Consider the following 115,883-nt stretch of genomic DNA (forward strand, 5'->3'; position numbering starts at 1 on the left):
GTATAGTCTGGAAGTAGAGCAAGGGACTGGGTGGAGTCCATAATTTGGTAACTGGTAGCACCAAAATAGGATCATACAGGAAAGCTGTATGAAAAACCAGCTAGCTAGTAATGTGCCAATGGTAAACAGACAAATGGTTGATAAATATTTACTTTCTTTGTGACTTACTACGTGTGACCTAGCACACCTACACTTTTGTAGTACTTTTATAATTTCATCTCCAGTAGGAGAATTTGCTTTTGAAAGATTACATATTTAATTCAATAAGTATTATCAAATGCTGATTTCTGACTTCATTGGATGAAAATGATGTGCAAAGATATGCATGTGTTTGCTAATTCACAGGACTGCCAGGGAAGAATGGTGCAAAAGGCAACCAAGGAGTTGGTGTTCCTGGAATCCAGGGCCCCCCAGGACCTCCAGGTGAAGGATGGTTCAGATGGTGCAGATTCAGTGCATGCTAATAACTTTTTTAAAGTGTGGTTTAGAAAAAATGCTGATTTAATTTGGAAAAACTTATATACTTTGTACACTTCTTACTTACCAAATATATTTTAGGGTAATGCCTGTTGCTTGCATACCTTATAAATTGCCATATAATACATTATTTAAAATCAGACAGGTCCTGTAAGAGATTGGTATCTGAGACTGCTGTTCCTTGATAGATGGATCCTGAAGTCAGCTATATCTGAAAACTGAGCCGTGATATGATCATTTGACTTTTAAACATTACTTAATGAGGGAAAATATTCTCCATAACATCAGTGTATGCATACAAAATGTAAAGCTGGCCATTTAGAAGATATATTAGGGCCTCATCCAAAGCCAGAGAAACAAATAAGAAATAGAGGGACTGATTCTTGCCATGGTGGTTCCAGATTATATGATAAAGTAGAATAGTGTACTAAAGCAGATTTTCATAATCTCCTTTAAAAGCTATCTTTAAGTGTTTTCCATGTGATTTTAAAAAATCTTTATACGATATCATGTTGTTTATGTAAATATATAAGCAGTTTGTAACAAGAAGTGTCTTTTGCAGGAAATGAAGTTTTCTTTATCTGCATATTTCACCAAAGAGCAGGGGCATTGTGCGTTCATACTTACTCTTTTTCATTTTGATAGTGATGCATTTATTTATCTATTGCATGTGTGTTATTAAGGTCCTGAAGGTCCACCAGGCATGAGTAAGGAAGGACGTCCTGGAGAGCGTGGGCAGCCTGGTAAAGATGGAGATCGTGGCACTCCAGGAATGCCAGGACCAGTTGGACCCCCTGGAATTTGTGACCCATCACTGTGTTTTAGTGTAATTGTGGGGAGAGATCCATTTAGAAAAGGACCAAATTATTAATTTGTGATATGATAATTTAGAGGAATAGTTATGGTGCTTATCTTTCATGGTCTTTCAAATCTCAGGAAGGTGACCAGCAATAATCCCATAAGAAAGAACAAAAGTACCTCTGTCATTAAAAGCATTATAAAAAATTATCTCAAAGGTTATACATTCCTTTAAACAAGAAAGTCCAAAACTCCAGTAACTTTTTTTCATACCTTGCACTGGTTGAATCTCAAGTGTTTTTAAAGATATTATCAGTTTTAATAGAAATAAAATTAACTATAATATTTGGTATTTAGTATTTAAGAGTCCTGTCATTCTCCTTTTACCTCTCTTTACCAAAGTCCTTTGCAAAATTGCTGGAAACACCACTGGGAGCAGAATTAGGTCTTAAATGGCATTGGTCAGGTATAAATAACTGTGAAATTTTTCACATGCAGCCAGCATACACAGTATTTGATTTTGAAAGAATGTGGCTGGCTTTGACTTCATATGTGTGCAAATTTCATTGCCTTGTGTCCATTTCATATGTCATTGCTCCAGATGTGAGTGAAAGCATGTTATCAGGTTTTTATGAATTAAGACAGATACTTGGACTCATCGAGAAATGCTACCTGTCTTGTCATGCAGCTCTGCTTGAAACCGAGGTCAAATGCAAAGGTAGAACTACAGGTTCAAGGGCCAAGGTTTTATTGAAGTACTGTTGACTATGAAATGTCAAAAGTTTCCATGTGGGTGATTCAACTCATATGAAAATAGCATTAAAAATAAAAAAGACTAAAATCCTGACATAGCTGGCTTTAGCTATGATTTGACAAAATTAAAGATTTTAAAATGTTTGCATAACCCCAATGTAACAGTTCTGTGTAATGAAGTATCAAGTTACATACTCTTGGCTGTTTCTGCTCAAGGACTGCATTACCAAATTGAAGAAGCAGGTTTACAAGGAGAAAGGTCTAACTGGTGGCTGACCAGCTGCAATGTTTGTTATGCTGTTTCCTTTTTCATTTTAAGCCAGCTGTGTGTAATTTTCATTGTATGCTTTGCTAATGAAGTTTATTGCTTGCTTTTACGTAAAGAGCAAAGGCACAGTTCCCATGAGAATTTAAACTCAATTTCTTAAATTAAGGCAGAGTCCTGTATTAAGTTAACCTGTGCTTCATAAGTCACTTCTTCTAATGTGTTGTTTTTCTGTTGTCCTACTATCAGAGACTGTTAATATGCTTGACATTCAAGGTAAAATAAAAGACACACTTTACAATAAGGTGTATGGTTGAGTGAATTATGAGTCTGAGAGGAGGCAAAACCAAGACCAACCAAACAAGTGCAAGTCAGAAGGACCTCTGACTACGGTGAATACAAACAGAAGACCAGAGTTCTCTAATTGTAGAAAAATCCTCTTGATTTTCAGCCAGTTTGATTGGTAGCTTTGTTTATGATTTTATTTGAGCAAATTAACACATATCTTAAGCTTAAATTTTAAAACTAGTGGTCCTTTTGTCACTCCTTTAGTCCTACTGGAGGGTTGTTTCTGAGTGACTGACTGAGGATTTATGAGTAATTTCCAGTTTGCATCTATTAATTGCCCCTTTCTTGCAGTTTTTTATATGTATGATCAATTTCTATTTGAGCTCACCTTTGGTTTTCTGTCTGCATTTCTGTGCACTGTAGCAGTTCCCTTATAGTTCTTGACAGCTGTTTGTCTGCTTTTCCAGCTCCGGAACGCTTCTCTTTTCAACAGACTCAGAAGCTCAAAGTTAAGCCAAGGTGGTCTCATGCTCTTCCTACTTCTCTGTCTTTAAAGGAGATGAACTGTTTTTGTGCTTCCAGGAAGAGAATTTTAGAAAAACTCCTGGCACAGTCTAGCTCCTTTATGCTTCATGGAAGCTTCCCATGAAATACTTCCCAATTTAGGTCTGAGAGAGCTGAAATTTTCTCTTCTAAAATTTAAAACATTTGTTCTAAAACTAACTTTCAGTGTGCTCCAGTTCCTCCTGTTGCCCAGGCTGTGTGCATTGATATGCATACACTTGAGGTTGTTGGTCTTCTGGCTGTCATCTTGTCAGCCTGCTAAGGAAAATTTGTCTTAGTTTTTTTTTTTTCCATGCAAATAAAAGAGATCATTACTTATCCTCTATTTCTTCTGGTATCTAAAGTACCTCAGTCTGGCCTAGCATGAGTATTTCTGTACAGTGCTGCTCAAAGAATACAATCTAAGCTAGCTACAGCTATAAAACGAAATCTCATGTTGGACCCATTTCATTTAATACGGTAAGGACAACTGAGTTAGTAAAATAAATAATTAAGAGGCTTCACTGAATGTAAAACCAAATTCAAAGCCTTGATCTGCAAAAGGGGGATGTTTGATGCTGAATTGATTGCTTACACTCCTGAGTTGTTTGGATGCTTTGAGCTTTAGTGCTGCTGGATCTCTGACATTTTGCTCTGAATTTGAGTCTGTGAAACTGTGGCATTTCTACAAAGGATTTGGTTTTGACAATCTGGAATTATCCAGAAGACATGCTAACCATCCAGTCTGTGCAGGTGCCTTTTAGAAAGTTACTAGTAGTAGCTTAAATACGTGGAGACACTTTGGAAATGTAGTTCTAGATTATTAAATGCCCAGGAGCTCTATAGGAAGTATCTTGCATGACAGTGAAATGCATATGTTATAGCCCAGGAACCTGTGATTTCAATTATTGATCCTTAAAATTTTATCAAGCCGGAATTTAGCAGACTTCATAATAATTTCATTTCCTAACTTCATTTGGTATAGTGGGATTATACAGCAGTGTAGGTGTGTCCAAGATTGTATCTTGATTGGATCTTTTAACTGAGAATATATATATATATCCTGATCTTCATCTGATTTTATAGTAAGTGGTTAAACAAATGGTATAAACTTGAGTATTATCAGGTTAATGATCCACAGGAGAGAGACTTTTATTTACTGTTGATGCAAACTATATGAGGTTCTTGCAGATGTTAATCTTCAATCAGAAGCTGTGAATTAAAAAGATCACAGTGCAATATGTCACCATCTCTGATATTCTCTGGAAATAATTACTAGAAACTCTGCTAACTGGCATTTACTTACTTACTCTCCTGATGATAGTCTTTAAAACTGGATCTTGGGCTAATTTTTAAGCAGAGGGCAAGATTTAAAAAAAAGTCTATTTTTTTTTGGTAGCATTTTTGCTGTCTAATTTTGAGTTAAGATGTATCCTCTCTGGCTGTCTAGTGCCTGTTGGTGTCAGTAGAGGAACTGTGATTCACTACACTAAATTTTTAATATGGTTTCAACTCATAATATCTCCATGTGCATAAAATAGATTTAATATTTACCACTTTACAATGCTCGTTGATTGCTATCTTCTCTCAGTTTCTTAGACATGTATTTGGACATAAAGATGCAGAATGGAAAAGTATTACTGTGGGAACTGGATTTCTTAATGAAAGCCTAATGCTGTATGGATGGAGCTCAGCAATTTTCACCTCTAAGAATCATGATCTTAGAGAAGTTTGGAGTAAATGCATATGGAGTGATGTGTCTATATATAAATAGATATGATTTAGGAAAAGACCAGATGTCACAGATGGTTTCCACATGTGCAGATTTATTTGGTAAATATATTATGTATATATCATGTGTGTATATGTGTGTGTGTATATATATATATATATATATATATCTCTGTGTGTGTGTATGTGTATGTATGATTCTCAGTTCTTCATTTGTTTAACTGAAAGGTATCATAGTCCTACAAATAAAAATAAAATCATAAAATCATAAAGTTGCTTGGATTGGAAGGGACCTTAAATTCCAGCCTTCAGCCATGGGCAGGGACATCTCATTCCACTAGACCATCCAGCCTGTCAGGGAGGGGGCATCTGCAACATCTCTGTGCAACCTGTTCCAGTGCTTCACCACCCTGACAGTATTTCTTCCCAACAATCCCAATTCTCTTAATCTTTCTTCATAAGACTGTTGCTTCATCCCTCTAATCATCTTGGTGTCCCTCCTCTGGACTTACTCCAACAGGTCTTTGTCCTTCCTGTGCTGGGGACCCTGCAGGTGGGGTCTCACCAGAGTGGAGCAGAGGGGCAGAGTGGAGCAGTGGTCTCACCCTACTGACCACGCTGCTTTTGGTGCAGCCCAGGACATGTTTGGCTTTCTGGGCTGCAAGTTGACATTGCCAGGCCAGTCTCTCATCCACCAGCACCCCCAGGTCCTTCCCATCGGGGCTGCTCTGGATCTGCTCATCCCCCAGCCTGGATTGATATCAGGGATTGCCCTGATCCAGGTGCAGCACCTTGCACTTGGTCTCATTAAACCTCATGAGATTGCCATGGGCCCACTTCTCGAGCTTGTCCATGGCCCTGTGGAAGGCATCCTGTCTTTCTGGACTGTGCAGTCTGGAAATCTAGTCTTGTAAGAACTGAACAGTCTCAGTCCTTCTATGGCTTCAGAGCCAAGGTGTCATTGTCAGCTTCAGAAGTAGTCAGCATATGTCAAGGTTGGTTGGCCTTTCGGAGGAGGAGCTGAGAAGTGCTAGCTGTGCATCTTTCAGAACTAGAAAACCTCATTTCTGTGAAAACTCAAGGTGCATTAAAATGAAATTTCAGCACATTGGACTGTCCTGGCAATGAACACTCACTATGGCTCACATGGATTGAATCAAACCTCTGTAAAAAGATACTGTAAGATTTTCCTGTGGGGAGAACACATAGGTGATAAATCAAAATATCTGATAGTCCATAGTCAGCAGAGACCATAAACCCTTTTAAGAGATATTGTCTTCTGGAGTGCTATTGAAATGTTTAAAACTTGAATTAATATAGAAACAAATTGTAGGTCATTTTCTTCTGTTGATAAGCAGGATTTTCTCATAGAGGACATCATCTATGTATCTTGGGGAATTTAAGTCCATTTTTACAATGGGGAAATCCTTACTATATGGTTCCTGATTTTTTTTATTTACAAGCATCTTCCCTTTCCCAGTATTTGCATAGAAGTGCTTTTTCGTATCAAAAAATATTCTGGTGACATTCCAGTATATTGTGTTATCCTGTGTTATAGTTTTCTTTCTTGGCACAAAATGCAAGCACTAGATGTTTTTTCAGAAGTCATATCTGGCCACTCAGCTAGCTCTCCTGTGGGTATATTGGCAGGTTGAAGCTCCTTGGTTGTCTGTGATAGGCTTAAAAAACTAAAGCGCTCTGTACTGATTTTCTGATATTTTTGGCCAATTTTATGCTTGTAAAAGTATGTAGTATCCACTTAAGGAAAAGGTAGGTGAGAATTCATCAGAAGATTTAGCCATTTGACAGTTACAACATCATACGTCCATAATGCTTCCAAAACATCTTTCTCATGTTGGAAGCTTGTAACTCCAAAGAATGTTTAATTTGTTGTTTTCTGATTTTCCTTTTTTAAAACATGAAAAAAAAAATCATGGTATCTCTGGGAAACATTGAAATCACATATTGAATATGATGCAAAAAAACCCCCAATAATGCAGAGAAACTGTGTTTCAAATAAATAACATTATTGAACTGTTGAAAAATACAGTGCTACCAGAGAGATGGAGAAAAAAGAAGCTCTCTTCTGACTGGGACACGGATCTTCAAGGTATGTAAGATGGGGAACGTGGGAATGAATGGCTACCTTTAATGTAGCAAAGATGGATCCTGAAGAAAATAAATGGCTTAAGCTGACAGGAGTCTGGGTAGCAAATGAAGGGGAAGAAAAGATCATCCACTTTACTCCTTCATTCTAATATAATATGTATTGAATGAATTGTGCTTCTCCCTGTCCTTCTCAAAAAAAAAAAAAAAATATGGGAAAGCACACTGTGGGTATAGCACCCCTCTTGATGTGGAGGAACAGACCTCCCAAAAGTGAGAGCTCATGATGAATGTGTCAGTGATGTGCACCAGCAATCTCTGACAGCTGGGACCAAAGGTCTGGATGAGAAGTCAGGATCGTAATAACTGTCTCACCCTGATACTATCTAACTCCTCCTCTGGAAATTGGCAAGCAAATGCTAGCACTTAACAGTATTTGTGTTTTGAAAGTTTAAAGATATTTTTTTATGTACACATTAGTCCTTTTACAATACTTGTCGAGAAAAAAACCCCCAAGCCTAGAACTGAGGAAAAAGAGTGTGGCTTTGTGTGTTGTGGTCACATAAATCTGAATATCCAAAGCCATCTGTGCTCAGGAACTGGGCTGCTTTGCCTTTCTGAGGAAGGGGCTGCACTGGTCCCTTCCTAAAATCCCCCATACTTCATTTTTTCTCTTGCACCAGGGTGTCTGCTGCACTCAGGAATCCAGCAGCCAGCAGCTTTCTCCAGGGCAGCTCATTATTACTCAGGCTAACAGAAACACAGTGTTCAGAAGTCATTTACTGTTCACTATTCACTGTAACCAGATCACTGCTAAATTATGAATCAAATTATTGTACACGCTAGTGTTTGTTGGAGGTGCCTTCCAACAGGTGTACATACCACTGAGCTCATACAAAAGCAGCTACTGGAGGTACCCACAAAATACCACCTGGCAAAAGCAAAGAGGCATTAAAAGTTCCTTAAACATGTGGATGTAGTAGATAATAAATGGGAAAACTTACTTTTTTGGTAAATAAATTCAGGCAGTGTCTGTCATGACAAAGCAAATTTTATATAGCTCAAATTAGAAGTAGATTAGCATCATTTTACCTCACAACAACATCCCTACCTAAAGGATGTCTTTATATTGCATTCGTACTGGCAAAAGCTTGAGAAACCTTGGAGTACTATTTGATGGTAACTCATCAGTGAATCTTCTTTTTTTTTTTCCTCTATCAGCAATGAACTTTTTTTTAAATCTCACTTTCATTTTCTTTTTTTTTTTTTTCTTTTTGAATTCATTTGACTACATTTCTTTTTGACTACATTTCTGCTTTTGTGTAAGCTTTTGTTCTGCTTTTGTCATGGCACAGTCTGTATGTGTCTTTATCCACATCTTCCTTCTACTTCAGTCTCTTCTGCTGCGCTTGCAATGCTCCTGTAATCAAGAGGTGCAAAAGCCAGGTATTTCCTTAGATCCTGAGGAAAAAAGGGAGTTACTGGCAGATGTGCAGCCTGTTGAGAGCTGTGTGCATATTCCTTTGCTACCATGGGATTGTTCTCTCTGGTTGCCAAGTTGTGTGAGAGAGAAAGGGCTGTCTGGAGGAGGGGGCTGAACAGGTCTGTGAGCAGGACTCATGGAACCAATGCTGTAAGGAATCTTTGTGTGGTGGAAGGGAGCTCTGAGATACTGACAGGGGAAACCAGCCTTGTCTGTCTATTACCAGAGCTGGAAGGACATGGTAGTAAAAATATTGTCTCTTAGGACTAAACTTCTTGCCTGTTTGAATTTGGCTTCCTGTGTTGCCTAATCAACAAACACAGCTCAAACCCTTTATTATGTGTCCCTTTCTTTAGTGCATAAAAATTGAGGCTGAATGTTTGTTTTATTAAACAAGTTAGAGTTGGTGAGAGATATAATTTGGTGCAATTGAATGGATTGCAATCTTATTTTCCAATATAAGTTATATTATGCAGTGTAATATAGTCTAATATTGATGCCTTAAGTTTTAGCTTTCATATTTTTCACATGAAGTGACAGCGCATGCAGAGAGTTTCTGCTCCTCTCCTGGGGTAGAGAAGGAAGCTCTGAGAGCATGGTACCCCCAAGGGGTACCTGAAATAGCTGGAGGTAGCTGGGCCAGGAACAGACCCTGTCACAGGGCCAGAAAAGTTGCTCTGTGACAAAACCTTCTTGGTTTTACGCGGACAGTGGAGGTAGGGCTTGAATTGGAGCACCAGACCAGCTTTATATCTGTTTTTTAGAAGCAGTTTCACTGCTGTCTAAATACTTTGGAGACTTCAAAAGAGAAGATGTGGAGCACTGAATCTGAGCTGCTTTCTGCATCCAGCAGTGGCACACAAAGGGGGATTTTAGGATTGCAGCTTTTGACTGAAACATTCAATTAGTCATTTTTAGGGTTGGGCCAGTTCCAGTCTTGGGCCCAAATGAGTGCCCAAAATTACTACACACATAAAAGACAGAAAGCTCCATACCGAGGTTTATAATTGCCCTCCTATAAAATTCCTCATACGATTCCATCCTGAAGGAATATTAAATTGTTGCATTTCCTTTGTTTCACAACTTTGTATATTTTTTCATTCCTGGAAAAATCAAACAAAGCTTTTGAAGTAAAAAGACACAAAAGAAGGGGAATAAGGAGGTAGGGGGAAGAAGCCCACAAGGCAAATAAACCCATTACAATCAAACAATTAAAATGTGTATGTGTATACAATGGGAGATATTAAAAAAGGCAGTCAGAAGGCTCAAAGCCCCACTCTTTGCCTGAACCCAAACTTTTGTTAAAAAACATAGCACAAAAATCTAGCTGAGAAATTCCATACATAGACACGTAATTACTTCTTATTTTATTGTGAAACAGAATCTACATGAAATGGAAACCAATCAGGTTTAGTAGTTGGAAGGGGTGGCTATTTTCTTCATCTTCTTTTTCTGGTCTCCCTTTTTCTTTATCCAAAGCAAGAGATGTAGGACAATGAAACACATTTGTCAAAAAAAAGCAAAGACTGTTTTACTTCTGTTCAATTTTTCACTCAAATGGTTAATTTCCTCATTCATCTTAGAACTTTTCTCCAAACTGGATATGGATTCCTCACTGGACCTATGTTTTCTAAAATCTGTGACTTAAACTGCTCCATTTTTTCATACTCTAAAGGATTTTGTAGATCACTACTACATTCTTCCTCAAATATCTCTTTTTCTGTTATTAATCTACTTTTGTATAGGAGTCTTTCCATGCCATCCTTACAGTCTCTTTTTCTGAGCTTTTCCTAGTTGTATGATATCCTGAAAAGCACGATGGCACGGCATGATGCAGTGAGTTTTTTCATTTTCTGTACTGTTTCTAATGGTTTTTGATGTGTTTTCCTCCTTTACTGTAGTAATTCCAAATAATACTTGGCTTTCAGCTGTGGCTGAGCTTTAAATCAATGTTTTCACAAAAATACTTAAAGCAACTCTGAGGCCTTTGAAATATAATAAAATTCAGACACACCTTTCTGTATCTGTGATTTGGAACCCTTTTCCCCCTACATCCAGGCTTTCACTTGCTGGATAATGGTTTTCATCTTCAGTCTATTTAATTGCTTGGTAACACTTTCTAGTGAAAAACACTTTCTGTTTATTGTCCTATTCATCCAGTCTAAGAGTTGATGGTCCTGAGTACATCTCTGCCATCTGTAGACTTGGCAACATTTGTGAACTTATTATTTGTTCCATATTTCGAATAACTTCTGAAAATATGGAGCAGCAAAAAAGACCTGACATCAGATTCTTGCCATCTCAGTCTATTTCTTTTTGCCTAGCTTTCTGTCTTTTAACCAATTATTAATATCCTGGGAAAATTTTTACTCTTAGTGCATGATAGTTTTTTTCAGCTTAGCAAGGGATCTTGCTGAGAAGCTTTGAAAAATCAGGCATACTCCATTCCAATGTTCATCCTTAGCTACATTCTTATTATTTTATTTTCTTGAGAGAGAAACAGAGTGTAATTTTTTCTCATTTTAGTGTAAATGTCCAAACTAGGCTAGATTAAATCCTAAAAGTTCCTGTTCTCATTTACTGAGAACTAAGGGTCACTATGTAGGGAGGAGCATCTACAATAAATTCATATTAAAAACAGGCAAGATTCATCCTTCTCTCTAGCTGAATCTGTACTAGAAAGTGAAATACTGCCAGTGTATGTTTTTGTGTCAGTGAATAGAGGGAAAACTCCCTGGCATGATGTTCACCTAAATAATTGCCAAATTCATTTCAGAAGTGAAAACTTTCCAGAGACCTTCTTGAAAACATGTGCATGTAGGCACATATAAACACCACATTTTAGACACCAAGACAGTTCATCAGATTAGACTTTGCCAGCTCCATCCCAGGTGACCTGGTTGTCTGGGGAAGTTACTAACTTATCTGCTTGGGAAATTTAATAAAACATTAGCTAACTATGAGAGTATTAATGTCCCCTTTCTATTTCAGAGCTCCCATTGGTTTCAACTATTTATGGACAATCACTGTTGTCCTTATCATGACTGTGGTTGCTATTTCCCTCTAACCCAAATCCTACATGCATATATTTCCAGGTAACCCCTAAATCATCTTCCTACTGTATTTTATTTCTGAAAAATGGAGATCTTTGTTAATGCTGTATCCAAGAAATCTCTGTTATTCTCATTGGCTAATCATTCTGAAGGTATGAAGGCTTCCAGATTTTGCTAGGGCTCTTTACTTATGGATGAAATTTAGGATGGAAGATATTCATCAACCTAACAAATTACCTTTCCTTTTTTCTTTCATGCCACTTTACTCACTTATCCTCAATGACTGAAATTTCTTCAAGAGTTTCAGATGATTGTACCTAAAAAGTTTCCTTCCTTTCTTTTAGGGTGTTACAGCATGTCTATGCAGCAGTCTCTTTGCAGCAAAAAGAAAGAAGCCAAAGTGCTACCAGAATAGATACGCACATAAACAGGGTATATTTTCTCTTCCTTCCACTAACTGCTTTTATTTTGTCCTTATATCCCTGAAAGTGTGTGTTTATCTCATACTATCCAAAAGAGGTCAGTCATTGCCTAGCCTTTTCATACACTGAGGAGAGTTGAGGAGAGTATAACATGAGCTCTAGTGATTTCTGATCTGCTCACTTTTAGTCCCAGAGGAACCATCAATTTTTATGTGGGTTAGCAATGTAGTGGAGTAGCCTGTGATTCAGATGAGCCCTGGCAGCTTTTCTCTAAGTGGAGTCCAGGCCCTCTGCAGTGGCACTTTCTGATACTTCACAAGTCAGCAGATCATTCTTTCAGCTTCCTCAGCCCTGAGTCCCAAAAGCACTGCTCCTTGAAATGTGCAAGCACCACTATAAAGAAGAAGCAGAGGCCTTATGGCACATTTTTCAAATTGGTAGGGTAAATTTCTTGCAAGTCACCAAGACAGAAATCAGTTATTTGCCTTGGCTGCTGAGGCCAAGCAAGCAGCATTTCCTGACTGAGCCGCATTCCTTCTCTCCCGCCAGAGTTGCTTCAGAATCCCTAGATAACCTAGAGCCTTCACACTTCCAGATCTTATTCTGCTTCAGGCAAATACATATTTATTATATTTCAGACAGCCCACTGCCTTGTCAAGCTCTCCCGCTGTTCTTGAGAGGACCTTCTAACAGCAACGTTTTGGATGGACTTTTTAATTACGACTTCCTGACTTTCAGTGGATGTAAGACCCAGTCTTTAGGACATCAGTATGAGTAGATCCTCATATTTATTGGCATCCCCATTTGAACACAGCCTTTACAAAAGCAGTGGAATATATGCCAAGTAGACGTCTCCAATGAAGGTACATTATGTAGGGGCCCTCCTACATTGAAGTCCAAACATTTTCCTTGCACATTATTATGATCTTCATTTTCCTGCTCTGTACTCTGATAGTACCTTTTCACTACCTCTTTACTTTCCTTTTTTCCCATGGTTTTCTTTAGGTGATTAAATAAATTTTCATTGAAGCCTGGAGTATGTTCCTACAAGATAGTGATTACAAAAATAGATACAAATAAGTGGTTATAGTGATTACAAAAATGGATACAAATAAGTGGTTATTATAACAGATATGTAATTTGGGGAAGCCAAGTAGATGTTAGCCCGGGTAAACTGGCAGGACAGAGAAACATTGAATTATTTAGATTAGAAAGGACTTCTGAAAGTAACCTGGTGTCTCAGTTCAAAGAAGCAACTTGGAAATTAAAGCCTACCCTGAAGTTAAATCAAGCTGCTGATCCGTAAGGTCAGCATTTTTTTAGGGCCCTTTAGTTATGGACAATGCTCACATTTCATGTGATGGCAGAAACTTTTATTTTACACTCTTCTTCTGTACAAAAAAAAAAAAAAAAAAATCTTATTTTTATAGCTATTTTGTGGATTTCTGTCATTTGATGAAGAGGGGACAATGCTGGGTATGTTAAAGACATAATGTAGAATGCACCAGAAACTAAAGGAGAAAAGATGCCCAGGAGCAAGAGACAAGAGCAGGAACAGAAAAACTGAGTTAATGTTATCAGCTCACTTATCACCAGTTCACCAATCAAGGCAGAGTAACAGAGACAATAGATTGGGAAAGCATCCTTTTATTGACCTTTTGCATCATTGGAGTGCACATTTCCATGACAAATATAATTTTCTAGCAGTGGTGTTCTTGAGGGAAGTGTGAGAAGAGGAGAATAAGAAAGGCTAGTTTAAACCTAGCAATAGGCAAGTAATATGTATACTGGAAGGGTTCCATACACATGACACATTCCTGTACAAAATGTGCTTCAAAACAGATTTGGGATGTGTGATATGCTACAAACATCTGCATTTTGTGGGCTCGTACAAACTCAATTACTGCATGGTCATATTTGATTCTCTTTGAAACAGTTATGCTTTTGGTTACACTTAATTCTCTAACAGCTAGCTCCCTTCTGATTTGCTGTTTGCAGATCAGGATATCAAATGAAAATATAGTGGATACTCAGATCTACTTTTGAAACTAATAGCTACTGTTGTCCAGAGCAATAGCTAGAATCCTAACAATAAAACTGTTTTCTAGTGACATGGCAGCAAAAAGCTTTGGTTTTCTTTTCATACCTCTAATTTTTAATCAAAGTGAAACTTATCTAATTTGCAAGAATTTACATAGTAGTGTAATTCCATCACAGGATATTCCAAATTAACCATGAAGGAACAAGACAATGTCATAAGCTCATCAAAATCAAAAGGTGATTTCGGGACACAGTTACAGCAATTCAAGCCCTCAGAACTTGTAAATAACATCGCTCATCGGAATTGGCTATTAGCTAATTTTCCATTTTCTTCTTTTTCCTTAATTGTTCAAATACACTGAAGGCAAAACAAACTAGAAAGTTACTTAGCATATGTTCTTTGGAGCACTTAAAATTGCTGGGAATCATCTAATCCTTAGTTAAATTATTTGCACAGTTTGTTGAGCTGGAAAAAAGTACATGTAGCTAACATAAAATTAAGCAGCTCCTGTGTGCAGCTGGATTTGGGGGATTCTTACTTGAAATCTCTGAGCTAATAGAACTACCACATGTGCTGGCTACAAAAATGCATCTTGTTACTTGTTGTAGGTCATTGCCTGTGGAAACTTGCTTCCCTGCCTTATATTAAAACATAGCACTTCTTTCTGTAAACATAGTAAAGAGAACTGGAAATTTCCTTACTAAGACACATTATTATAGCCTTGGCTTGTATTTTAACATGATGTTCTCTAGTTCAAGTATATTGTCCTTTTTAAACATGTAAGTGTATATATATACACTACTTTGCAGCTAAAACACTCCCTGAACTAATAGCAATATGCAGCAATATCTGTTTGTTCAATTTTTCTTTTCCTTTCCAAACTGCATCAGTATTTCATATCATCTGGATCTTTGAGGAAAACATGTTTTAAAAGAAAATTATTTAGATGATGAAATCAATAAGGACATAGGAAATTCGTCAATTCCTTACTACTAGAGTGAAAAAGACATACAATACTTTTGGAAGATGATTATGTAGAATTAGATTGAGAAATAAACAGGTCTTTCAAAATATGCTTCTTTTGAGGAGCACAAAAAGAACACAGTTTTCACTCTTGAATTCTCAACCAAGAGGAAAACTGGCACTCTGCAGTATTCTACTGATGGTGTTCCAGGGAACACCGGATCATTACTGTGCACCTTTCCTTTTCCTTTGATCAATTTAATTTAAGGTTCTACTATGTCAAAATGGCAATCACTCCATATTTACTTTTCATTCATATAAATAACAAATTTACAGAAAAGAAGCTATGCCATATTTATTTAGATCATCTGTCCATCATGAGTGTTATTTTGTACTTTGCAATGACCAGTAGCAGACACTTAATGTAAATTTAATATGGATAGAGTATGCTACACCTGCTCACTTCCCTGGAGTGAGTTCCTCATTTATGACAATCAGTGGTTGTAAATATTTCCTGAACTGTGGGTCTCATCTGGACTATCCTGCTATGTAGCCTCTAATGGATCTAGTCTCCATGAGAATTTTTTAATGCCTTTTGGAGCCTTTTGGACTTTTGACCTCCCCAACATCCTGTGATAATGAGTTCCACAGCTTAATTTGAATGAGATCTAATTATGTGTGAAAAATGACTTCCTATGTTTGTTTTAAACTTTCTGCCTGGTAAATAAAGTGGGTACTTCCTGATTATTATACTAAAAAAACCAGTGACTAGTGCTTCCCTATGCAATTTCTCTACAAATTTAATGGTTTTATAGACCTCCATCATGTCTCCCTTTTGTTATGTCTGTCCAAACTGAAAGACTATGTCACGTCTTCTTGCATTAAAATGACTCCGTATCTTTTTTTCAAAGATGTGCGAGGATACATAATGATGGAAGAGTGAGGAGATGATGCTCTCGATGACAACAACTCACAGTAAAATAACTGTAACTCCATTCCTTTTCCAAATTAGAAGGACTTTTGGCCAGCCAGATGAAATATTTGTATGAAGCCTATCAGGCTAAAAAATTTCATAATTTACATTTCTTTTTCCAGAAGACTTTACTTGTTTTTCTCATATTCACACCTGACCTGTATGACCATTATATGACTTTGCATCAACTGAGCCCTCAGTAATTAAGTGAAGAATCCTTGAGAGTGCAATGAAAATGTATTGTAATTATTGAAAGCATTACCTGATCTGCTGTTTTACATGAACACAGAGACTACTTGGGTAAAATTTAATAGTTGGCCAGGTAAGCCCAGCAATGACAGAAATCACATCAGCTGAAATTCTCTTTCGGGTTCAGCATTGTTATTCTGAAAAGCAGAGATTCATTATTTCTCCAGCATGTGTTTCAGGAGTGTCTCTATAAAATTAATGTTACTTGTGATGAGATTACCTATTTATGGTATTGTTAGTTAAACTTTACTCTGACATTTGTTTGTAGTTCAGAATTAGAGTATCTTAAATGCATTATTTATTTGAAAATAAAGAACACTCTGCTTCCAAGACCACACAATGGCTTCTGCTTATCCCAAATGGCATTGGACGCCTTTGTGAGGACAAGTGAATTGAATAATTTGTATTAATGAAAAAGAATGAAAATGTTTTCCTTTATTTTAGAAAGATGTCTTATTTGAGAGGATCATGTAAATCACATTTACTTTTTGATTTATGTTCTTTATTCCTATGGTTTCAGCTGTACTCTTAAGGTAAGTTCCTAGAAAATAATTAGCTTCTATCCTTCAAACACTGATCAGAAGGAAGCCTCCAAGTCACAGTGTATACACAGTAGTCAGAGCATTACTGCCTCATCTGAAATCAGCAGAATATGGTTATTATTGTTTCCTAATCAGAGCTGTGTGGGGGAAGAGCTGTGGGAACTGACAGGAAGCTCATCTGGAGTCCCAGGAAATCTGTCCCAGTGTTATTACCTAGTCAGTTCAGCTAATATATTTCATCCCCAGACATATTAAAGTAGTTGGAAAGACTCCAGTAGACTCCAATGGGCTTACATCACACAATTACATGACTGCTGGAGAACTGGAAATTGATAGGCTTTTACTTTATCTGGAAATTCTTTTAAAATCAATGTAAAGTGATATGGGAGTATCTTAACAGATATTCATCTTAGTGACATTCTTGGTTCCCCCTAAGTACTGCCATTGCTGAATATTAAGGAGTGAATGGACTTGAGGTTTAATAAAATATTTCCTTCTCATTATCTGGGCAAGGATGGAAGCTTTGCAGCATGTAACTGTGAGGGCACTTTTATTGACAAGACTGCAGCTGTCTGCAGCCTTAGGCACAGGCACTGAGGCGCTCACTGAGCCCTCGAGGTACTGGAATGATTATATTCCCAAAATAGTTTCAGTATTTATTTCCACTAAAGGAGTTTCCTTTCTATTGATAAATTAATTGTTTGACATAGATAATTGCAGATGCAATTTTCATTACTTTGCAAAAAAAAGTTAAAAATTTACTATCTCAAGCAAGCCTTAGCATTCTTTATTCTCTGAATGTCATATTATTATCCAGACTCCTTACCTCTCTGTAAGGAGAAGGCATGAATTAGTGATTTCTTTGTGGACAACTGGGAACAGCTCACAACATTTAAATGATATGTTAGAAACAATTATCTTCCTTTTCCTCAGAGAGTTCTGAGCCTTCACACTTAAACATACTCATCTGCCTTAGTGAACTCAGTAAAACTACGAGCTTTAGGAGTGAGCCATTTGCAGTAAGTTTGGTCTTCAGGGCACTCTTATTGATTTATTTCCATTTACAAGGTACTGTAAGTTGAGCAGTATATAAAACACTTCTGATGCAATATTAAAAGATGAAATTGTGGTTTTGGACTATTATTGGCTCGAAATTTTGAGATTCAGAAATAAATATACTGAAGTCAGAGTCAATCCAAAAAGCAATCCCATAGGCATGCCTGTTTCCTGGGCAAGCATTGTAGTCTTCCTATACTAATGCTTTGCATTCAGATTTAGGGTTTCCCCAAAGGGCAATAACTTCTAACAAGACAGATTTTCATTTCTGTCTTTAATGGGCCCTGTAGCTCTCTCAGGAATGCCAGGGAGACGTTTTATGTTTTGCTGCATAAAATGTCATGAACCAGCATTGATTTGTGAAATGGTCTGGTCTGTGGTGTACTACCATATATACTGTAAAACACACAAAGAGTTAATACAATTCATATCATGTGTGCTGACTATAAGGAATCAGTGTTGACATTCATTCAGGCTTGTTTCTATAAGGAAGTACTTCAGTTATTGCCTTTGTCTTCTATTAGTTTACTTTTCGCCAAGAAGCATGTTTTTTTTCAAATGAATCATTAATTTTTTTCCAACATGATTATTTGTTTAGCTAAATTTGGAGGCCCTCTTAATAAGCTTCTTAAGAAGGAAATCTTGATAAGAAACAAAACAGGTCTTGAATTAGTTGTCTGAAGCCATTTTTACGCTCCTTTAAAAAGACCAAGGAAATATTTCAAAGGAGTTCAAAGCGAGGGAGTAGAACATTTGGTGCAGATGGTGACTTTATGGTATGTGACTACAAATGAATGGCAATGTAAAATGTACATTTTTACTATCAAATGTATACAAATTTGTTTCTTATTGTTTCTAGGGCTGTTTTTTCTCCTTGTTTTATTTCATGGCATGTATTGATTGTACTTCAGCAGCTGGGTTGACTCTGGGTTCTGAATTAGTTAGGGTTATTTATGTGACCATAAGTCTTTGTTGAGTGTTAAATATTCATTATAGTTCACTACAGCTCTCATTCAGTTGTAACTATTTTGATGGGCTATGGAGTATTTATATATTATAATAGCACACAGCTTCATGAACAGAGTTGCAATGCTTTTGGACCTCCTACATATTTGTCTTGGGTAAATATTTAATAAAAGCTGAGCTGGTACTGCAGCTTTGAGGCATTAAAAAAGTCTCTCTTCCGTTGATGTGCCTATTTTCACCAACTTTGTCAAATTTGCTTAAATCTTGGTTACCTTGAGATCAAAAGTTTTTAGGCAGGTTAGGATTGATAGTATGGTATAGTTCTTATTTCATTTTTAATGTTTTTTTACTGAGTATCCATACAAGAATAACTCACCAGTACTGAACATTGTCTGCTGTTCTATGTCCCGTATTCTCTCCTCAGCTTTTGGCAATCTATGGCTCAGGGATTTCCTGAATTAGAGGCAGCATCTGGACCATCATATTTTAATAGACACTAGTGGACCCTTTCTCCATGAATTTGCCTAATCTCTTCTTTAACTCCATTTATGCTTTGGCCTTAACAACATCCTGTGTCAATGAGTTCCAAAATGTAATTATGTGTTGTGTGAAAAAGTACTTCCTCTTGTTGATTCTTAAATACTTGTTATGGGCAAAGTGCATTCTCTGCTGAGTGATAACACTGTTTTCTTTACTGCACTTGGAAGCAATCACACCCTGGACTATAGGTGTTCCCAGCAGTAGGCTTATGTGGCTGTTTGTGGACATCAGTGAGAAGAGTGACAGGACACAAGAGAATTGCGTAGAGGCCGCTGGTTTATTTGACTTCATTCTGTCAGGAGACTGTACATAAGAACATTACGCCCTTAAACAGGAATTGCAGTGCTGGGTCATTTATTGATGATGTTTAACAAACTAGACAAGTGTTTATTGTAGGCTCTTCCTCTTCCCATACTTTGCAAATGAACTGAAATATAAACTCCAGTTTACCATACATGGTTAGATGCATGTTTCCATTGCTCTGTGTTTAACAACATACAGTTAATATATTATGCACTTAACACTTGTGTTTGCAACACAGATAATGTAGTTGTCTAACCCACATGATATACTTACTGTGTCAGGGTCAATTTTTCTGGCCAAAAGCTTAGAACTAGCAGCTCCATTGAGGGGATGTCACTGTCTAACCAATCTCCTGAGCAGCAGGATCAATATATTTATTTCTAATAAAGTTTTATTTGTTAGTGAATGGTTTTCCAGATAACTCAATGTAAGTGAAATTCTAATTGTTTAGAACTCGGGCTTTTTACTTACGCAGCAAAATAAGAGTACAGGGTACTCTAACCCAATTTTACTAAAAAGACAGCGCCTATGAGGCAGGAAAAATTTTATGCAGCCAGATCCTCTTATCCATGTCAGCAATGTCCCAAAAGACTGGGACAAAAATAGATCTTCTGTGAGTTACTTTTGGATTATATCAAGATGTGTACTGTTTGAACTTGCATTTTCAGTACAATCCTACATTTTTAAGAGGAAGATTCAAAAACTAGTATTACTATAGATGACAGTCACACTTTTCACATGGGTTTTGAAGACTAGAATGAAATTGTTATGAGAACACACCTGGCTGCACTTTAATATTTTCTACTCTTTAATTTTTCATTAAATGGAACATCTATTTAACAAGCAGTAGGAACAAAAGGTGGCTAAGGAAACACTCTAATTGCAAAGGAAAATGAGATACTGCTTTATGCTCAGATGGCAAAGACTTTCATAATATTGCTTACCAGTGAAAGTGTCTGAAGGCATGAAAATGCAATATAATCTATAGAATATATTTTGAGGGGGAGACAAATTTCATATTCTCTGTTGTAAAATTGTAGGCACCTCCCTAAGATATACAATAGTCTCTCTGTCTTCTCATATATAGAAAATCCCAAAATAAGATCTTCAAACACCTAAATTCAACTCCTATGCCAAAAAGAGACACTACTATAGGAAGTTTTCTATTGCTCCTATTCAGAATTACCCTTTGGAGATGCATGAAGTTTGGTGAGGTGAACTTCCTCCTTGCAGGTCTCACTTCAGGCAAGAGTTGTGAACTCTTTTGCAGGTGCTGAGGGAACTCAGAATAGTGTAGAAATTAAATAGAGGGAAATTACAGCATTCAAATGGACTGTGGGGTTCAGTTAATGAGGATTTTATCTTCTACATATTCTTCAAGCATTTGAACCTACTGATTCATGCAAACTTAGGAGGTCAGACTGCAATAAATTCAGTCAGTACCATTTAACTTCCTTTTCACAAGCATTTCCAGTGAAAAGTTTTCTTCTTTTCTTTCAAAGAAAACTAGCCATTTTCTTCTTGGCAAAATATTCAGTAATAAAACAGTTGTTTAAAGCCTGGCTTGCACAGGGGCTCCAGAACTCTGCTTACAAATCGTCTTTAAAATACAAGTGGTCAGGATAGATGAGCTACAATTCACAGTAGGGTACAGTATAGTCTTCAAATATTTATAACTGATACTTCACAAATATCTAGTTTTTAAATACAATCAAGAAATCCTTTTATTAGGAAGAGCAGAGAGGGTGAAATAACACAGAGGATTTATTGGAAAATACTTGTAAGTGTTCAGGACTGGCTTAAAACATGTGGTCAACATATGTATATATTAGCTGAAATCAATATGTAGTTTCCACTGTCCAGGAACATAAAATTTATTTTGTAAATGCATTTTTATGCCAATGATTGTAAGATATTATTCTTCATATCAGTGAAACCCAGTTATTTCTTTATTGACCTGACCAAGTAAGCAAGAGGAATCGGCACTTGTGTTAGCAAAACTTAGATGGCATCCCATGCAGCTCAGATTCTGAACCCAAATTTTTAATAACTGAGAGTAATATTTTGAGAAAGAAACGGTAAGAAAAAAATACTATGGTTTTTAATATATTGTAAAAATTGAGGAAAATGAACCTGCTTTTAAAAATGTATGATTTTGCTTGGGGGTTAGGGTTTGGGTTTTTGTGGGAGGTTTTTTTGCTTGTTTGGGGCTTTTTAAATTTTAAATAGTGGATATCTTTGTCTATAGCTTTTCATTTTAAAGGTACATGTTTGGTTGGTTGGTTAGTTGTTTTTTTTCCCCTAAGCTGTTCCTACTACAAATGAATTGTGACTTGAGAGAGATCCAGCACAGCATTAATGATAGTTCCTGCCATATTATTCCTAAAATGAACTGCTTCTGAAAGAAAGATGAGTTTAAATACATAATCAATCCTGATTTAGATTAGTCTCAAAATCATTACATTTGAAGGGTACCTGGTGCATTTTGAAAGGTGCCTTGTCAATCTTAGCAGAATTGGCTTTATTATTATTTGTTGCAGTTTCACATGACCTAGAACTGTAACACGCAGAAAGAACTGCTGGGATCCCACGCTGGCAGTCTGTTGCAGCATCCCTGGAGTCACTTGTACTCTGCCACAGAGCTCCTGAGGAACAAAGGGGCTTGGTTGCTCAGCATGTCAGGAGCAAGATAGCTTGTAAAAAGTGTGGGCTTGTAAAAAGTGTAGAACAAAACCCCACAAAAAACCAGGGAGTTACCCAAAATGGATGGTGTACATGTCTCTATGTGTACTGTTGTGGACAGAAGTCAGCCACAAAGCACAATCATAACTGACACTAAGAGCTCATATTTCGTATATTTAGACACTTTTAGACCAACTCCAAATAGCTGAGAACTTCAGTTGCTGGGAAGATTTTAATTTTTTTAAAAATTTTTGCTGGGAGCACATTTGTGCATTGTATGATCTTCCAAGTGAATGAAAGCTTCACATTTCACTGGAATGGATCTTTTTGTCTCCATAGCCATAACTATTTACTTTCAGGTTATAACTACCTCTTAGGGACTTTCTTAGATATGCAGATGCTGATTACAGGTAAAACAGTTTTAGAAGGAAATTAATGTTACCTAAGATTTTTGAGAACCTCAGAGGGTCTTGTCTTGTTCCACAGAACCCAAAGAGATGTCTTCCTCCTAACTTCCTGCACACACCCATGATTTTGGTTTCAAAAGTTAAGACAAACAAATAGGGCCCACAATTTTCCATTGCATGCCTAAGTGGATGAAAAATTTTTGGACATATTACCCTGAAAAGCCTTTCTTTGCAGAAATGGTATCATTTTAGGTGGATTTGAAATAGCCATAAAGCAAAGTGTACCTTAGGAAGCTGAGGTAGCAGTAAAGCCCATATTTATGGTATAAATTAGGAAGAAAATAAGACCTGCAGTTCTTCAATGAAAGTCTGGAATGCGCTGTGAATCAGGATAACACCCGAGACACAAGATCTTTGAGCAGTGATCCCCTAAAGAAAAAGCATTTCTGCTTTTTCCTGGAATAAGACTCTCATATGGGACAAAAAAATCTGTGGCAAGGGTTATGGTCTAGCTGGGTGAAGCTGGTAAAAAGCCAAAGATAGTAACCTGTAATTTCAATGAAACGGGGCTGTTGAGATAAGCAGGATTAATCCTGACTTCTAGCTGTGTGGCTAAGATGGGGCCCTTAGAAGAGACAATCAGGTAGTTTCCCAGCCGTAACTGTAGAAAAATAAGATCTGATCAAGAATCTGGAGAAAAAAGTTTGGATCCACACTGGCTGTCTGATGACACATAAGTCCCTGCTACTGAGAGACAAAGATCACATGAACTGTAAAGGAAATGTTTGTGTCTGGAGATGGTGAAATTTCAGCTGCTGGAACAAACATTTGTTTGGATTTTTCTTTCTGAAGAAAACTTCAGTTTTCTTCTCCACAGGAAGAACAAAGCTAAAAACAAGCCCCTGCATGGAAATGAAGAAAGGAATTTTCATGAGAAAGTTTTAATTATTATGGAAGCTAATTTGATATTTAGGATGAAGCCTCTCTTTCTTTTTTTACTGTGAAGCAATCATCATGCAGAATTGTAAATCATTATGCAAAGCTTGTTCCAGTGTGGTTTAGCTGTTAGCTGTGTTACTGCTGGGAAGAAAAAAAAAATAAGAAATACACCCTAGATTTTTAAAAAATTTTCACATAGAAGGAGATTTTTAGGTTTTCACACATGCCTTGATCTCTTCTTTGGTTGAATATTGCTAGGCACCCTTCTTGGACAGCTTAGAGATTACAGGGTTTAGTACAAAGCTGAATGTTGTCAGATGGAGCCCTGCAGACTTGCTGACTTGCAGCTGAACACTAACCTTCTTTTACTACTGAGTATCCTTTTTCATTAGATATTTTCATTTTAGAAACTCTCAAAAGAAAAGTGCCTAAAATACAGGCATTCATATAAACCTGAAATCTCAACTTGGAGTAATTGGAGTAGACAATACTAAAAATTACCCTTTAAAATAGGAAGTGGAAATTCCACCCTTTAGAAAAAGGATCTTTGCTGAGAGTTTCAGGTGAAGAGTCAGGTGGAATCTGCACATCAGAGCAGTTGGATCAATGTCTTCTGAGTTGGTCTTAATTACAGGTTAAGTACTCAATAATAAGCAGCAATGATCTGATGATCTCCATGAAACAGTTCATTTAGCCATTTTTAAGAATACATTGCCATCTGGTGTACAAAATTTTGAATTTCTGTTTTAGTTTTACTATTTAAAATCCAACGTCCTCAGGCAGAAAACTTCCATCATTTGATTCTAACTTTCTGAAATCAAGCTATTGACCTGAATGAACTAAAAACTATTGTACTTTCCAATGCAATTGCTTTGTACAGTGTTTCTAAACACTTGTGAATTCGCCCTATGGAAATTATACGTTTAAATTAATATGGAGATTACTTACATCTAGGGGCTTTGGTTCCCAGCAGCTGAAATATCTATCTTGCTTTATCTCTAAGCCAAGAAAGGAAATCAAATATATTCCTAGAGAAATAAATTGTGCTTTCATTAGTAAGACAGCCACTGCACTGAGGGTGCAGCATCTTTAGTGCTTGTACCTTGTGCATAGGGAAGTTTAAAAAAAAGCAGACCTCCATCCCAGACAGATTTTAGGGAATGCTACACTGATTTAAATTACGCAAAGGTTTGATTCCTAATTTCTAGCTTGATAAAACAGCAGATTTTGAGCAAGTACTTTCATTTGGTCTCACAATAAGCAACTCTGAGTTTGTATTAGCTTTTTAGTATATCTCTTCTGATCTTCCATAATCATTGACCAAGGGTGATTATGGTATTATGAAAGCTAGTAAAACTGGCTCCTCAAATATTATGTTTGTCATGTGATAGGCATCATAAAATGATTTTCCTGTTAAAAATATCAGCAATCAAAAAAAAAAATTTCCTTGCTTAAATACATGCATTTTTCTGAAGTGTAAATAAAATTCTAAAGTCTTTTAAATGCAAGCAAAACCTCACAGCTCTCCAAACCCCAACTGCACCCAGTCTGATGAGAAATGGAGCAGTCACAGAATCACAGAATATTTTGAGTTAGAAGGGACCCACAAGGATAATTTTAGGATTGGTTCTGAATTTCCGTGCAATGATTTTTTAAAAATTATTCTAATGAAGTTTTCAAAAGTTGCCTTTTTTTAAACAGTTGATTTCTAGTTTGGATAAGTTTAAGGTAAACTAGCTGAGTGGCTTTCTAACAATGGCACTACACATGCTGCTCTGTGCCTCTACAAGGTCTGCCTACCACAGTGGAGTCCAGCTCTCCTTGGCCATGAAAGACTGCCATGCTAATAAACATGTTTAGTACTAATCTTTCTTATCTTGGGTTTCTGAGGACCTCTTTTTCTCTTCTCATGGAATCAGAGGAACAAACACATGAGGTTACTGGGTCAGGCTCTAGTTCTTCTAACAATGAACTTTGATTTGTTTAATTCATCTGTCAGGATTTGTTTGGCTTTACATAATTACTTCCAGACTTATCTGTGATAACTTAATGGCTTACTTTTGTTGTGACCTTTTTGGTAAGGTTGTATATAAAAAAAATTTCACTGATTGCTTAAGAGGATGTGGGCAGTATTATAAAAGACATTTGTTTGATTAAATGGTAATTAAAAAGTGAATGCAATTAAAAATACAGTTATGACCAGCTCTTGTTCAGTCTGACTCTTGTGTAGCTTAGAGGTCAGTTTATGCTCTTGCTTTTAGTGGCTATTACTATTTATTATGTGTATGCTAGAGTAAGCACGGCATAAATAAAAAACTACAAAATGGTTATTTCAATCCCTTTAGAAAAAGTAATTGTCTAAACTAAACTTCTAGTGGATTGCATTTTCAAATTCTGCCTATTATTTATCCTGATATTGTTTGCTGCAGTTAAATTGGAACTCACGTAGAAATCTGACCCTCAAAAAGATGGCCATTTTCAACAGAGAGAAATGTTTTGGCACATGCTGCAGAAAGCTAGAGCTGTCTTGATTTTTCTAGGTTCTCTTTTGGTATAATTAAAACTTCAAGGGAAACTAGTCCCAGCTCTGCATGAGAAGATAAAGATATGGTTGCACAAGTATGGGAAGACAGTGATTATTTGCACTTTCTGATGTAAGAAGGAAGACTCCCTAGATCCCCATCTCACTATGACATCTTTATCTTATCCCTGTTAAACTATGCTTTGAACCTGATTGCTGGTGAGTCAGGAAAAATAAGGAGGAAAACTTAGTACAAATTAGAGTTGTTTAATTATAAATGTAAATAAGAAAAATTAAAGTTGTTTGATCAGGCTAAGGAATCAAGAGAAATACATCAGTTTTAATATCAAGTATAGACTTTTATTTCTGCTTCATCAGAATGATTTGCAACATTAATTCTGTGATCACATTATAATTTGTAAATGAGACAGCAATCTCTTTTTCCAATATTTCCATGCAATCACACCGAGTTAATCAAGACATAAACTGATGCACTTTATTTTCTCACTTGACTACCTTTTCATCTGGGGCAGAAGTTAAGGAAAGCCATGAAGTTTTGATTTCTGTTTCCACCCTTTTTTTCTTGGTCAATTTTAATAAATTTTAAAAGTCCTACCTTATGAAGCTTTGCAACATAGCAGACACAGTTGCAACACTTATATTTAACAATGCTCTCAGGGGAATAGAAAATTGATGTGACATGTTCATCTAGAAACATGTTACATAAATTGAAAGAACTTCCATGTCATGGAAGAAACTAGTTGTTTCCATTATTTTGGGGCCTTGTATTTTTTTGCTTTGTTTGGTTATTATTTTTTTGTTTCTACTTAGTTTTCAGGGGAGAAAATGTTTGTAGACTCTGCCTGTCATTATGCTATTTGCGAATAGTAAGTATTTGTACTTCTCTCTTAAAGATTTGTAACTAGCCTTGAATGGCAAGCTAGTTCAGTTCATTTATGTTTGGATATTAAACCAAATAGAAGTCTCAATGGACCTGAAAATATTTAAAATAATAGTATTTTCTCTCCAGACTTTATGCTGAAATTGGGTTCCCTTTTATGTTTCATTTGCAGTTTTAACTGTAAATTCATCTTGATCTATTATCTTTAAGAAACTTTAATATTATAGTGCTGCTCCTAATCTGCTGTGCTAGTGCCAGATCTAGATCTCTCCTCATCTATATTTCTTCTTCTAGAATTAAAGTCCTAATTCAGGCCAGCTGCACAGGTAGCTTATGTCTAGGGTTTTTTGCCAGTGAAAAATAGCAAATAGTAATGAATGCTCACTGTGGATGTGGGAGATGGGCAGTTGAGCCTCTGCTCTAAATCAAGCATGAGCTGTACCATCTGTAGTAGGTATTCACACACCAGATGAATCTCCCAAATATTTCTGTGCTGACCTTTGGCTCTTAGTATGCTCTGAACAAGTCCATAGCTTTAAGGTCCACTAACAAATTGGGTGTTTTCTATAATGTTACATCTGTAAATGACAGTAATTGTAAATTGCTGGAGAAGCTCCTTAGTGGAAAGCATACCTATCTGTATGACTTTTGAAAGGATGGAAGCTTTGAGACTTAAGCTAATGCAACTTTGGCTGTCTCTTCCTTTTTCTCCCGATCCTTTTCTGATAGAAGAAATATGTGACATGAAGTTCAAATGTCAATATAGAACAGTTTGTTTCATCTCTTCTTTCCCCTTGGCATGCAGGGCAGTTGGGTAATTCTCATCTGAATGTCTGATGCTAACTGAAGTTGTGTTCTGGTGTGCCTCCACTGAATCTGCTTGCCCTCATCCCTGCTTGAAACAGAATTTCCTCTTCCTGTGGAGCTGTAGAGCTGTGGGGACTTAAAGAGTCAAGCTCAGAAAAGGGATCTTCAGGTCTTCTTCTTGTCCCTGTTTCAGAATTAGCAAATTGACATATTGGCCATAGAGAAGAGAGCTGGATTCTGCTGTCATACCTGAGGTAGAGATGTTTTATACCCCAGAAAAAAAAGTTACGCCAGTATATTTGATTTTTTTATTGTTGTTTTTACATTTGTTTGCAAGATTTAGAGTAAATGCTTGGACCACTGTGTTGCTTAAAAATCTGTGGGTTTGAGCCAGACAGGAACAGTAAACAAATATTTCCCTGATGCTTTTAGTTACTAGGGATCCCATGAAGGAAAAACAAATAATGCGACCCTACACATGTATGGTTAGCTTTATGCTAAGTTTAATTCTATTTTTACCCTTCCCATGTAGGATGTACGAGTTCCTTTACTGCTACTTTCAATATTATAAAAGATAGCTAATGACAACCTAGATTGGTGTTAGTCAGCTCCTCCCGACACCAGGACTGCCAGCGGGGGCTGCGGAGCTCCGTGAGGGGAGGCCGGGGCTGCCCCCGCCAGACACGGCCGGTTCCAGCTCGATCCAGCCGGTTCCAGCCGGGCACCGCAGGTCAGGGCCGAGACACGGCCGGGGCAGAGCCCTGCGGGGGAAGGTGTTCGAGAAGGGAGAGAACACTGTGGGATATCCTGGGAACAGGGAGATGGGGAGAGGGGAGCAGGAGGGAGCCAGGGAAAGGACAGCAGAGGCAGCGGCCGCTCAGCGCTGTGAGGAGGAGGTGCACTGTGGCAGAGCTGGCACAGCCCAGAGGCGCTCCGGCCCATGGACGGCACATGCCAGAGCACGGGCAAACTGGAGGAACCACTGTGAACTGACCCCCGTGCTACCCATCACCTCCTCTAAAGGCACTGAATGGACCTGCGGCAAGAGCAAGGAGAGAGAAGAAAGGGCTGGAGGGAAGAAGTGACAAGGGGACCAGCTGTGGGGAGGAGAGGTGCCTGAAGAGGAGCTGAGACTGGGAGAGGATGATGGATGTTTTTTTCCCTGTTTTTTTATTTTTGCCGTTCCCCCACAGTTTCTGGATCAGTTGTTAAATGGATTTTTTAATTAACATTTAATTCACCAGGTTGAATCTGTTTTGCCCAGGACAGTGCTTGGTAATTGGTCTCCCTGTCTTCATCTCAATGCATGGGTTTTTTCACTCCAGTTTGTCCTATTCTGCCCCTGGCCCTGGTGGCTCAGGGGAATAAGCATGGAAGTGTGCATGAGGGTTGGGGCCAGCCTGCCATACCAACTCTTTCCTAATGGCTGTTCTGTGACACCAGGCAGGGTCTCTTACATCTTCATCCTGCAGGTGTGGCCTTGTGGGCAGGATTTGGCCCAGCTGTGGTGTCAGTGAGAAATTACACCTCTCTGTGTTCAGAGACATAGCACCTCTCTAGGCACAATGAGGATAAAATCTCTGGTTTGGATAGGCCTGAACTGAGATTCTTCATAGTCAGATGTGAATCAGAACAACCCTTTCTCTGCTGAATTCAGGGCTCCTGAATCTAGCATTGGCCTTTCTCTGTGGACAGTCTTTAATGACTTCATTCCCTTTATTGCTTCACTGTGAGAAAGTGGGGGAATGGTGCAGGAGGTCTGTTGGGTTCCTGCCACTTGTCCAGCAGAAGTGCCCACTACAGCTTTCCAGGCTACACTTTAAGGTCAGGATTATGACTGTGAATGTAAATACAAGAATGTATTGCCTCTTGGGACTGACAGTTCTGATTTGTGTATCTGAAATACTAAATCCACTGGAAGGCATCTACAGCTACTTGAAAGGAGTTTGTAGCCCTGTGGGGATTGGCCTTTTCTCCTAGGGAACCAGTGATAGGACCAGAGGACACAGTCTTCAACTGTGCAAGGGGAGGTTTAAGTTGGACATTGGGAAGAATTTCTTCCTGGAAAAGTGATTAGGCATTGGAAGAGAGGTTGTTGGAGTCTTTTCTCTGGAAATGTCTAAGACTGGATTTGGCACTTGCTGCCATGGTACGGTTGACAAGGTGGTGTTCAGTTGTAGATTGGACTCAATGATCTCAAAGGTCTTTTCCAACCGCAGCCAAGAGGAAAACTAATTCTTAGCTTTGCTACAGTTATGATATCTTCTGGCTCTATTTGGACTAAAGGTTGTAAAACTTTCATTTCATTCTATACTGGAGTAATTTTTTTTTTTTTTTTAGATTGAATTTACTGTATAATCGTCTACAAGAAACTGGGAGGGTTTTTGAAAGCACTGTACCATTGTTTGGAAGAGGTTCTAACCAGTATATAGGTACACTGTCTTTTAATCCTTTGCATTTTGACAGCAAACCATCTCAGGCTTTTAGTTGAAACTGAAGCCATTACTTTGGATTCCTCATCCAATTCCAGATTGCCTGATATTATGATGCTTTCGTCCTTGGTACAGATGTGCTTTAATTATGCTCTGAAGTACTTCAAGTGATAAAGCTAAATAATAAATCCATTCAGTGTTTAAATTTTGCATTTATAGAATGTATATTAATGACGAATTTTCTGGGCAGGTACTTATCTCAGAGAAGATTTCCGAAGTGAGCCTGGTTTAGTGCTAAAGCAGTGACACTTGCTTTTCCAGGCAGTGCGACTATTTCTCCGTGGCTTTTCCGAGGGGCATGGGAGCCGTGAGCCTGAAGGCAGCCTGTGAGGCGCTTTACCCACTAGATGGCAGAAGATACTTTGGACCACAATATTTAGCAATTCGAGCAATGTACACATTTACTGGACTTGTATACTATGTTTTGCTCACAAGTACAGAGATTTCATTTCTTAAAGTTTATCTGGTCCTAAATTTTCCAGATTCCTTTGAGCATACAGCCTCACTCTCTCTCTCTCTCTAAATAAAACAAGTAATAAGTAAATTAGTAAGTAAAAAAAGTAGGTAAATAAGTAAATTTAAATTGCAAGGGTTTGATTGCAAAAATCTCATGATACTTGCATGGCATTGAAATCAGAAATGCTTTTAGAAGTTTCTTTTTAAAAAAATCTATCTAAGTGAAGCTGCAGAAGTGCAATGAAACTGATGCAAATACTATTGTGTGCAATGTTTCCATTATACTATGTGCCGTGTTTTGAGACTGTATATATATAATATAATATTTGTATTTTAAGTGCTTTGTGTTGGGTAACATAGTGAATTGATCAGCTTTTTACCTTGTAATAGTTTCCGCTAACATTTGCATGGATATTCAGTGTAACGTGGCTTAGGTACAGCATTGTGACAAGACAATAATTCTTGTTTTGCCAGCTCTTCCTAGAGCATTTGTTGCTTCAGCAGCTGGAATCTTCATTGAATAATGCAGCAAATGTGCACTGCACATACACATAGATACAGAAATCTCCCTCGGTCATGTATACGTGCATTTATGTAAATATAGATCTGTGCTTTGACTTTTTTTTCCCCCTAGGTGTTTCCCTCCACATGAGAGAACTCCACAGCTGATGATGCAATTGTTTACTGTGAATGTTTTTCATACAAATTTGGCTTCAGTATCATCTGCAGGCTGGAAATACTGAAGAGTCCAGCTACGTCTCAGGCTGAAGGTGGTAGAATCTATTCTGAAAAGGTCAGTGGAAAGCAAAAGTGTGTAAAAGGCCTTAACTCCAGCTAAACTTATTTTATTGTTTTCTATCCATGGAACAGATGAACTGTTCAGTATCCGTAGAAAGTTTCCAAACAGAAAAATGCTTGGACCTCAGTTTGCTTTAATTAACTGTTAGTTACTTGATTTTTCCTTGTGACTTAAAAATATCCTAGATATGTAAATTATTGAGACTAAATTATTGATATGTATTTATTATTGAGACTAATTGAATCACCCATGCTTTTAATATTACCAGTTCTAAACACTATTTTTCATCCCCTTATGATTTTCTGAACTGAACACTTTTTCAGGGTACTATTTTATATCCTGGCTGAGCCTCAGGCCGAAATGTTTGAAAATTTTTGGCTGAGAAGGTTTGGGAAAAAGGATTATTTGCTCCATGTTTTTTAAAAATAAAATCTGGGCTTTTTTTTTTTTGAATGAGTCTTGCTGTCTGGTGCTCTGGAGTAAGGGATTTGAAATTCTAGTGAGGAGGAATTGGTAAGAAAAGGCATTTTGGAGTCAGAATATGACCTTTGTTACTCACAGCAAAGTCTGTCACAGGCCGTTGCAAAATCTTTCTTACACATAAGTTGTATAATTTCCATGGTTTCTCTGGGTGAATGTGTCCAGGAGACATATTTACACATCCCAGGTCTTCCAGGGAGGACACACAGCACCCCCACAGCATGAGTGAGCACGCTGCCCTCTGACCATGGGACTGTGGCCGCAGACAGGAAAGGATCAGGCTGGATTCATCACTCCCCATTTCATGCATCTCTGTCAGCCACTGTGTGCTGCTCCCTGGATAGGCTTTCTTAGGCACAATACATGTTCTGTCTTTTAAAAAGTCTGCTGCCAGTGGGTGGAGTAACCCAGCTCAGATGTATATATTTCTAATCTGGATGAATCTGATCTAATGACTCTAGTGAGAGAATTGGATATGCAGTTCTGCAGAAGGAAAATTGGGCTGACTGAGCATAGATGAATGCATGTTCTCAGCACAAATTTGTTTCAGGTACAATGTTTTGCTTGACAAAGGAGACATCCTGAAGGTACCTCCTCAGTATTTTTGGCATCAGGCAAAAAGCTAGTGATATATTGCTGGAATTTAACTGTGCTGTTTTCTCTCTAGCTTGTTTTGAGCCTGTGTTCTTGCAAGAACATCTCACACAGAGTGATGTCAGTACCCTCACGCTACCCTTAAAATTCTAAATTCTTGGATTTCATATGAAATAGCAAAACACAAATTATTTTTTGAAGGATGCCCTTCCTCCTATAGTGTAGAGGATGTCCATTGTCTTACTTTACCTACTGAAATGATAAGCTGATACAAGCAAATTATTTTGTAACTTGTTGGAAATTGCCTTTTATTTTGGATTTTGGTTTCATACTGTTGTTTCTTAATCCTTTTATCAGGCAGAAAACATAAACATTGTCAAACTTGTTTCGGTTAACTCATATCTCTTGTAGAAAAATTGTGCTGTCAACTGTATTTCTCAAGTGAGCTCAATCTTGCTTTCTCTGCTACCATTTTCAGACCTACTATTTCACAAATCATGCATCTCAAGAAACAATTACTGCATAAATATCTTTACAGTACTGTGTAGAAATCAGCCTAACCCCAGCATCTCATAGAGACCATTTAGGCTAAATAAACATATTTATTACTAGATTGGAAGAAGATTCTCTGGACATTATAATGCTATTTCTCTCTGCTTTGCTTAAGGGAACTATTTCAGTGAGATCTGTCACACAGAATGGCATTCATATTAAGAAATACTCTTTCTTGTGTATGAGAAGCTGTTTGAATATATATAAATAATTTTGTTGAAAAATTGCCTAGATTGGGTTTTTTTTCCTAGTTTGCTATTTGTACACAGAAAACAGAGGGCAAGTCATCAACAAAGGGAAATTCCTTCTGTGGAATAACATTTCCAACTGATCAGGTATCCATTAAAGTTCTGGGCAGGTTGGCAGACAGTAATGCTACTTTGGGGTTGTGGTTCTAAGCAGATTTTAATGCTCTTGCTGATACCATATAAATATTCCAAGAGTACTTACACTTAAAACCAGTTAAAAAATCAACTGTGTCACTTGGGGGTATATTTGGGTCTATATTCCCTTTGTTGTTGCTGTAAAAGATAACACAGCACTACTTTAAATATACGTTTCCTGTCTCCCATAAAAATCTTGGCTCTTAGTTTGCTTTCATGTTAGCAGAAGAGATTAGTTCCAAACAACATTAAGAATCAAAGAAACTCAGCAAATTGAGGTGCCTTGGAATATCTGTCAAATAAATCCAATATAATGGGTTGTTTGGTTTTGATAGTGAAACAAAACAAACAAAAACAACATCCCATGTCTGCTAAAATTTCAGTACAGTGCTGGAATGGAGGTCAGAGCTTCCTCAATATGAAAAGGAATCCTGTTACGGGGATAAGTAATCAACCACCTGGGAGAATATAAAACTAAAATGAGAGGTGTCCACGGAGACACAGCAGTGCTGCCAAGTTAAAGATTTAAATCCAAATAAAATATTACAGTAGTCTCAGGTGATAGCATCCATAGAAGTTTGGACCTCATTAGGGGAATTGAAAAGCTTAGAGCTGTTTCCAGTAATAACACTCAATTTAGTTGGTTAAATTAAAGCCAAACTAATCTCCTTTCCATGAAGTGTTTGAACAAGTTGTAGAAAACTCCCCCATCAGTTTTCTTGTAAGAGAAAGAAATCTCACACAAATAGTGCTGCAAGACTGAAAAACTCTTTGCAGCAACCTGGCAATTACCATTTACACTTTGGTGTGGTCCTATCTCTTCACCTGTTAAACAAATCTAGGGACCTTGCTGTTTCATCCTTCATCAGATCTTATAAAATGAAGCTTCTGGGGAGGGTTGTGGTTTGCAAGTGTCAGCTTTCATAATGAAGGTGGTGAGTTTGTGATTTCAACAGAAACTGGTGGAATTTGGTTTGAAGGAACTGAAGCAGAGTTTTCCTACTCATGTGGCATCCTCCGTGTTTTTTTCATTTAGGCCTCAACAGCTTATAAAGATTCTTAGGAAACATTTAACTAGCCAGAGTAAAAGTGAAGAGATGACTTTAAAGGAGCTGTTGAAGCAAGGAACAGAACATGTTTGATACATTAGAAATCAAAATTAAACTGAAAAATCAACCAAACTAAGGAAAAGCTATCTATCTTCATAATTCAAGGAATAGCAATTACAGAAAATGTTTATGTACATACAGTGTATGTGAATATCCATCAGCAAAGCCTTTTCTATGAGCCATACTGACAACATGGCAGTAAAATTATAAATTCAAAATATTCATTGGTGATTACACTTAATCAGTCATTCTTGGTCTACCTCACCTTAAACAGTACTAGTACCTCTCACCTTTTGCATTTTTCCATTTTTCCATAACACTCCTGAATCAAGTGTCAGAGGTACAGCAAATTTGATTTTCCCATTTTCCTTGGCATTTTTGAATATATATACAGCCAGACTGAATACCTTCTCTGTGTTAAGATTTACCAGCTATTTTACTATGACTAAAATAACAGAAAAGGCTGTAGTGATATCATCAGGATAATTAGTTGTGGACATTACTCTGTTTTGTATATAGAGTTTTAGTAAATGCTTATAAATAAATCTTTAAATATATGACATGTCTGTTGCCTTTTTTTTTTTTTTTTTTTTTTTTTTTTTTTTTTTTTTTTTTTTGCTACTTACTGTGTTCTAAAACTTATCCTGGATCCAATAAATTTCTTAAGAGGAATTTGCCTCAGTGAATTTTTGCATGTGTTTAAAGGTTAGCATATGCTGGAGGGCTTTGCTGAACTGGAAATCTTGGTTTGTATCTTATGATTTATCATGCTTTTATTATGCCATCTAAGTTTCTCATGCTTGTCACCTTTGCTTTCACAGCTTAAATAATGTCTTACTTTAAAAATTCACTTTGCTCTTGATAAGTAGTGAAAAATGTCACTTTTCAAAGCAAAAAACATCCCATAGAAGCTGTGTACAGCAGGGATGAGAAACAAAAGATGAGGAGATCAATGAGAACTGTTGGGTCAACTGGACTGAGATCAAGAAACTGCTTTCCTATCTTAGATAAGGAGGCATGTTGCTACAAACTCTTGATCTTTCAGTGTGCTGCCACCATTGTGTCAAAAGACTTCAGTGTGGTCCATTCAAAGCTTTTGATGTGACTTTGAAAAGATGCTTAATGTGTTCAGGGACGAGTATAGAGTAGCAGAAGCCTACAGAAAGGAAGACATTGAACAAATAATGGCTCCAGACACCCACAATATTATTCATGGGCAAGTGATGGTTACTTTTAATTGTTTACAGTTTAGGTAGGCTATGCTGTTGATGAGGGAAAAGCTGCTGACTTTAACTTGCAAAACTTCAGCTTGACATCAGTCTTGCAGGTATGGTCTTATAGTCACTGGACATACCAGTGATTTCTGAAGAAAAAAACTGAGGTTCTGCTTTGGTCATAGATGGGAAAGGAGCATGGGAATGTGCTGGATGGGTTGGATTTAGCAGCCTGGAGCTAGGGCTTACAGGAGCAGAAAGGCTTACTCCCAGGCCATGAATGTTTCTTTGCTGCCTGACCCAGGCAGACCATGCCCAGAACACCACTAGTAATAACCAAGTTTTTTTTGACACACAAGTGTCTAGAATGCCTTAATTAGACAGTTACAGAGAAGAAATTAATTAGTAGCCTCATTTAAAAAATAAAATAGCAAGGAACAATGCTAGAACATTCAAAGGTTAAGCTGGTATTCCATTAAAATACACCCTGATTTTTGCAACAGTTGAGGTCTTCAGAATTTGCGCTCTTCAAAAGAGCTTGTGTTAATCTATGTTGCACAACACGGCCTTAAAGGCACAATGATGTTGTGGTTTTGATTCAGTGAGTTGTTTAGTCACAAAAAATTTCCATTACATTTTCCATTCCCATTATTAAAGTCTCTTTTTGCCCTTTACTAAGGCTGCTGGTATAAAAATTGAGGTACCATGAAGTAATAAAATAAATTTCTTTTTAGGAAACAATTGATCCAAAGGCTTTTTAAGGTCTCATTCTAGATAAAAAAATTTAAAATTAAGCTGTGCTTACTTAAAAGCTACCCTACAGAAAGCCCAAGATAGCACTTCTTGTTGAGACAAAATTAAATGGAATCTGTCCGATTGAAAGGAATGCACACTTGGACCCCAAGTAATCACAAAATTATAATGTGATTTCATTTTATTCCTGAAATTGCTAGTCAAAGCAATTAAATTATAGGTATGAATCATGTGCCTATGGAATACAGCACATTGTGAAACTAACTACTCATTTATGCTTTATTCCTATTGTATATAGAGTCTAGAATGTTTTGGATTTTTTATTTAATAACCATGTATAGCTCTCTTAAACTCTCTGAGTCTCTTTGGAATATAAGCCTGTTTATTTTATTGTGTTCTGTTTAGTTATTCTAAAAAAGAGTTACAGACACATAATTGTAGCCATCTGTTGTGTTTTAAGTCCAATCTAGCCCAAAAGTCAAAAAAGTCATGGCAACAACTTATAAAAACAAAGGCAATAATATGAACTCACTATGGTTACTGGTGAACCTTTATTTCTGCCTTCAAATGAAGTAAGTTTCCTCAGAGAATTATTTTAATGTTTGATTTATTTCTTTATTAAATATGCCCACAGTTTGACCAGTTTCTCTATCAAGATTGTCATATAGCTGTCTCCTTGATTGTAAATTGTGTTTCTCCAAAAATATGAGTTCTCCTATGACAAAAAATGAAGCCCTAAGTTAAACCCCAGTGCTTGCCATATATTACTTTAGAATAAACCAGCAAGAAGGATTAAGATTGCTTTAGAAAATTTATTAGTGGCAGTGAATAATATTTATCAGATGATCTATTTAACCCGTACTCTGACAGATTTAAAATTCATTATTTATACATTTTAGATATTTGATGTATTAGGTTTAATAATTCATGGAGATATTTAGTAAATAGTTTCCACAATTAACTTTATCAAAATATCAGTGACTTTTATGAGACAATGTTGATTTTCAGGATTATTCTGTCTTCCAGATATATCGAGTTTGTAAGTGTATCACAGTTATTTCAGCTAGGAGTGATGCGCTATTACTTGCACAGTGAACAGTAAATGGCACAAGTGTGTTGAAAATGACCTCTACCTGTATTGGATAAGGTCAGATAGATGCTTTCTGCTACTGCAGATTGTTGACATGGTAGATTTCATCAATTCTCTTTTCTCTACATTTATGGAAAAATCCCATTATAGAAATCCATGTACAACTACCTTTACTGAATAATTCACACCCCTAGCTCCTGTTAAACAGAAAAGCTGGAGTGTTTGGAGAGTAGTGCTGTCCTTTGAGGAGAATTGCAGACTTCAGAATCCTAGTGGCTTGTAATTTCTTGAGAAGGATGAGGATGCCCGAGGAATGAAGTGCATCCTGGCTAGACCCATTCCTCTCTTTTGACTCTGACAAGCCTACCCTTATGCTTGCCATTAGGCAGGATGGATATAACTCCCAGGCACCTCAGGAGAGATGGTGGCCCAATGACAAATGGCTGTCTGCCCTACAAGGTTCCCTAATAGTCACCTACAAGGAGCTAGGTTGTTTCTGTCAAGCCAAAGTGAGCCCTGGAACACTGAAGCTAAGATGAAAAATAACAGAGATCAGTTTCCAGTTGTACAAGTCATCTTATGGGAAATAAGAGGAGATTTAAATAATGGACAATTTGTAGATTATTTTATTCAGGTAGTAATAATCTAAATAAAAAGGCAGGTAGTTCACACTGCTGTAGATTAGAGGTGAAATAAGAAATGTAAATGATAGTGTTTGGGCAAACTTCACTCACTAGCAGAAACGTCGTGTGAAAGTGAACTGTTATTTTTCTACTTCTCATGTGTTGAGTTAATTGTTTGTGGATATCTGTGCTTTTACTCTTGATACTTTTATTAAATATGCCTAGTGAGCATGGGAGTGAACCACTCCCATTGGTATCAGCCTCATACTACCATTAAAACGGGATGGTGGAAACCTGCTAATTTTTTTTTTTTTAAAGGTGTACATAAATACTGGTTTGTAACCTAAAGACATTAGCAGCATGATGGTAACCACCAAGAGCTTTGGTTCATAACATTTTTGTTTTTTCCTTAAAAACTTACACTGAACAATTTTCGTATTTTCTTGAGCTACAATGAAGAAATTTCTATAAAATATAATCTCTTTACAAGTCCCTCCCTTTTTTTTGCTCTTCTACTTTTTCTTTTGACAGACTTTTGGTTCTCTCCTAGTCTAAGTATTTTCAAAGTATTTATCATTAACTCTTGTTTTTGTATGCATTTGTTCATCTGTAACTATCTGTAGCCACTGTCTTTTAAATTTTAATAACCAAGTTTTCTGGTTTCATGCATTTCTTTTATTACCTTTTATCAAATAACACTGTAATTTAAAGTAATATTTTATGTCATCCATACAAAGCATTAATTTCTTTACTACTTTATCCATATAAATATTTGTCTGACTTTGAGTATTATTTCATTACAAATAAATCAGTGGGTAAAATGTGGCATGCCCATGGTTCAGAAAGTGAAAGATGCATGTGGCTGTGGAAAAGAAGCTGTGCCAGACTGGAATCTGATCAGTAGCACTGTTGGTAGCCTGACTTAGACATCACCCACAGGCAGCTGGGACTACCTGGAAGAGATCCTGATTTTATGGATATTTTGTCATCTATAGCAGGTAAGAGAAATAATTTTAGGAAAAACAAATACCTAGGACATTTTCTGTATTCATCCCAGGAAACTGAAATACTGAAGACACCAACTTAAATGCAAGTGGAATGGTTTGGGATGACTTAAAAACAAGGTTATTTCTGTAAAAAATTAATATTCCTGAAGACCAGAGGTTTTTAAGTTTCTAATCAGAGACTTAAGACCAGAGGCTTAAGTTTCTAATCTCATCTGTTAAGCAGGTGGTTGTGCAAAACCATTTGTAAAGTATTAGTAGGATTAAAATATTGCAGTTGTGTGTTGCGGTGCTTGGAATGTCAGTTTGCTGTAAACGTCTCTCTCCCATTTCATCTCTTCCAGTCTCTGGTTAATATTAATCCAAGCAAATAGTGCAAACATTCTGGGTGTGATAGAACAAGGCATAAAAGCGTGTTCATAATTTGGAGTATTTGAGTTATCCTTTCAACTGATAAGCAAATGATTGAGTGCTCTGCTGGAATGGGGCCAAAGTACATTTTGCTGCTGATTAGAATGAGTTTGTGCATGTGCTGTAACAGACACCTTTATATCCAACTGCACCCCTGCGAAGGATGGAGTTGGAACATGGTGGACAGGATTGTTATTCTGTTAAATAGCCAGACAGTGTTTATGTTATCCCTCAGTACTGCACAAAAACCAACCAACCAACTAAACAAACAAACAAAAGGTAAGAATCATGTTCTGTGAGTGAATAAGGAAACAGGCTCATTTCCACAGTTCAAATGAAGGAAAGATCTCTCACTGACTTAATTAGGTGCACTGCTTGACTAAAGCCTGCAAGATTTGGCCAACATTTCCTATCATTCCAATGTTATGACTGAAGTCGCCAGAAAAATTCCAGCTGAGAAGGAGTCGTGCTCCACACTGCTTTCAGAGAACAAATGGAAGATGACTGCAGAACCTGAAAATGGATTCACAACTGCTAATGATAGCAGATAATCCTGTTGCTCAGCTCCTGTTGAGCTCTCAGATTTAAAGACCCTTTTGTTTACACATAGCATGAGATAGAAGAGGTTTCCTATCAGGTAAACAAAACAAAGCTTTTGCTCTTAGCTCTTATACATTTTGCATAGGAAACTCTGTTTTGATAAATCCTGTGAAAATAGTATTGTGTTTCCAATAAAAATCCTTAATCGTTTATTTTACTTATTATATCTTTTCTGGTTTTGATGTCAGGTGGCAGAGATTTAGATTCATTAGTTTCCTATTTGTGTATCATTCTTGGGAGACTAATATCTAATTCTGGTTTTCTAGCAATGATTCCTAATAGTATTTTTAATTATCTCTCTTCTTCTTGAGTAGACTAAATCTTGACAATAACTCAGGTTCATATTACAAGATGCTCCAGAGGAAAATCTGTTGGTATTCAAGAACTTCTCTGTCAGGCTGTCTTCCTCTTGACCACAGAAGAGACAATTATACTCCATTTTACTTTTTCTGACACACCTCTTTTTCTGTAAGTTTTGTTTCTGAAATACACGCATATTTTCAAAATTTATTGCTGCTTTTAAAGGGCGTTTTAACTTCCCTTCTATGGCACAGAACAAAGTGCTGCAGTCAAATACATACTCCTAGGAGGTGGATTCTGCTTGTTTCTGCTTTCACCTTTGCAGGCATCCTTTTCTGGGAATTAGAAAAAGTTTCCCCATAAAACATGTGGAGTTGATAAACATGATGTCAAGGCAATCAGTCTAGTCAGTTTGGATAAAGGAATCAGATCATGGGGCTGTTTTATTTTTTTTTTTTCTTTTTTATTGCACATGCAGTCTGTTTGTTGGTCCCTCTTGTTTCCTGCATGATGAAATATTGCTTGAGCTGTATTTGGAGAATCAGATGAAAACGTGTTTTAACATATGATCAAGCAGAGAAAAAATTATGGAACTGAATCTACATTAGCACTGACTGCAATAATACTTCATTAGCATTGCTCAAATTTTCTATGTTTTCTAAAGTCTGGTGGTCATATCCCACCCTGATTCCTTGCCCTCAGCTCCATGAGGTGTTGGGTCCCTCTCTCACTGGACAACTTTCCTAGACAAGATTGCTCCTTCCCTTGTGTAGCATCAGCTGAACTGGAACTTGCTTGATATCTCACCTTACAGCATTCCCTCTTTCTCATGATTAAAAGCAGGGTGCATGTCAGAAAATGAGCTTCAGTTCATCCAATACACTTTTCTTTTCCTAGGGAGCTCACTGGACCTTGAGGTGGGCTTTCTAGACTCAGACTGCAGCCTTTCCAGTCATCCCACAGATTATTGCTTGCTCATCAGTTCTTCTGACTGAGCATTATCACTGAAATTTGTTTTACAGCTTTTTTCCCTCACACATTTGAAATCAATGCCACCTAATAAATAGTTGGTGTAGAGTGATTTTTTAAGATATTTGATGTCTCAGATATAGATATTTGTGATATAATTTCTGAGTATTTTCTATTAATTTTCTTGCTTTCTATTTCTTCCTTCACTTACTCTTCACTTTGGAATTGTTTTTCAAGGACTCAAAATATAAATAAAAACTTTTTTGTCCATTTTTAGTCATCTCTTTGCTAATGCAATACTGATAAGTGCTTCAGGATCCAAAAGAAAATCACAAGACAATGCCACTATTTTCTAGATTATTTTCATCCCATACCATGTAGTGGTAGATTATATTCTATGCTCTCTTTTTCCTGTGCTCCACTTGGAAGATCCAAAAGCAGCAAAGTCTTGTTGAAGGTCCTCCTGACAGGAGGCAAACTTCTGTAGGAGGAAGCAGAGAGAGATCTGCTGGTAAGGCTGACTCCTTTGTTTCTTTTCTTAGTCTGCAAGTGTGTTAGAGAAAAGAAAGGAAGTGACATAATTAACTTTGATAATCTCTCTGGTTGGCAGACAGTCCTGGGGGAAAATGACTGAATAGTGTTAGTTGGAACAGCACTGTTGTGAGGCCAAACAGAGAGAAAGAGACTGTGAACAATGCTTTTAGCTGAGACTGCTGTACTCAGTGCCAGTCAGGCACATAAAAAAAAAAAATTGAGAAAAATATTCTATTTGTTATGAACTGCTTCAATTCATATGTTGTTTCCATTTAAAAATGCTAAATGCTTCTGTAGATCTCGTTTGTACATGTGTCTGTTAAGCTACAGCATACTAAATTGCACATGGACTGGTGTGATCTACTTAATTTTGTGCATATCAAGGTCCCTCTCTAAACATCTAATTACCTGCTGTCAAAATTAGAAACCTAGTGCTTGTGGACCAGGCTTGTACAGAGCTGCTGCCATTTGTCAGTGCTGGCTGTGGAGGACACACTCCTGCAACATGAAGAACAACTGAAAGAAACCAGGAAACAAAAGCAAAGCTGAAAAACTGAAGGAGTATGTTTGTAGCAGCAGCTGCTGCAGAGGTAAGGGTGAGGGTGAGGGTGAGGGCAAGGCAGGTGGGGAGCATGGCCAGCAGAGGCCACTGAGGGTCTGAGGTGCTGACTGGTGGCAGCAACCCTTGTGGCACTGTCCCAGTGCCTGGCTGGCTCCTCCCCAACACGGACAAACAGCTGGCGTTTCTCAGACCACTACAAAAGCACCATATTTTTTAATTTCAGCAATGTACAAGGAGCATAAATAGCCCAGTGCCAGGAACGGAGCTTCTCTGTCCCATGGTGGGAGCTGACATGATGCCCTTGTTGGGAAAGCAGAGACACTGTAATCGTTTTGGTATCTCTGGGTAATGGGGTCTGTAGTACCTGCCTAGGGCATTAGGAGAGCATTGCCAGAGAAAATGCTTTCTTATGGAAGGCCTGCATAGTACAGATTGAGGCAGATAACACAGATATTACAGTATTATACTTCCCAGAGACTTAAATTGTAAACATTTTCTGGTCACAGATGAGAGGAACAAAGATCTTCATAAAAAAATATAGAACAACTGAAGTCATCAAAAGACAGTTAATAATGACCTATAAAATGCATGCAATCTTCTGGTCAAAAATATAAAATGTATTTAAAATATTTAACAAAGAAAGACTACTAGAGGCAAGAGTCTCTTGTAAAAGAGTGTCCTGGCAAGAGGGGCGGTATAACAGTCAATTATTACAAACAAAATCCAGGTTTCTTAATTAAAATACAAAATACTGGCTCTGCTGTGTAGCCTGTAATAAGTTATGTCTTGAGAAGACTGTAATTATGCTGGCGCCTGCTAGTGCTGCCATAGTTAAGTTTGTCACCATTTCCATTATAAACCCCATTTTTAAGCAATTTATAATGTAGCTGTAAAACATGATTTTAGATTGAACTTGGAAACAAAATTCTGAGACTGAAAAGTTTTGTTTCTCTTTTTTTTTTTTTTCTAAATACAAATAATATGTTTGGTCATCTTTATGCTTTTTAGGAGAGCACTAAATGAGCATGAAGTTTTATGGTTTGAGGCTCTCTGGCCATTCTGTAGTATAAACATATTTTATTTTTTTCATCTGCATTAACAGGATCGGTCATTGCTTGAAAGCAGAGAATTTTAGTTCTTTAAACGTCCATAAATATAGGAAAACAAACTTCACAAAGCTTTATAGAAATAATGAAGACTGATTAGCTTTGAATTACAATGAAGAAATGAGAACTTAGTTAACTTGAGCCTCAGAATGAATTGTTGCAAAATGTTTCTGCCATGAGACTGACCTTCCCTTTCTAGCATTCTTCTCATGCCAAAGGAAGATGTCAGAGCCAGGAGGCAACTACTTCTCAAAGGTGGAAGCTTTCCTGCCAGTCCATTACACATGGTTCTTCTAGCAGTGCTCACAGGAGCATACAGAAAGTATCCAAAATACCTAAAAGTAATGGAAAATTCTCATTGATTTGTCCCAGTGTATACCTTTTATCACTAAAAGGTGAAAAAGAGGAGAAAAAGAGCGCAGAAAATATTGGGCATCTGCTCTAAGAGATCACGATGAGAAGGTACACTCACATGCTTGGGCTAGGCAGATGTATTTTTGTCATATGTATCATCCTAATCTAAGCTTTTCATGTGCAAGACTCAGTTTCTTTTTTGTAATTCAATGCTTCTTTCTAGAGGAGCAGTTATATTTTTTGATGACTAGCACTGAACAACAGATAACAAAACCTATGAAAATATTGTGAATCCACTTCCCGAAGGAAAACACTGTCCTACGGTCTCAGTCAACGTCTGTAGCTGTTTTATAATTTGCATGGCTTAGCTAGAATTCCTTCAGGAAATACCTTTTTTTTTTCCAGTTTAAAGGTCTAAATGTTAAGGAACAAACACTGAAAGTAGTAAAGCTAAAGAAGCAGAAATGAAGTGTCTCTTCCGTGTTTACAGATTATAGATTACAATGTAGTTTCAGTTGCAAGTGTTGCAATGTAAATCATGTTTCTCCTAAACCGACTTTACAAGATCCTTGGATTACTCTATTTGGCATCATGCAGGTCCTGTTTTCAGACCTCTGGCTACGTGAAGGAAAGCTGAGTAGCTACAATAATCTTTCAACTTCAAAGTAAAGATTTTTGCAGCAAATTTACTGCAGATTTTAGGTATATACTTTCTCCAGTATTTCAGTTTTTCTCAACCACCATAACAAACATCTGAAAGAAACAAATGGATTTTCTAGACCAACAGCATAGACTGATTTTTCACTTTATTCCTTTGCTTTGCCAGTTTATAAAATTCTGGTTTGAACAGACTGCTATAGTAAATACTGGCAGCAGTTACTGATTGTTAATTAAATAAATTTTATCAGCCATGGCCAATTGTAATAATTTTGCAAGATCAAGGCATTACATGCTAGAAGAGAGTATAGTTGAATGAGAGAAATTCAGGAAAACAGTATTTTATTTTAAAGACTTTTATTGATTTGTGTTTTATCATTGCCACAGAGCTATAGCATATTGGTTTATTAAATAGACCCACATCTTGAACAGTTGCATTTTTTGCTGGATTAAAAACTGGATAACTGGGCCCAGAGAGTGGTGCTGAATAGTGCCGCATCCACTTGGTAACTGGTCACTAGTGGTGTTCCCCAGGGATCAGGGATTTGGACCAACCCTGTTTAATATCTGTATCAATGATGTGGACCAGGAAATAAAGAGCACCACAGTCGGTTTGTGGATGACACCAAGCTGGGCAGCTGTGTTGATATGCTGGATTGCAAGAAAGGGTATTTGGATGGGCTGGATCAATGGGTCAAAGACAATTTTATGAGGTTCAACATGGCCAAGTGTTGAGTCCTATATTTGGGTCACAACAACCTCACAGAACCCCGCACAGGCCGGGGGCTGAGTGGCTGGAAATCTGCCCAGCGGAAAACCTGGGAGTTCTGGTTTATATTTGGCTGAACATGAGCCACTGTGTGCCCAGGTGCCCAGGAAGGCCAGTGGCATCCTGGCCTGTATCAGCAACAGTGTGGCCAGCAGGAGCAGGCAGGGATTGTCCCCCTGCACTCAGCAATGCTGAGGCTGCAGCTCCAGTGCTGGGTCCAGTTCTGGGTCAGAGTGGAGCAAGTCCAGAGAAGGGCAGTGGAGCTGGTGAAAGGTCTGGAGCCCAAGTGCTGTGAGGAACATCTGAGGGAGCTGGAGTTGTTTAGCCTGGAGAAGAGGCTCAGGGGAGACCTTATTGTTCTCTTTAGCTACCTGAAAGGAGGTGTTAGCAAAGTGGGGGTCTATCTCTTCTCCCAAGTAATAAGTTACAGGACAAGGGGAAGTGACCTCAAGTTGCACCAGGGGAAGTTTAGATAAAGAAATTTCTTTACAGAAAGGACTGGTAATCAGTGAAACAGGCTGTCCCAGGGAAATGGCTGAGATACCATCCCCAGAGGTTTTTAAAAGACATAGATGTGGCACTTTGGGACATAGTTGAGCAGTGGACTTGGCAATGCTGGGTTAATGGCTGGACTTGATCATCTTAGATGTCTTTTCCAACCTAAATTATTCAACAATTCTATGTAGAAAGATCAGTTAGCACATACCAAAGATTTTAGGGTGCACATAGTCTAGCAGTTGTACCATGCACATCTTTTTCTTCCACAATCCTTCTCCAACAGCAGGAGATTACTAGTCTCTCAAGGACTGTGTGATTCATGGTAGTGATCACTTTCAATTGAAAGTACTGGAGCAGCAGCTCCTTTTTTACTGCCTGAGAGGCCAGCTGATCTCTTACAAAAGGGGAAACTTTGCTAAACAAAGGAAGTAATTTTAAAAGAAGGAAATAACATCTGTCTACAGATATGTGAAGAGGAAAGAAGAAATGTGAAAATGGAGATGGTGGGGGAAAAATATTTAAAGTTTAAAAAGCTGAAAAGAAAGTCCATATGGGATCAGAGGCAGCACATTCAAGTGGCAAACTAAATGTAGAGAGATGTAATAGGAGAAAGTATTGGGAAGAGAGGGAGAGAGTGTATAAAATGAAGCACAGGAAAATGGTATAAAGTCCCCAAAACTAATTTAGAGGGAGATTAAGAGACTGCTGCACTATCGCATTGCCAGTAGAGGTGCTAAAGCCACGGCTATGGAATAGAGTAGCAAAATGCTCAAGGGAAGAAATAATTCCTGTATTTTGATAGGTAGAGTATTTCACGATATGAACAATAGTACAGTGCAGCTACCTAGAAGGCATCTGTTTAGAAATTAATTTCTGTTTGAATCTGCAGTTGAAAAAAAAAAAAGAACTCCAGTGAGAGGCAGAAGATGTTCCCTGGAAAAGCACTTCAACCAGCCTGGGAACAGCACAAGATACTTCTGGCCGTGCTGCAGCCAGAGAACAGGAGACCAGCAGGTACCAGTCTACAGCTGGGGCACAATAAAACCCTTCTACAAGCTGAGCCAAGAATAATCTTCTTTAAAAGCGCTTTACTACTTGCAAATGTTGTTGCTCTTGTCCAAGTGTTTTGTATTTGCTTCAGTGCAGTTCCATTTTTTTTTCTTTTGAGATAATTAGGGGCTTATTTTAAACCAAAGGGTATTTCTGGGAGTTCTTTGGGTTTTTAAATTATACAAATGATAGCACTGTGATGTTGAATCATATTATTAATTGTATATTTTGTTGTTCTTATTTCTGAAGTATGTGTGAAACAAAGTTTTTTATTTCTCAGTCCTTGAATACAATAAGTTTCAAAAAAGTCCTTAGGCGGATTGCAAAATTATTTTTCTCAATTTTCTTAATGTTAAACAAAAGTATAATTTTATTACTGCAGAGTATTATGCGCTGATAGTTTAACAACATTGTGTATGCACTGTGAATAGAAGAAACTTCACAAATGATTGTACTTAAAGCTGGAGCCCTTTCTGTAAATTTTAAACAAAGAGTTCTATTAAATGCCATCTATAAAATGCTTGATGACTTACCTCCTAGGCTGATTTGTGATTTTTCCTGTGCTTTTGAATACCTACCTGGATGAAAAACTCTCTTTCTACAGGAAACTGGTTGGTAACTGAATAAATAACACTATAATTTAAGTATTGAACACTTCCACATAATAAGTGTTATTTTGCAATAGATTCTTCTTGCTGTAGCATAAAATGGAAGTACTCTTTCTATAAATAAATAATACTTGGAATAAAAGCGGTTTGCAAACATTATACTTAATTTATGTCTCAGCTGCCGATTTCTGCAGTGAATTCTACCAGTTTTCACACTGTGCCCATTACAAATGGAATTGCCTTTGCATTAGAAGACATGTCTTTCAATGACGCAGAAAAATATATTTGTGCTTCATTCTTATGTTAGCTGGGTAAGAATACATCTGTCATACAACATCCAACTCAATAAAATAAAAAAACTGAGTGAAAGTTATGTACAAGTTTTTTTGATTGGACATTTGGAACATTTGGACATATGCATACTTATGTCAAAAGTCTGAAATGTACACCTTATGTAGTCCATGCCACTCTAAATCTGACTTGGATACAGGTAGTGCAACAGGCTTGCCAAATTATGGTGTCAGTGTCACATTTTCCCCCCAGGAGATGTTCAGACTACTTGCTTTCTTTTTGCTGGGGAATCTGTAGCTTTAGCAACTAATTATTCTCCAGCTTTCATGAAACCTTTTTATAGGAGTCTTTCTCCGGGTACTCTTTGCAGCAATAGGCTTGCAGGGAAGTAACAAGAAAAGACTTAAAACATTTTTAATGCTGAATCATCTGTTCATGCATAATATTGATCTGAATATCAAATTTAGCTGGTCATTAAGGAGGGAAAGGGCCATCAGAATTATTCTGTGTGCATGCATATGTTTCAGATTTAGACTACAAATGTCCTGAAGAGGGTCTGCATTTTAGCCTAATTTGCCAAACTGTTGCAGAGAACGATTGCTGTGGGGAATCACCCTATATTGATGTGACATTGAGAACCAAAGGAATTCTGCATTGAGAAGCCATCCACTGATTTTTGTATATTTTTGAGTAGTGGGCATTGCCCATAAAACCACTTCTACCTTCAATGATTACAGCGGTCTGCTGGGTAGCTATATTTTTTTCACCATTATAGTGAATGGTGATCCATTGGAATGCAAGACTGGCAAGATCTGGATTCCCAGGTTTCATTATTTCCCCTACCATATTTTCTCTAACATTGTTTAGATTAGTGCAAAGGTAATGAGCTCTGAATTCACTCATCATGTGCATACATGCCACATTGTTTAAGAAATTCATGCAGCTGCTTCCTATCTTGTACTGCCAGGGTGCCTGCACAGTGCTCTGCTGCTTTCCTGCCTCTGAGTCCCTGCTCTCCAGGTGCACCAGTGGTTATGTGCTCCTCTCTCAGATATCTATATCTAAGGGGAGCTCACTTCTGGAGCCATTTTAGTCTTCCTTTTATTTTGAAAGGGCTGGGTAAGGGCTGTTCAGGTGATTTCTTATGTTGCTACCAAGTTTAGCATCTGGGAAAGAAAGGTCTATCTGTGTATGTCTTGACATGCTGAAATTGTACATGATATTTTTTCTTTAGAAGTTCATTGTTTCATATTGGAAATGCAAAATGGGGTCTATCAGCGATTACAGACACCTTTCACTTCTTTAGCAAGACTTTCCATTTTAGAGCTGTGTCTGCCCTGCATGAAATACCCATGCTAAGACTGAGTGTTTATGGAATATAGGCTTATGCAAAAGGACATTTTGTTTATATTAATAAAAACTTTAAAAAAAATTATTTCTGTGTTCCAGTCCAGGACATTTTGTGCCCTAGTGTAGTGCAAGTTTTTGTAAAATAAATGCTTTGTATTTATGTTACTTGTTTGATTGTGGCTCTATCAAAAAATAACAGGAGATCTTTTCCTCAAACATCTGATTACTAGTTTAGATGTGTTCTTATTTAGTTTCTGTCTGGAAAGATGTTTGCTACATAAAAATACCCTTTAATTTAAAGATATTTTTGGCTTTTTTAATGAAAAAAAAATTAACTAATGTGGAACTTCTAGTGCCATAATATAGGAAATTTCTATTGCTGGACATGCTGATGGGCTGAGGACTTAAATCCTCTGAGCAATCAATCCACTGGCTTTTATGAATGCTTAGGGAAAAAAAGGAAATATATTACTGGAAAAGAGGAAGAAGTCTTGTTGCAGGATATGCGATGGCCAAATTCAGAAAAGACATATGTATGGTAAAGTCTCACGTATCATTGCAACTGACTGAGCAGAACAAATTAAAAGAAGAAAAACCAGGAAATAATACTTTTATTTTAATAAATAGATTTTGAATAAGTACCTTAGTGAGGAAAGAAAATGTATTCTAATTGTGATTGCTCTTCTGCTAAGAAGAACAAGACTTTTGCTAAATATCTTCCAAAGTTTAGGGCCAATTCGGCAGGTCTAGCATGAGATAAATCCTTTCTTGGGAGAAGCATTGTTCATTACATGTGCTGATTTATGAGAGAGAATCAGCTGTATTTAGGTGATGTCTGGACTAGAGTGTAAAGCTTGTTTGTGCTTAATATACTAGATAAATTGTTCTTGGCTTCTTAGGGTGTGACTATACTTGCTGTCACACTCCCAAGTTTACTCAAGGACTGTGTGATTTGCTGAGTAGGTGTCATGTAAAGGAAAACCCAAAGCGATGGATTTTATGTAGCTAGTTTTTTCCCCCTAATTTCATGTTGACAAAAAACCTTTTTTGTCCCTTTCCTCTACCCTTCATCAAAGTAAAGTCTCCTCAAGGCTAAAGGCAAATTTTAGCAGCAAGGAAAATGACCACCAATAATCTGAGTAATATGAAATTTAACACAGTGATTTTGTTTTAGTGAGAGGAAAACAACAGTTACCTGCTGTCAAAAAATTCCGCACTGAACCTTAACTTCATGGGCAGCAGCTTTAAAATCTATTTATTATTAAAATCTGTATTCTTATTTCTTCAGTTAAACTTAAGTTAATAACAGGCTGTGGGATTAAACTTTAACTTTACATATTTACTGGGAAAAGTAGTATAGCAATTTATAAGTAAAAATGTACTTTGAATAAATTATAATTTCAAATTACAGTTTATGAAAGTTGTGACTATAATCATAATTACAGCCTTGGCTGTGCACAATTTGAAATCTTGCTTGCTGAGTAAATTTGTTTTCATTCAGATTGCATTCCCAACATTTTTAGAAAAGAGTGAATCAAGCCTCACTTACAAAATTTCCTACAGAGTTTATTAAAAAGCTCACCTTTGTTTGCTAAATTTGCCTAAAACATAAACTTTTCTTGAATTAGTGAGTTGCTATTTTAGTCTGTTATGATAGTTTCCTACTCAGGTTTAATAAACCATAGAATCATAAGGAGATTCACAAGAGCTTCCATATTATGTCATCTATATATCCTAAAATTGTTAAAGTTAAAATTGATTGTACAAGCTATTACGAAAAAACAGCCATTAGCCAAAATTAGGTATGTTACTGTGAATTGGAGAGACTGGGGAGAGGTTTAAAGCTCTATCTGGCAAGAGAAGGGTTAAGGACTTTTTTGCTATACCCGTTTCAAATTACAATGAGAAGCCTCTTCTTTCCCAGCAGGGTTGTGCTTACATTAGTCTTTAGATCTCTCTTGAAGAGAGCTGTTATATTTGTGCCTGCTACAGTTGGAAATAACAGTTCAGAAGCTGAAAAGGGTTGAATGGATTTACAGAAGGTTATTTTTTGCAAGTAAATTCATGGCAACACAGTAATTTGATTAGTACATCCTTTAGAATTACTTTACACTCAAGAGATTCAAAAGATGTTAAAGTTATCTCCAGGCTGCTGGACAAATATGTGTTACACCACCAAGGTACAGATCAAGACAAATCTGTGACTCAGGATTTTATCTTGGGAAGAGCGCAAGGTGTACGAAGAACTCAGAATAACGAGGGAAGATAACTCTGGGAACTACAATGTGTCAGAAGAACATCTCTTGCTAATACAGCTCCCCACCAAAGACCTGGTTATCTAAGGTTTATATAGGAATGCCTAGGTCAGCTGACAAAATACTGGTCTTCTGCTCCATAAATGCAGAAAAAACGATAACAACAGTGGAAAATTGGAAGTCTGAATTTCAGCTTTCTTAGAAATAACTGCAACCTGACACATTCCATAATATTTAAACAGGGTGGGGGGAGAGGAATCACCAAAGATATTACGATGTTACGTTTAGAGATGACATTGACATGAAGAATAGGTAAATTTTGTTTTTCAACTACTGGGAAAGCAGACCTCATAGGAACTCAGAACAAGTAGGAGAAAAGTTGTTGGTTTTTTTTTTTCCTTGTTCTTTTTCTTTTCAAAGATGAACCTAACTGCGCTCAAAGCTTTCGTGGGCTTGCTCTGGAATTGCTGGGTTCTGGTGGGTCACGCACAGGGAGGTTTAGGAGACAATCATGTCCATTCGAGTTTTATTTACAGGAGGCTGCGGAACCATGAGAGAAGGGAGATTCAGAGAGAGATTCTCTCTATCCTGGGTTTACCTCACAGACCCAGACCATTTTCACCAGGAAAGCAGGCTTCTTCTGCACCCCTCTTCATGCTGGACCTGTATAATGCCATGACAAATGAAGAGGATTCTGAGGAGCTGGAGTATTCACTAAAGGGATCAATGGCAGGGGAGAGCAGAGGGATACGAAAAGGATACCCTGCCACTCCAAACGGATATTCGCGGAGAATACAATTATCTCGCATGACCCCCCTGACCACACAGAATCCTCCCTTAGCCAGCCTGCACGACACCAACTTTCTGAATGATGCTGACATGGTCATGAGCTTTGTCAATTTAGGTACGTGGAAATATTTTTTGTTCTTGCTCTCCCTGACAAACTGTTAATCTGCTCTAGTGAAGGGCAGACCTCTCGGCCGAACTGTAACCTGTTCTAAAACAGCAGGATTGAGCCTGGGCTGCTGTGCCACCGGTAAAAGAAAAATCATATGGATGGTAAAGTAGCTACATTGTAGGTGGCCATGGAAAAGGATTTTTCTCACTGTTTATATAAAGTCAGTTTCTATAACTTCCCTCTGCTGGCTTCTGTTTTCTTTCTTTCATTGATGTAATGAAAATTCTAGCCTTAGGCCAACTAACTCCTTTTTTTTAAATCTCTAAAAATCAAACACTTATGCCTATTGCTCAGTTATTTCCCTCAGTGTTTTCCTTAAAGCTTACACATGAACAAACATCAGTTGTTAATATTTTAAAGCCTAGAAAGGTATGAAAAGGGAAAAGTTAAACCATTAAAAAATTCTTAGGTTATTTAGTGGGGTTTTTTTCTGTTGTTAAGAGTCAGAATTTTATTATCTTTTTAGTTGAATGGCTGGATTTTAAATAATCTGTTGCTGTTCCTTTGTTATTTCTATTTAATAACAACAGGCTGGGTTTTATTATACTGCTATGGTGCTCAGAATTTACAATGGTTCTTATTTTCTCTGTCATAAATAAATTAAATGACAAGTAGAGTATTAAACACCAGAAACATGCAAGCAAAGAATGCTTTTGAAAATTATATAAATTCAGATACAAAACCTGATAAAACTAAATTATATTGGCTTCTGAGTGTAATAAACATGCTTGCCAGTTACATTGTAGGAGAAAAAAGCAGTTACAGATTTCTTTACTAAAGCACAACTTAAATCTCATCTAGAAAGCTGCAAATAATTCAAGAAATCCATTTAGTATTTTTATAAGTATTTGAAATGCTGCAGGACTCATAAATTTGGCTAAAAAAGCCACTTCTCATTGGACCAAAATAGCAAGAGATTTAATTGAAAACTTGAAGTTTCACAATAAGCTGGGACAAATTCTGATGAACTCTTGTTTTCCAGGGTAATGCTTACTGTAGAAACTTTTTAACAGCAGCACATGTTCCAAAATACCTTCATTTTATCACACACATTCTGTACTTTTTATGTCTACCAGGTTTTTAGTAAATACTAATACTCCAAATACTAAAATTCTAGGAAAGTAACACTCTAGAGTTTATTTGCCATAATAATAAAATCACTTTCCATTAGTTATTTGGCTGACAAGAGGGTGTTCAAGTCTGAGATCTTTTTCCTTTAGAGTAACAGATGTCCACACCTCTAAATACATTTGCTTGTTGTTTTTGCTCCGGAAATAGCAGGTTAGGAAAGAAATGGAATCTGTTTTTTGAATATGTGTTCCTTATCATTAGGAAACAGTTATATATTGCTCATTCATTACTTTTAAATTAACATTGCGTGCCTCGATTTACCCAGAGCATCTGGAGTCAGCTGAATTTAAAATAGCAAAGTTATACAGAAAAATCAGAAATGCTCTTATCCTTAGCATTAAATTTCCTTGTGTGTCCTGAGAAGTACCCTCTGTAAATATATCAGGGACCATTCCATCAGCATCCCTGAGGACTATTTACATGGGACCTTTGATTTCAGAAATGTCTTTGATTACAATAGAACTTCTTGCAGTGAATAAGTAGAAGTCTTTGAAGTTTCAGACTCAGATATGTCCTAGGCTGATCCTACTGTGCTTTCCCAGACAAAAACCTTCTCTGGAAGAACTCAGGTTTCCACTGATTGTCTTACCTTGGGTAGGAATTCTCTAATATTTGTCTTATTTTGTTGGGATTCCAGTGCTGCCTTTAAAAATAAATTCTGAGAAGCTAAAGCTTATCTTGTGTTTCAGAACTGTGAAAACTGGGGCTGAGATGCTGTATTTTTCTAGTGATTAATATTAATAGACACCATTAACTTAAAATTCTGTGTAAATATCAGTTTTGATTTGGCATCTGTAAAATTAAAATGCATCTCAGCTCTAAGTTAGTTTATCCTAACTCACTTTGAATAACCTTCCATACAAGTTGGATATTGTGGAATAACGCACATTCCGTGGTGTAAAATGCGTGAAAAATATTGATGACCAAAACAGATTAGCTTCAACATTTTTATTAAACAATCCTATGTTTCAGTATAATTAACATAAGAATGAAATAAATCATGGAAACAAGTAACCATTTTATATGATTTATGCAGTATGAGATTGTGACAGATGAGGGCAAGCTCTTTTAATGGACAATGGGAAAAAATATGCAGTGATAAGTGAATGCTAATGCTGTACCTTAAAATCAATAAATGCTGATGCAGCACAGTAATAACTCAAATGGATTTAGAATTGAAGCCCCAGACAACTCGCATCAAATAAATCTGCTCAGAAAATAGTATTCACCATGTTCATACTTGCACACCATTAATTACATAATGTGTAATTATAAAACTCTATTAATCATCATGATATTTTAAATTGAAACTTTTGTATATAGTTGTACCAGTTCTAACAATTTAAGACGTATATATTGAAACAAGAAATATGTAGCTTAGAGGTTGGGTAGAAATTATTAAGCATAAGAATTGAAAAGACTGAACAAGATTTAAAAGTAAAGAAAAATAGGCAAAAGCAAATAATTTAATATTAAAGAATAAAAATTTAAACTTATATGCTAACTTTGATTAAAACCCCAACCTGTTGGAACTGCAAATACCTCACTTTCAAAAACAAATTTAGAAAATAATTATCAAGGGAACTGCAATCATAATTCTGTCAAGCAACCAGGGAGAAAAATAAGAATGCATTTATTTTTCCTGAAGTTAAAATTGTAAACACCTGCTCTTTCTACTGGAATTTATATCAGAATTTCCATCTCTTTCTTTCTTGAAAGATACAACAAGGCAGAGACTTTGTCTTGTCTTGTGTTTTGTATAAGACTGTGTGTGTTGGCAACTCGCCATAAATATTGATGAGTGTAACAGAGGAGTTAACTGGGTTTGGTCCAGCAGTCAAAGAATAAATCCTCCACTAAACACACTGGGGTTTTCAAAGATCTGATTATATCACCTTCAAATTCAGAACTTTGTTTTCCTGACCCGGTGTTTTTTTTATCCTATTATAATATTTTATTGTATTATTGCAAAACCCCGACTCTTTAGAGTTCTGGCATCTTCTTTTTTGGCTGGTCTCCCAAAATGACATATATAGGATACCCCATTCCCCAGAGAACAGGCAAATAATACTTATGCAGTTCAACTCACTTTTCTGCTCACTCAAAATTTAGTTAGGGAAGGACTTTTTTAAGATAAATGTTAGTGTTCCCACTCTTCACCTCTTACAAAAAGAGGGGTATTGAATAAAATAGATCTGCATGGAAGAGGCTTAGAAAAACAACAGCCCTTTTGTAAACTACATTTAAACAACTCAAATACTGATTTTTCCATTATCATCAAAGGGATCATTAAATCCACTAAACTTAGGTGTTCCTTCTCATGCCATTCAAATGGTCTGTGTTTTCATTTTTTTTACACCACATCTGGTAATTTTTCTCCTAACAGATTGTTTTGTTTGCTAAGCGAGCCTGTTTGCTTTCTTCATATTTTCCTGTTAATTGATATGAACCTTCCATAAAATGGGAGATATATATCTACTTTTGCGGTTTGCTGTTATGTTTTCTTTTTTAGCATATAAAATTAATTTCAAAAACTTGAATGTGAAGATCACAATAAAATTTGTGACCCCCGATATACATGTGCATAGGAGGATACAAAAATTACTGAGATTTTTAGAGTAACCAGCACACCCCAGAAAGACATTTTCTCTTCTTCACAGACAATGTGAATGATTCCACAATCTTGAATAATTTTGAAACCGCACGTGCTGTGTTCAGTTCTTAAGCCAGACACGGAAATTTTGTCTGAGGCACAGAGGACTGTTCATATTTCTCCAGCTTCTCTATCCCAACTTTGAACACTGTTTTACAGATTATATGCTTCTTTAAAACCTGAATCATTAAGTAAATACATAAATTCAAAAGATTTATAGCCCATTGTGTTCACTGGAGAATGCTAACATGGTATAGAACAAATTTTACAGCTATTTTGAGAAACCTATAGTACATCAATCCACACCAAATACCTGTAAAAATATATTCTTGTTACACATGAAAAAGAAAGGATTCCTTACTGCAATTAGACCCTGAGCATATATAGTAGCTCGTTTCTTAAATTAAACTAATTCAGTTTCTACAACCTTCCACTCACAGCTAACATATCATCAGCGAGGAATATGGAGTGCTAAGCTATAAAATGCCAGGAGCTGAGGAAGGGGTTTGAAGGATACATGCAAAAAGGCCTCAGGATCATTAACTTCTCTCCTAAAGCTCAGGAATGAGCACACTTTCTTTCTTTTCCACAGGATTTCAAATGTTGCTGTCTTAATTTTAACCGTACATGAATTTCTTTGGCTGTGGTACAGTTTTAGTGTATAAACCCAGGCTTCTAATGAAAATATTGACACAGCCTTAGCTGAAGTGATGGAAAGAGCACTATTATCTTGCTTCAAACAGAGGGATGCTATTACAGAGATAAAACTTGTTACATTACAAATAGACCCCATGTCTTTAATTGTGGAATTGGATCAATACTGAGAAAAGATGAGAAAATGTCTGTGAAACTCTTATTCAATGGTAACCCCTAGTCAATAAGGAGTCATTTTGCACTGTTTTACACAGCATTTACAGCAAATTGGATCAAGGAGGTCTCACTTAATTTTCATCCGAAGTAGACATCACTTGACATCTTGAAATTCTAAGACTTTTTTTCCCCTTTATTAAAGTTTTATCACCCAGTGAGTGAACAGAATGAATTTCATGTGTCCTAGTACAGTCAGGCATTAGAAATAACTATGAATTATGAAATAATTTTCTCTGATCAAATCAAATATTAAGACAACTCTTTGCAAAATACTTTTGTTTGTTTCTAGAACGAAAGGACTTTACTCACAGGATGACATGAGCTAAAAATCCTCATCCAATACTTACAATTCATTAGAGTTTCAACCAATATTTGTGCAATGGCAGAGCAGGTTTTTGGAGATTGCTTTTAATTTTTAGAAAGAAATATTCTCCATATCCCTTTGCTGAATTACACTACATTTGTTGTTTTATATTGAAATACTTTATATTTCCTTTGAAATCTCTCAAGTTACATGAATCTTAAGAACTATATAGCTCTACCTCAAAATAGGTTTGTGTGATCCATAAATATCATCTAACAAAATAATGTTTTTATAACTGTCAATTAATTTTTTTGCCAAAGTTAACACTTTAAAGCCAAGTAAATTATTGTATCTACCCAGCCAAAAAAATGTCAAGCTCTCCATTAACTGGGGTATAAAACTGTCTGACTCTCCTTGCCGACAGGTTTGAAAGAATTTGCAGATAACTGAAGAGAAACTGATTTAGCAGATGGTTAGACGTGCATGGTGAAAAGCTATATATATGTATGGATATATAAAAATATATATTATTATTAATATTTTTCCCATTGGGAAGAACGGCTGACCCAGTTCCGCTTCTTCTTTAGAAAGTGTTCCTTTCCAGACTAAACATAGACTTTGGGTGGAGTTTGGGGGATTGTATGTATTGTACAGTGCATATTTTCCCAGGAAAACACAATCTGGCAGTGACTCTGGCTAACCATGAAAGAGAGAGAGGCAGGCTTGTGGAGACATCTCTGCGTGGAGAGTATTAGGGGAAGAATCCTGCCATGGATTGGATGGAGAGCCTCTTGGTTCTCTCCCTAAACTCTGGGTTGTTTTCTAAGATAACTGGACAACTTTGGCATCTATGTCATCTCCCACACTTATTGCTCCTGTATTTTTTTTTCTGAATGTTAAATTATGCAAAGAATTTTACTGTGGCTACCTGCCTACTTCCTGCCTGAGTTATGGGGGTACTTATGACAGGTCTTAATTTCTTTTCTCTTTTCTTTTTAGCCATGGCAATTCCTTTCAGCTTGCTTTCATAGGCCCACAAACTAATAGAATTTGGAAAAAAAAAATGATTGATTGCAGTCTGATCAGTCTAGGTGTCCTCTGGTGTTTCCACATAGCTGAGAATGAACAGTTTATGAAGTGCCAATTGCAGCCTCCAGCTAAAGAAAGGCTCCCCAGGGCTTCAGGAGAGCTCTGGCTGCTACCAGACTTTATAATTATTTCCCACACTTTTCTCTATCCTCTCCTCCTTGTCCTTTCCCTTGTCTCTAACCCCTGCTGCCTAGGCAGGGTCACTGAACTTTAGTTTTATGTCAGTGGCATTTGGCTGTAGAAAGGATTAAAGGCTGAGAAGTGGTGAGTCCAGGCGACAGTGCAGGAGATGGAGAGGGAAGGAATAAGAACAGGCACGACAGGAAAGCAGCAAAGCATAGACTGGGCTTTAGAAGGAGGACATCCCTCTTCCCAGTAGGCAGCAGCCAACGTGCAGGGCTGGATACCATGGGAAAGGTTCACAACAGAGAAACAGCCTCTGTGGAAATTGTTGGAAGATTTAGTCCTGCTCCTCTGTGCCTCATGTGGAGCATGATGTTGCAGCACTGAGAGCATTTCCCATGCCAGTAGGATTATAAAAGTGGAAGTCTGTCATGGTAGGGAGAAGGTGAATGCAGATGGAGAAAGAGCAAAGAGCATGATAAAGAGAGATACTGTACAAATGAAAGGCAAAATTAGCGCAGGAGTGGGTTTCTTCTCTGAGTAAGCCTTGAAGGCGAAGGGAGCACTTCTCTCCTGAATCCCTTGTGGCAGAGCAGCTACCTCAGCCTCACCAGGCACTTGGCTTCTCAGGCAAAACTTTTCATCCTTGCAAAACAAAATGCATCTCCCCCCACCCTTCGGTATGTGTGTGCTGGGAGTACACAGACGGGCTACTAACGCTTGCAGCCGTAAATAACTTAGAAGCCGCTTTTAAAAACCGCAGGTTAAAGGATGAGGGCTGCCATGACGCACACGGAGGCTGAGATCAGAGGAGCAGCTAAGAGGGGTCAGGAGAAACAATGAATCCCCTTGTTCTGAGTCATATTTATGAGTGCTTCATTGCACCTAAAGTTCATATTTATTGGCTAGGCCATGGGGTTTCCCTATTTGCTCATCTCTTAAAATAACACTCTTGGTTAAAATTTCCTATAAAACACAGAAATGCTACAGCAGGCAGAACTTGTCAACCCTGACAACTACATTTTTTAAGTTTGTGGGTGGGGTACACCAAGCAAGAGCTGGTTTGTGTTTTGTACTGAATTATGAATTTTTTTCTATACAAAACATGACTGTAATAAAAGTAGAAAAGGAAAGATTTTGTAGTTCAGCTTTCCACTCGGAAATTTCCCAGTTATTAAGAGATGCTCCAAGAGGTGAATTTCAGTGTTTAGTTCCCAGGTCTTTTTGAGCAATTATTCTGGTGCAATAGATCAAGAACCTGGCTTTATTAACCACTTCTATACTACTTAATACATGTGGCATATGAGGCACATGTGGTACCTTACCAAAATGTGGTTCTACCTTTTTCCCCACTGTAATTCAAGGCAAACTGAAGCAAAAATTAGTAATGAGTCAGAACCTAGAAAACTAACCAGGACAGCTAGTGCTAGTTCCTGATATGTATCTGTAGCTTTGACCAGTGACTTTGCAGAAGCAAAATTCCACATAGTTCTCTTTTTCAAGGAGGATCAGAATGAGGAAGAAATTTGTACAACTGAAATTTCTGCAAGGTTTATCTTTATCTGACTTAACAGTATTACTTATTCAGACTCCATGAGAAGGTCTTTTCCAGCTTTGATGATTCTATCTTCATATCCCTTTGTTGACTGGGTCAATTAAATTAAATTGTTATTGTTTTATTTCCCAGGTATTTGCCTGTAGTCAAGTTAATGAAGTTAAATTCATATGATCTGGTAAAGCTGTACCCCTATTCCAGAGTAATTATTATAAATTAAGAGCAATTTGGCTAGGCATATCCATTTAAAACCTTTATTGTTTAAAAATGGAGGGGAAATACACATGGAGTACGCAGCTATAAGATACTGCAAAATAAATTAAAAACTTGATTTTATTGGACTTTTTCAATTGTGAATGGCATAATTTTTGGGTGTAGAGGTGTTAAATTCTGTTCTGACTAAGAAAATTCTGGTAAAAATATGTGTTCTGTTTTGTTCTAGGCTTTAGAAAAAGAAGGAGGAGGGACACTGAATGAGCAGGGACTCTGATTTTGGAGCAGTGGGCTGATGGTATCTGGTGCCTAGAGCCATGGGGTTCTGGTGGCACAGTTTTCAAAAACAATAGCTGAGAAATTGAAAGAGTGGGAGAACAGTAGTGTGGATGACATCGCCGTGGGAGCAAGTCCAAGCCCAGTGTACAACCCCATAACAGCTGTAGTCTTTGGGGTGGTGGAGGTCCAGCAGGAACATAGCTCTGGGAAGGTTGTTCCCAAGATTAGCTCAGCTGGAATATTTGTCAAAAACTACAAGTCATAACGTGCCAGTGATCCCAAAGATTAATCTGCTGCTCCTGACCAGGTTACCTTGCTGCCTCATACATGAAAATTAAATGTATGCAAAGGTTTTGCAGTGAGTCAGTCCCACCCCAGCCGAGTCAGAGAGTGAAATATCAGAGCAACCTAATAGGAAAATCCTGAAGAGCCCCAGACAGAGAATGAAAACAGTGTGCTTCTGTTTTCCAGTCCATAAAATGAGGATGGGCAAACACTCCTGCATTCAATTTCTCTTCTGTGCATTGTCATTCTTTGAAGTTGCAGACGACTGTTACAGCTTTCTTCTTGTGTTTTACTCTGGCTGTGTGCTCTGTAAAATACTTTGCTTCTAAAATCTCACAACACCTTGCATTTCATCAGGGTGATCTCAAATGTTATTTTAGAAAGGGCTAGAAAGGCTCTTCTATAAGGGCAACAAGTTTGCTGTTCTTAAAACACAGTTTACAAAATAATGAAAATGAGAAAGAAACACTGGAATTTAGGCTCGAAAACTGAGATTTGTGTTCTGGTGCAATGAAGTGTGGCTAGCTTAGCTCTTGTTCTCAGAGTATAGGTTTGTGTCTCTCCGAGTCATGTGTGCATGCAAATGAGTCTGTGTGCATGGCTTTGTGCATGTAATATAAAAAGCATGTAAATCTCTTCAGTTTTAGTCACTGGAATTTTTTCCCCCTTAAATCATAATATTCTTTCCCATCAATACTATGTGGCTTTAACAGCCCTGACCTTTCAAGCTGCCTGTTTGGACCAGTGTTTATCAGATGACCATTTGACCTCATTGTTAATTGTACTTAATTACATCCTGTTGTAACATTTTGAAATAAGGAGGCGAGTTTATGGATCTGCTCCAAAGACCCGAAGACTAAAACGGCAGCAGAATTCAGTGGTATGAGGTGCTGAGTAATCTTGTAGTGAGGCTGATGAGAGCTGTGGCCTGTCCAGTCAATGGCAAAATGAGGTCCTTAAACCAGTCCTTTTACATTTAGGATCATTGGTACTTCTGTGAATAAAATCACACTTTTTTTTTGTTTGGAGAAGGGCTTCTCCCCCTCTGACTAACAGCTTGGATGCTTCTCCAAAGAGATCAAGAAAGGAGTGGGATATCAACAGTACTGCAAGGGCTGAAGTTTACATCTGATGATATAAAGACAGTAGTCTCAGTTTCCACAAATGATATCTCTGTCGTTTTCCAAAATTTCAGTTTCTTATGCTTCCGTAGAATTGCCAGTTCCCACAACTTTTTTGAGACTTACATAATATTTGCTATGAGATTTTTCTGTGCATTGATGATTTATGAGCACATCTAAGGTTTCATTAAAGATCAGCAATTATCCCCTGCAGCTGCAGAAAAAAAATGAAAGCAAATAAACATCCAAAAAGAGCTGCAGTTCTTGAAAATGGTCAGTCTAAAGGCTCAGAAAGCAACTTCACGCACTTTTTATTTTACAATAATTTCATATAGTCGACGGCTTTTAAAACACATGGCATTGACCATATCACTTCTCTTCTTACTAGTGATAAAATATATATATATATATGTGTGTGTGTGTGTGTGTTTGTGTCCTTTTCTGTTGCTGTTCCATAGCTAACTTTCCACAAATTTGTAGTAAACCTGATTTCCTAAAATACATTAAATAAAAAGGGAATAGATGTTATAAAATTACCATTACCAGGTGAAAATCTATTCCCAAAATTTTAAGGCAAGGCAAAAGAATACACCTTCAATTTTGTTGTATTATAACAGTGTTTAATAGACTTCTTGCAGAAAGAAGTGCCATAAAAAATTTGGTGTTTGTAGTGGGTATTGGCACATCATTATGGCATGATTGCGATGGTTTGTCATCCAGCATGAGTCAAATTCTACATAAAAAAGATTAGTTACTTAGGGCTGTGCTGTGAGCTTTTTGGCTGATGCAGTACTCTTTGAACTGAACACTTTTGTGAAAGCTAAAACTCTGTACTGTCTTTCATGTAGCAAAGGTTAAACCTATAGTTCAATTAGACACAATTGCTTTTACATAGTTAAATGTTTTTTTTGTGTACTGATTTAAATGACAAGCTTGTGTGATTTAAAAAAACCACAGAATTTGTTGGATGCCATAGTAAGGTATTCAAAAGATCATAATTTTTAAATCCTCTTGGGTGTTAAGCAATAGAAAATATACCTGAAAGCAAACAGTTAAATGTGATGATATTCAGGAAGGGCTGATTTATTTTTCAGAATTTTGAGAGTTAGTATAATGTGACACTATACACTATTGTATATCACGGTAATTTAAAATTACATATTATTTCAGAATAAAGTTTTTCGTTTCTTTAATTCTTTGGTTATCTCCTATATTATATCCTATAGCTATCAACTATGGTTCTTCAAAAGGCAATTTTTTTCATCACTTCTTAAAGTATTGAATTAATAATCATGTTTAATGAGGTTTAATGAGGCTGTATATAATAATGAGATCACATTTACAAGGACAAACATTTTTAGATATATCAAATTATTAATTTAAGTAAGTATATCTTAAATATATTTATAATTTTATAAAATATATTTACATTTTTTTTTCTATAGAAATAAAGATATGTGTAAATGCAAAATCCAGAGGCAGTTGATGCTGTGGAGTAAATTATAAGACACAGATCACAGAATATTAAGAGTTGAAAGGGACTCACAAGAATGAAGTGCAACTCTTAAGTGAATGGGCTACATGGGGATTGAACCCCCAGCCTTGGTCATACAAGCACCATGCTCTGCCAACTGAGATAATCTTGAGGTCAATTAGTTCAAGTTCATGCTGCAATTCATTGAATCAGAATGAAGAGACTAATGTCATTAGGATTGACAGCATATTGCCACTGCTTTCATTGTCCAGCAGCTGTGTTTTGATTCCTCCATAATTGTAGGTATTCCTTATAAATGCAAAATACAAAAAATGTTCTTATTAGGATGTGTGTGTGCACGGGAGACCTTGTCTGAAAGGCGTCCGTCACTCAACTGGAACCAGTACACAGGAACACTCGTGAGCTGAAGTCTTGGCTCCATGGGCACAACTACCAATCAAGCTATGACCTGTTCATGCTGTGTTTACATTACCATCTGCTGCTGTACAGAAATGAAGCTTCTTTTATTAACATATCACTATATCATTAACATTGCATCATTATATCAGTGAGATTTACCACAAACTCCATTAAATCATGCTGCTTCTCCTTGTCTGCAGGTAGGGAACATGTTTCCATCAAAATGGGAATGAAAGCATGTATCCAGAAAATGAGACTGTCAGGCTTCCAGATAAACAAATGGGGTTTTTTACTTTTTAACCCTATCCCCAGAGATTAGAGCAGTTGCCACTTCCAAACTAGTGGAAGCACAGGTTTAGCACAAGCATGGGCAAAGGCTGATCAGCTGCCACAAAATGCATGTGAAATATTCTTAGTGGTGTGATACCAAAAATGTTACAGTTCAGGCTCCCACTCCCTGCTCATTCTTACCTTCTGCTCTGAAAGAAATACAAGTTTTCCTGGGGCACATCAGCTCAGCAGAGTACAAGCTCCAGGAGACCATCTTTGCTGTTCCACAGAAGTGTTACACCTATAGTGGGATTGAAAATACCTCTGCAATCAGCTTAGTTATTGTGTTTGTAACTGTGTGAGGAGTATGAGAAAAGCAGTCCCAGGTGGAATAACACTGAAATGCAGAAATATCACGAGCATGTCCACAATCCTGGGCAACCAGCTCCATGTGGCTGTGCCTGAGCCAGGAGCAGATGACCTCCTCAAGTCCCCTCCAACCGCAGCCTCTCTGTGACTCTGTGACAGAGTAGCTACAAGGAAGGGGGACCTTACTGTTGTCTTGTACATTGACATCAATAGTTGGGTCCTTTTTGGAGAGGAGTGATGATCTTGCATCAGACAATAGTTGGATGAACAGTACTGTGTGCTCAAAATGTCATGCTTTCTACTTTGGAAATTATTTCCCTGCTTATGTTATTTTGAGCCTCCTGTGTCTCTCTCCCAAAGTCTATCCAAAAGAACCTACTGTGAGGGATCACAACCTACTGTCATGTTACCTGGAGTTAATCTGAGCTCTTCACATTGTTTGTGAAGATTATTTTCCCTTTCCTTTGGCAGTGCAGGTGTGATGCTGGATGGCCAATCCAGAGGTATTTTATTCACTAACCGTCAGTGAGTTTCTGCCCAGAAAGAGGGTCAAAATGATCATTAACTTTGGTAAGTTTTAAACTCCTTTCAGAGAAAAAAACCCACTTTTTTTTCCCCTTCTTTTTGAGAGGACTTATTCCATATGGGTATGAAATTATCTCTGTGAGCATAAATCATGGTCAGATTAGACTGACATAGCTGTGGAGGAGAGGGTACATTTTGTATCCATATTAACAAGGTGTTAAAACCACAGCCACATCCCAAACTGGTTGTTAAACATCCCAAACTGCCATCTGAAAGTGCCATTTCTCACCACCCCAGGCCAGTCTCCTATCTGCTCTTCCTCCTCCTCATCTTCCAGTGTAATGTCTGTGAGGGCCTGCCCCTGCTCTGCTTCTGGCCCTGTTGCTCAATTTCTCAGCACCACCACTTAGGCTCTCCTAGGTGGGTCCCTGGTTTTGGACAGCAGCAAGAGTGTGCAGGACAAACCTTCAAAACAAGGGCCAACAGATTATAAAAGATGAAGCTTGGTCTCCCTACATTTTTAATTTTAAGGTGATGAGTCAGTGTAGTGATAAGCCCAGTATACATTTGGGCAACCGAAGTATAAATCAGAGGACTTCTGATTTTATTTGAGCCAAGCTGACATAATAACTAAGTGCACGGCCGGTGAGCAGCTGTTTTTTGCAACTGTATTTAATATCCTATCTATAATATAGCCTAGCAAATTTTTTTGATTTCTTATATATAAATAAGCCTTCTTCTACTTTCTAAATGAGATGTTTCTGAGGGCTTCCTTCCTTATCCTTGTTACAGCTGGACTGTTTTTATGGAATGTTTGGTCAGTGTTTATGGTATGGGTAATATTAAAATACTCAGATGTGAGCACAGAGTAAGCAGAAAATATTGCCTATCGTCATATCCAGTTTAATATTCAGACACAACTTCCATGGAAGCATTTCCAACAAATTCCACAGCAGAAAAGTGATGGAGTTTAGCAGACAACATGGGTGAATGGTAAATGGTAGAGTGACTTGCCACCTCTGGCTGGAAGTGAGCAGAGGGTTAACATGAACAGAAACTACGGAGATGTGAGAAGATAGAGTGCACTTTAATGTTTAGCTTTTCCTCCCCTGCCAGTTGCCCTATGATGATATATGCCCTTTCACCCTCCTCAGAAGTTATGTTCCATCTGTATACTTTTACAGTGTCAAAACAGTTATAACTTACACCTATTTTCTGACCATTGGATCCCAGAGGTATAACTTTTGTTTCTATTCAGTTGCAGCTGAACCCAAGAGGGATCTTTTTTTCTGTCATTTGTTAACCTTGAGGTTGTGTTGATCTGACATCCTGACTTTCACACACAGTCAGAAACCTGGCAATAATTGTTAGTTTTCTTTGTGATGATCTGTGATTAGAGAAAAACAAAATTAAATGTGAGAAAAATGGAAGTCTATTGACAGATGGTATCAAAATTTACTGGCTTTGCCAAAGGTGAGGCAAAATAGACGTCTTTGAAAACAGCAGGCAAAATTAGCAACCTGAAGTGGTGGTGGTGTAAGGATTAGCTAATTTATCTATGCATTAGCTCAGAACTACGTAATAGAGGGATTTTTGTGGAGTTCTTTCTTTCCAAGTAAAGATTTATTTATCACTGATGATACTGAATGAAATTAGAAATCTAGTAGATTTAGACTGACACATGTATTTGTGATTGGAGTGCCTTTGTAAGACTGTGTGTCTTAAAACAACATAGTAACCACAGGGTCCTTATTTATTAAAGATTAAATAGCACATATGTGCAGTTGTGCTTCGTGCTACAGCTGAGCAACTGGAGTGAAAGATTTGCACTTGTCAGGTTGAAAGATACAGTGCATTATACTGTCAAAACCATCAGAAAAAGGAGATTTTGAGGAACCACATTGCCAACTACCTTTTGTGTTAGGATTGTGATAGTACCCAACCTTAGACTCTCAAAGTTCTGTTCACTTCTCAAATTCAATCTCTTTGCCTGGTTACTTCTCCTCTTGTTTTGGCCGGGTTCAAGGCAGCATAAGAAAAGCAGGGTGTTGCTTTCCCACTTATTTTGTATCAACAACTGAAAGCCTTCCAGCATTTAATTATCTTTGGACCAGCTGCAGTGCAGCACTTGTTTTGACTTGTTGAGCAAGTGCATTTGACTTGGAAGAAGAGTAAATTGAATGAATAACACATGTTTAGCAATGAAATTTTTAACAAAACATTGTCTATTGAATGAAGACCAGCAATTTCATTAAAACTTCTGCTTCGCAGCATAATTTAATGTAAAGTAACAAGAAGGTATCATGGGTAATCTCACAACGTCCAGATCACCTGGGAGATTGTGTGTGAGAAAGCCAAGCCCAGTTATGTCTCTTTGATTGAGGCATTTCTTTAGGTATCTGCTTATAAAAGTTGCTGGCAGGCCCTGTAACATGGTTTCTGGGAACTCTTTCCTTCTCATGGTGAATGCTGGAAGCTTTTAACTATTAACTGAGTTCTAATTCTGAAAATAATTCATGAAAAAAAAGAAAGAAATTTATCCTTTTACATATTCACTTATATTCAACATGGATGTATAACTTTCATTATTTACCTGGGTACTGTCCATCACTTACTAAAGTGAAACATTTATTTGTAATTTACATTTATTTATAAATGTAAAACATTGCATGCACATTTTGAGGGGATTAGAAAGTAGAAATCACATAATTTGAAAGTCCACCTTAATAATATTTAAGTGTTTATTTTGGAGTTTCTGAAATGTGTGTTTTGTTAATTGGCAAGGATCTATGAGATCTTATTGACTACAATAACAAAAGAAATTAACATTTTAATATTAGAACAGCACTCTCAAAAAGTGTCCTACTACGTGCTTGATTAAAATACATTCATACAGTCTAACTTTTACTTTTTTTATAAAGTATGAGATTTTAAAATGCATTTCTTTGAGGGTTAAAGAAAAAAACCCAATAAGTGAAATATTTACTTTGAAAAAAGACAGGCTGTCAGGCTGTTTTTGTGGGTTTGATTTTTTTTACTATGCTTTCTCTTTTCCTTCTTCCTTTAAATTACCATTGTTGAAGGTTTTTTTATTGACTTCATTTTGATTTGAATTACTATGCAATTTATACAGTTCAGTAAGTCTGTTCAATTATAGAAGGGATGTTCAACCACTAGAAATTTGGATTCAATAAGTATTTCATTTATTAAAACTGTCACTAATTGCACAGTATTTCATCAAACAATTTTCAAACTGCCTCTAATTTTGGTAAACAAAATAGGAAAATGTTGCTCATTGATGTCAGTAGCTGACCTGAAAATCAAGGATTTAGTGAAATAACTCTAAATTTACAGCAGTGTATCTAGCTTCTGCACATGACTGATCAAACTTTATTCTTTGTGTTTTGAAAAGAAAGTTTCATGTGAAAGTAATTTACATTGCTATTTCAAAACCGCATCTGTAAATATATAATTACTTTAAATACAACCAATATAATAATAATAAATGAAGAGAAACTCAAATAAAAAGTACTGCAATAAATCAGTGTTTAAGAAACAGAACTGTTGCAATGAAAAAAAAATTCTCCAGACTTGCCCTATCTAATTAAGCAAAATCCCCACTGATAAAGGAAACAGCTTTGCTCCAGTTGGAAGGGGATCTGAATGTAGATTAAGTTTCTGACAATGACTTTTGTGTTTAAGATAGGGTATGTGTGGAATGTAATTTTGAGGACTCCTATTTTCAACCTCTGCCTACATTTTTTATATATTGAGAAAGGCTTTAAGATCATTGAATCCAAGTATTAAACATTCACTGACAAGTCCACCACTTTGAGGGCTTCATTCTGCTCCCTGTACCTGTCTTCATCCTCAGGGAGCTGGCACCCAGAGAGCAACTGGCCCAGCTCTATTGAAGGCTGAGACAAAGAAGACATTAAGTACTGAAGCTTTTCCCTCATCCTTTATCACTGTATTTTCCTCCACATCCAATAGAATGGAGACTCTCCTTTGCACTCCATTTGTTGCTGATGTATTTAAAATAAGCTTTTCATTGAGTTTTAAGGCCGTGCCCAGATTACATTATAGTTGGGCTTTGGCCCATCTAATTTTCTCTCTGCATAACCTCATTCATCCTCAGAGTCCTTCTGATTTCCTGCCCCTTCTTCCCAAGTGCATGAACTCCCCTTTTTTTTCTGATTTCCAGCCAAAGCTTTTTGTTCAGGCAGGTTGCTCCTCTTCCCCACTGGCTGGTCTTTTGGCACATGGGGACAGCCTGCTCCTGGTCTTTCAGATCTCTCTCGTGAAGGATGTCCTTCCTTCCTGGATTCCTTTGTCCTTCAGGTCTGCCTCCCAAGGGACTCTGCCAACCAGCCTGCTGAACTGGCAAAAATGTGCCCTGAGGAAGTCCAGAGGAGCAATTCTGCTGACTCACTACCTTACTTCTTCAGAATGAAAAACTGCATTAAAACTGCAAAATTCTGTGTTTGCTGTGCCCAAGAGACCTCCAGCTATCACATCACTCACCAGTGATTCTCTGTTCACTAGCAGCATGTCCACCTTCCCTAGCTGAATCCCTCACCAGCTGTGTGAGGGAGCTACCTTCCACACATTCCAAGAACCTCCTAGACTGTTTTCTCTCTGCTGTGTTGTATTTCCAGCAGACAACTGGTAAATTGAAGTCCCCCATGAGAACAAAGGCTGGTTACTGGGAGACTTCTCCCAGCTGCTTGTAGAACATTTCATTTCCCTCTCCATCCTGGCTGGATGGTCTGTAACAGACTCCTACCAGGACAGCTGCCATTTGCCTTTCCTCTGACTCTTACCTATAAGCACTCAACACAGCTGTCACCATAATTAAGTCCTAGGCAATCAAAACATTCCCTGATATAGAGGGCTACCTCACTTCCTCTCCTTCTCAAGAGTTGATAGCCATCTTTAGCAGCACTTCAGTTGTGCAAGACATCCCACCATGTTTCTGAGGCGACAACTGCTTCATCCTAAATGGAAGACATGCTGTGGGGAAGTTTTGTAGTTAAAACACTCAGCTGAATGATTACGGTAATGTAAATGGTAAATGTCTATTGTCAAATAATAAAAAGAAGTCAGGTGGGGGAAAAAAAACCCCTTTCATTCTCAGTTTGGACCTCAACCCCTGCATTTCTTCTGTGGAATGGCTGAGGATGTCCCACTGCTGGGTTACTGCCATCCTGGCAGTCAGGACACAGTCACTGAAATCAGCTGATAAGGATTGAACTATCCTTTGAGCGAGGACTATCCACTGGAGCTGCAGTGGACCAAAGGGGAAATGTAAATAAACTCCTTTGTTCTGTTTGCTGGCTGCTACAAGACAGCTGGCCCTTAACAAGCAGAATTGTCTCTCCACTGACCGTATCAGGCAGCCTGCTCTGGTGTCCAAAGCAGTGCTTTAAGGACAGGTGACTTTTTTTTCCAATTTCAACGTCTAACTCAAAATAGATTCCCTGAGTTCAGATCAGGATACTTACCATTCTAAAAAACAGATAAACCTAGTAAAACAGTAGTGATTAGAGAAGTAGAATCATAGTCTGCAGGTTTTTTTTTTTTAATCACTACTTTGGGAAATTATTTTTCTTCATTCTTAGACTTTAAAAGTCCACCTGATTTTAAACCTTTTCTAGAAGACTGTAATCCTCATTCAAAGGCCAATGAACAGGATGAAGTGGCTGCCACTTACTTCAGTTTTAACTAGATATTACATTTTTAGGACTTCCAGGGTGAAAAAATGAAAGGCATGCTTTCCCAGATAAAGTAATTTTCTAAAGTTGGTATTCATTTTCTACAAGTCAAAAAACTTACAAAGCTTAAAAAAATAAAAATATATATTTTAGAATCTGTAATCTAGTCTCTTTTCAACTGAGAGTGACACTCTGATGAATGTCCTTAACTTCTCTCAGAAGCACTTCATTGAAATATTTACACCTAGCATAACTGTTTTATTTGCTGGGTTTTTTTTTAACCCTGTATGCTTCTCTAGAATCACTTTTCACCTTTCCACACACTCTACAAAACATTTGTTGCCTTAATTTATGACAGGCGAGTCACTCCAAACAGTCTCATCTGTGATACTGGAATTTGACTGAGAGAGAGAAGAGCAAGAATGGGGTAAACAGCTATTTGATGTCTGTCTTTTCACAGTAGCACAATAGCTAATTCCTAGGGCCTCTGACCTTTCAGTGTCCTGTAACAGAGTACTTGCATTAATCTGTTGCTTATCTGTCACCTACCACATTTGATATTTCCAGTCTCTGCTTTCAATTATCAGTCATTAGAGGCAGCACTGAGTAATTTCAGGAGAAAATGCCTGGAACCTTTGACCTGTTTTGGTCAGATAACCACAAGTGTTCACTGTAGATAAACTATCATTTCATTATATTCAAGATGTAAATGAGTGTCGTTTGTAGTGTATCGGCTTACTGTAAACTTTATCACCTTGGAGTGATTAAAACTGACTGGTTTACTTAGTACTTATGCAAAGAATTTAGAGTCAAACAGTGAAATTCAGTGAGATTAGTGCAAATGACCCTTTCTAGTTACACAGGTCTGTAAGACCCTCCATTTTGCCTTGGAACATAGATTTAGTAGTTAAAAAGTGACATTAATTTGATTAGTGAGGCTTCACTGTTTGTGAAGCCACTTGGGATCCTGGGATGTTTTATTGTAAAATCAGCTTATTACAACATGTCTTTCAGCTTATCTTTGGTTTGTTATCCATTTGCCAAAGCAGCTTTCTCCTTGCCCATGTGTCACAGCCACACACCAACATCTTCAGGAAAAGTGAAGCACATATCAGTGCGGAGATAATCACTGTGAAAGGGCACATCCAATAGTCCCTCATGCACTATGACCTAAACTCATTGCTAGCAGTTTTTATATTGTTTAAGCTCAGTCAACATAATCAGATATTTATAGGTGAATTTCTAAAATACTGATTGCTTGTTATACATCTATGTAAGGCTTTTGGTGTTGTTTAGTTGTTACTTTTTTCCCCTCATAAAATAAACAGTTTTGTTAATGAAAAACAGCACATGATATTTTGTTTTGGTGTAAAAGAAGACCTCTTTTCCAAAACACCTTTTTTCCTGTAAATTTGACTTTTTTTTTCTTCTTAGAGTTGGACTTAGTGTGAATACAGTGTAAATGTTTCATCAGTTTGCCACATGGGTGGAAAATATCATTCTTTCCCGTCTTACACACAGGTGTTTGTGATATTCCCCTGAGCCACGACTTGTCTGATGTAACTGTAGTGCTGCATCTATTAACTTCAGGTGGTATAAAAATACCATTTTTACAAGTCAATGCTAAGAATCCTGACCAATGAGAGCAAAGGAAGATTTTTCTTTTTTTTTTTTTTAATCAACATTGCCCCTAATATTCTACTTATTTTTTACTTAGAAAAATTATATTCCTCCAGTGATTAAAAAATGCTTACTGTTTTTCTGGTCAACTGGTTTTTAGATGCTGTGATTTGTCCCTCAGAAATGCATTTTGGCAGATGTACTGAGCAGGGCTGGAAAGACATGAGAACATTCTGAAAGGACTGAATACTTGAAAATTTTAACCTGTGTTTTTCAGGCTGCCAGTGTTGAAAAGCTCTTGCCTGTGAAATAAAAATATTTGAGAAATGGTGGCTCCCTGCACGTCATGCTATTATTTCAGCAGGACAAAGGACCTGACAGATACCCTACTGAGCATTCACAGTCTTGCCTGACGGGGCATTTATTAGATGCAGAAGTGACCAAGATTTGTGCATTTTCAGTAACAAAATATTCATTATCATTAAATAGTATTTTACTTTTTTAACTTGGCTACCATTCTAACCATTGGTCATTACTGTAACATGACCATCACTGCTTTTTTTGCAGTCTGCTACATAATGCAAAGTTTTAATTTGTCTACATTTGTATGCTTTTTTTTTTTTTTTTTTTTTTTTTGCTTTATACACTGGCTGATATAAATTTGCAGATAGACATTCTGGATTCACTGCAGAATGGGACCTCCTTGGACTCGGGGTGTTTTTGCAGTGTTTTTAAGTGCCTGTTTCCTACAGCCCTTCACTCCTGCAGACTGTTGCTGCTCTGAAGTCCTAGCCTGCCTGCAAACGCTGTCCTGAATCAGAGAAATTTTGAACTTGTGTCCCTTTCAGATGACAGTGCTGCATCTTCCTTGGGTATATACATGGAAACACAGATAAGTACTATCTGTGTGAGTTGTAACAATTAATTTCAGGCCCACCAGAGAGTGGCTGTCAGTGTTCTTTCAGCAGTTGTGAGTGATCCTGAGAGATCCCCACTGATACAGTTAGGGGTATTGTGGAGGCTTCTGTCCAAACTATAACACACAGGGAGACAACTGCTGTTTCTAAACTGTTGTTACTAATTAGAAAGTACTTGGTAGAAACTAGACAGAAGGAAGCTTCAAACCCAAATAAAAATCAATCTGTCCAGTAGTAGTGGCATTTAAACCTTTCATTCAGCATCTAATTATTCAATATTTACTCATAGTGAGTAGTGCTTAGTTACCCATGCGTGCTGGTAAATACTTGTTGAAAAAATACTATCCAGAGACAGCAGAAAGGTTTGCACTACACTAAGTCTGTGTTAAATATAGTTTTCATTTGAAGGTTATTGACATATCTGTTCCATGACAATTTTGAAATGCTCAGTTATAACCTCAGAAACTTGGAGCAGACTCTTTGTACTAGAGAAAACCCTCCCGGCTCAGTGCTTTTGCATATGCTAATCTCTGCCAAGCTCCTCTGAAATGAAAGGCTTTACATGGGTATTTAAAAAAAAAAGCAAACTCCCAACCCTTAAGTCAGATCTCTGTATATATCTCACGGTTTAGAAGCAGGCAGTGGAGCTGCTAAATAGACTGTATCCTGTTTCTCTTCAGTAGCAGCCCATCCATCTCCAGCCACAGAGCAGCCAGTTTACATGCTTCTGCTGCTTTTCTGCTTTGCTTTTTCTACACAGCCTTCGATGGCAAACCCATGTAAGCTAAATATGCACTTGAGCCAAGTAAACCTCACAGTTAGCAGACAATTTTCCTTTTGTCAGCCAGGAGAAAGTTCATTTTCACTGAAGATAAGGTGTTCTTATAGCCTATATATTTTATTCTTTTTGCTTCTCAAGGCAATACAGGCTTGCATGTGAAAAAGTATAAAAGTTAATGAAAGCAAAGAGAGTTTGAATTTTTGAAAAGGTGACAGGGAAATACACTGTAAAGAACTAGTTACATGATCACAAGTGACTTAACTAGTAACTACTGCTCTGAAAATAGTGTTAAATGCTTTTTGTTCAATAGCTCCCACTTAATATGTCCAAAACTATGCCCTTATATGGCAAGCCCAAAATTATTTTTTTACCTTTTAGTGGATTCCTATTTTGTAAGACAACATATACATAATAATAATACAGATATGTAGGTTTATACGTAAAATTATATAATCATATGTATATGCATGCAAACACATACCATTATGGAGGTAGAAAAAATTGTTTGGGAGGGATGTATACATAAGCATATAAGTATAACTATTGTAATAATGTACACATTATTTATACATGTAGCATTTAGTAATGCAAATGTGTGCTTTTTCAGAACAGACCTTGTTCCTCCCTCAGATCTGAGGACTAAAATACAGTAAAAGAGCTGTAGTTACAAGAGAGATTGTTTAGGGAAGCTGAGTGCAGCCATACATGTTTAGTTGGTTATCTAAACCAAATCCCAACTCTGCCTTTTAGACTTTGTCCACCATAAGTTAAACAAAGCACGTATGTCACGAGGCAGGTAGAACTTTCCAGAAATGAGAAATTCTGTCTTCCCACGGAGCACAGCTTATTCATAGGTCAATGATAGCTGTACTCTGTGGAAGTGGAAACCATGGATCATTTTCCTTTCCACATCCTTCTAATCTGAAGTATTAATCCCATAAGGCGATCACCAGCCAGTACTATGGCCTGTAGTTTCCGCTGTCACATCAAAACATATATTCCATTGCTAAAGTTGCTCCTAACTCAGAATCAGAACTGCAGCAGACAATGGAAATAAACCCAAACCGGTTATAAATTAAAATCCTCAGGTTTGTTCCTCTTAAAATTCTGTAGAAACCTCAATCAAGTAATCATGAGGTTTGCTTTTTTTATGTTAAATTTGGACCATGTCAGAAGCCATGGGAGCTGCACCTGCCCACCCAGAACAGGTTTGAGGGGACGTCTCAAGCCAGGATTGTACATCCCATGCTGCTGGGGTGCCAGAGCCACTTGGCCCTGACCCAGAGATCCTTCTTCTGACTACTGGAAAGATGACGTGTGCGCCAGTAGAGTACAACTTGTGGTAATTTATATGACTTAACTGCTTCTTAACTACGTAGCTGTTGCAGAGCACTTTAGTGCCACTTTTATTATGTTAAGTGGAAATGAGCTGCATTCCTCTCATCAGCCTGGTTAACAGAGGCAATTAGTGTTTTTCAAAGTCATCTATAGTTCTGACATTGCTATTGCTGTGCTTATGGCTACACTGAAATCCTAAATCCTTTCACAGCTTTAGTTTGTCCATATTTCTAGTTGCTTTACAACATGCCCCCTTTCAGCTTTTTTTGATATTCTTTCCACTCCAGCTTCTGGAATTTATATAAAAGCCACGGAGGTTTTTTTTCCTTTTGAACTGAAGATACTGGGCTGGCGGAATTTCCTTTAACTGGAAGTATGTCTGGGCTTGTGGTTTTATTATTTGCACAGTTTTATATTGTCATGTTTGTTAACCCCCAAGCAGAGGGAACGCTCCATTAATCATGGGAAATGGGCATTTATTTCACGTCTTTAATTTACATTCAATTCTTCTTCTCACAGTTGAAAGGGACAAGGACTTCTCCCACCACCGAAGGCACTACAAAGAATTCCGCTTTGACCTGACCCAGATCCCTCACGGAGAGGCAGTGACAGCCGCCGAGTTCCGCATATACAAAGATCGGAGCAACAGCCGCTTTGAGAATGAAACCATTCAGATTAGCATATATCAGATCATCAAGGAGTATCCCAACAGGTATCCCAGTCCTGGCGTGGACTCATCACATATTGAATTCCACCCCATTTGCCTGTCTTAAGTAGGGAGGCAATAATCGATTGTGTGTCCGCCTGAGAAGGCATCGTTGTTACCACTGGGGCTTGTGCAGTATTAATTCTTAGGCAACAACAGCAAGCACTGAACAAGAATAAAACTTACCTTAAATGTAATTTATTCCAGTTTTATGTCCAAGTTCACCAAAAAATCTGCCCATGCACAGAGTGGGTGAGGGTTCACGTTCTCAGCCAGCAAATGGAGTCCCATGCACAATCTAAGTGTCTAGATTTGGGACATGCACCGTTTGCTGACACTGAGGTACTGCAAGCCAAGATTCACTTAGCTCCTTAGAGGCTGAAAGATTGTCTAACTTTGATTATTTTGAAGAAGCATGGCTTTTTGGCTTGTTTGACAATTCTGCAGAAGGTAATTAAAAGATAACTCATGCATTAAGATGACGTGCATACTTAACACATGCTGATCACTGTAACTGAAAACTAAAACAAATCATAGAATCATCTAGGTTGGAAAATATCTTTGAGATGGAGTCCAACCATAAACCTAACACTGCCAAATCCACCAATAAACCATGTCCCTAAGTGCCACATATGATGTTACACATGAGCAACATGAATTGGAGTTTGCAGAGCTCTGTGTATGACATGTTTCCGAGACTCTACAAGACCTCCATAAATTAGCAGATTTCAATAGGCAAAATAGCTAAGTACCTGAAAATTATAATTGAAGACTACTATCAATTCCAAGATGCTTCTGAAAAAGCTACATAGACCCAAAATATAGGGATTGAAATTAAATTAGTTTATGTCTTTTCTCAGAAAAGGGGGAGGGAAGTTCTATTTTAAGATAAACAAAAACTCTCCTTCATCTTGGAACTGATTTCTATCCCAGGAAGTTTTGGCAAAACCAAAGAAAATGTCAGCTTAAACTTGCAGAGTATTTGGGAGGAAATAAAAGCCCCATCACAAGTTAGCTTGAAGGCTGGGCCAGAATTCAAATCTCTTTTCTGCCCACAGAATCTTGAGCTTTTACCCTCCAGGTCAGACCTCTGAACTCCAAGTTATAAAATATTTATGGCTATAAACAGGGATTCATTTTACAACAATGGAATCAACAGGACAGAAAGCGCTCATCCTTACAGAATGCCGAATATTGATTTCTTAGTAAATTTGAGGAGGAATAAAATAGTGTAGGATTTTTTTTTTTTTTTTTTTTTACCTCTATCTTCAGCTTCCCAAAAATTCTTTTGACATAGGTTCTAGAAGAAACTTATTGGAGGAAGGGATGAAGCAGGGAGGAACAAACCACATCTTTTAAAGAGCACAGGTCAAGGCTAAGGAGATGAAAGCTTTTCACCTGAGAACTCAGATTTTTTTAATGAACTAACAGGAAAAATTCGTTGTTCTAATACTTTTGATGTTTTGTTTAAAAGTTTTTTGAATATTTTCACAGTTGGTGGTTGTATTCTATTTTAGAGAAAGCAAAACTGTTTACCACTCAGATGAAAATCACAGTTATCATCTGACTTGTTCAAATGGCAACTGCCTCTGTGAAGGCATTAAACAATGCTTTTGATTTCTTTCAATGCATAAACAGAAATTTATAAATGCTTTATATTTGCATTTACAATTATAAAAGCCCCACGTCCTCTAATGGAAGCATGCTGCTGAAAGGAGGAACAGGCAATGACAAGCCATGCATTTGATTTCACCAGTGGAACTACAGAAGCTTCAGATGTAGACCAAGTGTTTCTCTCCTACTGTTGATTTTGACAGTTTCTGCCCCTATGTAGGGATATTATAGGCAACTGCCTCAGTGGAACAGGACAGGAGAAGACCACAAGCTCTTCACTGTTCAAACTAGAAACAAGAAAATTTTTCCACTTGCCCCTTACTGTCTCCAGGCAGAAGAGAGCCCAAGACGAGCTCCCAGGAATTTTTATTTTTCCAGCAAAGCCAAGCCTTTTGCTCTTGGGCCCAGACTTCACTTGCGATTTTCTTGACTTTGTCACCTCAGGTTTATTCTACATACGTACATTAGGTTTCAGGTACAAAATTTTTAGAAGCAGTGACTACAGAATGGGAGAGGGAGAGAACTTTGAAGATGGGGAAGCACTGGAACATGCTGCCCACATAAGTTGTGAATGCCACATTCCTGGAAGGTTTCAAGGTTGGGCTGAATGGCGCTTTGAGCCACAGGTCCCAGTGTAAGGTGTCCCTGCCCATGGGCCATGGGGCTGGGATTTGATGATCTTTGAGGACCCTTCCAACCCAAACCTCTCTGATTCTGTGATTCTGTAATATCCCACAGTCCTTACCAGTGACATTCCACAGCAAAACTGCTCCTCCACCCTTTGCTTTGAGCAGGAAACACGGGTGTCTGGCAGGACAGGCAATCCCAAACACAGTCCTGCTGTGCTTTCAGGCAGGGAGTGCCCAGGGGGTAGGGTTTCCAAGTTGCATACTAAGGATTGTGCTGTAGTCTCAGGCATTCTACTGTCTCTTTGGCAGCATGGCTACTGAAGTGTGTGTGTTTAATTCCCTTGGAGTTTGCTGAAGTTCCAATTTTTTATTTGGTCTAAGGAAATGTTCAGCGTGGCCCATGGCAGGCTGGCTTCCTATAGAGCCCCACCATCGACTCCTACCTGAGTCTCTTCTCAAGACAAAAGTCAATATTGTCCAATTGATGCCAAATCTTTGTTCATGATTTGTTGGTAGCTAACCACTAATTCAAGTGAACTCTGAGGGCTCTTCCCACATTAGGGAATGCTCAAGTGGCAGTAAGATACAAAGCTGGTTTCCAGAATGAGGCTAGAGGTAAAACAGCATTATTGGCACGGCCTATTACACTGCAATGATTATTTGGTCTGATCAGGACTGCTCTGTCTTTCAAGGAACATGTAAATGGCTTGTTCCACCTTTACTTCCTTAAGGGTCCCAGGAGATGTGGAGCTTCTTAGATGTTCTGCTTTATCCTCTTTGCTGAAATTCTTGACTGTGGTAGCATTTCTTCTTTAGAAAACTGATCATTGGGGACCGGACTGAAATCACTAAACTTCAAGAGCCTCAGTAAAGGTGCAGCCAATCAGCTGCATTCTGCCTGAATGCATTCACTGTTGCATTTTGGGCTATTTACGACATAATGCCTTGGGTTTTTATTACGTGTTGTGGGCTATATTTTAAATAGAAAAACTTTTCAAAATTCAGCCAAAATTTGCAGCTGTTTTTCATTTTAAGTGTGATTGCGTAGAATAAAGGAGAATTTTAAAATTAAAAATGTCACAAAATACGATGGGAAGTTTGAATGAATGACATGAGCTAATGGGGGAACTCTGATCCCAGAGCTCCTGCTGCCTTCTCAGGAGTCAGGTTTTTACCCTGTATCTGTATCAATTGTGGAAGAAGTTGTTATTTTCCCTTAATTCTTTTCCCTGACTTTTACAGACTTTGAATTTCTGTAGTAACATGCTGTTATGCAGGCTAAATTATCAGTATTTGTCCAGATATATTTTCTCCATTCTTCTATGTGGTCTCAAGAATCAGTTCTGGTTTTCTCTAGGTAACCCCAACTCATTTTCATTTCATTTGCTGAGCTAATGAGTAAGAGCAATCTGTCTCTTTAAAGTTTATTACCCTAGCCAGATCACTGTACTTGCAGGGAGACAGACAAGTAATTGAAATATCAATACCAAAGACACTTTAGTTTGAGTTTTTGCTGCAGTACAAAGTAATAAAGTCACATTGAGGAAAAATTTGTCCCTCACAGGAATTTCTGGTCTGCAACATAAGTAGTGCCTTATTCTGATTTGACATGGGAAACATTGTGATTATGAGAACATTTAGTATCAGTCCTGGATTTGAAATGGAAACACTCTGTATGAGAAACCAATTATGTATTCTAGGAGGAGAAAAGACAAGTGTGGAATTATATCACTGTGGTATTGTAGTATTTTATATTCCAAACACTTTTACAGTTTTCTATTAATTCTACTGAGTGATGCAAAAGTATTTCTAAATAAACATCTCGAAGACTATTACAGTCGGAAATTTTCAGGTTTAAAATTCGAATAAAATTGCTTATTAGAGAAAAAAGTTGTCATTTAAGACTCCAGAGAGTTCTATTTATGAGCTTGTGGTACGTTGTTCATTTGTTCAGTGCTAGCATAGCAGGTCAGGCTCTTCTGAATTGTAAGATTTTCTTCATGTTAACTCCAGAGGGGGAATGTAGGTTTTCTCCTTGTGTGGTCATTAGCACAGTTATACTAGAATGGAAGTAGCAAAAGATTATCCTTTAACAGAAGGAAAAAAAAGGCTGTTTGAAAAAAAAGCCCTTTCACTTCCCTTTTTTTTTTTTTTAATTACATTCTTTTATAATTTCTGAGCTCCTTAACCTGGTTTTGCAGATATATCTCACACATAAGTAAACATATGCTTGTCATAGTTCACTTGGTCTCATTTTCTTCATTATTTAGCATTCACAGTTTCAAAAGGTGCACTTGATGCTTTTTTCAGTATCAGACCTTCTGAGTGCATTTACTGTGTTTAGATAAGACAGGAACTTTCTAAGGTGTCTTTGTGATTAAGCACTGTAAGAATACAGTGACAAGGCACTAGCAATTTTAAATCCACTTTTTCACACAAAGCCTGTTCTTTCTGGTTGTCTTTCCTCTATTAAATGTGTATTCATTCTGTCTGTAAGGCGACAGTACAATTCCCAGATCTGTGTGAGCCAAGTCTGCCTTTAGCTGACTTGTACAGTAAAAAATTAGAATAAAAAAATTTTCTTGTATCTTACTGTTTTGACTACTCTCTGTGGCATAAAAAAATAGGTTTCTATAACTATAGATTTCAGTTTATAAGGTTAAATGGTGAAAACAGTTTTTAATAATGCATGCTGCTTTATAGAAGCGTGTAAAATGAAACTGATGAGAGTTAAATATCTTGGGTTTAGTCTGGTCATTGTAGTAAATTATTTGTAATACAGACGATGATCTGGAACCAATTGTGTCACAAGATATATGGAAATAGAATAAATAAATGACCCATGCTAAAAATTTAGTAACACAATTATACTAACTCCCCTGAGCAGCCCTTCTGAATTAGTGGAAGATTTCATGGGAACAAATTTGAAAATATACCAGGGAACTGAGGGTTAAAATGTAATAATTATATTATTGAATAGATATGTAATTTCTGCTTTGATGTAGAGACTTATTTTCTAAACATCTGTAGTAATAGGAAACGGTCTGAACTGCCATCTATTCTTGTTTTGTCATAGGATACAGCTGCCGTCATATGTTATTAACAACAGATCTTTTTAGCAATGCTATACCTCTGAGTTTAGTTGAAACTGGGAAGTGATTTTAACATTTTTTTGTCTTTTATGCTGAAAAGTTTATAAAAGTGAATCTTCCTGAGGCATTCTAATGTTGAAAGATGAATTTTTATACATGGCCTCAATTATGTTGTTAGGGTAGTTATATCAGGAAGTTGTATTTTTCAGATTTTCCAGAGCTATCATTTTTACATGCTGAATCTCAGTTCAGAAAGGCCTCTTAGGGGAAATACCTGTATTATACTTGCCAACTACCTGTCACGTACATCACGTGCTGTACTATGTCATAATGAGGATATGTCAAAGGATTAATAATTTGAATTCCAAGAAGTTATTGTCAGCAAGAAAATTAGGAACAAAACTAATAATATTTGAATGCCTTAACTCTCTATTTTCTTTAACTTAGGGATGCAGACTTGTTCCTGTTAGACACAAGAAAGGCTCAAGCTTCTGATGTGGGCTGGTTTGTGTTTGACATCACTGTGACCAGCAATCACTGGGTGATTAATCCACAGAACAACCTGGGCTTGCAACTCTGCGCTGAAACTGGGGACGGTAAGGTCCAAACTACAGATCCCAATGCCTTCTGTGCTCTTGTCAAACCTTCCTAGGACTTTTTTCTGGATGGGTGTTTTTTAACTTGACTGGGTGGCAATTCACTGAGAGTTTATAAGCAAATACACCACTCCTATCCTGCTGTTGATGTGGTCTGCAAATTTTCTATTATTTTCTATTCTTTAGAATATTGCAATTAGAAAACTAACTGAATCAAGTGAAATTGGGTTCAGGATAGGAGCTCCTACATACAAAATTAAAATCCACAAAATTAAGATACCACTGATGATTACATTCAGGAAAGTCAGACAGATTTGCAGAACTTCTTGGGCTGAAGCATAGAAAAAGTTATAAAATAAACCTCAGAGCCATTCAGAAGGTATAGCGTTTGTTGATATTGATGTTGAAGAAACATTAACAATAGGGTAATGTGGAAATTGGTTTTCTTTAATTTGAAAAAAAAAAAATTGTTATATTTTTTACCTTGAAATGGGTTAAAAATTTGAAATTTTGGAAACTTTGGTTAGCTGAAAATTAGAAAAGACCACATCAAAACTGAAGTTTTGAGCTGTGGGGGTTTTAGCACACATTTACTGGGCTACTGCATTGTTCATAGTTATGCTCTTCATTAAATTTGAAAATGCATCTCAGTGCAAAACAATATTTTTAGAAGAAATGTTCTTTACTTAGACTTCTTTAGAAACTAATAAAAAGAGACTTATATACTGTTTTTTCTGTGATGGTTCACTTAATCCATACCACTTTACAAGCAAACTCAGATTTAACTCTTTTTGTCAAAAAGCTTTTTATGTCAGAGGTCAAGGGATCTATGATGCCAGTTAATCTAAACCTTAGCTGACATAATATTAATGAGTAGCAGAAGAAACCCCGGTGTAAGGATTAATATTCTTTTCTTCTTTGTTCTGGCTACATTTTCTCATTGGTTTTGATCTAAATTCTCCCTCAGGCTCAGCTGGGCTGTGAACAAAGCATCTCATACTTTTTCAGCAAGTGCCCTGGCTGCTGGAGAGTTATGCAAAAACTGTCCTTTAGGCAGGATGCTTCAGAGGAGAGCTGGCAGGCTTGCACCAGAGCTCATGGCCATTCCATCTAATGTTACCTTACAGCCAGAGTACAGCCAGTGGACAAGGGGGGCACCAGTGCAGAGCAGGCCACCTTGCTGCCTTCACCCAGCCTCCAAAGGCACCACTCCTGAGCCTGGACTGCGTGCGGAGTAGATCTCTCAGGCAGCCTGGTTTAGTCAGGCCATTTTAAAGCTCTTACCATTCTGGGGAGGTGACACCTCCATCAGGAATCCAAATTAGGTGGGCTGGCTTCTGGCCAGCTTTCCTGCTCCAGAATAAACTCTATCCTTGACTTTTATTTTTTTTTTCCAGGAGATTTGAACACAGAAATTGTTGAAAATTAAATATCCATGAAAGGCATTCATTAAGAAACCCTGCAACCAGCAATTTGTTGGCTCTAGCCTCAAAATTACATCCGTTTGGTAAACTACAGGAAAGTTTGCATGGGTAAAAGGAAACCTTTAGGTTGATACACTGAAGAAATTGTAAAAGAATAGCTCATGTAAATATTTCCCCTGTCCTACTCCCAAGATCGGAAAGGTGATAGATAATTTTCTATTTTAAATTCCAAAGCCACAAACAGCTTTACCTTTTGCTCCTTACTTATTTGACTTATGAAAGAATTTGCCTTTTCCCTCACTTTCTGTTCCCTTTTTCACTTTATTTGTACAAGGAGTCCACTTCTAGGGACTAAAGTTTTCAAAACTATAGGATAGACCTATGCTGCACTGCTTCAGCTTAGCACAAGCAAAATCATCCTTTCATGCTCTTACAATTTTGCTCTTAAGGCTTTGATTATTTTTATTGGGTTGCTGTTACTTCTGGAAGCTATTAGAAACACCAGCAGTTGAATGACACGTTTGTGTGCAGATGGAACATGAATTTTTATACAACTCAGTGTGTAGCGGGCTCGGTTCGTAACCCAGAGGACCCCACCCACCTTCCTCCAACCAGTTCTCTGTGAGAGCTCAGGGACTGGCTCAAATCAGCTGGAAAACCTTCCCTTGGCTGGAGTGAACTTCAGGCCATGCTGGTCTGAAGCACATTTCTTCATGCCTCCAGCTGTCAGCCGAGTTTGCAGGAGGCATAGTACTTCTGTCCCCATAACTGGAGAGATGTTTATGATAAGACCTGATCCATTAACCCTCCTATTGCAACAGATCATTAAACTAAATGGGATTCTGTTAAGTAAGAGGATCCCTGACTGAGTTATTCTGGTGCTGCACTGGGGTCCTGGATAATCAAGTCTGTAACACATACTAATTTTTAGATTTATTCATACAGTCAATATAGGGCACCAATAATTGCTGAGACTCCAGGGTGCTATTACATTGTTATCACCACCATTAAAAGTAATCTTTCTTACCCTCATCTATCAGAGGCATTTTTGGCAATAACTTGTGTATATTTCTTTGCATCCCTGAAGATGGTGCACTAATAATAATAATAATAATAATAATAATAATAATAATAATAATAATGTCTACATAAGGAATAAAAAATATTTTAAACTAATACAAGAGTGTGAAAAAAAATCTTTGGAAAAATGTCTGGTTGTTGTAATTCATATTTTTCCCCCTTTGAAAATGCTGAAAAAAGTACAAAAAGCCACATGACACTGGAATGTGTTTTATTTTTTCTTTAGGACAGTATTTGGTATCATACGTCTCATTTTAGCATGAAATGTAGACTTTTTCTCTTAATGGGACATTTAATTTGAACAGTAAGAATAAAGGTTTGCATGACACATATGGAAGCTGTCAACATATAATGCACTCTTTCCCTGGGGCTGTGGCAAATTAAGGATCAGGTTTTTTTTATTCTCTTTTTTAATGTATCCTCCACATTCTGCAGCATCCCCTTTTGGCTGATTCCCTGCTTTTGACACCAAAATTCTCTGTTGTGATTCAAATGAGAGGTGATCTTTTTCACGCTGAAGGATGCACGGGTGTTGGATGAATTGCAGCATAAAATCAATACAGATGCACAAACAATTTGAAAAGCTCCATGCAACCTCTTCCTGTATATATACCACGTCTCCTAAGACTTAAAACTTGTTCTAGTGAATCAGCACCTTTGTATTAACATTTAGCATTTGTATAAGTGGATGTTAGCAGTGATCTGAACATCACTATTGCTGAAGTGGTATAAACAGCTACAAGATTAATCCTTTTTCTATTTATGTCGTTGCTGAGGAGAGCCTAGAGTTGTTTACAGGGAATGGGAGGAGGAGATAATGTGCAATGTGATTGGTGGTGATCCACAGAATAAAATGGATTCCAAATACACAGCTCTCAACACAACAGCCTGAGTAGCCCCACAGTCATATAGTTCTGTGCCTTTTATTAGATTACTGCAGCTCTCACTTATTTTTCACCAGCACACCAGAGGGGAAGAAACTGGTGTCTACTTTGAAAAAAACAAAGATTAAGATTTCTGTTACCACATAGTCCCACAGAAGGTTTCTTTGGGCTTTCTTGCTTTTTGAGGTGGGCAGGCAGCAGGAGCCCTCAGCTCCCTGACTCTGACTCTCACTTCAAGCATTTTTTTTCCCCAGAGCAAAAGCAAACTTGAAAAAAATAGGTTACTCAATCCAAGTGAAGCCTGTGGAAGGCTAATTTCCCCTTCAGCATGAATTTGGGTAGGCTCTGACTGGAAGGTTTGGTTCTTAACCCCACATGCTGCATGAAGGATTGGTGAAGTTCTCCTCCAGAGATGTTGGGAATGAAGCTAAAAAACACAGTCTCTCTTTTTTACCCTCTCTTCCTTTTAGTCTGGATCTTCCAAGGTCCCTTTTTCCAACTAGGCCTTCAGAAAGGCAGCTTTCTTGGTGTGGCATGGAGTGGCTGGTTTGCTTTCAAGCCATGATAACCTGTGGCAGCACTCCGGCCTCTTCATGTACTTGGCTGTATATTTGATGTTGTTTTAGCCTCACCATTACCACACTAAATGTTGTGAATTTATCCCACAGCTGCCCCTAGACCACCTTGGCATCTCGCTTACATGACCATGGTAGCTATCTGCAGGATGCTGCTGGGTTGTTACCTTTAAACCTCTTGATGGATCTGGTATTTACAAGGCAAAGTATGAGGAGCAGTGTCACCTCCATTACTGTCCCTATTGTGGGGTAACTTAGGAAATAGGTATTTTTATTGATATATATATGGACTTTGGCAGGCAATAGCTCTGACTAAATTCTGGGCCATCTGGAAGCCATATAGCCATGTTAGCACAGCACTGAACCCAAGCTAATACATCCTGCCCCTCAGCAGGTTTTATTAGCTTGGGCTCAAGCACTGCCTAAGTACAGCTACATTCATTTCTGGTTCAGAGCTGACTTTGGCCAAAATTGCGCTAGTTTTAAATTAAACGGGCTCGGCAACACTGTGGTGTGAAACAAGCTGGAGGGATGAGTCTCTCAGTCTCCAAAACAGGGTGATCCCATGGCAGCTGTCCCCATGAGGAAGGTCTCAGTGCTGCAGGGCTGCCTTGAGGTTGTGTTCACTGTGGTGGAGCTGGCACAGGATGTAAATGCACCAGGAGCAGAGCAGATGATCCCGTTCCAGCAGTCTTTAATTTGCTCAGACAGGTGGAGCCGCAGTTTCCAGCTGGGTGCAAACACGGTCACACCCTTCGTTAGTAAGGGCACACTCACTTCAAGCAGAAGGGCCAAGGAGGGGAGTGAAACAGGCTCCCACCCCTTCTCCTACCACCACTGGTGCACACTGGTCCTGGCTGTACAGCTGTGCAAATCACCCCACACCCTGCTCCCCAGACAGATGAAGGATACAGCTGCTTCTCAACACCATTAGTTTAGAGATAATGACATTTGTGTTCCATTCCATTCAGAAGGCTTTTATCCATTTTATTCTTTGGTGGATGACCAATTAATCTAATCTCTCCTTGTTTTATTGTCTTCCTGAACACATTTTTTAATGGTGCAGAAAAGCCCCAGGACTCCCACAAGCCACTCACAGTTTAAGTGCATTAACTTGGAAGGATAAATCAAGTACTTACAGAGCATTTTTGTGTATAATTGCAGCTGATTTTCTTTGTGTAAGCATATATGGTACTGCCACATTATACAGCATATCAGAGTTCCTTATGTGTCCCCAAGTGCTTTCTCCAAGAGCTTTATGAATACCAAAATTAACACAAAAAGATACCCAAAATTCCTTTGAATGAACTGAGTAAAAACAACTAAATGTAAGATTTGACAAACAAAAGATGAATCTTGTCTTGACTAAAGCTGTGAAGCCTAGGAAACGCAGAGCAGAGCATCCAAGACCACCCATTTGTCAGAATTCCTTAAAGCCTCCAGGGAGAAGAAGAGTTAATAAAACACATAAAGCATGTGTCAAAAGCATATTTTATGTTGTTATAGATAAATGTGTCCACCAAAGGAAAAGTTTGAGCAACAGTTTATGTAGATAATACAATAGAGACAGTAAAAAATACTTCAGAGTTGGAGTGTTGAGGATGTGTTATATATAGACCATCACATTGGTCTTATTAGCTTTTCTCTTGTCTCTTTTTTAAATAAGGTTAGGTAGCCAAGCTCTAGCTCAATTCTTTTGTTTCAAGTCCCATTGCTCTCAAGAGTGCTGTTCAGGCATGAACAACCATGAGAGTTTCTCTCTAATTTTGAAAACTACTGTGTCAGACTTCACAGTCAGAGCCTATGGGCAGTTTTTGCTCAAATATTAAATGTTATTGGACCTTGGATGCTCAGGATCTTTCTTTAAAAGGCCTTTCCTCAGTTCAGATGTCACTGCCCAAAAGAAGGAACTCCTAGGTGTGGCATTGGAACTTTAATTTTTTTTTCAGCTAACTGCACTGAAGTGAATTTTCCGAATTGCTAAATTTTTTCATTTCTAAGTACAAATTACCAAAATAACTACTGTGACCTAGCAGTAGCGGTTAATCTATAAAATGTGTTTTGTGACTTCTTGCACACTTTTGAAAGTAAATAAGTTCTTGTTTTTCATAACAAAATGAGTGGTTTAGTGCAGGCTGATGACTCAGGACAAAATAATGAAATTTGGAATTACTCATTGTGCTGTGTTGCCAGTGTAAATCTGGCTAGGATGCATAATGACTGAAAGCTCTTGCAAAATAAGCATCTGATCAATATTTTACTTAAAATATATATACTGTCTGAGGAGATAAAGCCAAGGCAGAGATCTTACTGTCATGAGCATCCACACTGGCAGTCTCGGAAAAAGTCAGCTTTCTGAATGTTATGAAAAGCAAGGATATGTCTCCAGGTCAAGACTGCGAGACAGATTATTATTGAAAGCTTGAAGGGCTCTTGCATTTCCATTTGGAGCAGCTGGAGGGGAAATGAACTTTTAAGATGGAACTTGATCAGTTCACGCAAAGGACTGTATGATATGACTGCATGTGACTGAACTGAAGCAGACAGAGGGACACAGCAAATGGCTCTGCTGTTGTCAACCCAAGTGCAATTCCTATTTTGTGGGTGAAAAAACAAAAACCACAAAATTGTCGGGATTGTTGAGACAGGACTTTTTTGTAAGCTGAACTTCACAGTTATTTTTGCAGTGGCGATGCCTTTATTATTAGGGGAGAGAATGTGAAAAGGCAAATAATAGTCATTCAGTTCAGTCAGTCAAACCCAAACTTCCATGCAAGCTTTTATGCAAACTGCTAAGGGCACCTTACTATCAAATAGTATAAAAGCCAAAAAGAAGTTTAAATGCCAAGTCAAACAAATGCGTCTTGCCAAAGACTCAGAATCCCATGAATAAGGACTAAGGAGTTCAGCACATTTGAAACATAATGCTTTAAATAAGTTTTAGTCTCCAAATATACCTGCCAGTATGTAGAGGAGATAATTAATCGTCAGAGCAGTATTGAGAAGTGCATGCCAGAATGTGAAGAATACAATGGCTCTGGACTATCACTGCACAGAGTAAATCCATCTATTTTGTTTTTGGGGTTTTTCCTAGATGCAGGGGCAATTGCAGTGGCTAAGTTCAGTGGAGCAGGCACTAGCAGACTGCTGGTTACTTGCACTTCCTTCTGAAATCTGAAAAAAATCTTTGAAATCCTCAGAATTAAAGATTTGATGGAAGAACAGAATGGAGCCCATTTTTCAGAATGCTTGACAACATTGTTCGTAGATGCTCAAGAGAGGCAGAAAGACAAACCTTGCTGTTTTGGTTTTACAAGTTTCATCTGGCTGAAGCTCCGAGGGTAGTTAAGCAGGTCAGCCTGAGTCATTCAGCTGACTTTAGAAAGTATTGCTTTAATGCCACAGTATGGAACAACTGCATGCCCCAGAGACCTGGATTTCCAGTTGCCATTGAAGCCAAGAGTTTTCAAAATGTTTACAAGATAGATTAAGACCACTTACAAAAATGAATGCTACAAGGGGAAATTCAGGGTAGAGCAAAAATTTTTTTTTAATGTATGCTGAAATTGACACTACAAACAAAAATAAGGACTACCTAACAAGACCATAGCACACACAATGGAGATACTGCTGTGGCAGAAACTTGATGCTTTTCAGAGGCAGAATGCTTTGAAGTACCTCCTCTTCAAGAAGGGGCAATGCTTTTTAGACTGGAGGCAAATATCCCCCATATACACTTTTTTTTCTTTTTTCCTTCCCTTTTTTTTAAATAAAGGATAACAGAAGTTCTGTAAATGAAAAATTTCTTTTGAAAAGAAGCAACCTAAAATGGAGACAACATATGTAGTTTGAATTTCCAAAGCAAACAGTTCAGAGATCCTCCTCAGAAGAAATATAGCGTCTCAAGGGCAGTGTATATTTTGATTGCTTCATCTTCTGAAAGTTGCAGTTAAGCTAAGGTATATGACAAACTGAGAGAGAAAAGTTTAACAATGTACCCATAGAAGTCAATAAAAGTTTTCCTCTGCACAAGAAGCAGATCCAGAGCATATACCATTCATTAGTTGAACAAATGAGTCCTAAAATCTTATGCTGACTGCTTAGAAGATCAAGCACATAAAGGAATATAGTCACATAAGCTGTTTCTCTGTGTAAAAAGGCTGTGGGTAACAGGATTAATTTTTTATAGTATATCTCTATACCCTGGATAACCAAGTAAGCCTTAACTTGTGGAATCTTAATAGCCATCTCATTGCTGAAGTCTAAAGGAAACCCAGAGGAAACTTAATAATATTAAAAGTTATTTTAAAGGGAGTTCACATTGGTTTGAGGGATATTTTGCTTCGCACACAATATCCACCATTGTAAATTCAGGGAACCTAAATTTAAATTCAGAAAAGCTTCACACACCTTTACAGTTCTCAAAATATAAATCTAATAGTATTCTCCATATGTCCACCAGTAAAGCATTAATATTTTACAGATAAAATTAAAATTCTGAAAGTCATTGGAATGAAAAGTAAGGAAAAATAGTAAAAATATTCCCTCTAGAAATGAAGGGAAATGTGGAACTTTGTGGTGAGAAGCTAGCTTGTCCATGTTGTTATGAATAGAGAATAGCATGTACAGTTTTTCATATCTGACTTGCAACAGAAGATTGGAACATATAGAAATAAATGTTACTGAATTATTTAATAGTAACTCAAACAGATGAAAAGAAGAATTAAAGAAACACAAGACTAAAAAAGCATTTAAAATGAAATCAGAAGCTTCAACAAATATATTTTTCCATTGCAGTCAAAAAAGTAATTATCAAAATTGTTCAGAATATGTTGCCAATTACTCTGCTCCATAACTGCTAACTTTCTCAGTTCTTCTCTTGCCTTTGCTGGGCTCTCTGTCACTGGAAACATCTTAAACCAATTTAAAGTGCTACACCTGAATAAACATGTTGTAAAAGTGTTTATGTATTGAAGTGGGTCAGTTCAAGGTATGGTATTTGGCTGGAACTTCTAATTTCTCTTTTTACTGCAAAAGGGCTGCCAGAAGGAGGAAGTCTGAGCTGAATTAATACATTTGTTACAGTGGAAGTAGAATGGAAACTACTTTAACCACAAATCAAACTGCCTCTTTCATTTACGCCAGTGATAGAGTTTTTTTAAGAAATATAGACTCTGGCGTGCAGCCACTGTGAGTTTGTGTTTGAAAAGGAAGCCTATATGCTTATTTCTATAATGTTTACTCCTATGCTTGTTTTCAAGTTCTTTTTCAGGGTGATTGAGTTAACAGCATTATACATTTGTGAGGCAGATGCTCCCTTGCTGCCCACGTACCAAATTTTCCAGCGGGTTTAGAAGAATGCCGAGGCACCCCGGTGCCGCCCGGCGCGCGGTGCCAGTGCCCGCACCCTCCCTGGGTTTAAAGGACCTCTGTGTCCCCACCCTGCACAGCTGCACAGCTTCACATGACACTGTCTCATTTTCTGACAGCTGAAGGGCTCTGCATAATACACGTACGCACAAAAGTGTTTATGCTGCCAAAATAAATTCTGTTAAGAGTGAGGGTTTATTTGCTAAAATGTCACTGATGCAGTTTCAGTGACTTGTTTTGCTTTCCTTTCTTTCAGTGAGGTTTAGACCACATAATATAGTGAGGTTACCACACAGTCCTGACTGAACAAATATTTTAAAGAAATATGCACATCCCCTGGGAACAGAACCAGAGTCAATAATACACATATTTCAAACTCTCTTCTCTTGGACAACTGAATGGCTTCCTACCTTTACTGGTGAATGAACATCAGTTTGAGTAACACCGCACAATATTTATTTTTAAAGCGGAATTGCATTTATTATCTACACTTCTATTTGCTACTGGTTTGCTTGGGGGATTTAAAGTTCCACCTCCTACTGAAATGATGCAAAATTAGAAGACCTCATTACATTATCCTTTCTATAGAAAACAGACTTTAATTGGGCTCATTTATTTTTCACTTCTATAGAAGTATGCATGAGACTGAATTAAAGCACCTCTGTAATAAGATATATAGCACATAGAGACTGCAATTTTATTAAATAAAAATTGTATCTGTAAAGCTGTTGAAACTTTTGCAAATTGTTTAGCTTTTTTGTCTTTTTAAGTTCTGTTCAACAAAATGTGGATAGGCTCCTAATCATGTAAATTCAGGATTGCAGCAAATTCCTTGCTATGATTCAGTCAATAGTTGAACTCCTGCTACGGCCTTGGGAGGGACAGAAGTTCACCTTTTAACTTCCAATTTCCATTGCTTTTAGGTCGAAGTATCAATGTTAAATCTGCTGGCCTGGTTGGAAGACATGGGCCTCAGTCAAAGCAACCATTCATGGTTGCATTCTTCAAGGCAAGTGAAGTGCTCTTCCGTTCTGTCCGAGCAGCCAACAATAAAAGGAAAAATCAGAATCGCAACAAATCCAGTAGTCAACAGGAGTCCTCTAGGATGCCAAGCGTTGGGGGTAAGGTGGAGCTATGATTTGTAGTCTTTTTATAGGAGGTATGGGCACCTGCTCAAATGAAATGCAGTCACAACAGCTCAAAACGGTGCTGCTCACTGGCTGAACTGCCAGAAACAGTGTTCTGACTCCTCTTTCCTTATGTTGGCCCTGGGTGAGATCTACCTTCTGTAAGTCAGATCAGTTACACTTATCATGGGCCCCAGGAGGGTGAAATGACCAAGCAGTTGAGAAAGTCTGTGTCTGAGCTTGAAACTAAGCCTACACAGTATGCAACTGGATGATATCTTTGCTATGCATAAGTAACAAAGAGAGGAAAAGGATTGCACCCCTACTACTTGTCTAGGAAGCCTCACCAAAACTGCCTCTCAGCTGAAGAAGGCAAGATGTAACACAAAAATCTCAATACTGGAAATGAGGAAGCTTAACCAATCTGCAAAATCGTAAACTGTTTAGCAGTTAGACCAGCTGACAAGCAATGATATAAAGATAAGATATATCCCTCTATGGAGTGAATTTGGTCCCTTATCTGTAATGTATGGACAATAATTCACATAAAAATGTTCTTAATCGCTTTAGAGCCTGGAATAAATTTTGCTCCAGTTTTTCCTGAAACAATCCTTTCAGCTGAAGGCACAAAGTCACTTTCTAAATATACTCACTTCTGAACAAACATTTCTACTTCTTGGGAAAAGGGTATGAAAGTGTTTCTTTCTAGAAGCATGGCAGATTTAATAACAGTATATCAAAACCTCAATATAAGTGCTGTTCTTAAATCCCATGGAAGTCTAAAAGTAAGCAAATCAATATTTTGTGGAAGGAATTTAGCCTTGGGGTGGGGCTCACCTATTTGAGGAGAAGTGTTATAAGCAATATGCATTACTTATATCTGTCTCAGAACCTTGACAGAGGCAGTCTAAGACTACTCTAATGCAATGAAAAAGCCTTTCCCAGATATTTTGCAGGAGGAAAATTTTACCATAACAACTAAAAATTACTGCTGAGTTGCCAAAGAAATCAAAGAAATTATTTAAATAATTTTTCATATTCTCTGGAAAGTCTTCTAATTTTGAGAGTCACATTATTTGGTATGAAGGGATAATCACCTAAGTACATGGTACATGCAAGATACCTAAATATATATATATATCACACTTTAAGATTGAATCATATGTATGTAGTGCATGAAAAAGTGAGAATTGAACAGATTTCTTAAGCCTTGTTGATTATACCAGGGAAGCCAAACACAAGGTCCTTGCTGCTTTAACCTGGGAAAAACACAACCTTATCACATTGCATTGACATAAGAATTACCCCAGGGAGAGCTGTCTGTAAGTCTCAAAATACTTTTCAACCTTGTTTCTGCATTCAGTTGTGCTCCAGACCTGTTGTAAAACAAGAAAAATCAGAGCTTCTCTAGTGAAATGTGCATTATAAAACAAATGTTCTCCTAATCTTTTTAAGGTCTACATAAGCATAGAGTACACCACTACATATGTTGATCCATGGCAGATCTCTTTCAGAAGAGATTGCAGTTCAAGAAAACCATACTGTTAAAAGAAGATAAGGTTAAGAAGCAATTGCACATGCAATTGCATCAAAATCAGAGGCATTGCCTGGAGAGGGAGGCATTAAGATATGGGCAGGCTGGAAAAGATGGCAAAGCTGAAGGTAGATAAGTGACCACAGCTTCACATAGCAACATCTGTGGCAAACCACATTCCATGCTCTTGCCTTGCAGTTTGCCTCAACAATCCCCATGTCACAAATAAACAAACTTGTTTGGGTGTCATTAATGATTGCTCACTGGACTTTTCCCACCATGGGTGATCCAGAATTCTTTTACCAACTACTGCAAATATACTCATGAAATACTGTGGATGACCATGCTGAAGGCTACAAAGGCAATGTAGGGATTCTATCCAGATGTCACCAGTGTGCAAAAAAGACGTAGAGAAGAGAGCATTTTCTTATTTCTCTGATCTCTGACTCTTTTCAGAATATAGTTACTCTATATGGAGAGCCTGCTATCAGAGAAGAGCTATGCTCTTTTTCTTTTTTCCAGCCCCAGGATCTGGGGGATATACTACATCCCTTTTGGTATGTGGTGAAGGCTAATTGTCCAAGTTCTCTACAGCTTCAGTAATGAGAAGAACTTCAAAAGTAAAATTCACGTCTTCATATTTAAACACAAAATTTTTGGGAAAAAAACCAAAGAATTTTGCCCATCATCTTTCTCATGGAAGATAGTCAATAGACCATATTCAATCCTCATTCATTCCTTGAAGCAAGACACTTGACACAGTGACTGGCAAAGATAATTGTGTGATGTATGTCTTTTGTTTCTAAGTTTCTTCTATGATCTGGTATCTACAGCAAGTAAGACAGACACTGACAGTGGAAAATGCTCACTTACATAGCCAGAGGTTATGTAGCCAGGCCCAGATAGGTACGTTGTCATTCATGTATGACAGACTTCTAATATTTCTCTGTCTATACATCAGTCTCAACTTTACCACAATCATGTCTTCACTTCCTCCTTGCTTCTTTCTTCTTCATTTTCTCTTCCTTTTTTTCCCCTGTTATTTTTTCTTTTTTCTTGTCTCCTGTTTCCCCTTGCTCTTGCCTTTTTTCCTCTTGCATTTTGTATTTTGCAGCCCTCTTTTTCCCTTTTTAACTTCTTAGATTTTATCAGTTAGCTTTACTGTGTTCTCAGCTTGATAAAAAGGAAAGCTCCCGCAGACAACCCAGCTCTTCACTTCCGAAGGACAAGACATTTTTTTAATTATTCATGAAGTTTTGCAAAATCATAGAATGGTTTAGGTTGGAAGAGACCTGGTCTAGTGGAAGTGAGGGGAGTCCCTGCCCCTGGTAGGGGAGTTGGAGGTAGATGATCTTTAACATTCTGTGATTCTCTAATATACACAATCTCAATATAAGAGAAGAAAATATTACATATCCACTATTATAACACCTGGCAAATCGGTGGCAGACTTGGGGTCACCATCCCTGTGTTGCTAAGAACTTCAAGAGGAGATGATGTCAATGCAGTGTAAAGACAGACAGAATTAAGCTTAGCATTCAGGCTCTACCTGCCTGCTATGCACAGAGGATTAAACTCTTTTATTTACCCAGTTTTATTTTTGTCGAACTATAGCTATAAGAAAAAAAAATTAAAATCCCCAAACCAAACCAAAACCAGGCAGGTTATTTACAAAGTACATCACATAACTCTCCCCTAAAAAATAATAGCCAAATTTTACTTTTTTTAGTATTGTCTAAAAAGACTTACTATGTAACTGGGCACTAGGAAATAGCCACATTTAAATACTGAATGGAAACAAAAAAAAAAGCTACATAATTTTTGTTCATATGGAGATAAAACCAAGAAACAATACTTAAGACTGAATTTTGTGTATGCTATTGATTGGTGTTACACAAACAGATTCAAAATAAAGTATTTTGCAATAGTATGTATAAGCATGTTTTTATGTCTTTATTTCCCCTGGAAAAAAAAATCTCATTAAATTTCTTATGCATATATTTTACTGACCTCCTCCCACAGCTTATTCTGCTATGTAGGGGTTTAGATTCCACTGAGGAACAATGTTTTCTCAATCACAATAGCCTATGGTTTTGATTCTTGACAGAATAAGCATATGGGCTTTGAAGATACAGTGTGTGAAATTGAATCCTTAGCACCAGATCTTATTACAGATGTCACATTTGATACTTACATCAAATGTTATATTACACACAACATTTGTCCTACATGAAAGGTGGGACTCAGGGAAGGATTCAGACTTTCCTGAATCTCACTTTCTTCGTAGGTGCATGGGTTAGATGGCTAACAGTCTATACATGCTGGCCATTTTATCAGGTGTTCTTCAAATGATGTGACCACACATGATTTGAACCTATATTAAAATGGCTCAGAGTATCACAACAATGATGTCTGTGCAATGACTTATATATGTATTATTCAGATTTTCTCCTTTAACTGTAGGATGTTATGCTACATCCTGGCCCTAAAACCTCTGAACGTGTTCTTGAATATGAAAATGTCACTGAGGGAAAGCTGGCAAAACCACAGTCTTCAGCTTTCCTTTGTTTGCCTGCTTGTGTGCTATTAAAAAACATGTTGTGACTTTCCTGGCTTTCTCATGTGCATATTTTCCACATTTTTCAGTCAGAGCTTTTTGCAAAGTGACTTGTATTCTATATGTATGATTTTTAAATTCCCTCTAATAGCTGGGACAGAAAAGCTCAATATTCACCTCCTGTGAGCACCGATTTTAGTGAAAATGAATATATATAACTGTGTGAAGAGTGATCAGTGAACACAGCTCCATTTTTTTAAAGTTCATTAAGTTTAACTAGCTTCACTATACTTCTAGAGTGTGTGCAAAACCTATTGGATTATTACATACAACTCAGCACAGGGTATGACTCAGGGATTTTGGTTGTATTAAAGGCATATGGTTTTTTGAAAAATTGTGATGTCTTAGGGCATCCTGCCTTGCTTCCAGTTGCTAGTCCAAAAAGACATAGAGATCCCATGGGATGTAGGTATATATTTTGACCCTGCATGCTCTGGGACAACTGAGAGTATCTGAGATGGCAATACATAACCAGCTATATGTGCAGATCCTTTAATGACTTTCAATGAAGGGCTAGGAAAATACCATAGGCAAGAAAAAAGTCTTTAAAAACTATGAGGATTTGAGGAATCATAGCTTAGAAAGCCTCGCTTAACATCCCTGATGCTTATCTAGTATTGCAAATGGACATATTTGTGACTTGTGGACAGCTTTTGACACAGTTTTGGGAGCCATATTGGGCCCATGTGTATTCAAGAGAAAGTAGATACACAGCCTGTTTAAAAAATAAAGAAAAAGCCTATTCAAAGAGCAGGTTACCAGTTAAAGAAAAAATTTTCTGTGTATTTTGATTGACGTCTTGTCGAGTCTCTTCTGGATCTGGTTCAGTCCAACCTTTTATTGGCAATTTGGATGATGAAGCACTCCTCCTCTATCTCATATCCTCTGTGAACTTCCAGAGAACACATTCTGTTCTATTGTCCAAGCTACTAAAAAGGATGCTAATACCAGCACTGACCCTTTTGGGACCTCCCTAGCAACCAGCTGCCAGGTGACTCTGTACCACTGATCCCAGCTGTCTGGGCCCAGCAGCCTAGATGAGTTTCCATCCATTATATTCTTACCTATCAAAGTACTCTAACCTATCAAAATTATTGATTGGTTGGACTCAAGGAATATTATGGGAGACCATATCCAAAACCTTCCTAAAAGCAAAGGGATCAACACCCAGGGCTCTTCAAAAGCCCACAAAGCTAGTCAGATCATCACAGAAATCAGGTTGGTTAGGCACAGTTTGAACTAGTAAACTCATGCTTACTCTGCCCAAAACACCTTCTTTGTTCTTTGTGTGCCTGGACAGTTTCCATGAGAATTTGTTCCAAAGACCTCCCAGAAACTGAGGTTAAGCTGATTGGCCTTCTTGAAGAGGGGCATGACATTTTCCATTTTGAATCATCGGAAATGTCTTTTCATGTATGAATGCTCAAAAAGGACAGGAAGTGACTTTGCAATGTTGGTCAGCTCATTCCCCACCCTGAAATTCATCCCTTCTGCTCACATGGACTCATGTATCTTCAAGTTGCTTTACTGATTCCAAACTCTATCTTTTTTACTGTGGGTAGAGCTTCAGCCACTAGGGTCATGGACTTGGGAGTCCTGAGGGTAAATTTTGCCAGTAAAAAACAAGACCAAGAAATCTCAGGCTGCATTAACCTCTTAGTCCTTGTCGCTAGATCCTTTGCTCTACTGAACAACAAAGCTGTATTTTTCTTATGTTTTCCCAGGCAACATGTTTATATTATTTCTGTGTGGTTCATCCCAATTACACATTACTTATGCTGCCTATTTGATTTTGAATTCAGTCAAGATTTTCCTAAACAACCACAGTGGATTTGTGCCATATTTACTTGACTTGCAACAAGTTGCAATGCTGTTGTTGATGGCATTCCTCAGAACCTTTACTCTACCATGGTTCCTGCAGCCCCATCATGCTGCAGTTCTCATCAGCATCCTCATCCCCAATCTGCTCTTCATTCATTGATTTGTATAACTACAACAGACTCCTAAGGCTGACAAGGCAGGAATATATGAAAAAAAAGTTTGGAAGCTGATTTACTTGACAGTGTGGTTTTACTGCAAAACTCCTGTTTTGGGTAATGCTACTAGAAAACAAGCCTGAAATAACTATTTTACTTTATTTTATGCTGGTTTTGGTTGTGGCCATCTTTGGAAAGACACAGAAAAGCTGAGGAAAACCCAGGGAGGCAATGGTAGCAGAGGTCAGGTTGGCTGACAAGAAGCACTTGACAAATTTGCAGAAAAATTCCTCTAGGCCATATATTTGGAAGAGTGCAAGGATGGTGAAGAACTACACAGATTAGTTCAGAGACTGTGGAAGTTCCTTTCATTTTATGTGAAAAAGGAGTTTCTCTCTGAATCTTAATTATCCTGAAATTTTTCAGAGACCTTCCCATTTCAGTCTCAAGTCTTATAATGTTAAAAAAAATTCTAAAAATTCTTTTTCTGAAACAGAAATATTTGTTTTATTTTTCCATGTCTTTGTTAGGGTTTTGTGGAGTTTTGTTTGTTTGCTTTTTCTTGTTGTTGTGGAATTTTTTTGTGAACTTTTTTTTTTCCCCAGAATGGTTATTTTGGTTCAAAAAAGTCACCTTAAGCATTCTTGAATTGGAAACAGAGGAGACAGTCTGCACTCCCTGCTCTATCACATGCCTCACTTATGGCACCACATGAATAGCTGTATAAACCAGCTTTAGGGGCTAATGTGATGAAGGCATGACCCTGTTCCCTTCCTTTCCTGTTACTTAGGAGCAGTAAGGAACAAGTACTAGAATTTCTCCAGGAATAAGGCTGTCATGGAAATGCCTGTGTGGAAGGTTCTTGGTGTCCTTCTATCCTGACACATCTCTGACAGAGAGCTTTCAGTCCTTTAAAAAGTACCTGTTAGTCTACTTGCTTACATTAGTATTAGCAATTAAAGATCATCAAGTGGTGAATATTTCCAAAATATATGGTAAAAATTAAGTATAATATGTGCCACTATGTGTTTAACTAAGAGACTGTTGGAAATTCCCTTGTTCCAGGACACTTTTTGTTGTTGTTAATTCATCTTTTGAACTTGGCTACTTTCTTTACCCGGCAATTAAAACTGTGCCGACCTAGAGATGATTTCCCTGATATTTTGGATCAGGCTCTCACTTGTCTGCTTTGATTACTTGTGTGGATATTATCAGAGGTGTTACTCAGTTGGCCAGCAAATAGACATCTTGTAAACCTGTTTCCCCTAACACTGCATGCATTATTCTTCCATTGTACAGAAATTGTATCAGTCCGACTGTGCTGAGTCTGTATTTCCAGGTTTACATTGCCTTTACAACTAACCCTAGGAATATAAATGATACTATGGTTTTCCTTTCCTTTGTACAGCTCGGTAAGGATCTCAAAAACCAGCTAAAGTTTGTCAATTCTAGCAATGCTTCCAAATAATTTATTGCTGTTATTTACTTCCTGTAGATTATAACACAAGCGAACAAAAGCAAGCGTGTAAGAAACACGAACTTTATGTGAGTTTCCGAGACTTAGGATGGCAGGTAAGATTATAAATGCTCTTTCCTAACAGTTCAGACTGGACTATTTTAAAGTCTCCCATTATTTACACTCTTGCTTTCTTTATGGAAATTGGTATTAAAATGATGAGAGACAGATTCTTTAAATGCATTTTGTAACAAATCCTTATCAGTGTTGCTATCACTATACCTTTACCTTTTTTAGCTCTTCTCTCAAAGATATTGCATACATTAGCGAATATGATATGGATTCATTCACATAAAGATAAATCTAAACTATTGCTCAAGAGTTAAGTGAATCTGCACTAAATGAAACCAAAATCTCCATATCAAGTAATGAAAGGTTTTAAATTTTCACTAGTTCAGATTTAAATCCCCCTTGTTCAGTGATGTTTGCTGCAGGTCGTAGAGATTTCACTGGGGTAGGGTCCTAAGGGAAATAAATCTTGGATTTATTTCCCTAAGGAAAACAGGCTCAGTGATCTTTATGATACCATAGCTAATTTTATGTAATTTCTGAGGAAAACTCATCCTGCCATACAGTAACAAAAAAAATAATATACTTACGGTAAAAGGTCATGAAGTCAGAGGCAGGGCATTATGGGAAAAGCTAATAGAGATCAATCTAGGGTTTTTTTCCAGAAAGCAAGGAACTCTCTATAAAGAAATAACAAGAAGGCCTTCAGCAACCTCTAACTATTGCATATATAGGTAAGAACCCAGGGATGGTTGCCTGTGCATTTCACATTTCTCTGAATTATTTTGCAACCACGCTCCAGGAGCAGAACAAGTCTATGAGGAGAAAAAGTGTGCTGTCTCTTTAGTGACAGCTCAACCTTAATGTATCTAGCTCAGATTCTCATATGGCCTCATTATCCTTTCTGGTACTTTGTAGTGTATTTATCCCCACAGCAGCCTGAAGAAGTAGGCAGAGGCTGTTTTCCCAAGTCTGCAAAGCATAATTACCCTGTCCAGGGCTTGTGATATTGAACTCAGGCCACTGAACAAGTGAGCCATTGTCTCTTGATTACAGGGGTTTTTTTTCAGATATCCTTTTTTATTGGTTAGTGGGGTTTTTTTTTGGTTTTTTTTGTTTTTTTTTTTAACAGTAAATTCTGGTATGCTCCAAGATGTGCTAGACTCTCAGATCCGTGGCCATAGTGGCCACAGTAGTCAAAGAAAACAGAAAATCTATTTTTAACACAAAGGCTTCTGTAAGAATTAAGAGTTTCAGCTGGAAAGCCAGAGCTACACTGTACAATATTTGATCAGTGAAACACAGGGTGAAAAAGGATACAAAAAAAAAGAGATACAGTTCCCAGGTAGCTACTTGATTCTCTCTGCCCTTCCTGCAGCACCTCCATTACCTGACAGGAGGAATTCAGCAAACTAAACACACAGCTTTCATTAACATTTTAAAATATTTTCCCTCTTGTGGTCTTTTGCCCATGCTGTGTTGCTTGAAACACTGAAAATGTATGATTCATTGACATGCCAACAGGTAATCCTTAGCAAAGCTCTTACACAGCAATACAGTTAACAGTACTGACTATGCTGAAGGAAGAGAATGCATTTTAATTACTTTTGTTGCACCAAGAAGTGTTCAAGACTTTTAGTCTGGAAGGAAAAGTATTCTGCAAAGATATTTTAATCTTTAATCTCCCTTATAGCCTCACTAGCTGGTATTCTTTACAGATTTTTTGGTTTCATTAATTTTCATCTCAGATTTACATGAACAAAGCAAGTACTTTTTTAAAAAAAAAAAATTCATTTCATGCCACCTTCTGAAGTTCATTTTATCATTGAGCAAGTCTTAGGTTGATATAAATTCCCTGAGTTAGAAAATATAATGAGTGGATTTATTTGTTGTTGTTTTAGGATTGGATTATTGCACCGGAGGGCTACGCTGCATTTTACTGTGATGGAGAGTGCTCTTTTCCCCTCAATGCCCACATGAACGCAACAAACCATGCTATTGTTCAGACTCTGGTATGCCTCTGACCGTGTTATACTTGCCTATGCTTTGTTTGTGTTTGTGTCTTTGCTCAGAGTCTGACTCTTCTGTTTACCACTCCTGAATTTTGATTATTTCTTGGTCAATCATAACTCATTTCAAAACCTACTTTAATGATTTTGTTGGAGAGAGGATGAACTGCTCAGAGTGGCCTGTGTGTTAGGTTTCACCTCCATTTCAAATGCAACAGCACATGAGAAGACTGTGTTATATTACTGGAGAATTGTGTAGACAGGAACCAAAGGGGCCCCCTGGTTTGACTTCCAAGAGTTTTTGCAGCTTATTGAAGCTCAGTGTTAACATCTACATGTTATACCTTCCAGAAATGATGACACTTGGCCACTCTGTGGACCTCTGTTGTCAACTGTTGGCACAGATTCTTACACTGTAATTTAATGTGAAGCTTTGCAAACAGATGCATTTGCATGTACGAAATTGTGTTCAGTCATGCCTGGCTTACAAATGCAATTTAAAAACAAGTGTGTTTGGATCTGCTGCTCTGCCTGGTACATGTAAAAGGGGATTTGCAGCCAGCTTTCTGCCTCTGCTAATTCTTATGTTAGTCCTGTGCCTCAGCTGGAGCAGCCAAAAAGATGATCTTAGTTGAGGCAGCTGGCTAGGCCTCCTCTACCCCAGCAGCATTCAGCTACAGAAATCATGACCTTTAGACTATGACTAAATGCCACTACATTTGAGGCCAAATCTGGTCAGTCTGATCAAAAACTGATTTATCACCTGTGCCAGCTAAAGAGCTGGCTCTGAATAGCACTGGTATTTGCAGAATGATTAAGAAGGAGAGGAATGAGAGATAATACACAAGGAGGGAGTCACAGCACGAAATGAGAACAGGAAAGGGTTGTCATCCCCAGTAAGTTTCTGGAACGTTCAAGACACCCAACTGAGATTAGAGAAACATGGATTTAAGTTTCCGTTTGATTTAAACTAATAATGGTGAGGTATCCTGACTATCAGATTATGCTGATGACTCTGTCCAAGGATAATGATCTTTTTCTTTTTCTTCACATCAAAATCTGTGCCTGAAAAACCTTTCCCCCTTGAGAAATGAGTGGAGTTACTACCTGGGATACCTGCCCAAACACCCCCCTCAAATTTAAACCCCACACCAAAACAACCACCCCCAAACCAAGCAATCAAACAAACAAAAATAAAATTTTATTTCTTTCAGATAGAAAACGAGTTCTGCTTGTGGAAATTGCCAAGTGTTTCTACATGAGAGGGACATTTTCAAAAACTCAGCATATGCTGAGAACTTTTCCCTTCCATTCAATTTTTCATTTACTCACCTTCTCCAAGTCCAGTCACCAGAGCAAATTATTCCTCTATACTAGAATTCCAGTCATCAAAATTTACAAAAAGGAGGGGAAATATCAGAGGCTGAAAATAAGTAGAAGTGTGTTAAGGAGTTCAGGTGAAAGGGAACAGAAAATGCCAGTTGGCGAGGAATACAGCAATGTTCTTAAAAGACAATGAAGAACAGCATTTCTGCAGTCCTGAGCAGAAAAGAAGTAGGTCAGCAAAGCAATAGTTTAGTATTACACAAGCATTGTCCAGAAAAGCTGCCAATATCACTGAGATCCCCAGGTTAGAGTTCCCTACTGCAATTATGGACTGTTAAATAAGAATTGGCTCACTGCTACTTTCTCGTGTGTTTTTCCTTTCCAAAAAATGGTTATTTTCCCATTGTTAGGAAATGTGTGTAGTTTGTCCTATTTTTTAAATTGGATACTTAATTTTTGCTCTTTTTATGGCCATTTTGGAATTGCGTGTCTCCCTTTGCATGTACTGTACATGCATTCAGCGCAGCCAAAAAATCATGAGGCCAATTAAGTTTTAGCTGTACATAAATTAGATGAGATAACAGTAGTTTAATGCTTTCTGGTTTAAATTATACAAAACTCAGATTTACACAAGGTGTGCATATGGGGATGGCTTGGGAAGCAATTATTCATATGCTCCACCCTAATCCAAATGCAGTCACCTCCTGGCCATAATGATTACACCATTCTGAAAAAGCCTGCTCTTTGGTTTGGGAAGTGATTGTTCCTTGGTACCCCTCCAAACTTAACTGATTCTTTTTTATTTTCTTTTGTTACAAGGATAGGGGAAATACAGGCCAGTACCTCGCTCTCTCCCTCTCTTGCTTCTCTGCAATTGAACTCAGGCAAACAGACAATACAGATGCATATAAATAAAAGGGTGCATTTAATAAGCTCTATAAATTTTCTTCTCATCTCCTGCATCACCGTCAGAACAGGCAAAACTGCCTTGCATTGACTTCCTGGTCATGCAAGGCAGTGGATTATCAGGTTGGCTTGCACTGAATTTGGGGGTAAACACTTGAAAAGGCTGTAAACATCACTTCCAAGGGGGTATTGTGGGGCCACAGATCTTCCATCAGGGGTGGCAGGGGCTGGTGGGACCACGATTTATGGCCGGACAGCATCTGACCAGGTCAGGCAAAATCATTTTTTTCTCCAATGCTTTGCTATTCATTTGTTAAATAGTTTTTAAATGTGTGTCTAACTGTTACAAAACAGCTACTTCAGGATTTATTATTGCTCATTTCAAAAGACCTTCTCATGGTAACTGTTATGTAAAAATCGTTTCCTGATAGACTCTTCTCTGTTGTCTGGCAAAGGCTCTGGGTTTATATCACTGCAAGACAGATGGCTCTAACAGATTTACAAAGACTTAACATACAAACAAAATCTATTACTGCTGAAGTCTTCATCCATGCCTTAATAATCTGTTGTCCTCTCTATTACAACTCCCTCTTCTCTGGCTCCCCAAGTTCCAAGCCTTTAGCGTGTGTAGAATATTACATCCAACCTTCTTTCAAGTACAAAGAACTTGAATTTCCCCCATTTTATTTCCACTAGATCTTGTTTGTTCTGGGACACTTTTCAAAACTCTTTTCTTTTGCTTAAATCTTTCATTGATATATTTCAGCCTGGTGAACATAAAGACTTCTATGCCTCAGTCCCTGCCCCAGATATTCTGTCCAGCTGGCACCCACATTATGAGCTCATTTTTATTTCAGTGGAAGTAGAATTGGATCCATAGATACCTAGATAAGACCTTAAAATTCACTCATACTGTCTGAGACCCCACATCTTACCATTTCATAGGCTGAAAACAGTTTCATTATGAGGCTTTGCCTGCATAACCTTTGCTGTCTGCAACAGATTTTCCTCCACACTGACCCCCCACCATAGGAAACCATTTTAGCACTCGCTGGGGTCCGGGTGAGACCTGGGGCTTGAGCCTTTGCTCCATGTTATGCCTTGTCCTCAGCAGAGATGGTACGGACAATATGTTTAAATGTTTTCCTGAGCAGCTGCCTAACTGCAATTCTCTAAATTTCATCTGAAAACCAACTCTCTGTCTTGGCCGCTTCTCATTTATCTCTCCATCTGCTTTTATTGAATAACCCTGCCTGTGCAACTGAAATAAGAAAAATGTGCTGGAGGTAAGCTGTACTTTAAAGTTGCTAACCGAGGAAAATTTGTGACCGCAGCCCTCGCTGAATTGCAAAGACATGTTTTGCATTGACATTGTCCTTGCACCTCTCTGTTTGATATATGAGCTATGTATTTATCTGTCTTTCAGGTTCACTTGATGTTCCCCGATCATGTACCAAAGCCATGCTGTGCACCAACAAAACTGAACGCCATCTCCGTGCTCTACTTTGATGACAGTTCCAATGTTATTTTAAAAAAATACAGGAATATGGTGGTGCGTTCATGTGGCTGCCACTAAAATAAAAAAAATAATCTAAAGCAGAGGGTCTTATTCAAAATTGTAATAAAGTCAAGATATGAGCGTTGCTGATGAAAAGGCAGGCCTAAATTTATTCCATTTCATGTCGTCTCTCATTTAATTGTACAGTATAATGTACATAGTAGCTTTTATTTATTTAAAAGTATATAGTTTCTTTTGTATGAGCAAAATGTCAGAACCATTTATTTAATGGGTCACCTCACTATGCAGCAGAAGTTCACAAATTAATTTTTCAATTGACCGTACTGAAATTTGCTTCATCTCATTTCAATATTGTAAAGTAAAGCCTTTTTGTATAAAATTTTTTTAAACTAGAAACTCCAGAAGTTCTGTAACTGCTTTGTCTTGTTAGAGGAACTAAAATGCATTTGGTCATATTTTGCCAATGAAAACTGTGGCAAGGTATTTATTTAGAAAAAGGCACAGGAAGAAAAAAACTAAACAAAACCGCTCAGCTAAACATATTTTTTCTTTTAGAACTTCTGCTCCATTAGAAAAAGTGAAACGTTGAACAGTGCTTAAATAAATAAATAGCTTATAAAAATAGAAGTGAAAAAATTGCACATAATTGTTATAACTACTTTCTTTAACAAGATGAGTGTAACTGGAGGAGTATGTTACTTTTTGGCTTGTGACCTGCAGAGTTTGCAAAAGGCTCCAGGCTTAAGAAATTCTGTGTAGGCAGACTCTTGCCTCTATCTATGACTTTCCAAGTAACACTAAAAATTGAACTACAACATTCTTACCTCAAATCATATTAGTCTGTTATCTATGACACTGCTCTGGCAGGTATTTTTATATTAGTGTAAAACAAGCCAAAATCAAATTTACAAAAACCACACAAGCCTTCCCATTACATACACGAGCTCCTATATGCACAATGTATACAGAATACAGGGTATGGAAGGGCTTTGCTTTATTTAGCTCCCACTTCTGGATGTGTTTTAAGAGTGTGCAAGGTAAGGCACAAGGGGTGAAGCAGTTGTCACATGTTTAATCAAAAATCTTATCCCTGGTGGTGGCTGTTTTCAGGTAACGATAAAAAACACCTTTCATAAGATGATGTTGGGTAACTTGCAGCCTACTTGCAGTCCCATCTGCTTTTCTATCAGGTGGGAATTGATTTAAATAATGGGACTCAATATGGGATACTTTTTCTTTTATTTAGCTTTTGCAACTTCAATAGTTCTGAAATCCATAACAACAACTTGTTATTCCCACTAAATTTTGGCCTCAAGATAAATCCTTTGTCTTTGAATGGCACAACCAATCATAAATTACCATTCCCATCACCACTACAGACAGGTTTATTTTGCATTAATTACACTTAATGTCTTTGGGCACCCCTTTGTTTTGGGCTATGAAAATGGGAAAATATAAATATTTTTCTCTCTATTACATGGCTAATTATCACATATGCTTTTATCATGAACTGCCTTCATTAAAAGTGTTTCCTTTAAACCATTCACAAAGAGTTGCTAAAAAATGGATAGGATTGATAAGCTTCTTCTTAGGCAGTCTAATAAGGTAAATTCTGACTTCTCTGGTTATTTAAAACATATCTCAGAAAACTCAGATTATTAGAGACTGATAAAATCAGCATGCGTGTGACTGTGTGTATGCATGTGAATAGGCAGCTGTTGTTTTTGCAGAAACTAATTTATTTTATCTTGCTATTGGAGTAATACATAAATTCTTTCTATGCATACACTCAATTAAAAAAAAGCAGTTCTGATTTCAGCCTTGGGAACTCTTTCCCCTTAATAGAACAGTTCCATTTTGCACTCCTGTCTGTATTCTATACTGACATTACCTACATATCTAGATTTAGTTGCAGTTCATGCACAAGAATGTATAGGAAAAAAAGTCTGTATCTGAATTATCATTTTAGAAAAGTTAAACTCCTCTGTTGTTTTCATAAAATGACTGTTTTTTGTATAAATTGGGTAGGTGGATATGCTGGTTTGAATTCAATTTATTCTAAATGGAATTTGATGGACACTAAATTCTGGGTACATTAAGTAATATATTTTTAAATAATGGTGTACCATTTTGAGACTAAGAACCTGAAGATTATTGTTATATTATTCTTTAAAATATGCTGTTGGAATATATTTCTATATTTTGAGACATAATAAACCTGTAATAATGTTTTCCTCTGCTGTGGCTTTGCTTCTTAGATACATGACAAAATGACACTGACTTTTAAAAGGAAAAGCAGGAGATCATCAGTGGTTATGGACAGATTTTGTTATAGTTCATCTTTAGAACAGACATTTTGTAAAATTACTTTTACTTTGTTACTTCTTAAATGGCCGACGGTGAACCATCTACACTTCTAATAAAAATCGTACCTTCAAATCACACCTCCAAGTGCTAGCACTCCTCTCAAAATACACTAGAAAGAAAACATGTTTTTTGAAATTCCTAATAAATCCATAACTGGTCATTCCTCTGTTTGCAATAAAGGATAGTGGCACCAAAGTTTCTAAATGCTCTGGAGAATTAAATGTAGAAATGGTTTTCATGTAAACCTGTTCAGATAATCTCTTCAGTAGTATCAACTAATGCAGGACTTCTTGTTCTTTTCCTCAGTCCTATCAAATACCTGTTATTTTTTATATATTTATGCATAATATACACACACATATTTAATGCAACATGTACATAATTATATGAAAGTTTACCCTTATCTATAGCTATATCCATTGCTCTAGTTATGAAGACTCTTCCATCATCATTTAGAACACAAGAGCTTTGCTCTTTTTCAATTTGTTGAGGATTTCAACATCCTTAATAACTGGAACATCAAGGGCTGAAAACCCAAAAAACCCAGAATTAATGTTGCAAAGCTGTCTGGTAGCTGACAGCACAGCAATTCATTGGGCCAGTGCAAAAACAAGCTGGAGAGGTCTCGGAGAGTTGTTGGTGTGGATGCCTTCAAGAAAAATGGTGATCATGCTTCTTTCCACTGTGCATCTATCTGAAATGCTAACATGTCCTTAACAATGCCATGACTCTTCCTTCTGCAGCAGGCTGTTCAGGTAAATATGCAATTGTGTGAGTGATTAAGTAGGTAGTGAAAAGGAAGCTGCTCAAGGAGCTTGGGTATTTTCAGGAATAAGAAACCAGGAATTACTTGCTGCACATGAGAGCTCAGCTGATTGTTTTGCATACTGGGATGTATAAAAATATGAAAGAGTACTTAGTCTTTGCATTATGATGTGAGTCAACTGTCAGACCATTTGGGGCCTCATTTTGGTAAATGGTAAATGTATGAGTGGTGTGAGTTACACCTAGGATGTAGACACCTTAACAGAGACTCTCTTGAGGGACAACATAGAAAAGCTGCTTTTTTGGATTGCAAATCACCTATTTCTCTCCAAAGACTACAGCGTAGGTTTAAGACAGGGGCTCTGCTTAGACCTTGCTTGACAACTGTAGCCAGTGGCAGTCCCTGACACCCTAAAAATAACATTACATTGTTGAAAAAGTTTTACTCAGATGTTTATTTTGTATGTGAAGCTTTGACAAACCTCCTGTTATCATGATGGGATGTCAAACTTTTGTTTTGGAATATAATTTTCTCTACCATTTCCTAGGGAAAGGTGTGACTGCTGACAGTGTACTACTTCTGTTTCAGTTGGTTGTTGTTTTCTGAGCTGTTTTTTTCAATTCCTCTTTCGGAAAAGTTTCATGATAAATTGAATTTACTCGAAGATTGTTTAAAAAAATGGCTTAGGCTTGTACTCATAATACTCTGAATTGTTTCAGCAATAACCAAAAAATTCTAATTACCAGGACCTTAAAATTATGTTATTTGCAGTCTCTACAGCTATTTTGCTCACAAATTCAGCTGTGTAGAGGGAGAATCCGACATGTGGTGCCTGAATGACAAACCAGCCACATGTGAATTATACAGCATTATCTTTTACTATCTCATTTGAAGTCATAGAACTTGCAAAATGTGATTTACAATGTGTTACTGAATTCTTACTCACAGGGCTTGAGCAAGATCTTGATTAAAAACAAAAGAAAACTAAACTAAAAAATGCAACAAAAAACAGTGAGAGGAGGTTTTCTTGCCATCTTAATTCAAATAAATCAGCACCAAACATGGTATACGAGGGGTTGTGAATCTCATGTGAATTAAAAGGGCCTTTTGTATTCTGTTTTCCACATTTACAACACATGACACAGACACTTCTCCCAACTGTTATATTTCTAGCTAAATGTTTTCTGTTCACTTCCTGTACTTTTTTGCTTCCAATAGGCACCTCTGATAATTCTTATTAATATGAATGAATATTTTCAATGCTCTAGCAGATGTTAATGCTTTACAATAGAGGCGTGTGCTATTAGTATTGCTAAATTTTACATGTACAGGAAAGTGGAGAGGCTTGACAAAGAGAAGAGCAGATGAGAGGCAGGATAGGCAAGACAACTAGGCCTCCAGTGTCCCAGTGCTCTAAACCTGTCCAAACCCCTGCTCTAAACCCTGCCACTCTTGGCAAGGGATGCATACACTTGGCACTTCTGTCCATGCAACTCATAACTTTAAGGAAAGATAGGCAATCTTAGGGGTTACCTGGACCTATACTTCCCATTTACAAAATATTTTTTCTATTTTCATGGTTGTGTGCAGAATGTAGACTACACCTTTCCAATGTGGGAGTGGTGGAATTTAAAAGCTACTTCCAAGGAACCAACAACAATCTTGCAGCAGATCTTGGAGCACCTTTTCAACAGGGTCATAAATCTGTACCAGTAGAGTTGAAGGCAGTGTTACATCCCTCCTTTTTCTTACATTTTCCTCCTCCTCAGTGGGAAGTTCAGCAAAGTGTTGAGACTGGGACTGTGTTCATATCTGTGTAGCAGGGGTTCTCAGGCCAGATGTTGGCTGGAGATGTGAGAGCAGCATATTTTCTAGGGAACAACTCTCAGAGAATAATATTGCAGCAGAGATATGGGAGCAGATCTTTGTAAAACTTGTCCTGGTCTCTTCTAGGTTTCCAGCTGACTTATGAGCAGAAACACTTGTGAGAAAGAGAAAGGTCTTTGACTAAATTGTAAGGAGAAAACTTTGTGGGGGATCTTTCTGGCATCTCTGCCCCCATAAATTCCTTGACAGAGAAGTCCAGGCTTGAACCTGGAGCTACTCAACTGCAGAGAGACCAAAAGTTGGACAAGACATGGTAGAGAAAGACAGTGCATATATCAAACTCCCTAAACTGATCTAATTGGAAAATAAAGCTTTTCATGCCTGGTTATTTTCTTGGTTACTGAGCTGTTTTGCCACAGGAACATGTGTTCCCTTTTGTTTGGGCAAATTTTACATCCATCACCGGGATTCCTTTCCAAAATTAGTGTTTCTCCCTTAACCTCTGCAATGGCTCTTTTCAGCCTTCTCTGCATGTTATCTGTTTTATTATTCAAGACTAACAGCTCCCACTGGGAGTGCTCTTTCCTAGACTGTGCTGCAGGGACAGAACAAAGACAAGACCTGCCAAGTCAGTTACTTGTTTAACCGGGATGTGAAACTTTGAGAAATCTTTTTGCTTATTTTTTCTTTCCTTTTTGTGTGTATTTGGATTTTTCTTGGTTTTCTAGCTTGGTATGAATTCTTGTGGATAGAAATACATAGGAAAGTGCATAGGGTTCCATGAAACATGTCTGTGAAAAGGATTTGTGCATTTAGCAAGAAACAAAACTCACTAATTAGTTTCATCTTTGAAAATTGAATTAGTAGAGCTAATTCTATTCCCCATAAAGGAAAGAGTTTTAGCAAACTACTGAGCCTGAAAACATTTCATGTTTTGAAATCTACTAATTTAGTGAAAATTTAGGAGTTTCTAATTAGCAAGACCTATACTGTGTACCTCAGGACATATATCCAAGGACCAGATCAATATTCTTGGATGTATTGGTGTACATACAAAATCTATCAAAATTAATAGTGCCCTTGAAATACTTGTAAACATATTTCTGATTCATTCTGTTTATCCCTATTGGACAGTGAGGTAATGAGAATGGTATTCATGTCAGAATACAATTAACTCCTTAATTCTCAGATTTTTTTTTTCTCCTTATAAATAAGGCCTGATGCTTTTTCTCTTTCCTCTCACTCATCTACAACAAAATATGGCTGAAGATAACTTAAAACTACAGGAAATTAATTTCATGCTTCATAATTGAACTGAATGTGGAAGCTCCCAAACTTAGAAATTCTAAAAACAATCATGAAAGTAGTTTTTAAAAAGCTTTTGAAAAGATCCTTGCAGATCTGCAGATCTGACAGCAGCACTGTAGAAGTGGCCATCGGGGCAGAGGAGCCAGGACTGTGTTGGCACCTGGCAGAAGCCCCATCAGCCTGGCAGGGGCTGTGGCTGCAGGGCACTGATGAACTCAGTGAGGAGCCAGCAGCCCACGTTTGTGGAAAGGAGCCTGGAAGCTGCAGGGCTCCCTCTCTAACACAGTGCAGACACAGGGGCTGTCCGGCAGGGAAACAGAAGAAGTGTCTCGTAGAATGGTGCACAGTAGAGCCCACTGAAAATGTTTGCATCTAATCATAAAAGTGCTCAAAGGTATGGCTCTATTTCAAAAAAACAGAAACACATTCATTGTGAAATTCCCACTCTGGCTAGAATTTCTCCTGACATTTCTGAGTGAAGCTTCACTGACATTTTCACAGAGGTTTGCTCATTTTTGGCAGGAAAGAATTTGACCCCTCTCTTCAATCATGTTACACCCCATTTCCACTGACTGTCTCTTTTCCTATTCTCTTGGCTTTTCCCATGATGTAAATACACACTGCAGTAGAAGCAGCAGAGTTCCTCTGGATTTACTCTAGAATAGCTAAGTAACTAATAATAGCTAAGAATAGCTAATTGCAAAATATTTCCTTCAATGTTTTTCTCTCATTCCTCTGAATATTTTTCCCTTCACTGACCTTTGCTGCCGAAAAAAAGCTGCAAGAAATGAGGCAAATAATAACTGTTATGGCAGAAATCATGCGAAATGTACATATTTAAATTGTTTTATTTAGGTTACTAAACATGATACACAGCTGTTATATCATTCTCCTTACAGTCATTAGTTACATGGCACTGCCCTGACTCTAAGCACTCAGCCCTATCAGCCTTCCAGGAGAGCAGCCTGCTTGAATTTTCAAGCAATGCCAGGCTGCCAGGCTGTTTCATTTCACAGATGTGATCTTTGCAATTTTTTTAACAGATTGCTCCTCTAGAAGTTTACTCAATACAGTAACCTTCTTCAGAAGGGCACTGGAGTGCAGGCAGGAATGGCAATCTCTCCCATTAATGTATTTGGATCATGATGAGGACACTTGTCCCCAGTTTGCTTTTCTTCATGTATGTGTACATTCATTATATTCTAGATATTAAGAACAGTACTGTGGCTTTTTTAGCAAGGAAGATAGCTCTGTCAGACAGTAAAACACATCTGTGGTCATTTCTACTTGGGTGTTCTACCTCTATAATCTAGTTTTCATGACTGCCCAAAGACTACAGAATCCATATCACTCATCATATCAATTATAACAATTAGCTTTCCTGCAGACTGCTCTAATTTCATGCATTTCTAATCACCCATTTGTTGTGGGTAATTACTATGCTCATTTACTTGCAACCAAATGTTTTAGTAATTATATGTCTGTTTCCCCATTTTCCCACCAACATCAGCTTTTTCTCCTTCACAGTCACAGTGCAATTTTTTCACATTGCAGAAAATTTACTACTCTGCTTATGAAGAGTTGTGCAACCTCCATTCTTTCCCTTTATAAAGACAAAAGGAAGTGCTTTCAAAGCAATTTCTATATGACATAAAACAGTGGTTCTATGTAGGTATTTGAGCTAATAATGCTTCAGATACTATGAAATTATATTACTGCCTATTTCCAGGTTTTTTGCAGTACCAGCAGCAACTCAGTTGGAACCCATATATTGACATGGAAATACTATGTGGGTAGGAACTCATAAAATGTAATTTTTTGTCGTTTGAGAGTTAAAAAATCTATTTTTTGTCATGTGAGGGCTGAAATGATTTAAATTAGTGTGCAAAAGTTTGTGACTGGCAATTTAAAATGTGTTTTCCTGTGCATTTCCCCCTTGATGCAAGCAAGCCAAGGTGTAGAATTAAAGGGTGTCCTAGTGAGTACATTTCTGTGAGGTGTATTCAGTGAGATGCAGAACACCAGCTCACAGGGAAATCAGCTTTTAATTTACACTTAGGGTTTACTTTCTCTTGCATTTTCCCACGGAGACTCAGCTGCCTTAAAAGTTCTGTTATAACAGCACCATCTTCTGACTAATGTCCTGTCAGGAGTACTTCTGAGTACTTTTGTCTTTGGTTCATTGCAACTGTGAGGGTCCTACTTCTGTGAAAAGGTGGCTGCTCCCCTGCTTTATGCAGTGCTCCAGAGATGCAGTGAAGTGGTTAACCATACAGTGCAATCATCTGTGCAGAGCTGGGAATTCCTTAAGTTTGGCAGCCCAGTGTTGAAATGTACACACATTTTCAATGAAAACGTAGAGAGAATTAAATTAAAACAGAAAGGGTTCTGCTGACATTTTTGATGCTGATTCAGTTTTGTATAAGTAAGAACCACTGACAACACTTGCATTGGCAGTCTCTTCCAAGGTCAAGACTGTATGCTAGATATTTTGAAAAGTCTACTACAGTATAAATACAGCCCAGCTAATAAAGTTTTAACCTTATTTAAACTTTGCTTGTGTACAAAGATGTAGATCTTCAAATTACTAGAAATTGTTGGATAGATTTTGCAAGAGGAAAGTGTATCATTTTCATATCAGACACATTAACTCTTGGCTATGTTCTAATACATGTGGATCTTTTCTTCCCATTACTATCTGGACAGTAAAGACAAGACAGGAGTGGTGAGTGACTGTCAGCTGACTATCAAAGTAATTTAGTCAAGTAATTTTGGAAAGTCTAGAGACTAATATTTGAAGTCACTTATCCAGTTAATTTCATATAAATTACTAAAACTTCAGGCACAGTTGAAAGGGCATAAAACCAGAGTTAGAAGTTTCCTTGGTGCACAAAAATTAGATGGGCTTAAAAGTTCTGCGTTGCTTCCCTGCTTCTATCATTGATTCACAATGAAACTTTGAAAAACAAGTATCCCATATCTGCATGAATTGGTCATGCATTGATAAAGGACAAGTGAAATTAATTAGGCTTTGGGAGACCTTTTGACACTCAGATCCATTAAACAGAGCAAAAATAGTGCTATTTGTGGCATTAAATGCTGTTGTTGGTTTGTTTCTGAATTCTTATCTGCCATACTTTGTGATACACCAAAATTTTCACAGATTTGTTAGCCTCTTTCAGTTCTCATTTGTAATACAATAATAACATTTGCCAGTATCAAAGGAAAATTCAGAGGATAAATACCTTAACATTAATGAGGGTGTCAGATAACAGATCGTCCTGTTTGTGCATATTTGTTATTTGCATGTACAAATCCAAGTGTGTAAACACATGTCATCTGATATATTTTTTAATTAAAAGGATATTCATTCATTAGAAAATTGTATCTTTTTTCTAATTTTCTCCCTTCAAGGTACTAATTTT

The 115,883-nt window shown here is 37.6% G+C and overlaps 2 protein-coding genes and 1 long non-coding RNA gene across 6 annotated transcripts in view; all 3 read left to right on the forward strand.

The window, feature by feature from the left end:
- Nucleotides 1–2,597, forward strand: part of COL21A1 (collagen type XXI alpha 1 chain) — an 89,654-nt gene extending 87,057 nt beyond the window's left edge. For all 3 annotated transcript variants that reach the window (XM_059842708.1, XM_059842706.1, XM_059842707.1), the window contains 2 exons: nucleotides 346–423; nucleotides 1,161–2,597. In XM_059842708.1, the coding sequence (XP_059698691.1) occupies nucleotides 346–423; nucleotides 1,161–1,348 (266 nt within the window). In that variant the 3' untranslated portion in view covers nucleotides 1,349–2,597. The remainder of the gene's footprint in view (nucleotides 1–345; nucleotides 424–1,160) is intronic.
- Nucleotides 2,598–42,588: 39,991 nt separating this feature from the next.
- Nucleotides 42,589–48,139, forward strand: LOC132325839 (uncharacterized). Its single transcript, XR_009486040.1, has 2 exons — nucleotides 42,589–42,762; nucleotides 47,008–48,139. It is a non-coding gene; the product is annotated as an uncharacterized LOC132325839 (long non-coding RNA).
- Nucleotides 48,140–51,337: 3,198 nt separating this feature from the next.
- BMP5 (bone morphogenetic protein 5) lies at nucleotides 51,338–108,591 on the forward strand. 2 transcript variants are annotated; one of them, XM_059842710.1, is made up of 8 exons: nucleotides 51,338–51,597; nucleotides 52,209–52,576; nucleotides 76,201–76,393; nucleotides 82,170–82,318; nucleotides 92,575–92,772; nucleotides 100,401–100,477; nucleotides 102,332–102,442; nucleotides 106,098–108,590. In XM_059842710.1, exons 2-8 carry the CDS (start codon nucleotides 52,327–52,329, stop codon nucleotides 106,245–106,247), a joined length of 1,128 nt encoding a protein of 375 aa, XP_059698693.1. In that variant the 5' UTR covers nucleotides 51,338–51,597; nucleotides 52,209–52,326; the 3' UTR covers nucleotides 106,248–108,590. The 2 variants fall into 2 exon arrangements, with proteins under 2 accessions (XP_059698693.1, XP_059698692.1); XM_059842709.1 differs by having other exon boundaries at nucleotides 51,338–52,576; nucleotides 106,098–108,591.
- The last annotated feature ends 7,292 nt before the right edge of the window (nucleotides 108,592–115,883 follow it).

The sequence above is a fragment of the Haemorhous mexicanus genome, chromosome 3 (genome assembly GCF_027477595.1).
Source record: "Haemorhous mexicanus isolate bHaeMex1 chromosome 3, bHaeMex1.pri, whole genome shotgun sequence".
NCBI lineage: Eukaryota > Metazoa > Chordata > Aves > Passeriformes > Fringillidae > Haemorhous > Haemorhous mexicanus.

Coding starts and splice junctions, on each gene's coding strand:
- BMP5 (XM_059842709.1), top strand. CDS start 52,093: ATGAACCTAACTGCGCTCAAAGCTTTCGTGGGCTTGCTCTGGAATTGC. Junction 82,319..92,574: donor CTGCGCTGAAACTGGGGACG/GTAAGGTCCAAA, acceptor CATTGCTTTTAG/GTCGAAGTATCAATGTTAAA. Junction 92,773..100,400: donor TAGGATGCCAAGCGTTGGGG/GTAAGGTGGAGC, acceptor TACTTCCTGTAG/ATTATAACACAAGCGAACAA.